This window comes from Vicia villosa, linkage group LG2 (assembly GCF_029867415.1).
Source record: "Vicia villosa cultivar HV-30 ecotype Madison, WI linkage group LG2, Vvil1.0, whole genome shotgun sequence".
NCBI classification, from domain to species: Eukaryota; Viridiplantae; Streptophyta; class Magnoliopsida; order Fabales; family Fabaceae; genus Vicia; species Vicia villosa.
The window spans coordinates 67,881,834-68,026,012 of NC_081181.1; the positions used below are offsets into that span (position 1 = coordinate 67,881,834).

Below are 144,179 nucleotides of genomic sequence, written 5' to 3' on the forward strand. Positions count from 1 at the left end.
GAAAGAAACCAAAATACCTCCGGGATGAGGAAGCATGAAAAGACGCCCTGTAGACGGCGGCATGATAGCTTCTTTTTCCATTCACTGCAACATTGCCTGACTTCTGTATTTTCCCTTTACTGCTTTCTGGAATTTCAGCATGATCTTCAACATCTTTTCCCAGTTCACCATGTTCTTCTTCATCGGACAGAGGTTCTGGTTTCACCAACGCTGCCTCTATTTCCTCAATGGCATCCATACTTTCTTTTTTCACACGACGACACTCCTCTAACATTTTTTTCAACACATAACTCCGTGTTCGTGCCGGATTCTGTTGGATTTCAACCGGACGACCTTCATCCCTGCAAAATAACAGATATTTTAACAAATAGTAAACTTCTCCTCAACGATATGTGATCATTACATAACATCCTTGATAACAGTGATACTTTTCTAAGATGAACTACGTCGTTGAAGGTTCAATAATATTTGGACATGGAAAGGGAATGAATAACTACTAAAGCAAAACTATGGCCCCTAAGACTACATGCAAGCTCAACTGAAACCCTAAATCGAACGGATACCATCTAACCTTGATGTAGCGGTGTTAACCGTAGCTTCCGATCGTTTGACTGATTCCATTCCGTTCAACACTCTTGCTCCGATGACTTTCGCTTGCAACGTTTTTACCGTCTCCAACTATGTTGGCCGAAGAAAGTGTTAACAACAGAGAGTATTCTGAGGGAGTAGTCTGAGAGACAATTGTGTTATGTTGGTTTCCTATAGGCAATTGTATTTCCCAGGCGTTTAATGTTTGCGTTTCCAAAGTTGTTTTAATAAGGGAAATATCTAACGTCTATTCCCTTACTCTGTTTTACTTCCAAGTTTTTTTATTCTTTATAGACTAAATTAATTTTATATAGGGTTTAGCTATTAAATGGGTTTCTAATGAAATATTTTTGTTCTTATATTTACTACTCCCTATTATTTTTTATTGATTTAAAATGGTCTTGGTAATAGTTCTCTTCAATTACCACATAATTTGTTTATTCCAATCTATAAATTTGTATTTATTTTTAATAAAATTCAAATATTATAAAATGAAAGTTTTTTTTCACAATAAAAAAAAATTCTAAGTTTGTACTTTGGATTCTTCCTCTACATTTAAAAAAAAATTACATTTTTTAAATATCAATTATACATCTGAAAAGAACGAATGCGCGTCACACACCAGAACCCGTGCACACGCACGGGTTAGTTACTAGTATTTTCTAAAAGATTGTGGTTAAGCTCACATTGCATAATCATAGACACTTATATGCTGAAAACCAAACGGAATCAGTCTCATTCTATTTTAAATTAATCTGATAGTGATGATTGACATATGTGATAGGAAACTCAAAGTTGATATATTAATCATTCGATATTTTCCATATGTGATAGTGATGATTGACATTATTATCGTGTAGACTGTCAAAATGGTGTATATATGATGTAACAATTATATTTTGATCTATTTATTTTGGCAACTACATTGAACTAGTAGACATTATCATTTGCATACCGTAAACCCTGTGTGGCTCCGCCCCTAGCCTCGGGTGTAGCCGGTGTAATCTCATGGGCACTGGCGTAAGAAGCTTGTTCAGAAATGGGAGAATCGGAAGAAACTTGTTGAGACATGGTCCTGTCGTGGCTTAAATAAAAAGAAAATACAATATTAATAATTATGTAATATTACTATCAAAATTTACGAACAACATACACAACTTTTATGTCGCAAGAAAATAGATGGATAAAGTCATGTTGTTGGGGTTGAAAATTACTTAATATTACTATTAAAACAAATTGTTGAGTGTATTACGTCCTATTTTTTTTTGTTCAAAAACATATATATTCTTTACAATAATGAGACGATAAAGATCAAACTGCCATGTCATAAACTACCACAAATACCAATTTGGATCCTCGGCATCGATATGTATGCAACCATCTCTACCGCAATATTTAAACCATTTGATATGTTTTTTTAATAAGCAACCGCTTCATATGTAAAGGCTTGTTTCAATTGATTTATCAACGATATACATAGTCTATTTTCCTCTTTCTCTATATTGACTTTTGGTGTGAGTTTTTTTACTACATAAATTTAAATTTAAATATGCATAGTTATATATTTAATGTTTAATAAATTGTAACAAAATATTTAAAATAAAAGTATCATGTTCTTTTTTAGGGGGCATAGTCCGGCCAAATTCTAAATTAAAGCTAATTTTTTTTGTTAAACTAGTTAAAAGGTTAATGGTTAAATATATATTTTTTTAATCTAAGTTAATCTTTATTGATTACTATAGTCACACTAACATCAGCTTATATTCTATGTAAGTTTTTTTAAAATGTGATATAATTAATTACACTTTAAAATATTATTACCTATATATTTTAGTATTTAAAATATTAAAAAAATATTCTAAATTTATCTAGTGAGTACTCTCAATGGTAGGACGTTTTTATATTTATATTTTGAGTTAAATGTATTATTTTATATCTATTAAAATACAAATTGACATTTTAAATTAAAAGGTTTGTTTTAAATTTTTTTAACTTAAATTAAATTAAATAGTTCAATAAAGTTAATTTATTAAAAAATTAAGTTAATGATATTTTAACATCTAGACGATAATACAATATAAATATATAAACATTGTGACATGTGATTATAGAAAACAGTAAGAATAAGATGGATGAAAAAACATGTTTAATTTTTATTGAATATATTTGGGTTTATTTGTAGTCACAACAATTTTTTATTAAATTTCAAATGTTAATAATATTTTACAATCTAATAATGTCAAATTATATTAAAAACAATACGAATTAAGATGGATAAAAAAAATGTTAAACCATTAACTATTTTAAATAGAATTTGGTTTTACTATGCAAAAACAAAACATGGTATAATTTTCTTTTTAATAATTTGTCAAATTTTTTTTATTACATATTACCTTGCTAATGGCTAATAGTAGTTGGAAATTAAAAAAAGTATGGCACTCACTTTCATAAGCTAATATGTTAAAATATTATAAAATTAGACTCATAAAAAAATACATCGTCTCATATGTCACTTGAACCTGCATGACGTACGTGCTAGCTGGTAGTATTGACTCACTAACAACACAAAACTAGCCCTTTTTTTGCTGGTAGTATTGACTCACTAACAACACAAAACTAGCCCTTTTTTTGAGTAACTGTAAGTGTATTAAACACTGGAAATGAGCTTCTTTTTTTTTTTAACTGTAAGTGTATTAAACACTGGAAATGAGCATAAGTTATACAACAAAACATAAAAACAGAAACAGAAACAAAATTAGATTTCAAGCAAGTAAATACACTTAAAACAACAAAACATAAAAACAGAAACAGAAACAGAAACAAAATTATATTTCAAGCAAGTAAATCCACTTAAAACAAGGTTTTCAATCACATGCTCAGAGTGTAATATTCAATAGTTTTATCTCAACAGCCAATTTGATGAGGCACCAAGTCCTCAACTCCCACAAGGCAATTTGATGACTAGAACTAACATGAATCATGGTTTGTTACTTTACTGTATATAAAATTACCTTGTGTTTCGTTCAAGTTGGATCTCCAATTTGGGTGGTGAAATCCTTCTGATCTGTATGAATTAGAAATTCATTTAATACTCAATTAGAACTATACAAATTCCAGAATCCAAATCTGTTAAAATAACATAGATAAAATAACGGGAAGAACAAGGTCATATTAGCTTTAATTTGAATTTCCTTAATGTAAGAACAAATCATAAATGATATTCTCAAAAGAATGAGTGTACACACTGCAAAACTTTATACCTAGGTTGGAATCGCAAAGATGGAGAGAGACAAGAAAAGATCATATCTAAACCTAACCTTACATATGCATTTAAATAATAGTAAGAAATGAACAATACAAGATGAACATTGTGAGACAACTTACGAGAATCGTGAACCGCAAAACGAGGATCTGAAATGAGCACAAAGGGAGATATAAACGTGAATACGTGATGAATGGGAAGGAATCGAATAAGTACATAAAGAATAAGGAGCCATATGGAAAAAATGAAGTTACCGAAGAGAGCCTAAGCCACAAATGATGATCTGATCCTCGAGATATAATAAACAGAGGAAATGAAAGTGATGAACTTGAAGAGTTTTTAAAGTGAGAAGTTTGTTGGGAGGAGAGATGAATATATGGAGATCAAAGTAATGAACTTGAAGAGTTTTTAAAGTGAGAAGTTTGCTGGGAGGAGAGGTGAATTTATGGAGATCAAAGTGATGAACTTGTGGGTTCGGAGGAGAGTTGAAGATAAAATTTTCCATGGTCAAATGGATTGCCTCTTCTAGCTAATTCAAACAACAATATACCAATGTGATGTTTGGTTAATAGTAGATAGCTTTAATAAAAGAAGATGAAAAATTCATATCAGTACAAATGAAGAAACGTACACTCTCACACACCAACATCATCACATTATATTTTATCAAACACTTCTATCACCAGAGGGACCAATTCATAGAATGCATGTTTTTGAGGAAAAAGCGGCCCTTGTTATAGAGTGATCTTTCTCTTCTTTTTATTCTAAACAAAGTAGATAGATTTTTCTTTTGTCACCAAAAGAACTGCGCGTGATTCTCTTTTTCTCCACTCCCTACATTTGGACATCATCATTTTCTTAAATTCACATGTCAATTTATCGATCATATTTAATTTAATTTAAAAAATTTAAAACAAACCTTTTAATTTAATGTTAATTTGTATTTTAATAGATATAAAATAATACATTTAACTCAAAATATAAATATAAAAACGTCCTACCATTGAGACTACTCACTAAATAAATTTATAATATTTTTTAATATTTTAAATATTAAAATATAAATTTAATAATATTTTAAAGTCTAATTATATCACATTTTTAAAAAATTACAAAATATAAGCTGATGTTATTGTGACTATAGTAATCAATAATATAAGAAATTGCATATTTATGTATTTGGATGCTCTAAAAAAGATGGAGAAAGAGAAGTGAAGTTTTCCTATTAAGAAGTTTCGAGGTGGAGGCGTGCCTGACATAGCACTCTTTATTGACATGCTTTGCTTTGTGATGGAGAAACCTAGCACAAAGTTTAAAAAGACTCAGACATAATTAACACCGGGAAGGACACCTAGAAAACAACTCAAGAAAGCAATATACACCAAACTAAGAACACCACACCACCTAAGAACACCCACATCCATGTCACCCAATTTGGTGGTGTAAATGGACCTCATCCAATATAATATATTATTTCATGTTTTCCAATTACTTAAACTACCCAATTATATTTTTTAAATATCCATACCACTCTTCTAAAATTTTAAAATGGATCCCACTAAACTCTTAATATATTCTAAATTTATATTTTACATTAGTATATAAATATATAATTTAAACAAGTTAATTCAACTATATCAAAATGTAATAAAAAAACACAACATATATTAAAAATAAATTAAAAAATGACCGTTTGAAAATTATACAAGTTTTACCGTTGAAAAATAAAACTGTAATATTTAATGTTGCAACTATCACATTTATTGTTATAGATTAATTGTGCTCTGCAAAGCCACTTTCAAAAAATAAAGCCACGCATAAACTGTCCAAAAGTAGATTTTTTTACTCATGTGCCACAAAAATGAAACAAAAATACCAATATGCCATGAAATGAAAAAAAATACCAGTTTGCCACACTTTCCTTTGGGGTCCGTCCAGGGGTTGGCCGGACTGATGAAGCACTTTTTTCTCTTGTTGGGGTCCGGTTAGGGGTTGGTTGGACTCTAACTAGTCCGTTTTTTTTTGTTTTTTTAATTGATTTAAATGTTTTATTAATTATAATAAATGTTTTTTATTAGTTATAATGATTAAAATATAATTAAAAATGTAAAAAATATTATAATAAATAAAAAAATAATTTTTTTATTATAAATAATGATTAAAATACAATAAAATATAATAAAAAACATTATAATATAATAAAAAAAATTATTTGCCAATAAATGTTTTTTAATTGAATTTAAGAATTTATTAATTATAAAAATTGTTTTTTATTATAATTAATGATTAAAATATAATAAAAAATTAAAATATTTATTTTATTTAATACATAAACGGGTACAAGGAAAAAAAACCTATTTTTTCTTCTTTGGTTGGACCATATGTCCCCCAGTGAGACATTTTTTGGGTATCTTTGGTCTCGTACCCCTACATAACGGTTGATCATTGTTTGGTGGAGGTTGCCTTTGTGGAGAATCGTCGCTTGAAAGATCTTACTTATAGGCAATGTGGTTGTACAATATTACTTATAGGCAAAAAAATAATAAGAAAATATATGTCCTCGTCCATCTATTGGCCGAACCTACACATGCTCTCGTCCATCTATTGGCCGAACCTACACATGTTCGTCCAACCCGTGACTTACTCATATTTTTAATAATTAAAATAGAATTTTTTTAATTTTTTATTATATTTTAATCATTAATTATAATAAAAAAATAATTTTTATAATTAATAAATCCTTAAATTCAATTAAAAAAAATTTATTGGCAAATAATTTTTTTTATTATATTATAATGTTTTTTATTATATTTTATTGTATTTTAATCATTATTTATAATAAAAAAAATTATTTTTTTATTTATTATAATTTTTTTTACATTTTTAATTATATTTTAATCATTATAACTAATAAAAAACATTTATTATAATTAATAAAACATTTAAATCAATTAAAAAAACAAAAAAAAAAACGGACTAGTTAGAGTCCAACCAACCCCTGGCCGGACCACAACAGGAAAAAAAGTGTTTCATCAGTCCGGCCAACCCCTGGACGGACCCCAAAGAAAAGTGTGGCAAACTGGTATTTTTTTTTCATTTCATGGCATATTGGTATTTTTGTTTATTTTTGTGGCACATGAGTAAAAAAATCCCAAAAGTAAAACTTACTGACACAATTTTCTTGAATTTGGTGAAACACCCACTGATTGGTCTAACAGGTCACCTTCTACTCAATTAATGTTCTGCAGAAAACAGCAAATGAGTTAGTACAAGTTAGGTCCGACCGAACCCGGTTCACCCGTTGAAAAAACCAACACTTCGGACGGTTAAGTTTGAGCTCACGGGTCTGCAAGTGGTTTTATTCAGTCTGACACCGACCGAAAGTTACATTTATTTCTTCCAGTAGATTGCTTTATATGCTACTAGTACTCCATTATTACTATATGTGTAGTTGACACATTTTAATATAAATACTTTATACTAGGCATCCCATCAATTTAGTCTTGATACCCATGTGACTATCATTATTTTTTATTTGTTTCAAATTTATTTTTTAACTTAATTACCTTACATTTTATCTTCTCATCTTCTCCAAGTTTCTCTTTCCTCTCTCTTTACATCAAACACAGTCCAACTTCCTTTATTTTTAAATTAAGATTAATTAACCTCTTATGGTAAATATAGATGTTTATTGAGTTTAACATAATTTTTTATATTAACATAGCATGTTTCATTTTATATTAAAAGATATTCCTTTTGCTTTTAAATTTTTTAAATTAATTTATAAGGAAAAATTCTAAACAAAAACATCTTAATAAGTCACGATTAATTTCATACCTATAAAAGTAATTTCATATTAAAAAAAAATTAGAATTCATGAAGCATACGAGGCTACCATAGGTTATTACTACCAGTCACATTTTTTTAAGAGGCAAAAATAAGTTTATTTACTAACGAGAAGCTAGACTAGCATAAGTGTCATACCCCAAAATTTGCCCATGGTATTTTGACTCACATGACTTTCTAATTCACAAGGTTGTACAAGAATTGAGCATACTCATCCTTCTCCTAGGCAAAAGGGCCCCGATTAGGGTTTTGTTTCTTCTCAATGAAAAGAGATTTTTGACACCTCAAGTGGACTTCATGGTTTCCCATATGCTTCAAAGGATCCCTATTTTTATGATATTTATTTATTTTATTTGGATTTTATTTATTTAAAATCTAAATAAATCAAGTAAAATATAAAGATATTTGATTTAATTCATGAGGTTTTATTTTAATCATCCAAAGGGCCCATAAGATCAAATATTATTTATTCCATGTTTTTGTTTCACTTATAGTTGATTTTATTTATTTAATTTCAATAAAAATCAAATAAAATCATGGATGAATAATGAGAAATATTATGTGATGGATTCCATAAATATTTGATCAATTTAAATTGATTGAGAAGACCAATAATACGTGGAAAGAGCATGGAAATAGAATGCAATCCAAGAAAGAAAGTTTTAATACAAAAATGAAGTCAAATATTTTTCAATCAAAAGGCTTGATTCTTTCCATAAGAGTTAACCTAATTCTATGGTCATATATATGCACAAACATTACACAAGAGGGGGGGGACAAAAAAAAAAGAACGTAAGGAGCTGCCACAAAAGCTAGGGTTTTATTCCAAAATTCTCAAACAAACTTGCACCACCAAATCTTCATCTACAACCGTTCCTCAGAAGCTTAAAAGAGTTCTACCGTGTTCCTGAGGTAACATAAAGTGGGATTGAATCATTCACCACGCCTGAATGCTGTTAAAAAACGTGTTCCATGTGTTACATATTCATGCATTATTTCAAGTTCTCATATCTCACGTTTTAATTTATTTCAATTGAATCTAACTTGTTTTACGAGTTCATGGGACGTTTTAGAAGGGACATGAGTCTTTGGTTCAAAGCTTTAACGTGAGAATTGCGAGCTGCCATGGCTAGGGCTCGACGGAGGAAAGTCTTCGTTTTGCATGATCCAAGCGGATTCAATCCAAAAGAATGTCACCAATAGATTCGTGGCATGTCATTTGTTAGATATGGGTAACCTTTCTTCTTGGTCATGTTGTTTTCTTGCAGGTTTAAGAAGTTACAGCCATAGCCGCGATTTCCCTAAGAAAATCCGCAGGAAAAACCATGGCAAAAGTTGCAGCTATATCCGCAGGGAAGAAGGTTGGAGATGATGAACAGGGACTGATACATGTACCTACGCGTGTGATGCTGCAATTGGTGGGCCAACCAATTCAAACCTCTCTCCGTACGCGTGTGGCCTTACTATTCGCCAGTCAACCACCCATGAATCCTTTTCCATCTGCGATTGGTTTCTCCAAGGCGCATGGGACCCACACGTTTGACTTTTCAAAATTTTCAATTAAGATTTTCTTTATATTTATTATATATTTGTTGTTTAATCAACAGAATAAAAGCACAGCACAGTTGGTTGCAGGATGTTCATACGTGAGGGTAGGGGGTTCGAACCCCACTTCTTGCAATATATCCCAAATGTTTTTGCCTTCTTTGAATCAAAGATCCAGCACAAGTGTCCAGCGAACGCCCACGGTGCACTTTCGCCACATTTAACCTCAGATCTTCATGCAGTCAGATCCAACGCCCCTGGAGACGTGCCCTCACCATACATCCTCAGAGTCTATCCACAGGGGATCCAGCGCCCCACTTATCTTGTTGTGTGCTTTCTTTGTTTTTTTGTTTAGTTTAATTTGTTTGTTTTAATTAATTGTTAATTAACTTCTAACCACAAAAACTAACACTTTTTTTTAACACAAACTAAAAATACAAAAAAAATTAGATTTAGGTTTAATTAGTTTAATAGTTTTTAATTAACTTAGTAATTAGGATTTATTAATTTAACTTTGATTTTAAGAATTAGTTTTTTTTAACCTAGCGTTTATTTAATTAATTTAGGAATAACAAATTAGACTTAGTTTTATTTTCGCCTATTCACGATTCTCTTCTCATCTCAAACTCCTTTGAATGGCGCATGATTGATTATTGATTTATTTAAATTCCTGTTATTTAAATATTAGAAATCGATGTATAGGTTGCAAGGATATTTTTGTAATAGCGTAGATTCATGTTTCCGCATTTACTTTCCGCACATTATAACTGCTACTATTATCTGTTTAGATGTATGCTTAGGATTGTATGGCAAGATAAAATCAATCACTATCTAACTTTAACTCAAGATAAATAAATATTCGAAACACGTGATTGTTGCACACACTCACCTCTAGGGTTTCCCCTCTCTGTTGCCTTTCGGAAAATAATAGTCAAGTCCCTCGAAGCGTAGGGATGTCTTAGCCTATGTTGCCTTCGATTCAAAATCACCACGTCCCTCCGATTAAAAGATCATAATCCCTTCGATGATGCCTTCGGTATAAATGATCTAGTCCCTCGATTAAGTGGTGATCGTCCCTTCAATGGCTAAGGTATCCCTACACATTGCCTTTATGACTATTCACATCTCATAGGACTTCCTACCCTCTTTATGGTATGGATAGTCCCTATGACGACTCGATGACCCTTCGATGACCCGTACATCCAATGTATAGGACTACCTACCTTCAAATGGTATGGATAGTACTATCGCCCAAGGAAGGACTTAATGAATAGGAAAGACCTTACGAATTAGTGTAGGAACTCTTAGGTGCTTGCTCACAAACAAATTCAAACAAAAACAGATACTTTTCCCACCATGTTTTTTAACATTGTCTTTTTAGACATTTTTTCAAAACAAAAGTGTTTTTTCTAAACACACACTACTTTTTCAAACAAATCAAACATTTCAAACAAAAGTGAGCTAAGCAACTAAGAGCCCGTAGATAACTACGGATGAAAAGGGTGCTTACACCTTCCCTTTTCATAACCTACCCCCCGAACTCAAACTCTTTTCAAAGAAGGTCTTTCCTGTTCTTTTATACCTTTCCTAATTGGATAAAATAAAAGTCGGTGGCGACTCTTGCTCACCGCAACATTGTTGCTTATAAAAACAAAAGTCAGTTCACCGAGTTACAGAACTGGCGACTCTGCTGGGGACACTTAAAAAGAGGGGTTACCTTAAAGTTTAGTTCACTTTAATAATTGTTTGTTTTGATTGCTTTACCTTTCAAGGTTGTTTGGGCAAGTGAATGGAAGATGAATCCTATACCCGAATTCGAGTGCACCATAAGATAGGAAGTGGCATAGTCACGGCGACCTCCCTTGTGCATGCTTGGGATTGGTCAATATGAAGTTCACGCTTGAGTTAGGCCTTCACTGGTTATTATGTACCTCTTTTGCAAGAGAGAGGTTTACGTATGTATCTTTGGGTGCGTCGGAGCTCAAGGACCTTTAGTCACCTTTAACCCATCTTAACTTTTAGGAACGTAGTGGGAGGGCTATTCTTGGTGCATGCCAAGTTATGGTCGCGACCCGATACTACAGCTCAGATAGGTTTCTTCCTAAAGTATCATTGCATGGTATGCATGTACCATGTTCGAGGGTGCTTTAGAAGGGGCTGACAATTCTGGGTCACTAGTAGAACCCGTTGCTGATATCGTCCTTATCCTTAGAAGTACCTTTGGGGAAGGGTAGTTACCTGGTCAGACTCCATGCAAGCCTCTAAACTTAAGGACACTTATGTGACTTGCTTGTGTGTGCTACTAACCCTTCTATTTCCTTGCAGGAATTGTTTGTAGGACTCATTTGTCCTTGTTACTTCACACTATGCCTAATGAACTACATTCGCATAACATCATGACATCATACGCATAGCATGTTAACTAACCCTTTCGAAGGATCTTAGGGATTTAGGGCGCACAATTTCAGGTTCTCTTATCAAGGACTGAACTCTTATCAAGGGGCAAGAGGATTTACTTTCCTCTCGCCACATACCTTCCAAATTCAGAGACGCTGTACCTATCAAGGGGCAAGAGGATTTATTTTCCTCTAGCCGTGTGCATGCAAATTCAGACGTTCCCGAATCAGAGGCGATGACCCACTCGATATGGTGAGCTTGATTCTCAAAGAAGAACATCCAAAAATCAGAGTTCTTCAAACGAAGAAGCGATCGAATCATTTTTGACGTTGCTAACTAAATTTCCAGAGATCCTTGAAAATATTGCATCTGCATTCATATCATTGCATCACAGGTTTCCACCACAGGTTTCTCACCTCCTCGCTGTTTATTTCAGCATCATGAATCTCGAGCAATCCGTCAAAGACCTTCAAGCTCAGAACGCTCAGTTTCAAGATCTGATCCTGAACTTGTCCAAGGGGCAAGATGAACTAAAAGCACTCCTTACCAGGAAGAAGAAGAAGAGTAAGAAGACTCTGGGGAAAAAGCTTAGACCGATCTTACAACTCAGAGATGCCGAAGCCTCTGAAGACAGTGACGAAGATGAGCAAGATGATGATGCTAGTGTCAAGACTGAGGCAAAAAGTGACCATGATGCTGCCAAGCCTTCTGAAGAAGAAGAGGACTATTACCATGAGGACGAACATCCGGATGACAAATACAAGTTGTTGGAGGAACGTATGAAAGCCATGGAAATTCAAAAGGTACCTGGACTAGATTTTGAAGATCTAGGACTCATCTCTGGAGTTGTTATACCTCCGAAATTCAAAATTCCAATTTTTGCAAAATACGATGGAGTCTCTTGTCCTAAGCTGCACTTGAAATCATATGTGAGGAAGATTCAACCTCATACTGCTGATAAGAAGCTATGGATCCATTTTTTTCAAGAGAGTTTATTTGGAACTCAACTCGAATGGTACTATCAACTGGAAAGTACCAACATCCGTACCTGGGAAGATTTGGTTGTTGCTTTCTACCAGCAATACCAATACAATGCTGACCTCGCACCAACTCGCATGCAACTACAAAGCATGTCTATGGGACCCGAGGAAAGTTTCAAGGAGTATGCTCAAAAATGGAGAGATCTAGCTGGAAGAGTCAAGGTTTGTTTTAAACTTTTTTAACTTAAATTAAATTAAATAGTTCAATAAAGTTAATTATTAAAAAATTAAGTTAATGATATTTTAACATCTAGACGATAATACAATATAAATATATAAACATTGTGACATGTGATTATAGAAAACAGTAAGATTAAGATGGATGAAAAAAATGTTAAACCATTAACTATTTTAAATAGAATTTGGTTTTACTATGCAAAAACAAAACATGGTATAATTTTCTTTTTAATAATTTGTCAAATTTTTTTTATTACATATTACCTTGCTAATGGCTAATAGTAGTTGGAAATTAAAAAAAGTATGGCACTCACTTTCATAAGCTAATATGTTAAAATATTATAAAATTAGACTCATAAAAAAATACATCGTCTCATATGTCACTTGAACCTGCATGACGTACGTGCTAGCTGGTAGTATTGACTCACTAACAACACAAAACTAGCCCTTTTTTTGCTGGTAGTATTGACTCACTAACAACACAAAACTAGCCCTTTTTTTGAGTAACTGTAAGTGTATTAAACACTGGAAATGAGCTTCTTTTTTTTTTTAATTGTAAGTGTATTAAACACTGGAAATGAGCATAAGTTATACAACAAAACATAAAAACAGAAACAGAAACAAAATTAGATTTCAAGCAAGTAAATACACTTAAAACAACAAAACATAAAAACAGAAACAGAAACAGAAACAAAATTATATTTCAAGCAAGTAAATCCACTTAAAACAAGGTTTTCAATCACATGCTCAGAGTGTAATATTCAATAGTTTTATCTCAACAGCCAATTTGATGAGGCACCAAGTCCTCAACTCCCACAAGGCAATTTGATGACTAGAACTAACATGAATCATGGTTTGTTACTTTACTGTATATAAAATTACCTTGTGTTTCGTTCAAGTTGGATCTCCAATTTGGGTGGTGAAATCCTTCTGATCTGTATGAATTAGAAATTCATTTAATACTCAATTAGAACTATACAAATTCCAGAATCCAAATCTGTTAAAATAACATAGATAAAATAACGGGAAGAACAAGGTCATATTAGCTTTAATTTGAATTTCCTTAATGTAAGAACAAATCATAAATGATATTCTCAAAAGAATGAGTGTACACACTGCAAAACTTTATACCTAGGTTGGAATCGCAAAGATGGAGAGAGACAAGAAAAGATCATATCTAAACCTAACCTTACATATGCATTTAAATAATAGTAAGAAATGAACAATACAAGATGAACATTGTGAGACAACTTACGAGAATCGTGAACCGCAAAACGAGGATCTGAAATGAGCACAAAGGGAGATATAAACGTGAATACGTGATGAATGGGAAGGAATCGAATAAGGACATAAAGAATAAGGAGCCATATGGAAAAAATGAAGTTACTTACTGTACCGAAGAGAGCCTAAGCCGCAAATGATGATCTGATCCTTGAGATATAATAAACAGAGGAAATGAAAGTGATGAACTTGAAGAGTTTTTAAAGTGAGAAGTTTGTTGGGAGGAGAGATGAATATATGGAGATCAAAGTAATGAACTTGAATAGTTTTTAAAGTGAGAAGTTTGCTGGGAGGAGAGGTGAATTTATGGAGATCAAAGTGATGAACTTGTGGGCTAGGAGGAGAGTTGAAGATAAAATTTTCCATGGTCAAATGGGTTGCCTCTTCTAGCTAATTCAAACAACAATATACCAATGTGATGTTTGGTTAATAGTAGATAGCTTTAATAAAAGAAGATGAAAAATTCATATCAGTACAAATGAAGAAACGTACACTCTCACACACCAACATCATCACATTATATTTTATCAAACACTTCTATCACCAGAGGGACCAATTCATAGAATGCATGTTTTTGAGGAAAAAGCGGCCCTTGTTATAGAGTGCTCTTTCTCTTCTTTTTATTCTAAACAAAGTAGATAGATTTTTCTTTTGTCACCAAAAGAACTGCGCGTGATTCTCTTTATCTCCACTCCCTGCATTTGGACATCATCATTTTCTTAAATTCACATGTCAATTTATCGAACATATTTAATTTAATTTATAAAATTTAAAACAAACCTTTTAATTTAATGTTAATTTGTATTTTAATAGATATAAAACAATACTGAGAATGTTAGACAGAGTGATAGTCAAAAGCTGCTTAATAAGGCTGTTGCTCTCCCTCTGAGTCAGCTTAAACAACTGCGCGAGGTATATTTAATGACTGTGATTCTAATATAGTTGAAGTTTAATTTATGAACCGTGTGATATTGTATCGTTAGTGCAAATGGATTTTTGCAGGAAGCTTTTTGTGCTACTGTTGCAAAGACAAGGAAACTCATTGCTTCTTCCTGTCGATGGTACTATCGGTGCTGCCATGCATGCACCAAAACGGCACGCGGTGATAAACCTCCATATGAATGTGATAATCGCCATTTGACTGAGACGGAAATATATAAGTATGGATCTTTTACTACATTTTTATTTGACCGATAAAAGCTTTGGCTGATTTTGTGTTTTTTTGACATGTATTGTTATCCAACAACAGGTATAAGATTGAAGTCGAAGGATTCCATCTCGACATGTCCTGCAAATTTATATTTTGGGACAGGGAATGCCAACAGATTTTAGGTATTTCAGCTGCTCAGATGCGCGACACGATGATACAGGTTGTTGATCATATCCTACTTTTTATATGAATTAAACCTACTATGTTAATGTATTGTCCTTAACATGGTCGTTTTCTGTTGTAGGCTGGTATTACAGATCCTTTGGATTTTCCCTTGAAGCTAGATGCCATGTTGAACTTGGATCTGGCTTTGAGAGTTAGATGGCAGCCCAGTTGGGACAGCTGCTCCGTTATTATGTTTATTGATGACAAACCGTTTGTTAAACAATTTGGTGCTCCATGGGAGCCTAGGCAGGTAAAACTTAACCAATAACAACTCTGAACATGTTTGTTTTACCTCCTTCACTCATGCTGATTGTATTGATCTCTATAAGGCTAATGTCGCGGTTTCTGAACCGTCCGGTACTGAACCCTCCGGAACTAAGCTGGCAGTCCAGGTCAGCTAATGACTAATAACATTATAACTTCAATACAGAATTATTGTACTCAATTGGTTTGAATGGTTATGATTTATCCACATGTTTTTCTTTTTGGTGGCAGATAAAAGAGAGCGTTGATGAAGCTAACACTGTGGCTGCCGATGATTGTGACGTCCTTACGGTATGATACACCTAATAGCAGCCTTCATCTATTCAAAACACATCTGGACGTATGCATAACTGATTATTGTTTCTTTGTATTATGTGACTGCAGGATTTAGAGATAACCTCCAAACATAACCCCGATCCGCAAACACCCACTGCAAAGAGGCAAAACCATGATGGCTCAAGCGAATCGACGACCGTGTGTGATGGGGAACTTTCTTCCACAAAACTTAAAAAGATCATCAAGTTGGAGAAATAAAATGTAGTTGTACTCCTTTTTTGAGAAATCGTTTTGTATTGGCATGTACCATTTTGAAACTGTGTCGTGCCCCGCCATTTAAAAGTCCTGTTTCATAGAACTATCCTACTGGATATGTCGTTATATTTTGTTGACGGCGGTCTATTTCTCTACGTCCCATTTGTATTTTTGGCTAACTTTAAAGTCTACCTTAATTGCTAAGCAATGTAATTCATCTATCTTACATAACATTTTCAGTATACCTGTTGTTGTGACTTATGTGGCTCTATTGTATAAGACTTACCATCTATATTCATGATTTCACCGAAATTTCTTCTGAGTATAAGCAAACCATTAACTACAATGACTTAACATAGCTAAATCCAATTAAAACTCTATTACATGTAATGACAATATTTTACAATTAACATATATTTACTTACATAATATCTTCAACGATTGGTCTATAGTAACCTATTTTTTTGGTTGCATAACCACAAATAATGAACTCTCTCTTCAAATTCAATTTTTTGGTTGCAGTCTCACAATTTGGATTATTATATTGCTTTTAAAATGGTAGATGCCAATACTGACCCTTCCAAACAATTGTGCTTCTTTTTTTATGCTGTTTCAAATCCAATAATACAACAGGTATAATGAAAACACCCTCACGTGCTATGTGTGTCAGAAACTTCTTTTTAACTTTTTGACAAACTTCCTATTTGCAACTGTTCCTGCGGCCTATGCTTTTACCTTTCCAATCATCTTACCTTGCACTTAATCCTAGACTGCACATCTACATTTTTATAAACCCAATGCATGCTTACAAACACATCATATTATAATAATCCAATTTTATTAATGATTTTTGAAAGTAAAATAATATTATTAACTTTTCTTTTTTGATGGCAAATTTCAAATATATAATACACCACTGGAGGGAAAACGAAATATTTCAAATTACCCTCTTTTTTTGGTTTCCATCCCATTTTGATGCCATATAAGTATACAACTGGATGTTACATGCATCATCCCTTTTTGCATACTTAGGCCAGCGATTTCGTGTACCAATTTTGTCTAATTCTTCGGACTTTTCAACCACATTTTTCAAATCTGTTACATTGCTATATCTGTTGCATTGTGTATTGATCAAGTAATGGAGAACAAAGCTGCTTCAACTACAACTGGGAGGGCTGCTATAGCGAGACGCCGGAGAAAATTAATTCTGGATAGACGGAGACGCAAACGTCATGATAATCTCCCGCATACACCTTCTGTCATGCAACTTCCAGTGGCCGGAACCATCCAGTTCGATGATTATATTGCACATGGAAGTGGTAACATGTGTTAGAACAAGATTTGTTCTTATCAATTATCTTAGTTTTGATGATAACAATAATATGAATTTTGCTTAAGATAATATGGTACTCTAATCCAATGCAATTTCCCTTTCAGGAAATATATATAAAGAGTACGCATAATTCAGCGCTCAGAAGCTTTGTCTCAAAGGGTTCAGCATGCAACATCAGAACATGGTCTGGCAAGACATCAGAAGATGGTCGAAGCAGAATCAGAACATGGGTCTATGAAAGCATCAGAAGAACAAGAGATCAGAAGCACTGAAGCTCAGAAGATGGTATCACGCTCAGAAGCACTTCAAGGTCAGAAGATCAGAAGATGCTATGCACCAAGCTGTTTGACTCTGATGATATTCAAACGTTATATTCACAAACATCAGATCAGAAGAAAGTACAAGTGGCAAGCTACGCTGACTGACAAAAGGAACGTTAAAAGCTATTAAAGGCTACGTCAGTAGACACAGCGTGAACAAGGCTCGAGGTAGTTGACAAAAGCGTATAACATTAAATGCAATGCTGTACGGAACACGCAAAGCATTAAATGCATTCAACGGTCATCTTCTCAACGCCTATAAATATGAAGTTCTGATGAGAAGCAAGGTTACCAATTCTTAACAACTCTGAACGAAAATAAACTTGCTGAAACGCTATTCAATCAAAGCTCAGAATCTTCATCAACTCACTACATTGCTGTTGTAATATCTTAGTGAGGTTAAGCTTAAACGTTAAGAGAAATATCACAGTTGTGATTATCGCTTTTAAGAAGCATTTGTAATACTCTTAGATTGATTACATTAAGTTGTAAGTAACTAGAGTGATCGTGTTGATCAGAATACTCTAGGAAGTCTTAGGAGTGAACTAAGCAGATTGTAACTAGAGTGATCAGGTTGATCAGTAGACTCTAGAAAAGTCTTAGAAGTTGTCTAAGCAGTTGTTCCTGGAGTGATCAAGTTGTGATCAGAAGACTCTGGAAGACTTAGTTGCTGACTAAGTGGAAAACCATTGTAATCCGTGCGATTAGTGGATTAAATCCTCAGGTTGAGGTAAATCATCTCTGCGGGGGTGGACTGGAGTAGCTTCGTTAACAGCGAACCAGGATAAAAATAATTGTGCAATTTATTTTTATCGTCCAAGATTTAAAGTCACACTTATTCAATCCCCCCCTTTCTAAGTGTTTTTCTATCCTTCAATTGGCATCAGAGCGCCGGTTCTAAGGTGCAAGCACTTAACCGTGTTTAGAAAAGATTCAGGAAGAGAAAAACGCTTCAGTAAAAGATGGTTGATGAAAGTGAAAAGTCTACACCTACACCTGCATCTACATCTGGCTCTGCTGAGCAATACAACGGTAACAATGGTTATACTAGACCGCCGGTATTTGATGGTGAAAACTTTGAATACTGGAAAGATAAACTGGAAAGTTACTTTCTGGGTCTAGATGGTGATCTATGGGATCTTCTGATGGATGGTTACAAACATCCTGTAAATGCCAGAGGCGTAAAGCTGACAAGGCAAGAAATGGATGATGATCAGAAAAAGCTTTTCAGGAATCATCATAAATGCAGAACTGTTTTGCTGAATGCTATCTCTCATGCTGAGTATGAGAAGATATCTAACAGGGAAACGGCCTATGACATATATGAGTCCTTGAAAATGACTTATGAAGGAAATGCTCAAGTCAAGGAGACTAAAGCTCTAGCTTTAATCCAGAAGTATGAAGCCTTCAAGATGGAGGATGATGAAGACATTGAAAAGATGTTTTCAAGATTTCAAACTCTTACTGCTGGATTGAGAGTTCTTGACAAGGGATACACCAAGGCTGATCACGTAAAGAAGATCATCAGAAGCTTACCCAGAAGATGGGGTCCTATGGTGACTGCATTCAAGATTGCAAAGAATCTGAATGAAGTTTCTCTGGAAGAGCTCATCAGTGCCTTGAGAAGTCATGAAATAGAGCTGGACGCAAATGAGCCTCAAAAGAAAGGTAAGTCTATTGCATTAAAATCTAATATCAAGAAATGCACTAACGCTTTTCAGGCCAGAGAAGAAGATCCTGAAGAATCAGAATCTGAAGAAGAAGATGAACTGTCCTTGATCTCCAGAAGGCTAAATCAACTCTGGAAGACCAAGCAAAGGAAGTTCAGAGGCTTCAGAAGTTCAAAGAAATTTGAACGTGGAGAATCTTCTGATGATAGAAGATTTGACAAGAAGAAAGTCATGTGCTATGAATGCAATGAGCCTGGACACTACAAGAATGAATGTCCAAATCTTCAGAAGGAGAATCCCAAGAAGAAGTTTCATAAGAAGAAAGGTCTTATGGCAACCTGGGATGAGTCAGAAGATGATTCAGAAGATGAGCAGGCTAACTGTGCGCTGATGGCGACAGAAGATGACGGATCAGAATCTACATCAGAATCAGATTCTGAAGAGGTATTTTCTGAACTTACTAGAGATGAGTTAGTTTCCGGTTTAACTGAACTTCTGGAACTCAAGTCTCAAATTAGTCTCAAATACAAAAAGCTGAAAAAGCAATTTGAATTTGAAACAAAGAAGCTTGAGTTGGAAAATTCTGAATTAAGAGAAAAACTTTTAAAATTATCCAATAATGTTGGATCTCCTTCTGATTCAGAAAAATCCACTCCTAGTCTAAACCATATTCTGAAAGAATATGATTTAAGTTTCAGGAAGTTCTTATCTAGAAGTATTGGCAGAAGTCAGCTAGCTTCTATGATATATGCTGTGTCCGAAAACAAAAGAGTAGGCATTGGTTTTGAGGGTGAAACCCCATACAAACTTGAACCTGTTGATGAAATGAAAATCACATACAAGCCATTGTATGATCAGTTCAAGTATGGCCACTCTCATGATATTAGGCACACTTCACATGCTCAAAGCTTTCACATAACACACACCAAGAAGCATGTGACACAACCTAGGAAATATCATGAAACTCATATTAAAAATTATCATGCTGTTCCTCCTATTGCTTATAATGTCAAACCCAAGTTCAATCAGAACTTGAGAAAATCTAACAAGAAAGGACCCAAGAAAATGTGGGTACCTAAGGATAAGATTATTCCTATTGCAGATATCCTTGGCTGCAAGAAGGACAAAGCACAACATGTCATGGTACCTGGACTCTGGATGCTCACGACACATGACAGGAAGAAGGTCTATGTTCCAAGACCTGGTGCTTAAGTCTGGAGGAGAAGTCAAGTTTGGAGGAGATCAGAAGGGCAAGATAATTAGCTCTGGAACTATAAAGTCTGGTAACTCTCCTTCCATTTCTAATGTACTTCTTGTAGAAGGATTAACTCATAACCTCTTATCTATCAGTCAATTAAGTGACAATGGTTATGATATAATCTTCAATCAAAAGTCTTGCAAGGCTGTAAATCAGAAGGATGGCTCAATCCTATTTACAGGCAAGAGGAAGAACAACATTTATAAGACAGATCTGCAAGATCTTATGAGTCAGAAGGTGACTTGTCTTATGTCTGTTTCTGAAGAGCAGTGGGTCTGGCACAGGAGATTAGGTCATGCTAGTTTGAGAAAGATCTCTCAGATTAACAAACTGAATCTTGTCAGAGGACTCCCTAATCTGAAATTCAAATCAGATGCTCTTTGTGAAGCATGTCAGAAGGGCAAGTTCTCCAAACCTGCATTCAAGTCTAAGAATGTTGTTTCTACCTCAAGGCCATTAGAACTCTTGCACATTGATCTGTTTGGACCAGTCAAAACAGCATCTGTCAGAGGAAAGAAATATGGATTAGTCATCGTAGATGATTATAGTCGCTGGACGTGGGTAAAATTCTTGAAACACAAGGATGAGACTCATTCAGTGTTCTTTGATTTCTGCATTCAGATTCAATCTGAAAAAGAGTGTAAAATCATAAAGGTCAGAAGTGATCATGGTGGTGAATTTGAGAACAGATCCTTTGAAGAGTTCTTCAAAGAAAATGGTATTGCCCATGATTTCTCTTGTCCTAGAACTCCACAGCAAAATGGGGTTGTAGAACGAAAGAATAGGACTCTGCAAGAAATGGCCAGAACCATGATCAATGAAACCAATATGGCTAAGCATTTCTGGGCAGAAGCAATAAACACTGCATGCTATATTCAGAATAGAATCTCTATCAGACCTATTCTAAATAAGACTCCCTATGAATTGTGGAAGAATAAAAGGCCCAACATTTCATATTTCCATCCTTTTGGATGTGTATGTTTTATTCTGAACACTAAAGATCGTCTTGGTAAGTTTGATTCCAAAGCTCAAAAATGTTTTCTTCTTGGATATTCTGAACGCTCAAAAGGCTACAGAGTATACAATACTGAAACATTGATTGTGGAAGAATCAATCAATATCAGGTTTGATGATAAGCTTGGTTCTGAAAAACCAAAGCAGGTTGATAATTTTGCAGGTTATGATATTGACATATCAGAAGTTGTTGAGCCAAGAAGCAATGCATCAGAAGCAGAGCTTCTCAGAAGCAAAGAATCTGAAGATCAAGTATCAGCTTCTCTGGAGGATCTAAGTATTTCTGAAGAACCATCTGTCAGAAGATCATCTAGACTCATCTCTGGTCATTCAGAAGATGTCATTCTTGGAAAGAAGGATGATCCAATCAGAACAAGAGCATTCCTTAAGAACAATGCAGACTGTCAATTAGGTCTTGTATCTTTGATCGAGCCAACTTCTGTTGATCATGCTCTGGAAGATCCAGACTGGATAATTGCTATGCAAGAAGAACTGAATCAGTTTACAAGGAATGATGTTTGGGATCTTGTTCCTAGACCAGATGGATTCAATATAATTGGTACAAAATGGGTCTTCAGAAACAAGCTCAGTGAGAAAGGTGAGGTGGTAAGGAACAAAGCCAGACTGGTGGCTCAGGGTTATAGTCAGCAAGAAGGGATTGACTATACAGAAACCTTTGCACCAGTGGCCAGGAGTTTGCTAAGTCTATGCAGGCTGAGTTTGAAATGAGCATGATGGGAGAACTCAAGTATTTCCTTGGAATACAAATAAATCAAACATCAGAAGGAACATATGTTCACCAAACCAAGTATGTGAAGGAACTTCTGAAGAAGTTTAATCTTCTGGACTGCAAAGAAGCCAAAACTCCTATGCATCCAACATGCATCCTAGGTAAGGATGAGGTAAGTAAGAAGGTAGATCAGAAGTTATACAGAGGTATGATTGGATCTCTTCTATATTTGACTGCTTCTAGACCTGACATTCTGTTCAGTGTTTGTTTGTGTGCTAGATTCCAATCAGATCCTAGAGAATCTCATTTAACTGCTGTTAAGAGAATTCTAAGGTATCTGAAAGGTACTACTAATGTTGGTTTAGTTTACAGAAAATCTAAAGAATACAACTTAGTAGGATTCTGTGATGCTGATTATGCTGGAGACAGAATTGAAAGAAAAAGTACTTCAGGAAGTTGCCAATTTCTTGGAAGTCATTTGATCTCTTGGTATAGCAAGAAGCAAGCAACTATTGCTCTATCAACAACAGAAGCAGAATATGTTGCTGCTGCTGGCTGTAGTACACAGATGCTCTGGATGAAGAGTCAGTTGGAAGATTATCAGATATTTGAGAGTAACATTCCTATATTCTGTGATAATACTTCTGCTATATGTTTATCTAAGAATCCTATTCTTCATTCAAAAGCTAAACATATTGAGATTAAACATCATTTCATAAGGGACTATGTTCAGAAGGGTGTTATTTCTTTAAACTTTGTGGATACAGACCATCAATGGGCTGATATCTTTACAAAACCCCTGGCTGAAGATAGGTTTAAATTCATTCTGAAGAACATCAGTATGGATCTATGCCCAGAATGAGAAGATGAGAAGTTCTTATATATGAGTATCTTCTGAAATGAAATGTGATTTTCCAATCAGAAGTTCTGATTGAAATCTTTTAGAAATTATGATTCGGTTATTACTAACGTTTCATTGTCTAAGTTGATTCAGAACCTCTTTTAAAGCAAAACAGCTGTTACGTTTTATCTCGGGATGGTAAACCTGTCGTTACTATTCATGGATAAACGCGCGTGCAGTTGAAGGGACGCCGACCATAGGTAACTGTGCTAGTCACCTCATTTGTCTTTATTATCTCTCCTCACGTCACGTAACATTAAATGCTAGTCATCATTCGTTTCATTTTATTTCTTTTTAAATACTCTTCAAACTCTCCTCTTTCCCTCTCGTCTTTCTCTATCTCCTTTTTCTCTCTCTCTCTTCCATATCAAACCCTACTTGTTCATTTTTCTGCAAACCCATCATGAACTCCTCATCAAGCCCAGGAAATAATGAAAATGATCAAAACAACAAAAGAAAAGCTGTTGAAACATCACCTTCCAAACCCAAAAAGATCAAAATCACCTATGATCCTCTCAAGGTGAATCCATTCGAAGCAATGTTGTCTGGAAATTATTCTAGACGAGTGTTTCATCCTCCTGGTGAAAGCCCTCCATCATCTCCATCTTCTTCCTCATCTTTCGACCTTCAAGACTCAGCTTCCTCTTCATCTAACCTTTCCTCTCCCTTAGTCTCTTCTGAAGAAATCTCTTCATCTTCACCTGCTGGGAATGCTGTCTCTGGTAAAGATGGTGGAAGATCTGCATCAGAACCAAGTCTCCCTGACTCCTCGCCTGAAAGCCCGAGAAGCAGTCAATGAAGCGTTTCACTCCTTCATGGCATGCTGGCACAGACGTTGTCTTAGCTAGGGTCCTAGGATTTGGTCTTTGTAGTTTTCTTTTCCTTGTTGCTTCTGCTTGTTAAACATAGGAATTTCTTGTAAACCTTTTTGATTATCAATGAAAAAGTTTCTTTGATTTACATTCCAGTGATTCTATTTGTCGTTTTATGCATCTGAATCTTTTTAAATATTCTTTTTGATGTTATGACAAAAAGGGGGAGAAGATAAATGATAAATGATTTGATTAAATCTATCAGTTGCTGGGTAAAGGCTCCCACACATTCACTAACAAGAACTGCAAGTTCTATATGGTTTAAGTGTTTTGCAGGTATACTGAAAAGAATCTTCAAAGCAAACACAAGAAGCAAAACCATGGAAACTGAAGCAAGCCGAGTGCTGTCAAGCTTCAGAGATCAGAAGCAAGAAAGAAGAATGAATCAGAAGCACTGATAATAGAATTTGAATATCATTGTCTATTCTGTTCTGACAAAATTCTATTTGCTCTGATACATATAATGTTATGGCTCTGATACATTATTTGCTCTGATACATTATTTCAGCCTATATGGCTCTGATACATATAATGTGTTCAAACATACATTTTATGTTCTAACTCGTTCATGCTGACTTTTGTCGTTTAGTTTTTGTTCTGTAACATTTCAGGATGTAGAGATGCTCTGATGATGCTCTGGTACATTCAACAATGTTCTGATACAAATCTAGCATGAAGTGATGTTGGTAGACATTCAAAGTTCTGAAGCTATCCGAGGGAAGCAGAAATCAGAAGATGTGAATGTTCTAAAAGATCCAGAAAACTCAAGTTCTGAAGCTGTCCTGAATGGAAGCAGAAATCAGAAGCTGTGAATGTTCTGAAGATCAAAGAAATTCAAGTTCTGAAGCTGTCCTGAATGGAAGCAGAAGTCAGAAGCTGTGAATGTTCTGAAGATCAAAGAAATTCAAGTTCTGAAGCTGTCCACGATGGAAGCAGGAATCAGAAGCTGTGAGTGTTCTAAGGATCTAAAGAAATTCAAGTTCTGAAGCTGTCCAATGGAAGCAGAAGTCAGAAGCTATGAATTCTCTGAAGGCAGAAGCTTATATGATCGTCTCTACCGAAATAATCAGGGAAGTCTTTTATCAAAGTTCTTCGAGTATTTATTTCAGGGGGAGATTATTTATCTCAGGGGGAGATTGTTAATCTCAGGGGGAGACATATTCATATTCTTATGCTATAGCTGTGTAATTTGTCTTTTGCCGTCTACTCTTTCTGATCGCAAATTCATATCATTTATATATGTTTTTGTCATCATCAAAAAGGGGGAGATTGTTAGAACAAGATTTGTTCTTATCAATTATCTTAGTTTTGATGATAACAATAATATGAATTTTGCTTAAGATAATATGGTACTCTAATCCAATGCAATTTCCCTTTCAGGAAATATATATAAAGAGTACGCATAATTCAGCGCTCAGAAGCTTTGTCTCAAAGGGTTCAGCATGCAACATCAGAACATGGTCTGGCAAGACATCAGAAGATGGTCGAAGCAGAATCAGAACATGGGTCTATGAAAGCATCAGAAGAACAAGAGATCAGAAGCACTGAAGCTCAGAAGATGGTATCACGCTCAGAAGCACTTCAAGGTCAGAAGATCAGAAGATGCTATGCACCAAGCTGTTTGACTCTGATGATATTCAAACGTTATATTCACAAACATCAGATCAGAAGAAAGTACAAGTGGCAAGCTACGCTGACTGACAAAAGGAACGTTAAAAGCTATTAAAGGCTACGTCAGTAGACACAGCGTGAACAAGGCTCGAGGTAGTTGACAAAAGCGTATAACATTAAATGCAATGCTGTACGGAACACGCAAAGCATTAAATGCATTCAACGGTCATCTTCTCAACGCCTATAAATATGAAGTTCTGATGAGAAGCAAGGTTACCAATTCTTAACAACTCTGAACGAAAATAAACTTGCTGAAACGCTATTCAATCAAAGCTCAGAATCTTCATCAACTCACTACATTGCTGTTGTAATATCTTAGTGAGGTTAAGCTTAAACGTTAAGAGAAATATCACAGTTGTGATTATCGCTTTTAAGAAGCATTTGTAATACTCTTAGATTGATTACATTAAGTTGTAAGTAACTAGAGTGATCGTGTTGATCAGAATACTCTAGGAAGTCTTAGGAGTGAACTAAGCAGATTGTAACTAGAGTGATCAGGTTGATCAGTAGACTCTAGAAAAGTCTTAGAAGTTGTCTAAGCAGTTGTTCCTGGAGTGATCAAGTTGTGATCAGAAGACTCTGGAAGACTTAGTTGCTGACTAAGTGGAAAACCATTGTAATCCGTGCGATTAGTGGATTAAATCCTCAGGTTGAGGTAAATCATCTCTGCGGGGGTGGACTGGAGTAGCTTCGTTAACAGCGAACCAGGATAAAAATAATTGTGCAATTTATTTTTATCGTCCAAGATTTAAAGTCACACTTATTCAATCCCCCCCTTTCTAAGTGTTTTTCTATCCTTCAACATGGATGGAAACCTCCAATCAAATGGAGCTCCTTCTTCTACTATCTGTCAACCCTTGCACAGTTCAAATGTCCATGCAATAGCTAGAAAGAGGAGGAGGATCATATTGTCGAACCGGAGGAACGGTTATCATCATCCAGACAAAGAAAATATGCCCACCCTAGGCAATGTTGTTCCTTCTACCAGCACGACACCGGCATCATGTAATCGACGGCCTCTAATTGAGAATCAATCCACCCGTTCTAACACAGCCCCTTCCAATAGACACGTACGAGGTGTATTACCTCAAAAAAGGCCCAGAGTTAGTCGACACCCTCCCAACAACCTACTTAAAGATACCGACGTGGCTTCTACGTCTAATGCCAGTGCAATCCCTCTCAATGATAGAGGCATTGTTGAGACTAACTCTCATAGAACTACCGAGGCACACTCTAGCTCCGAAGATGATATCAACTTGGGTGAGAATTCTGAAGATGATTATGATGGAGTCGATATTGATGATGTCGTAGATGCCCATCTAGAAGGTGTGTTTCCTTTCTCATTGTCCTATTTAATTATAAATTTTATATATTGTTTTCTAAACTCCATTTACCAATCAATACAAAATACTCTGACATAGGGGATCGAGTTTGGGAATGTCAGTTTTGTCATGCCTATATGTGGTATCAGGAAAGGAAACAAAAATCACGACATACCACTGTTCCTAAGTTCCACAAGTGCTGTAGGAGCGGAAAAGTTGTACTGCCGTTGCTAGCGAGCCCCCCTCCGCTGATGCAACACCTTTTACATAGCGGTACCAGTCCCAAAAGCAAAAACTATCATAGTAATCTTCGTACGTACAACGCCATGTTTTCCTTCACCTCTCCGGGGATGAAATTCGACAAAACCGTTGCTCATGGAGGAGGACCTCCTACATTACGTCTGCATGGTCAAACATGTCATCGAATAGGGACGCTGATACCAGAGGATAATCAGACTCCTCAGTATGCTCAGCTATATATTTTTGACACCGACAATGAGGTGGATAACCGAGTTAAATGTTTCAGGTATCCATACAGCAACCATCCAACAATTCTATGAACATATTTAATATACTTACACTCACTATTAATCACATTTATGTAATGTAGGTGACATGAAGGAATACTACAGCTCAAACACTGTGGACAGGTCCAAGATTCATGACACCACTGTGGTCGACATCCTCACACCAGAGTTTCTTAGTGCACTAACTACTTCGGGGTTACCTAACCACCACATTTGCCTGAAGGTAGGAACGCCTGTCATGCTTATGCGTAACATAGATCAGTCGGAAGGTTTGTGTAACGGAACAAGGGTGATGATAACTAAGATGGCCAACCATGTTATAGAAGCAAAAATCATGGCCGGAAAGGGTTGTGGGAATTTGGTATACATCCCAAGAATGGACATGTCTCCCTCTCAGTCCCCTTGGCCTTTCAAACTTAAACGGCGTCAATTTCCAATAGTTGTTTCGTATGCTATGACGATAAATAAATCTCAAGGACAATCTCTGGATACAGTTGGACTTTATTTGTCGAGAGACGTATTTACTCACGGAAAAATCTATGTATCACTCTCAAGGGTCACAACGAAACAAGGAATCAAAATATTGATATATGATAGGGACGACAGGCTAAAGTCGACTACGACAAACGTCCTGTACAAAGAGGTTTTCAACAACATATAAATGGGTTCTGGTGTAAGGTATATACTTTCATTACTTCAAACATGTGGCAATGAATATGCTTATGCTAACATGAGCATAGGGACGCTGATACCAGAGGATAATCAGACTCCTCAGTATGCTCAGCTATATATTTTTGACACCGACAATGAGGTGGATAACCGAGTTAAATGTTTCAGGTATCCATACAGCAACCATCTGTCGCACGCTCGCGAAAAATGAACAGAGTCGCCACCAATATATTTATCCCATAAGGGAAAGGAATATCAGAAAACCTAACAAAGGAAGGAACAGGGTCTTGCGACCAGAGAATCAAGGTACGGGAGTCGGTTACGCAAGGGGAAGGTATTAGCACCCCTCGCGCCCATCGTACTCGATGGTATCCACCTATGTTTGTTTCTATCTAAAGGGTGTATAACTATGTCTATGTCTATATATGAAATGAATGCAGAATGTAGGGAAAATAAAGAATTATACTCGCACGGGCCCTACCCCGCTGCCTACGTATCCTTTTCAGGAATCAGAGTTACCGTAGCTCGGCTCACGATTTTCTGTTTGTTTTTGTGTTTTTTAGTTGGGCGGCGTTAACGCTCACGCTCTTGCATAAGGGATCGCCTAGGATGCAATGGAGCGGAGATAACTTGCCCTTAAGAAAATAAAAAAGAGATTGGTTTGTGTCTTTTAGGGTAATTCCATGATGACGAGAACTTACCACCAGGCCTCGCATCACTTCCTCACTTTTGTTTTTAGTCTGAACATTTATTAGGTTTTTTGAAGTGTTTTTGGTTGGTGTTTTTTAAAGGATTTTGTTCAAGTATTTATTAGGTGTTTTAAGGTTGAAAAGGAAAAGAATGCAAAGAGAGGGGGACTATCCTATTTCTAATTCTATGTTGTTGATTATTCTAAAGCAATTAAAGATCAAGGGCATAATGGTCATTTCACAAAGGAGAATATTCACAAAATAAAAGGATTAAATCTATACAAAACCCAAAACAAACAATTATGAGAATTATTCCTAACCTATGTCATTTTGTTCATGCAAGAGTCTAATTTGAATTAAACTAAGAAAACAAATTATTTGGTTTATGGTTTTTCATGCAAAGGGAACTATTGAATTATAAAACAATTAGAGTCAAAAGCTTAACATTCTAATTAGTGGAAAAATATTTTTGGGGTTTTTTATCTATAAAACAAAACACAAATCAAAAAGGAATTAAAGAAGACTATTTTTATTATTATTTTTTTTATGGTTTATCAACTAATCACAAAGCCAAAGAAACAATCAATTAAAATTAAAAACTCTAATTGGAAGAGAAATGTTTTTTGTCAATTTATTTAAGAAAAAGAATTTTTATTGCAAAAGATTTAAAAGCATAAAAGGGAAGAAACCATTTTATTATCTATTTTTTTGTTAACAGCAAAGGGGGTGCACAAGTGATGTTAAGGGGAATTAAAATGCAGCTGAAACGCAAAACTGGGCTGAAAACAGGGGTGCGAAAAACAAGGGCGCTCAGGCCCAGTCCAGGAGCGCGTGGTGTGTTATCAGTGAGGGGGTGAGATCCAGAAAAAAATAAAAGCCCAATGCACACGGGGCCCAACGCACTCACTTCTTTCCATTTCACTCATTATTGTTGTTTTATTATTAATATTCTGTTTCCATTTATTGTAAACAACATGCATGTGATATAGTCCCTTTTTAAAACGTGACCTGCATATATTATCAATAGGTCAATCAAGTTTAAGTTGCTAAAAGACAAACACCCTGCCACAACCAATCAGAACTCAACAGCATGCAAAGCCAATCATTTGGGATATAATGGTGCTACAAAAGAAAGGGGACTGGAACGAGTAACATGGCGCCACGTGGCGCTCTGCGTGGAGACAAAAACAAGACCTCGCCGGACCTGGTAACGGCACCACCGTCCCCTCCGGCGGCTCCACTGCGCCGGAAACCTTCAACCCGCCCAGAATTAAAAAAGAGAGCCACTCTCCCACTCGATTTTTCGTGCTGATTTCAAAAACGCAATCGGTTTTTTATAATATTCGCTCTATCATGCAAACTGAGGGGATTCTTAAGCTTTAGCTAATGAAAACTTCATCAAAACAATCACTAATGGCATCCAATTAATTCCTACTCTATGCATAGTTCAAGTGCACATTTCAAACATCCAGGGAGTCAACATTACACACCAAACAGAGATGATAATTCAAGGCTCCTAATGTTTAGATACAATATGCATAAGCTTGCTACATGATATGCAAAGAGGTTTGTGAATCTTACTTGTGGAAGAGTCTTGGACTAAGCTGTAGAGAGAGCCTCAAAGTTCCTTCAATATGCGGATGTGGTGAAACCAACGGTGCTTCTTGAATCCAAAATGGTGGTGGTGAAGAATAGGGCTTGGAGGTGAGTGTGATAGAGGGAGAGAGAGAGAGAGAGAGAGAGAGGAGAGAGAGAGGGAGAGAGAGAGAGGAGAGAAAGAGAGAGAGAGAGAGAGAGAGGAGAGAGAGAGAGAGAGAGAGAGAGGGAGAGAGAGAGAGGGGAGAAAGAGAGAGAGAGAGAGAGAGGAGAGAGAGAGAGGAGAGAGAGAGAGAGAGAGGGAGAGATTATAGTGATATAGTAAAGAGTGGAAGTGAGTGAGAATGTGGTGTGTAGGTTTCTATTTATATGGGCAACCATTGGTTTGTAATTCACAATTCTTGGATGTGGGACTTGGGTTAGTTTGCAATGCCTCTTTCTCATTTTTCCAATGTGGGGCTTGCAGCACACTTTTTCTCATTTTTCCAATGTGGGACTGTAGTGCAATTGTGTGTTGTTTTACTCTTTTTCCCTCATGCTGTGGTGCCTACTTTGAACACTTATATCTCAAACCATGGGCTATGAAATGATGCAAGAACGGTGTCATATCGAAGAGGGCATGGGATAGAACAAGATTGGTGTTGAAAATATCTCAAGATAAGGCCTGGAAGTATGAGAAAACTGGTCTTGAATTCATGCAAATACCACTGCACACGCCCAGCAGCTTGCTGTCACCTGCGTATGGCCAGAACGCGACTCTGCAAGGGTGGTACTTTGAGCCTCTCTATCTCGATCAATACATGTCCAAAATCAGTGATACTGGTCTCATTGGATAGAGGACATGGCAAGGAATAGCTTAGAACTGGGCTTGTTTAAGATAGAGACTTGTGGAGGAAGAAATAGGCCTTGACATTTGGCCCACCATGTGTTTGCTGAAATGCGTTGCGTGCCCAGAATTTTGTGTCATGGCTGCCTGCAGAATTTGGTCAGGGTTGGGGCACCACTTTGAAGGCTTGTATCTCACTCAATATTTGCTCAATTGTCCCAATTCTTGTTCCTATGGATAGATGACATGGCAAAGAAGAGAATGATACCAAGTTTTCGTTCACCTCACTTCTGTACAGCTCTAAAAATGACTGGAGATTTGGCATGCCATGTGTTTGTGAAAATGCCAGGTCATGACCTGACTGGTGACCTGGAATGTGACTTGATTCAAATGAGTTTCCAGCAACTTCACACCACTTTAACTCTTCATACAAGCTTCAAATGAAAAAGTGTCCAACTACAAAGTTGTTCTCCTCCATGAGAGGAACAACTTTGATGTTGGAAACTTTTCCGAAAAATGTCGTTTGCCACGTGTAATCTGGTGCTGAAGTGGACTGCTCAACAAGATTCAAAATACCCAAAAAATTTTCTAAGTGTTGGAATGTCTTCTTTTTTCTATTTTTCCCAACTTTTTGCCGAACTCCCGATTTTATCCGTTCTTCGACTTTTCTTGATTAATTTTCCACCAAAAGTCAATATTTGAATAATTTTCCCGATTTTGACCCAAAAGTCAACTGTTCCGATTTTTCCGACTATTGATGAAATTCCCGATTAAATCTCTTCCACTCACATCCAGTCAAACAAACACATCCACCGTCAGTATGAGAAGTTTTCCACACATAGAAGCCACTTCTGATTAAATGTTGACCAGAAAGTCAACTGGTTGACTTTGGTCAAGGAAACCCTGATTTAAAGAACCAGATGATTTGCAAGCTTGTACCCTCTAATCAATGCCCTGATTTGAAGCAGAGAGACACCCCAATCCAGGAGGACTTCAATGAATATAGAGCCACATGATTATACCTCAGTCTTCTCGTTCTTTGATCATACTTCTTTGCAATGGAGCTTTTTCTTGCTGGCCCTTGAATAACACCTATGATATGAATGCATGGGTATGGATTATGACCTAAGTGATGTATGTGCATGAATGCAAAGCCTAAGCCAGTTAGAAGTTAAAGGGTAGGACAAATTTGGGGTATGACAGCTGCCCCTATTTAATCGTCTTAAACCTGAAGGTGAGATTGGCGTTAGCCTTTCGAACATTCAAGGTGGAAGAAGATTAAATATCAAGACCTGAAATTTGTCCTGAAGAAAAGATGGTGCGAGTGTTATTTTTGTTTGATATCTGCTGGGGAAAGAGATTTTTGTTTTTCTGATGGAATTATTTGCGGTGAGTAATGGTTGAACGGTGATAGCTTGTAACGCGGTAACGGTGCCAATACAGGGTTTTCAAAGAGAATGGTTGTATGAAACAATGATCGAAAGAATAAGACCTCGTGCAATTTTACGACTCAACGTCAGGACTGAAAGGAATAAGATCTCGTGGCGATCTTATGACTCGACATCGAAAGAAGATCTCGTGGCGATCAACTTGTCAACAGAAGAAAGGGGATAAGATCTCGTGGCGATCTTATGACTCAACATCGAAAGAAAATCTCGTGCGATTTTCCACACTTTGGAAAGGAATAAGATCTCGTGGCGATCTTATGACTCAACATCGAAAGAAAATCTCGTGCGATTTTCCACACTTTGGAAAGGAATAAGATCTCGTGGCGATCTTATGACTCAACATCGAAAGAAACTCTCGTGCGATTTTCCACACTTTGGAAAGGAATAAGATCTCGTGGCGATCTTATGACTCAACATCGAAAGAAAATCTCGTGCGATTTTCCACGCTTTGGAAAGGAATAAGATCTCGTGGCGATCTTATGACTCAACATCGAAAGAAAATCTCGTGCGATTTTCCACACTTTGGAAAGGAATAAGATCTCGTGGCGATCTTATGACTCAACATCGACTCGACATCGAGGGACAAAAGAAGACATTGTGTCAGACACTCATCAGAGATTGAAGATACCTCGCATAGGCACCGTGGTTGGAAGAGATTTGAAATGTAGTAGCAGATATCAATCGGAATTTGTAAGGACAACCTTTTGTGTGGGGATGTATTATTGTCTTGACTGGGTGCGGATTTGTATTATCTGGCTTATGCTCCGTATGAATGTTTGAGTTTTTATGGCGTAATGATCCGCTGTAATGGATATGCTACGCTTTCGAGGATGCAATGCTATATGCAATGGATTCTATATGCAGAGAGTGCCAAATAAAGGCCCTTGGTGGGACAGAGGAGTAGGATCATTGGGGTCCGTTGCTTGTGATCTTGAGACGCCATTGTGGATGGGCGTTGAGAACCTCATAGTGCCAAAGATGATTGGCAACTGTGTGGGGGATTAGAACATAACTCTGTTGGGGAGGAAGTGACTTTGCTCGACTTTCCTTACATCTTATACTGCTTGGGGAAACGTGGGTTCTGATGGACACTTCTTTATCTGCCGGATTGAAGGGGATATGGACCTTTCAGGCGCTCCATGCTTACCAGTACTGATGGATTACACTTTGGAACTTTCACGTGGAATGATGATGACCTTTGTGACATATCATGAGCCAAGATGATGGCTAGAACCTGCAACCTGCACAGAAAACAACGTTTGGACGCAGATGGCGCCCCCTTAGAGCACTTTTATGTTTATGTAACATCATGCTTCGTTTTGATTTTGATTATTGCCCCCATGCTTTCAGTGCAATGTTTAATAACGAATTAAATCACATCTCGCATGCGTAAAAATAAAAAGAAAGAAAGAAAGCTTTTGCATCGAAAGATCATTTTATTGATGGAGTGCCTGTGAATAGGCTTCTGTACAAGGAAGCAACTCCTAAATGAGGTAGTTGCGAGAAAGAAAATAAAGTGCAAAAAGCGAAATGGCAAAGAGAAATGCTCGGATTTCCGCTAAAACTGATATTGCTACAGTTCCCATATCCCCGATCCTCTCAATGCTTTGCTTCAGAAGGGTAGCGGTTGGATTGATCTGTCCGTTCTGCCAAGGGCGTATAGTGGTCTTTGTGAAGGATATTCAGACTGCAGCCTCTCGCTTTTAATCCCTAACTTTTGCCTGGATCGCCCTTTCGGGTTTTCAATCCAGCGGGATGCCCTTTTTTGCCTAAGCCGCCCTTTCGGGTTTTCAACTTAGCGGGTTATTCTTTTTTAGCTTTATCCCTAATTTTTGCCCAAACCCTTTTGGTTTGCCGGGATGCCCTTATTTTTGCCTAGGTACGTCGACCTAGCGGGTCTTTTATGCGTAGTATTTTTTGACTGAGTCTGAATTGACTGGAAGCGGAACGTCTTCCCCATCCATCTTTGTCAGGATTAAAGCACCACCTGAAAATGCTTTCTTCACAATGTATGGTCCCTCATAGTTGGGAGTCCATTTGCCCCTTGGATCGGTGTGAATTGGCAAGATCTTCCTTACGACTAGGTCACCTGTGTGGAATTCTCGAGGCCGAATCTTCTTGTCATACGCTTTCTTGATCCTTTTTTGGTACAACTGGCCATGGCAGATAGCAGATAAGCGTTTCTCCTCAATTAGATTGAGATGATCAAGCCTCGTTTGAACCCATTCTGTCTCCTCGAGTTTGGCGTCCATCAAGACTCTCAACGAAGGAATTTCCACTTCGACAGGTAGTACGGCCTCCATGCCGTAGACAAGAGAGAAGGGAGTTGCCCCAGTTGAAGTACGAACCGAAGTTCTATAGCCATGCAAAGCAAATGGCAACATCTCATGCCAATCTTTATACGTTCTAACCATCTTCTGGACAATCTTCTTTATATTTTTGTTAGCAGCTTCAACTGCGCCATTCATCTTCGGCCGATAGGGTGACGAATTGTGATGTTCAATCTTGAAATCTTCACATAACTCCGCCATCATCTTGTTATTAAGATTGGATCCATTATCAGTGATGATCTTGTTTGGAACCCCATATCGGCATATGATCTCTTTCTTGATGAAGCGAGTAACGACTTGCTTGGTTACATTCTTGTAAGAAGCAGCTTCAACCCATTTGGTGAAGTAGTCGATAGCAACAAGAATAAATCTGTGTCCATTCGAAGCTTGCGGCTCTATCCGTCCGATCATGTCTATGCCCCACATAGCAAAGGGCCAAGGCGATGTCAGAACATTCAAAGGAGTTGGAGGAACATGGATTCTGTCAGCATACACTTGACATTTGTGGCACTTCTTCACGTATACATAACAATCACTTTCAATTGTCATCCAGTAATATCCTGCTCGCAAGATCTTTTTGGCCATAGAATGTCCACTGGAATGAGTTCCAAAAGACCCTTCATGAATTTCCCGCATGATCAATTCTGCTTCGTGTCTATCCACGCATCTGAGCAAAACTGAATCATAGTTTCTTTTGTACAGGACGTCTCCTGACAAGAAGAATTTGGATGCTAACCTTCGAAGCGTTCGCTTATCACCAATCGTAGCATCTTCGGGATACTCTTGCTTCTCAACATACCTCTTGATGTCGTAATACCATGGCTTTTCATCATACACATCTTCAGTAGTGAGACAATGAGCAGGGAACACATGGGCAGGTTCCTTGTAACGGAGGATCGTTATGTCTGGCACTTCTTTAGGGGAGCTAACTCTGAACATAGCCGCCAAAGTAGCCAAAGCATCTGCCAATTGATTTTCCTCTCGGGGGATGTGATTGAAAGTGATTTCCTCGAAAGCGGGCAGCAACTCCAAGATATAGTCCTTATAAGGAACTAAATTGGGGTGTCGTGTCTCCCAATCACCTCTCACTTGATGTATAACCAAGGCAGAATCCCCATAAACCTCAAGGATCTTGATTCTCATATCAATGGCTGCTTCGAGACCCATTATGCAAGCTTCGTATTCCGCGACATTGTTCGTGCAATCAAAGCATATTCTGGCTGTGAAAGGAATGTGAGTTTGACGAGGAGAAGTCAAAACTGCCCCAATACCATGGCCCATAGCATTTGATGCACCATCGAACGTGAGAGTCCATCGCTCCCCTGGTTCGGGTCCTTCATTATCATCCAGTTTCATGATATCTTCATCAGGAAAGTCAAACTTCATTGACTGATACTCTTCTAATGGCTGATGAGCAAGATGATCTGCAAGGACACTTCCTTTGATGGCCTTCTGTGTGACGTACTGGATGTCATATTCTGATAAAAGCATTTGCCATCGGGCTAGTCTTCCTGTGAGAGCCGGTTTTTCAAAGATGTACTTTATCGGGTCCATTTTGGAGATCAATAGAGTAGTGTGAGTCAACATATACTGCCTCAGTCGGCGAGCGGCCCATACCAAAGCACAACAAGTTTTCTCGAGTAGTGAGTAGCGGGATTCACAATCGGTAAACTTTTTGCTCAGGTAATAAATGGCGCACTCTTTTCGACCAGACTCGTCATGTTGGCCCAGCACACACCCCATAGATCCTTCAAGCACAGTTAAGTACATAAGGAGCGGCCTCCCAGGAACCGGAGGCATGAGAATTGGTGGCTCTTGGAGGTACTGTTTAATCTTTTCAAAGGCTTCCTGACAATGATCATCCCATCGGATATCTTGGTTCTTGCGCAACAGTTTAAAGATGGGTTCACAGGTATCAGTGAGATGAGAAATGAACCTGGCTATGTAATTCAATCTCCCAAGGAACCCCCGGACCTCTTTTTCGTTCTTTGGTGCTGGCATATTCTGTATTGCTCTTACTTTGTCAGGGTCGACCTCAATCCCTCGTTGGCTCACAATGAATCCAAGTAATTTTCCAGATCGCACTCCAAAAGTGCACTTGTTTGGATTAAGCCTCAACTTGAATTTACGCAAACGAGCAAACAATTTCCCAAGGTATACCAAATGTTCCTCCTCAGTTTGGGATTTTGCAATCATATCATCGACGTACACCTCAATCTCTTTATGGATCATATCATGGAAAAGGGTCACCATAGCTCGCTGATATGTTGCACCAGCATTCTTAAGACCAAAAGGCATCACCTTATAACAATACGTACCCCACGGAGTGGTAAAAGTAGTCTTGGTCATATCTTCAGGAGCCATTTTTATTTGATTATAGCCAGAAAAACCATCCATGAAGGAGAATACCGAATACTGAGCAGTGTTGTCGACTAGCACATCAATATGAGGCAGAGGGAAATCATCCTTCGGACTTGCCCTATTCAAATCTCGGTAGTCAACACACATGCGTACCTTTCCGTCCTTCTTAGGAACAGGTACTATGTTTGCAATCCAAGGAGGATACTCACACACAGATAAGAAACCAGCCCTCAACTGTTTTTCAACTTCCTCCTTGATTTTCAAAGCCATATCAGGTCGAGTTCTTCGTGGTTTCTGCTTTACAGGCGGACATTCTGGTTTGAGCGGTAACCTGTGCATAACTATATCCGTGTCTAAACCAGGCATGTCCTCGTATGACCAGGCGAAGATGTCGACATACTCTCGAAGCAGCTCAATCAACCTTCTCTTTACATCACTTTGCAAAGCGGCCCCTATCTTGACTTCTCTCTTTGCTTCTTCTGAACCGAGGTTGATGATTTCTATGGCTTCTTGATGTGGCTGAATAGATTTCTCCTCTTGTCTCAAAAGTCTTGCCAATTCTTCGGGGACTTCACAATCTTCCCCACCATCCTCATCAGCTTGGTCAATTGGATTCTCAAGGATATTAAGACGTGGAACTGTAACATTATCATTTTTGATGGAATCCGAGCCGGATCTGCACGATGGATGATTTATGCCTTAGAATGCAACACATAAAAAGAAAAAAGAAAAAAACTTTGCCATTTTTGAAAAAGTTTTTAAAGTAAAAACAAAAATGAAAGAAATGGAACAGTAATTGCATGCGAAAATATGATTTTCATTCAATATTAAACAAATTGAAACAACATGGGGGCCCTTCTTTATACAAGTGGTCAAAATGCTTAGGGCGAAGCATATGACTTATCGAAACAAGAAAATTACATCTCCATAAAAGTGACTCTGGGGATGTCCAAGATAGTCCAATTGTTGAGCTTCTGTCCAGGCGCAGCATGGCAAATGAATCTGGAGAAATCTTCTTCATCATCATCATCCACGGCGAGGACCTGACTTCCAGAACTGGTGCTTGCACTGACGAACACTTGAGAAATGGGGGGAATCACCTTCTTTCCAGGAATTATGCTGAGCTGAGTAGAAGAAGATGGTTGATACCCAAGGCCATACTTGTCTCGTTTCTCATGAACATCAATCAGCTTGCCCCATGCACTATGGGGAGTGCCAGCTTCTAAGAAGGCCTTAGCATCATTCAGAGACGAGAGGGGTGCTCCGAGTTCCTTCTTATTCTCAACCACGGGGAGTTTATCAACCGACACAATCTCTAATGCCTGAAAAGGTGTCTCTTGTATCTCTCCCTCCACTTCGACATAACGGTATGACGCCAGATTATTGACTATCAAATCCTCTTCACCAGTGATCACCACAATCTTGTCATTCACAACGAATTTCAAACACTGATGGAGGGTAGATGTCACAGCCCCAGCAGCATGGATCCAGGGACGACCCAAGAGGCAAGTGTATGAAGGACGTATATCCATGACATAGAAAGCAATGTAGAACATGTGAGGACCAATCAAGACAGGCAGATCAATTTCTCCTTCTACGGACCTTCTAGAACCATCGAATGCTCTGACACTCATAGTGCACGGTCTCATCATAACCCCATCCATACTCAGCTTGAACAAAGTAGTCTTGGGCATCACATTAAGAGAAGAACCTGTATCAATCAGAACTCGAGACAACACAGCATCCAGACACTTGACTGAGATATGCAACGCTTTGTTATGTGCCCTACCCTCAGGTGGAAGTTCATCATCAGAAAAACCCAAACAATTACCAGCAGCAATGTTGGTCACAACCCCTTCAAACTGAGGCACGGTAATATCTTGAGTTACATGAGCGGAAGCCAGAACTTTCATCAGAGCATCACGATGAGCTTCGGAATGCACCAAGAGAGACAAGATGGAGATCTTGGCTTGGGTCTGATCAAGTTGGTCGATCACTTTGTAATCACTTTTCTTAATGATCTTCAAGAGTTGCTCGGCATCTTGTGCATTACGTGTTACAGGAGGATCAACAGCAACTTGCTTTCCTTTTGCTTGTGCACCAGCCTCTTTATTGGTCTCTTTAGGAGGCGGAGGAGGGGCAGCAAAGATTCGACCACTACGGGTAATACCACTAGTGCCAGTAATATTTGTGATGCTCGAATTACCCACTGGAGGACAATCATATTTCTTCCCTCGAATATACACGGCATTATAACTCCAAGGAACAGCCTTAGAATCATTCACAGGAGAGGGAGCAAGAGACGAGGTTGAAGGAGTCGAAGGAACTTTTGGAACCTGAATAACCAACGGAGTCCTCGGAGCCTGAATGACCAAGGGAGTACTCGGAGCACGAATGACCAAAGGAGTACCCTGATTCTTTGACACCTCAGTAGGATAGTAAGGTATCTCTAGAGTATCCACATCTTCAACAGGAACGACCCTTTCCACTCTAAGAACACCTTCATCCATTAGTTTCTGGATTTCCTCTCTCAACCTTGTGCATTCCTCAGGATTAGAAGAACATTGCAAACAGTAGTCATGTAGTTCACACAAAACCTTTTGTTGCATAAGATACTCTCTGACAACTGCTAGCGGCATCCTAACCTCATTAACATCATTAACCAGGGTCTGATCCTCACATAACTCAATAGCATTGGTCGTACCAGCATGAGGAGGCATAGGATTATTCTGCACATTAGGACCAGTAGGAGCGAACGAGATAAGTTTGTCGTCAAGGAGATCCTGAACCTTCAACTTGAATGCTCTACACTTTTCAATAGTATGGCCTGGGGCCCCTGAATGAAATTCACATCGAGCATTAACATCATAACCAGGAGGGAGAGGACTAGGTGGAGGTCCCAGTTCACGGAGTTGTACCAATTGGCCAGCAAGCAACTGAGGGAGGAGTTGGGCATATGACATCGGAACCGGATCAATACGCCTATCTTGGAATCTTGTTCTTTGTGGGCCCCTTTGACCTTGAGGCCTAGGGTTCTGTTGACGATTCTGAGGAGCAGCAGCTTGTTGTTGTGGTACGAAAGGCTGTTGGGGTGCCATCCATGGTTGTGGAAGAGCAGCAGCATATGCCTGAGGGACATATGGACCAGGAACAGCATAAGGCATCGGATAATAAGGAGGCGGAACAGCAGAATATGCAGGAGCTCGGCTTTGGTCAACAGAAGCGGTGCTAGTCTCACCTTCCTTCTTCTTCACAAACCCAGAATACGGCTTCTTACCATTACCACTTGAGTTGCTAGGATTAGTGACTCCTTGAATGGTACCAGCTTTGACACAGTTCTCAACCCTCTCACCAATGATGACCACATCCGAAAAGGAAGGAGAAGTATTACTAACCATGTGCTGAAGATACGGCCCTTTCAGAGTTCCCATAAACAGATCAATCAATTCTCGGTCCAATAAGGGGGGTTGAACTCGAGCAGCAAGTTCACGCCATCTCTGGGCGTATTCCTTAAAGGACTCTTCAGATTTCTGTGACATATTCTGCAGCTGGGCACGGCTAGGAGCCATAGCAGTATTGTAGTGGTATTGTTTCAAGAAGGCATCAACAAGTTCTCCCCAAGTACTAACATTAGACCTCTCGAGTTTCATATACCACTCCAACGGAGCTCCAGTGAGACTATCCTGGAAGAAATGCATAAGCAGAGGTTCGTTCTCAGCATGGGCGGCCATCTTACGGCAGTAGGAGCGAATGTGAGTCTCTGGGCAGGTAACTCCCTTGTACTTATCAAAATCTGGCACTTTGAACTTCGGGGGAATAACAATCCCAGGTACCAAGCACATAGCAGCAGTGTCGAAACTCGAAGTTTTAGCAACCTCAACGGCCTTAAGGCGTTCTTCGAGAGCTTGGTACATCTTAGCAGTCTCGGTCAACTCAGCAGTAAGATCATGTTCAAGGTCAATAACCTCGTGGTGGTCATCCACTACTTTTGTTACCCCCTCAACAGGAATCTCTTTAGTTTTCACCCCTCCATCATCAGAATTGGTAGGAGTATCTTTGATCAGCCCAGCAACGCTCTTTCTGAGCTCTTCTTGTCCTTGGACAACGACATGAAGAGTCTCCATAAGTTGGGTCATTCTTTCCCCCATAACATCCATATCCCTACGGAGGGCAGCTTGACTCTGTTCAAATTGATCCATGATTCTCTCGTTGCTCCTGGTGCGGTAAGGATGTAAGAAAGTCAGCTTCGTCGTCGGAAAAGAAATCTGTTGTTGGAAGGGACCCCAATTAGAATCTGATAAAAACCTGAAAATGCAGTATGATATGAGTGCATGGGTGCATGTGTGCATGTTTTATTATTTTCAAGAACTTTCGGCTTTGTCTCGAACCAACACTACAAGATAATGAGAAATAACGAAGCGCAACCAAGATAAACAACCATAATCCATTAATTCCACAACCATGTTTGAAGTACAAAATATTCCGCTCTCATGAGCCAACAATACAGAAAATGGAAATAAGAATCCCATCCAACAAGACTGGTGGTGATTCTATAACAAAAACCAATACTAAGCAGGATCTCCCATATCCAAATGACGAAGTGGGCTATCTCCAATGTTCTTATAGCTCCAAGCCTTCATTTCTTCAAACAGCTTTTTGGTCTCAGCATGGGTTGGTCTTTTAACAACTTCTTGAATCAATAGGTCCTTCCTGAAATGCATGGTCTCCAAGTAACGGCTTCTTAATTCCCAACCTCTGGCCTCCTCTTGGGCTTGAGTATCACTTTGGCCCTTTTCCTCCATTCGACCCTTCAACTTGCGAATCTCTTCATAACACCCCTCAATCTTTGCCTGACGCTCCAGAAGGAGCTTGTCTGCTTTCTTTCGACGGGCTTTCTCTGATTTGGCTATATCAGTTTGGATTTGGAGCCTCTTTGTCAATTCCGCCAACTGATCTTCATAATGCTCTTTGATCTCCCTCTCTTGAGATTTAGCAGATTTAGAGTCTATGGTCGCCCTTGACCTTTTCTGAGAAGTACTTCCTCTTGCATACAATTCTTCAAGCTCTATTTCTCTCATTTTCAACTTATGAAGGGCAGAAAGCTTCTCTTGCCTATCAGTGTTCATCTTAACTTGCATCGTCTCCATTTGTTCGGTCAATTTCCGATTCTGCTCCACAGTCTGATTATAACAAGGCATGGAGACAATGTCGGGTTGTGCACCAGCAGGAGGATACAAAGGATCTTTTGGAGGGAAGGGCATCCCTTGGGTGTTGGCCACAACTTCAACCCACTCAGTATAGTCTTTATAAGTCGCACAGTCTCTTTGACCAAAATACTTCTTATCTCTCCAGCAAATATTCCTCCAGGCTTGCGCAGCTTCTGCCATTTGCCCAACATTGGTGGCTGAATGATAGTAAATATTCTCAGCGATCTCTGCTTGTTCAGGAGGACTAATGAAAGCGTATCCATATGTTCTTCTAGCCAGGATATGATTATAGTTGATCCCACCTCTGATGCCCATGAGAGGCACATTCTTGAACTTCCCACAACTCATAACAACTTCCATATGGTCCAAGGATCGGTTGTACCAGACAATGTCATTAGCTCTAAGCCCCATAACTCTATCAGCCCATCTGGATGTGTGCCTACTATCAACAAAAGCCCCACGTTCCGGCAGATGTGATCTGAACCAACGGTATAGCAGCGGAGCACAGAATCTAACCAAACCTCCTTTCTGCTCATTACGATGATGAACGGAATGATAAACATCCCCCAGAAGCGTAGGAATGGGGTTCTGCAGAATGAATATGTGGATGGCATGCATATCAACAAAGTCAGGCACATTTGCGAACATCACGATACCATAGATACTTAGAGCCAGGATAGCTCTAAAAGTGTCCCATTCTTTGGCTTCAGCAGCATCACAACCTCTTTTAACCAGGAACTCCATACGAAAACCATGACAACCTCCTTTCTTGGTGAGATTTGCCTCCACGACTGACTTGCTCAAATAAAGAGCCTTAGCAATCTCAACGGAATCAGGGGCCTTCATGGCGCTATAATAAGGTACCTCTTTCCCAACAGGAATGCCAAGGAATGACGAATACTCTTCCAAGGTAGGAGCCAAAAGATAATCAGTGAATGCGAAACAACGGAGGGAAGGATGATAAAACTGAAGCAAAGTGTGAACTCCCTCTTGCTCATCCTTGGTAAATGGCATCTTGAGGAGGCTCAGAATGTACCCATATTTCTCTCGGAAATTGGTTGACTCATCCGGTGTGATCTTCTTTGCCAAACACTCAACAGACTTCAGATTAGGATTCACAAAAGAATAAGAGTAATTGCGCTTGCCAGTCTTCAGTGGTGGAGCCATGTGTTAGTCGGAGACAAAGCCAAAAAGTTCCTGAAAATAAATGAACATGCATGTTAAATGATATGGTGGAATGCCTTTCATTGGGAGAATCCTAAAATCTTTTCATTATTCCTTTTCTTTTTTCTTTTTCTTTCCTATTTTTTTTTTTGCAAAAAGGTATGTACATATTCTTTTTCTTTTCTTTTCTTTTTCTTTAGAAATAGATTTTAGGATTCTCCGCGAATGAAGTGGGGTGAATGCAATAGCATGATGTGTCATGTGCATGATGTGGTGAGAGACTGAATGTCCCTCGCAACTCTGAACATCTGGGTAATACTGATTGTAACAGGTTCAAAATTTCGACTTCAGATCGCAAAAATGGAAATCCGGGTATGATGAAGGCTAGTATCCTGTCCCTCCCCAAAACTCACGGGTATGAATTCTAGACACGGACAGGTGGTCCCTAATGGTCACTGGGGTCTATAGTTCCCATGGGGTACAAAGTGTTTGAGGCAACAAGAGTGCCAGACACAGTGTTCCATGAAAGAACCTCGCCCAGTTGTGGTACCCCACATCGACTCGATCGTAGCAAGAGCTACGGGAGCCAACATGAGCATCCACGCTAATCCTAGGTGTCACTTGGCCTGGGTAGTGGGCCTTTTACCTCAAAAATCCCACCCAACCTGCAAAACAGAACAGAAGACCCCAAGGAACACAGAATATAATCCATATGCGTGATGTGCAAACAGAAATAAACATGATATGCAAGCAGAAGAGTACACATGCAAACATATATACAAGGTATAGACATAAAACAAATAAACACCCAGTAAATAAACAAACAAACGCAGGCTAGGATCGACTCACTAAGGATGGACCAGCAACAGGTCTAGCAACATCCCCAGCAGAGTCGCCAGCTGTCGCACGCTCGCGAAAAATGAACAGAGTCGCCACCAATATATTTATCCCATAAGGGAAAGGAATATCAGAAAACCTAACAAAGGAAGGAACAGGGTCTTGCGACCAGAGAATCAAGGTACGGGAGTCGGTTACGCAAGGGGAAGGTATTAGCACCCCTCGCGCCCATCGTACTCGATGGTATCCACCTATGTTTGTTTCTATCTAAAGGGTGTATAACTATGTCTATGTCTATATATGAAATGAATGCAGAATGTAGGGAAAATAAAGAATTATACTCGCACGGGCCCTACCCCGCTGCCTACGTATCCTTTTCAGGAATCAGAGTTACCGTAGCTCGGCTCACGATTTTCTGTTTGTTTTTGTGTTTTTTAGTTGGGCGGCGTTAACGCTCACGCTCTTGCATAAGGGATCGCCTAGGATGCAATGGAGCGGAGATAACTTGCCCTTAAGAAAATAAAAAAGAGATTGGTTTGTGTCTTTTAGGGTAATTCCATGATGACGAGAACTTACCACCAGGCCTCGCATCACTTCCTCACTTTTGTTTTTAGTCTGAACATTTATTAGGTTTTTTGAAGTGTTTTTGGTTGGTGTTTTTTAAAGGATTTTGTTCAAGTATTTATTAGGTGTTTTAAGGTTGAAAAGGAAAAGAATGCAAAGAGAGGGGGACTATCCTATTTCTAATTCTATGTTGTTGATTATTCTAAAGCAATTAAAGATCAAGGGCATAATGGTCATTTCACAAAGGAGAATATTCACAAAATAAAAGGATTAAATCTATACAAAACCCAAAACAAACAATTATGAGAATTATTCCTAACCTATGTCATTTTGTTCATGCAAGAGTCTAATTTGAATTAAACTAAGAAAACAAATTATTTGGTTTATGGTTTTTCATGCAAAGGGAACTATTGAATTATAAAACAATTAGAGTCAAAAGCTTAACATTCTAATTAGTGGAAAAATATTTTTGGGGTTTTTTATCTATAAAACAAAACACAAATCAAAAAGGAATTAAAGAAGACTATTTTTATTATTATTTTTTTTATGGTTTATCAACTAATCACAAAGCCAAAGAAACAATCAATTAAAATTAAAAACTCTAATTGGAAGAGAAATGTTTTTTGTCAATTTATTTAAGAAAAAGAATTTTTATTGCAAAAGATTTAAAAGCATAAAAGGGAAGAAACCATTTTATTATCTATTTTTTTGTTAACAGCAAAGGGGGTGCACAAGTGATGTTAAGGGGAATTAAAATGCAGCTGAAACGCAAAACTGGGCTGAAAACAGGGGTGCGAAAAACAAGGGCGCTCAGGCCCAGTCCAGGAGCGCGTGGTGTGTTATCAGTGAGGGGGTGAGATCCAGAAAAAAATAAAAGCCCAATGCACACGGGGCCCAACGCACTCACTTCTTTCTATTTCACTCATTATTGTTGTTTTATTATTAATATTCTGTTTCCATTTATTGTAAACAACATGCATGTGATATAGTCCCTTTTTAAAACGTGACCTGCATATATTATCAATAGGTCAATCAAGTTTAAGTTGCTAAAAGACAAACACCCTGCCACAACCAATCAGAACTCAACAGCATGCAAAGCCAATCATTTGGGATATAATGGTGCTACAAAAGAAAGGGGACTGGAACGAGTAACATGGCGCCACGTGGCGCTCTGCGTGGAGACAAAAACAAGACCTCGCCGGACCTGGTAACGGCACCACCGTCCCCTCCGGCGGCTCCACCGCGCCGGAAACCTTCAACCCGCCCAGAATTAAAAAAGAGAGCCACTCTCCCACTCGATTTTTCGTGCTGATTTCAAAAACGCAATCGGTTTTTTATAATATTCGCTCTATCATGCAAACTGAGGGGATTCTTAAGCTTTAGCTAATGAAAACTTCATCAAAACAATCACTAATGGCATCCAATTAATTCCTACTCTATGCATAGTTCAAGTGCACATTTCAAACATCCAGGGAGTCAACATTACACACCAAACAGAGATGATAATTCAAGGCTCCTAATGTTTAGATACAATATGCATAAGCTTGCTACATGATATGCAAAGAGGTTTGTGAATCTTACTTGTGGAAGAGTCTTGGACTAAGCTGTAGAGAGAGCCTCAAAGTTCCTTCAATATGCGGATGTGGTGAAACCAACGGTGCTTCTTGAATCCAAAATGGTGGTGGTGAAGAATAGGGCTTGGAGGTGAGTGTGATAGAGGGAGAGAGAGAGAGAGAGAGAGAGAGAGAGGAGAGAGAGAGGGAGAGAGAGAGAGGAGAGAAAGAGAGAGAGAGAGAGAGGAGAGAGAGAGAGGAGAGAGAGAGAGAGAGAGAGGGAGAGAGAGAGAGAGGGGAGAAAGAGAGAGAGAGAGAGAGAGGAGAGAGAGAGAGGAGAGAGAGAGAGAGAGAGGGAGAGATTATAGTGATATAGTAAAGAGTGGAAGTGAGTGAGAATGTGGTGTGTAGGTTTCTATTTATATGGGCAACCATTGGTTTGTAATTCACAATTCTTGGATGTGGGACTTGGGTTAGTTTGCAATGCCTCTTTCTCATTTTTCCAATGTGGGGCTTGCAGCACACTTTTTCTCATTTTTCCAATGTGGGACTGTAGTGCAATTGTGTGTTGTTTTACTCTTTTTCCCTCATGCTGTGGTGCCTACTTTGAACACTTATATCTCAAACCATGGGCTATGAAATGATGCAAGAACGGTGTCATATCGAAGAGGGCATGGGATAGAACAAGATTGGTGTTGAAAATATCTCAAGATAAGGCCTGGAAGTATGAGAAAACTGGTCTTGAATTCATGCAAATACCACTGCACACGCCCAGCAGCTTGCTGTCACCTGCGTATGGCCAGAACGCGACTCTGCAAGGGTGGTACTTTGAGCCTCTCTATCTCGATCAATACATGTCCAAAATCAGTGATACTGGTCTCATTGGATAGAGGACATGGCAAGGAATAGCTTAGAACTGGGCTTGTTTAAGATAGAGACTTGTGGAGGAAGAAATAGGCCTTGACATTTGGCCCACCATGTGTTTGCTGAAATGCGTTGCGTGCCCAGAATTTTGTGTCATGGCTGCCTGCAGAATTTGGTCAGGGTTGGGGCACCACTTTGAAGGCTTGTATCTCACTCAATATTTGCTCAATTGTCCCAATTCTTGTTCCTATGGATAGATGACATGGCAAAGAAGAGAATGATACCAAGTTTTCGTTCACCTCACTTCTGTACAGCTCTAAAAATGACTGGAGATTTGGCATGCCATGTGTTTGTGAAAATGCCAGGTCATGACCTGACTGGTGACCTGGAATGTGACTTGATTCAAATGAGTTTCCAGCAACTTCACACCACTTTAACTCTTCATACAAGCTTCAAATGAAAAAGTGTCCAACTACAAAGTTGTTCTCCTCCATGAGAGGAACAACTTTGATGTTGGAAACTTTTCCGAAAAATGTCGTTTGCCACGTGTAATCTGGTGCTGAAGTGGACTGCTCAACAAGATTCAAAATACCCAAAAAATTTTCTAAGTGTTGGAATGTCTTCTTTTTTCTATTTTTCCCAACTTTTTGCCGAACTCCCGATTTTATCCGTTCTTCGACTTTTCTTGATTAATTTTCCACCAAAAGTCAATATTTGAATAATTTTCCCGATTTTGACCCAAAAGTCAACTGTTCCGATTTTTCCGACTATTGATGAAATTCCCGATTAAATCTCTTCCACTCACATCCAGTCAAACAAACACATCCACCGTCAGTATGAGAAGTTTTCCACACATAGAAGCCACTTCTGATTAAATGTTGACCAGAAAGTCAACTGGTTGACTTTGGTCAAGGAAACCCTGATTTAAAGAACCAGATGATTTGCAAGCTTGTACCCTCTAATCAATGCCCTGATTTGAAGCAGAGAGACACCCCAATCCAGGAGGACTTCAATGAATATAGAGCCACATGATTATACCTCAGTCTTCTCGTTCTTTGATCATACTTCTTTGCAATGGAGCTTTTTCTTGCTGGCCCTTGAATAACACCTATGATATGAATGCATGGGTATGGATTATGACCTAAGTGATGTATGTGCATGAATGCAAAGCCTAAGCCAGTTAGAAGTTAAAGGGTAGGACAAATTTGGGGTATGACAGCTGCCCCTATTTAATCGTCTTAAACCTGAAGGTGAGATTGGCGTTAGCCTTTCGAACATTCAAGGTGGAAGAAGATTAAATATCAAGACCTGAAATTTGTCCTGAAGAAAAGATGGTGCGAGTGTTATTTTTGTTTGATATCTGCTGGGGAAAGAGATTTTTGTTTTTCTGATGGAATTATTTGCGGTGAGTAATGGTTGAACGGTGATAGCTTGTAACGCGGTAACGGTGCCAATACAGGGTTTTCAAAGAGAATGGTTGTATGAAACAATGATCGAAAGAATAAGACCTCGTGCAATTTTACGACTCAACGTCAGGACTGAAAGGAATAAGATCTCGTGGCGATCTTATGACTCGACATCGAAAGAAGATCTCGTGGCGATCAACTTGTCAACAGAAGAAAGGGGATAAGATCTCGTGGCGATCTTATGACTCAACATCGAAAGAAAATCTCGTGCGATTTTCCACACTTTGGAAAGGAATAAGATCTCGTGGCGATCTTATGACTCAACATCGAAAGAAAATCTCGTGCGATTTTCCACACTTTGGAAAGGAATAAGATCTCGTGGCGATCTTATGACTCAACATCGAAAGAAACTCTCGTGCGATTTTCCACACTTTGGAAAGGAATAAGATCTCGTGGCGATCTTATGACTCAACATCGAAAGAAAATCTCGTGCGATTTTCCACGCTTTGGAAAGGAATAAGATCTCGTGGCGATCTTATGACTCAACATCGAAAGAAAATCTCGTGCGATTTTCCACACTTTGGAAAGGAATAAGATCTCGTGGCGATCTTATGACTCAACATCGACTCGACATCGAGGGACAAAAGAAGACATTGTGTCAGACACTCATCAGAGATTGAAGATACCTCGCATAGGCACCGTGGTTGGAAGAGATTTGAAATGTAGTAGCAGATATCAATCGGAATTTGTAAGGACAACCTTTTGTGTGGGGATGTATTATTGTCTTGACTGGGTGCGGATTTGTATTATCTGGCTTATGCTCCGTATGAATGTTTGAGTTTTTATGGCGTAATGATCCGCTGTAATGGATATGCTACGCTTTCGAGGATGCAATGCTATATGCAATGGATTCTATATGCAGAGAGTGCCAAATAAAGGCCCTTGGTGGGACAGAGGAGTAGGATCATTGGGGTCCGTTGCTTGTGATCTTGAGACGCCATTGTGGATGGGCGTTGAGAACCTCATAGTGCCAAAGATGATTGGCAACTGTGTGGGGGATTAGAACATAACTCTGTTGGGGAGGAAGTGACTTTGCTCGACTTTCCTTACAAGGCTCTTTTGATAAATCATAATACATGCAGTATCATTGCTATCCAGTATATATAACAGATTAACCTAAAGTATTAATTGGAAACTCATAAAATCAGATGTATTATTATTTGGAAAATATTTTCCTACACCTGTGGGAGTGAATACACATGACATATTTTGGCAACAGAATTAACGTCTAACCTAAATCGGAGGCGGTCTCCGCGTTTGAAGTTGTTTTCCGCGCAGAAGTCGTCCCATCCATATCCTAATTTAGTGCGGCGGGGGTCTGAAAGGTTTAATGCCGTCATGCATTTATTCCTTCCATTGTCACCGCAAAGTCTTACATATTCATATCCATAGTCACCGAGAAACGAAGCGAAATCCTCATGCAATTTCTACAAAATAAAAACATGTTAGTTTTTACTTTTACATGTTGGTGATGCACAAATACTAAGAAAAATTAAAATTATCACTCAACTAATTTAGGACGATCTACACTGAAAGGGAAGACATCCATGTCAAAAAAACAAATGTCCCGATGACCTAGACTTCTGCTGTGAAAACGTGGCAAATCTTCATTTGTCACCACCTCCTTAAATGATGAAAGTGCGAAATTGTTGTTGCCATAGTACCTGTAACACGGTGAACTAACTTTTATTTTTATAGGCAACAATGTTGCGGTAAGCATGAGTCGCTACCGACTTTTATTTTGTCCAATGTTAGGAAAGGTAAAAAGTACAGAAAAAGACCTTTTCTGAAAGAAAACGGGCTCGGGGGGTAAGTTATGAAAAGGGAAGGTGCAAGCACCCTTTTCATCCGTAGTTATCTACGGGCTCTTAACTTGCTTAGCTCATGTTTGTTTATTTTGAGTTGAAAAGGGGCATAAGGACTTTAGCGTAAATGCGTAGCCTTAGTTTTTGAAAGAATTTTGGAAAGATGTTTTTAATTGAGCTAGGCAGATTAAGAGCACTACCCTAGATAGTTGATCTTTTTCTATACTTTTTAACGTTCCCAGGACTATCCGTACTATGTAGAAGTAGGTAGTCCTTGTTTATATTGGACGTGTTTAAGGGACATCGAAGGGTCATCGATGGTCATTGAAAGCAACAGGTAGAGGTACCTTTAGCAATATTTGGAGGGACGGTCGTCACTTTTTCGTAGGCAACAATCGAGGATCATCGAGGGACTTATTGACGATTTTGTATCAAGGGACTTTTGCTAATGGGTACCTCTACATTTCGAGGGACACGACCTTATAATCGAAGGCAACCAAGAGGGGCGTATCCTAGAGGTGAGTGCGTGCAAGTGTGTTGCATTCAGTTATTTTTATTTATCTTGGAATTAGGGGTGATCTATGATTGATTTTATCTTTCCATACAATCCTATTAGCCATACATCTAAGCAGTTAATATTTACAGGAATTAAAAATAAGACTCCTACGCTATTACATGGCTTCGGGGTGGGGGATTACAAGTAATAAAATGGGGGATGAAACTAACTATAAATTATTACAATAAACCTAGACGGAAATTAAGGTGGAGATAAAGAGAATAATATATACAAGAGTTATAATGAACTATAAACATCCGCAAGAAAATCCAACGCCTCAATGATAGTACCTCGCAAAAACAAGAATGTTAGCAATGAAGCATAGAATGATACATAATAGATGACAAAAATTGAGCAAGCAATGATCAAAATTAACAAAGACACTAAAGTAATCAATATTAAATCCTAAAAAAAGAAAAGGTAAAAGTTAAAACAAAATATTTTTGGTATATATATATATATATATATATATATATATATATATATATATATAATATTTTTAGTCAATTAAAATAAAGAATTATAATAATAAAAAAAATAAAAATAAAAAAAACTTTTTTTTTTAACACTAAATGGTTATTATATACAAAAAAACTAAAGAAATATTATTTAAAAAATAAAAAATAAAAATAAAAAAATAAAGGTGAGACATAACGTCCACCTCTTTAACTCACTCTTGAAAGAAACTTTTTCATTTATTTATTAATTATAATTACTAAATAAAAGAGGTTGCAAATAAAAAAACAAGGAGATATTATTTGACTTATTAATGAATACTTGGCGTATAATTAATTGAAAATAAAAACAAAATAAAGAAAGGAAAAACGTGAAGCTTAAACTCAGTCTCTCTTTTTCACACCACCAACAAACCTCTAATCTTTCTCCTGCATAACAACAACACAGATCAAAAGAAAACAACAACAATGGTGAGCATAAGAAATATCACGTTTATGGCGGTGACGGTGCACGGTGGATGTAGGACAGCAACACGGTGGTTGCAGGATCGTAACGGAAGTCGCAGGTGGCTCTGCGTGCGTCGGCGGCGGCGGATCGGGTGGCAGTCATCGGTGTTGGTGGTGGTCCTCGTCGGTGGTGATTCGCTATCTGAAGCGGAGGGAGTTACAAATTTGTCTCCGTAAAAGCTTTTTCTCCTTTTCTGCAAAAAAAACAACACAAAGCATATACCAATCGTAATATTTTAGATTTTATTTGATGGTTAATGGAATGTTTTTGTTAGTGTATAAAAGAGAATTTGTTTTTTAGAGGAAAATTGTTGATAGTTTAGAAAAGCTTATGACATTGGTGGTAATTGAAAAGGTGAGATGCAGGAGTCTTGTGCTTTATTTTATTTTTTTGTATTTTCTGGGATATTACTGGTGATGTTTTGAGTTGGGTATGCAGAAGGTTTGTGGTTTTGTTGTTACACGTGAAAGAAGAGAATTTTGTGTCCTCTTTGATGTGTTCTTTCGGTGGGATTATGTGCTGTGTTTGACTTGGGATAATTGGGTTAGTGTATTTTTATGTACAAGAATGGATGGTTGTTAGTTGTGGATTGGAAGTGTCTAATGTGTTTTTTTGTACGTGACCAAAAGAAGAACTATGTGTTGTTAATTTATAGAATGGATAAATGAAGGTTTAAGGCAAGAAACCATGCATTTGATAGTCATGAATGCTAAGAATTCTTTCCTTATTATTTTGAAATATTTCCAACTTCATGAAAACATATTTTTTATGGTGATTAAGGGCCTTGAAGGAGTTTGATTTGCCTTCTATTTGTTAAAATATAAATAATTTAAGAGTAAACTATTATATTTTAAAATAGACTTTAAATCGAATATTTATAAAATTCAGGGTGCCAATGTAAATGAACCCAAGATTTTATAAAAATCCAATTTTTTGAAACAGTTTTGAAATTTCGAAAAGTGTGGGCAAATTTTGGGGTATGACAGCTGCCCCTGTTCAATTTTCTTAAACCTGAGGATGTAGATTGGCTTGTTTGCCTATCGTAATCTGAAGGTGGAAGAGGATTGAACACTAGAATACCCAGAAATTTGCCCCTGTTGATGCAGGGACCTATGCCGGAGATGGTTTGAATGGGCTTAAAGATGCCATTGGTTGGATTAACAGGATGCTGTCGGAGGTGGGCTTAAAGATGCCACCGGTCTTTCGATAATATGAAGGTCAGAGTGCAGTCGTACGTTAGACTACATCTGAAGATTATGAGTATATGAGAACATCAGAATGAACTGTTCGTTAGGATGTAACTGACGTGCTTATCCTCAATCTCCTCTAAATTGTTTCTGAATTAAATTGTTGGCTCCAATGCCGAAGTATTAAGATTAGATCGTTGACTCTGTTGTCTTGACCACCTCTTGTTACTAAGATTCAGGACTATATTGGTGGCTCCATTGTCGTGACTCCATTGTCATGATCACTTTGACTCCATTGTTGTGATCAATTGTGACTCTATCGTCGGTGGCTATATTGCCGTGATCAGTTTGACTCCATTGTCATGATCAATTGTGACTCCATTGTCGGTGGTGGGCTTAAAGATGCCATCCAGGTGTGTCGAGAAGATGTATGATGGACATGGGCTTGAAGATGCCATCTGACTTGATATACTTAAGAGTCAGAATGTGTCGTACGTTAGACTGTTTCTGAGGAAAAGACTTAGATTAAGTCGTACGTTAGACTGGGTCTAGCTTGCATCAGCAGATGTCTGGAAAAACCGTGCGTTAGGTTGAAGGAATGAGTCGTGCGTTAGATTGGAGGATAAGTCGTGCGTTAGACTGATCCCCTGTGTTGAGGAGTATTTAAATGTTGATCGTGTCATTACCGTTCGTAGTAGATGAATTAGATCTTTGAGAGTTGGTCGTGTCAGCACCGTTCGTAGTAACTGAATTAGACTTAGGAAATAGTTGATCGTATCCACATTGTTCGTGATGATGGAATTAGATCTCTTTAAAGGTCGATCATGTCAGCACCGTTCGTAGTAACTGAATTAGATCTTAGAGAGATAATCGTGTCTACATCGTTCGTGATGATAGAATTAGATTCTCTTGTCGTGTCAGTACCGTTCGTAGCAACTGAATTAGACTGGGAAGGTCAGTGATCGTGTCTACACCGTTCGTGATGATAGAATTAGATCTCTGGGAGTTGACCGTGTCAGTACCGTTTGTAGTAACTGAATTAGATCTTTGAAAATGATCGTGTCATTACCGTTCGTGGTAAATGAATTAGATCTTTGAGCGTTGACCGTGTCAGTACCGTTCGTAGTAACTGAATTAGATCTTTGAAAGTGATCGTGTCATTACCGTTCGTGGTAAATGAATTAGATCTTCGAGCGTTGACCGTGTCAGTACCGTTCGTAGTAACTGAATTAGATCTTTGAAAGTGATCGTGTCATTACCGTTCGTGGTAAATGAATTAGATCTTCGAGCGTTGACCGTGTCAGTACTATTCGTAGTAGCTGAATTAGATCTTGGAAAGTTGGAGATTTCGTTCATTTGTCTGTGCCTGTATCCTGCAATAGGTATAGTTATGCAATGTCATGATGCATGTATTATGTAATGAGTCCCTCAAAATAAAAGAGAAACTTTATATGTTATGGATGAATTCATTATGCGGTAATGTATGCAATGTATGAATATGTTTATGCCATATGATATGTGAATATGATTTATGTTGTCTTTATTGAGAAAATAAATCTCTATGCCTTTGTGGTTTTGATGTCTGATCTTGTTTTGAAGATGCTCAGCTGGGAATTTATGATTCTTGCTTGGGGATAACCAGTAACTTGATGTACCCTGACTGGAGATAAAGATATTAGTAAGCCATGTTGGAGAAGAGCAAAGTGTCGGAGAACCGGTGGTGTTGAAGATGTAAACTCTAGTGGGGAGCCATGTCTTTGTCGGGACGAGTATGTTCAAAGATATCTTCTTTGAGGATTACTCTGTGGGGATATGATCTTGTGAACCCGGCTCTATGGGGAGACATGGGTGTCTTGAAAATTGCCCCCAGTATTGTAGTAACTACCATTCGATTTAGGACACCCTACTGAGTATTGATCAAGCTGTCAAACTGGACTTGCATAGATTTGCCCCAGTTAGTAGGGACTTCGGAAAGATTCGCCTCGCGAGGACTTTATGAGATGTGCACTATGGGCGTCATGCCCCTCGTAATCATTGGCCCAGGACAATGCCCCATGTTGATTGGAAATAGACTAAGATTTACTTGGATACATGCCCCTGATTGTTTTTTGCATCTTTGAGAGATTCTCGGAATCTTGACTTGATTGCCCCTGATGAATGAGATATGTCATGCCCCTTGTATATACAAGCTTTTGACTGACTGAGTCGGGCGTACGAGACGTCTCTGTAGCTTTATCTATCGGGGGACTTTCTGATATTCGTGCTATCATAAGCAACATGCCCCTGTATCATGAACTTAGGAATCATGCCTCTGGTTGATCAGGGTTGGAGGTAATTCTAGTTGTGCTTGGGTGAAGGCTCCTGGTAATTTCAGCAGTTTTGAGAGATCCTTTGAATCTTGGCTTGATTGCCCCGAATATCTGAACGCTTAGTCCATGGGGTATTTCAACCGTTTTTGTGACCCTGAGGGTGATTATAATTTGAGATGTTCATGCTCGAACTCAACGGAGTTCCGAAGACAACTTGTCCCTTGAGAGGGTTAAACTTTTCATCTGCAGCTCATGATGGAAGTTTTCCTGGTGTCAAGTACTTGTTCATATGCAAAGAATGTTTAGTATGAGAAATGTAAATCTAATGCAAAGTTCATGTTTGTCTTGAAATATTTTTTTTGAAAGGATGTCAAAACATCGATTTTTGTGAAAAGTGGCGTGATACCAACTCAAATGTTTTAGCAAAACTCCTAGGAGTCGGTTTACCGTTTTCTCGTTATAGTATGCTTTCGAATTAACCCTGCTTCAATTAGGACTTTTGAGGGTTGTAACGTGGCCAGGTTAATGGTTTTAAAAAAAAAGATATATAGGCTCAAAATTTTATTGGTGCCCACCCCCTTCGTGATGTTCTCCAACCTAAGTTCAGTTAACTCGACGCGAGCATTCATCCTTCAAGAGGAGTTTGAGACGATTGAGGAATCGACAAGGTGTTTGGACATGACAGTCACTTACCTTTTATTCTTGGCGTCTGATCACACGATCTTGAATTTATAGACACACGAATTTGCCCCTTTTGTTGAGGATCTTTTTTGTTTCCCTAACTTTTGCCTGGACAAATTCTTTTGAATTCTGAGTTTGAAGTCCAGCGGGATGCCCTAACTTTTGCCTTAGTCATTTGTTTTCAAGTTATTGACTTAGCGGGCTTTCTTTTCTCTTTTTTTTTTAATTCGTTCTTTTTATTTTTTGAGCAAGTCGTATGATCCTGAGACGTCTTTTTGGAAAGATTGTGACTGCCTCATTTCTTGGTCGACGAGGGATAGTCGTTGTTGTATCGTCATATTTGACCTCTTATTACGCGAGAGGTGACCATTGAGGTCTCGACTTTTCCTGAACCTTTTGAAGGATAACCATTATTGTTTCCTTAGGTGCGAGGTCCTGCTGAATTTTGAACACCCAATCAGGTTAACTGAACACTACCCTGCCCCTAGGTTAAATGTGAGGGTTTTTTCGTATAGAAAAGAAACTCCTACTTCAAGGCTCAAAGGGGTTGACAAGGGATTAACTTCCTTATATCTCCAGTGTTTGGGAATTTGAAACAATGCATGTACATCATCAACAGGGTTTTACTCGAAAGCACACCATTTGAGATTATTGGTATTATGCGTTCGTCATTCTCCCTTCAGAGTCATCATGCTTTATCACTGAGAGTTTGGTATCACAGGCAAATAAAAACATATTAGAGCGAGAACGAATGAATTTTTTCAAGACAAACATATCCAATGCATCATTATTATAGTTCAAAAACAAACAAGTATTGCATATAGACAGTATTGAACAAGAACAAGAAAGATTACGCATGAAAATGCATGAGAAATTACGAATTGCCAACATTGAGGAGATTTTCTCCGTATGGACTTATTGCTTCAGAAGGTCCATTGAGTCGAAGGAGAACTTCAAATCTGGCCTGCAGGTGTGAATATGATAGCCTTTGCATCAATCAGGTCTTGTACCTTATCTCGGACTAGTTGGCAATTATCGATCGACTGACCAAGTGCCCCAGAGAGGAAATCAAACCAAGTGTTCGTATCTGAACTACAGATTACTTCTAAGAAGAAGATTCTGACGAAGCCACAAAGGAGTTGTAAGTATCAAGCTTTAGGGATTTGAGGCAGAAAATGATAAGCTCGTTGTCTGGAAACCTGTTATGCAATGATATGTATGCAAATGCATATGCAATGTTTTCAAGGATCTTTCTGGAACCCAATTTGCAACATTGAAATGTAGTTGCAGCTTTGTTGAAGAACTACGACTTCCATCTTTGAACGTCCTTCTTTAAGAATCAGGCTCACCATATCCAGTGGGTCATAGCCTCTGATTTGGGGTATGGTACTTTTGAGCTTAAAAGCATGTGGCTAAAGGAAAATAAATCCTCTTGCCCCTTGATAGGAACTGTACCCTTGAGTTTGAAGGCATCTGGCTAGAGGAAAATAAATCCTCTTGCCCCTTGATAGGAATTGTACCCTTGAGTTTGAAGGCATCTAGCTAGAGGAAAATAAATCCTCTTGCCCCTTGTCAGAAGTTTAGGCTCTTGATAGTCTTTCCATAGTACCTGGAAGGTATGCGCCATGAATTCCTAAGATCCTTGAAAAAGGTTAGTAAACATGTTTGGTAAAAGCATAAGGTAATATGGACAAGGGAGTCCTACACATAAAACCTGCAAGGAAATCAAATCGTTAGGGTATGAAAAAAAATCCTGCAAGAAGATCAAGTTGTTAGGGTATAACAAATCCTGCTAGGAGATCAATTTGTTAGGGTACACACAAATCCTGCAAGGAAACCAAACGGTTAGGGTATAAACAAAACTTGCAAGGAAACACTACGCCAAATTTAAGTTTTAACAGCACCCCTACTAAAGCGCTTCTAGTAAAAAGCGCTGTTATAGGTTGCACTAAAAACAAAATAAAAAAACACGCTAAAAAAGCGCTCTTAAAGGGGGGGGGGGGGGGTAATGAAAGCGCTTTTCAAAAGCGCTCTTATAGGGGGGGGTATGAAAGCGCTTTCTAAAAGCGCTCTTAAAGGGGGTGGGTATGACAGCGCTTTTTAGAAGCGCTCTTACAGAATGGGCTACGAAAGCGCTTTCTAAAGCGCTGCTATAGGGGTAGGATACGAAAGCGTTTTTCTCCTAAAAAGCGCTGGCATAGGGGGTCCTTCTAAAGCGCTTCTCAAAAGCGCCCTCGTAGGTGTTTTAAAATAGAACAAATTAAACTTGCCCCAATATTTCTCAGCATCTCTTCTTCTCCTTCGCGACATAACACAGAATCCCTAAATCAATTTCTTCCCTAAATCAATTTCAATCCTCCGCCACGACCTCCGCCACGACCTTCCACGACCTTCAGCCGTCTCCGCCGCTTCAGTGCAGTGCCGTCTCCGCCGCTTCAGTGTCGTTCTCCGTTCTCCCTCCGCCTCTTGTTTGCTGCATCCCTTTAGGTAATTTCTATGTTGTCTCTTCTGCTTCTTATTCATATTGAATCATCATGTTCATATCATTCTGTATTCTAGTGTTCTCTTTTGCTTCTTATTCATACTGCTTAGGTTTTTGAATATGCTGAGAGAGGATTCTGTATTCTAGTGTTCTCTTCATACTTCTTATTCATACTGCTTAGGTTTTAATCATTTTCAATTAAGCTGAAACATTATAGTTATTTTTACTAGTGTCGATTGAGTGGTGAAGTTGAGATATCATGCCGAAATATGACAATCGGATCGGTTATGCCGAAACATGCATCTATGGTGAATGAACCGGACGCTTACTTACTAATTTTCTTGTTACACTTGATGATATTATAACATGTCCAGGTGCATTTAGGGAAGAGAAATAGTAATTGATAGGATTGCATTTTAATGACTCTTTTTTGAAAATTCCCGGATTATATTTGGTTTGGAAATTGGATTCTTGTTGAAATATATTCATAAAAGAGTGAAGATAATTTGAGTGATTATAGGTTATGTTGTGTGTAAATACAACACGACACCGACAAATTAGTGAAGATATTTTGAGTGCTATCTTATTGATTATTAAGATTTAATAGTATCCTTTGAAATTAACGATAGAATAACATTCTTATTAATTCAAAGCATGCATGCATGGAAAAGATATGTTAATTCTCGTTACTTTCGTGATTTAGTGACTATTAAAAAATCACTTATTTGATAAAATAAAAAGCACTTATTTGAGTTAATAAATTTTGGTCAGTCATCTTCCTGTACGTGTTTAAGTTATTCCACCTAGTGGTATTTGATAATTAAACTTCTTATAAAATATTATTGACTGAACCGTGGCCATCCTTATCCTATCTATGCTTAGCCACTCTTACTTTTTGAAATTGAAAGTGAGATTTGTCTACTTCTATTATATTTTATGGTACTATTTATAGGGTTTTTTTAATGAGAATTGCACACTTTTATGATATTTGTATTTAACTGCATCGTGTGTGTGTGTGTTTAATTTTACAGTTACTTTGAAGTCTCTGGTTTCTACTTGTACAACGCCGATTCAAACCTACCATCTCCCACATCAAGTCTAATTCAGGTTACTATCCCTTTCTTCTTGCTTATAGTTTGTTATTTTCTGCTTATAGTTTATTGTTTATGGTTCTATTTAATATCAATTTAGTGTCTCTCAACCAATTTTTTGGTTTGTGGACTTATATTACCTTGAAATAAGGTAATGTCTTCTTTAAGAAATCGGGTATTCTGATTAGGTATTCTATTATGATGATAGCTATTTATTATCTTGACAGAATTCCTTAGTACCTGATAGAGAAACCAAGAAGCATTTGTTTAGCTTAATTAAGACATGGATGAATTCAAACCGATTGTCGAAACAGTACGAGAAAGGGGTATGGGAATTCGTTGAGTTTGCGGTTAAGCACTCCGAAGACCCGCTTCGAATGCCGTGTCCTTGCTTGGGTTGCTGTTATGGGGGTAAGGTTGACGGGAAACAGTTGGGATCCCATTTACTACGGTTTGGAATTGATAGAAGTTATACATGTTGGACAATGCATGGTGAGAAAAGTAACGGGAATGTTGAGTCGAGGTGTAATAGGAAGTATGCTTCAAACGACGATTGCACAGACACATACGATTGCGATCGAGTCGAAGAGATTGCAGAAGCGCTTGAAGAAGATCTTGCGGATTGTCCCAAAATGTTTGAGAGGTTGGTAAGCGATGTAGAGAAACCGTTGTATGATGGTTGTTCAAAATTCACAAGATTGTCTGCGGTGTTAAAGTTGTACAACTTAAAGGCGGACAATGGATGGTCGGATAAAAGTTTCACAGAGTTATTAGCCCTTATGAAAGATATGCTACCAGAGGATAATGTTCTTCCCAATCGAACGTATGAAGCCAAAAAGATGTTGTCCTCTATTGGCATGAGCTATGATAAGATACATGCATGTCCAAACGATTGCGTTTTGTTTCGAAACGAGTATGCAGCGTTGAATGAGTGTCCTAAATGTGGTGCCCCTCGATATAAGAAAAAGTTGTCTCCTGCTAAAGTCTTATGGTATTTTCCTATAATTCCGAGATTTAGACGCATGTATCGTAGTGAGACCGATTCAAGACACTTGACTTGGCATGCAGATGAAAGAATTATTGATGGAAAGTTGCGACATCCGGCAGACTCACCACAATGGATGAAAGTTGATACTGATTATCCTGAATTTGGAAAAGAAGCAAGAAACCTTCGGTTGTCATTGTCTACTGATGGAATGAACCCGCATGGTATTCAAAGTATCTCGCATAGCACATGGCCTGTGATTCTTATGATCTATAACCTACCTCCGTGGCTATGTATGAAGCGTAAGTACATGATGTTATCAATGCTAATTTCTGGGCCTAAACAACCAGGGAATGACATAGACGTATACTTGGCACCGTTAATCGAAGATTTAAAGTTTTTGTGGGACAACGGTGTGGAGGTTTACGATGGGTATAGGAAGGAAAGTTTCAACTTGAGGGCGATGTTGTTTGGAACAATTAATGATTTTCCAGCATACGGAAATCTATCCGGGTACAGCAATAAAGGTCAAAAGGCGTGTCCCATTTGTGAAGATGAAACCGATACGACACGATTGGATCTTTGTCAGAAGAATGTCTTTCTCGGCCATCGTAGATTCTTAAATTCTAATCATCACTACCGTGGGTGGAGAAAAGCATTCAACGGAAAGGCCGAACATGGTACAGCCCCGCCTTTTTTGTCAGGTGATCAAATTTTTGAAAAGGTGAAAGATGTGAGCACTCAGTTTGGCAAGCCTTTTGCACATTCACTTGTCAAGGGTGGGTGGAAGAAGAAGTCCATTTTTTTTTGAACTTCCATATTGGAAGTCGTTGTACGTAAGACATTTCCTGGATGTTATGCATATTGAAAAAAATGTATTTGACAGCGTTATAGGTACGTTACTCAATATACCAGGAAAGTCTAAGGATGGCGTTAACATAAGGAATGACATGGTAAACATGGGGATGAGAACTGAATTGAGACCCGTGACGAAAGGAAGACGGACATATCTGCCACCTGCTGTTTACACTCTATCTAGAAAGGAGAAGAAAACATTGTGTAAGTTCCTCAGTGAAGTTAAAGTTCCAGAAGGCTACTCTTCAGATATTAGAAGACTTGTGTCCATGAAAGACCTCAAGTTAAAGAGTTTGAAGACGCATGATTGTCATGTTATAATGGAACATTTTTTACCAATAGGTATACGTTCTATTCTGCCAGAAAAAGTAAGAAGCGCAATAACTAAGCTGTGTTTCTTCTTCAGGTCAATTTGCAGTAAGGTGGTCGATCCCGCGATCTTACCAACATTGCAAAAAGAGATAGTTGTTACTTTATGTGATCTTGAAATGTATTTTCCTCCCTCGTTTTTTGACATAATGGTTCATCTAGTCGTTCATCTTGTGAAAGAGACACAATTGTGCGGACCAGCTTATATGAGATGGATGTACCCTGCTGAACGTTATATGAAAATATTAAAAGGGTACGTGAAAAACAGAAGTCGACCGGAGGGTTGTATTGCCGAACGATACGTTGTTGAAGAAGCGGTTGAGTTTTGTACTGAATATCTGTCAAATGTTCAATCAATTGGACTCCCCAAATCTCATATTGTCGAAAAAAAAGAAGGAAAAAGGCTAATTGGAAATAAAGTTGTGACAGTATCAATGGTCGAACGGGATCAAGCGCACTTGTATGTTCTGCACAATGAGATTGAGGTTGAGCCGTATGTTGAAATGCACAAGGTTGTTCTCCGAGATTTAAATCCAAATAGAAATGAGAACTGGATAGTACGAGAGCACAATCGAAGTTTCATACCGTGGTTTAGGGATCATATTTATTCAAAGTATCGTTCAGATCCTGCTTCAGTAACAGAAAGGTTGAGATGTTTAGCCTATGGTCCAACTGTAATTGTGCTTTCTTATAGCGCATACGCTATTAATGGATACACATTTTATACCAAAGAACAGGATGATAAAAGTACTATGCAAAATAGTGGTGTTACCTTGGTAGCTGAAGCAATGCACATATCAAGTGCGAATGACTTAAATCTGAAATTTGCAAATTTGTCATATTTTGGGGTTATCGAGCGCATTTTGGTGTTTGATTACGCGAAGTTTCAGATTCCTGTATTTGGTTGCAAGTGGGTTGAAAATAATAGTGGCATACGAATGGATAAGTCAGGATTTTTGCAAGTGGATCTCAATAGGGTAGGGTACAAAGATGAGCCTTTCATTTTAGCCTCTCAAGCTAAACAAGTGTTCTATGTCAATGATCCGACAAGTACGAAATGGTCTATAGTGCTTTTATCTAACAAAATAGTAGATGAAAACATTGAAGATCAAGGTGATATTGGTGTTGGCATTGAATCTTGTACAAGAAACGATCAAAATGAGAATGAATCTTGTACTAGAAATGATCATAATGAGGGTATTTGGATCAATCCAACCGTCCGCGTTGTTAAGAGACGCGTAGAACACAATCCTACCAAGAAAAGAAAGAGACGTTAGTGATAAAGGTAATAGTATACATATTCCGACTAATTTGTTTTATTCAATTTGTACCGATTGTTTTAATCAATAGTATAGTACTTATTCAATTTTGGTGCATATTCTCGTTTTGTACATAACTTTTGAACCATGTATCCGTTTGTCGACTTCTTTACATGTAACTATACTATTTTGACGATTCCGGAGCTGCTCATGCACTTATATGTTCATTTCGGGACTGTTTTTTTTATCGGTTTTGCTTCTGCCCGTAATCAAAAGTCGGGCTTAGGGTCTGAATTTTGGAAAACCGACTTTATTTTTGAGTCCGTGGGGACGTTTTACCATAGCCATGTAAATTTCGTTCAATTCCGACAACTTTCTTTTTTGACGCTTATTTTGATTTGTACCGATTTCGTTTCCGATACACTTGTACATGCATGGTTTGACTTCCATTTGACTTGTATAGATTGTTAGCTTATTAATAGTGTACTAATGTGCTTTAGTTTGTTTGATACAGGTTAAATGGCTCCGGATAGAGATGCTCCACCCGAAAACTCACAAGAAAACTCACAAGAAAGAGATGCCCAAGAAAGAGATGCTCCAGATACAAATGCTACACCTGATACTGAAGCAAAAGAAGTTGCACGAGGCATCACTATTATGAAGGGAATCGTTCGACATAGAGACCAAGGATTAGTATACCCTTTGGATTGGAATTCTGATAAACAAGCAATTGGTCCTAATTCTGCAAAGTTGACAAGCTATATTGGTACACTTGTTCGTATGCATATTCCGGTCTCCACACCTAAATGGACTCTGAAAAGCAAAGCGTTGGAAGAGAAAAAAGACGCGATTTGGGACGAGCTTCAGGTATATATCATATATGGTTAATTGTTGTTATTATCTTGACGATAAATTGTTTAAATTACTTATACTAACACACTATGCGTATGTTTTTTTGCAGAGGACTTTTGAGATACCAGATGATCGTAAACGCTACATACTTAGTTTGGCCGGCAAAAGATATAGAGGGTGGAAAGCCTTTTTGACAAACACCTATCTTAAGGATAAAGATGGAAACTTTCTTGAAGAGGCACCGGGACGGCCAAAAAAGTATGAGATCTTCATTGGTGAAAATGATTGGGCTGAGTTTGTAAATCAAAGAGATGAAGCTTTTCGGAAAAGGAGTGCCACGAATAGTGCGAGAGCATCCAAACCCGCGTATCCATACAAAAAAGGGCGTATGGGATATGCACGCTTGGAGGATAAACTTGTAAGTAAATAGAAATGCGTTTTAATTAATTGTCTAAATGTGTTTTATTTGATGATTTTATCATTTGTGTCAATGCATAGTTAGAGGAGACTAAAAGTGAGGAAACCTCACTTCCTGTACATGTGTTGTGGAGGGAAGCTCGTGTGGGCAAGAATCAAGCTGTCGATCCCGAAGTTCAGAGAGTTTTTACTGAATGTGTAAGTATAATACTGTGTCTTTAATTAAATCAAATGTTTTTTAATATATAAATGATTTTTTAATGTAAATGAATTACAGGAGACCTTGTCGCAATCGGCATCCACCGGTGAGGGGAGCGTACTTAGTAGAGCACTAGATGCTCCTGAGTATCCCGGTCGGGTGAGGGGTAAGGGTCATGGTGTGACTCCAACCTCTTTTTACAAGAGTCCTAGGAGAAGAAATCCTTCAAATGAAGAAGTGTTGCAAAAGTTGGCGGAATTGCAAGCACAAGTCTCTGAATTGCAAAGAGATAAAGAGGCGTATATGAGAGAAAAGTGCAACACTTCATCGGTGAAAGAAACTAGTGATAAGGCTAGTATCAACTATCAAAGGAAATTTCCCGAGGTAATTATAATTTTTTTTCCTTTTAAATTGTTCTATTTTATTAATGATAATGACTTTATATTTACTATTGGTTTAGGGCATTTCATCTTGCCAACTATACTTATCGGAACCGAGTTATTGACTAGTTGGCAAGGGAAAAGTGCACAACACTTTGGGAGATTTACTTCACCATAGACCGCTCCCGGATGGACACCTGAAAGTATCGGTGGATGTTGTAGTAGATCATGGTGCGATGCTACCGGTACCTGACATGGTCTCAGAGACGACATTGCTGCGAGATGCAATAGGATCATTTGTTGCATGGCCCTCGGAGCTCATTACCATTAGTGATGAGGTATATTGAAAACGATTATGAATCATTTAGTTTTCGAATGTCAATTCTAAACCGTTTATTAATTATTTTTTACATTTTAATTTTAGACTGCTCCTATAAAACCCACAGTTAAGGGTAAAGGGATTTTACAGGAGGAGGAGTCCGTTGCATCACTAAAAGAGGTACATTTAAAGTGTTAACAATTAATCTGAATCTAAATCTGCATGATTTTATATTTTACCTAACTTATATGATTTTTAGGCATCCGCTCGGGAGTCACAACAAGTGACGCAACAAGTTCGTACCGTACCACCCACTGGTCCTCCGAAGCCAGCGGGAAAAAAAGGCGGTGCTTTTGTGCCTCGGTACCGGTCGACGCTCGCAACAATGGTTGATATGTCCGATATGAAGGATGGTGCTTTACGTGAAATCGTTATGGATGAGAGTGTCTTCGGTATTGAATTCAAGTCACTTATTACAATTGATGACTTGGAGGAGATTTTTAAGCATGATCAACTAGGCGTCACTAACATGCACTCATACATCCGGTAATATTCACTCATCCGATATATTATTTAATTAGTCCTACAATATAATTTATTTACACATTTCAATGAAAATAATCTAATGTTTATTATGTTTTTATTTAAGGTTGTTGTATGACAGAGTGTTGCGCGGGACTCCGTTGTCTAACAGATTCCGTTTCGTGTCTTCCGCCCACTGCAGCGGAATGGCAATTGCTTCGGAACGGGAATCAGTTAGACAGCGATTAGTCGATAAATTCATGTCCACCGGCAATACAGAATGTCTGCATCTTTGGGCGTATAATACCCGACCAGTAGGGTTAGTTTCTCATTCTTTGTTCATCTAATCTCTGTTTCTTTTGTGTATAGCAAAATTTTCATATAACCTATTGTTTTTATTTATAGAGCACACTGGTTGCTGCTTGCTATCAACCCTATAAGGGAAGTCGTGTATTATCTGAATTCGGTAAATGGTGAATGGACCAATTATCCGGCCATGAAGGACATCGTTGATTTGTAAGTGGGATCGTTCTAAATATATATTTGTGTATATTTATATATATATTTACTTATTTGTGGGATTGATCTAAACATATGCTTTTATATATTTGTTAATTAGATCAATACAAGTGTTCCGAAGTCAACGGGACGCACAGGTATCCCGAACTAAATCTAACAACATTACTTGGATCCAAGTGCAGGTACATTATTTTTCACAATGTTCCTTATAATATATTTATGCTACTTGATAAAACAATGCACAACTATAGAATCTTATTTGTTTTTCTATGTAGTGTCCGCAACAGCGAAACAGTTACGATTGCGGATACTTTGTATTGAGGTTTATGAAAGAAATCCTTCAGGCAAATCAATTAGAGATTCCGCTCACGGTATGAATTTATAACTTAAGATAATTTCATATAATTTATTACATTTAACTAAATGTATCATTCATATTATGTTTTTGTTTTGTAGTACCTTGACGAATTCCGTGCTGCTGCGTACCCGAAGCTTAAGTTGGAAGAAATCAAAGAAGAGTTGTGTCAATTTTATATTAAGCGCTTTTTCATGTAGGATTTGTGTCGATTTGAACTATAATATTATTGATGTTGTAATGATGTATATATAAAATTTTGGATATTATAATGGTATTATATTAGTATATATATATTGTCTTACTGATGGCTGAAATAATATCGTCGAAAATAAATTACAGGTCGAAAATATTACAGGTTGAAAACATATTACAGGTCGAAAATATTACAGGTCGACTGGGAGGATTAAATTACAGGCTGCACATTAAAATACCTCATTTAGCAACGAAAGCGCTTTTAAAAAGCGCTCTTAAAGGCCCACCTACTAAAGCGCTTCTTTGTAAAAGCGCTGCCAAAGATTAATAAAAAAGCAAAAAAAATAAAAAAAAAGCAACATACTAAAGCGCTTTTGTAAAAGCGCTCTTATAGGGGGGGCTATAAGAGCGCTTTTCTGGAAAAAGCGCTCTTAAAGCCCACCCTATAAGAGCGCTTTTCCAAAAGCGCTTTAGTATGTTGCGTTTTTTTTTTATTTTTTACTCTCACAGGGGGGCCTATAACAGCGCTTTTCTGAAAAAAGCGCACTTAAAGGGGGGCCTACCAGAGCGCTTTTTCCTGAAAAGCGCTCTTAAAGGGGGGCCTACAAGAGCGCTTTTTCCAGAAAAGCGCTCTTATAGGGGGGGCCTACCAGAGCGCTTTCAGAAGCGCTTTTGTAAGCTACGCCAGCGCCACCTTTCACAGCGCTTTTAAGCGCTTTTAAAGGCTATAAAAAGCGCTTTTAAAGCCCTTCCTCGTTGTAGTGAAACCAAACGGTTAGATAATAAATACAAACAAGTCACACAAGTAGCCTTAGGTTTAAAGACTTGCATGGAGTCCAAAGGTAAGTACCCTCCCCACTGAAGTTTAGTTGGCTCATCCTGTCCTAAATAAAGATCGGGTTCTAAGGAGCTCATATCATTGACCTTTCTCGAAGGCGCTTATCTCAGTTCGGCAATCGAATCACCAACCGAAAAGGTCCCGAAAGTCCAGTCCATATGAGTGTAGCTTCGAGTATCAACCAACTTCAGTCGGAACCAAAGCCAGCCATCTCGCTACTTTCTAAAAGGCCAAAGTTTAGTTCAACTAAGGTTCTAGTGGCGAATTAGTGCTTAATGACACCACACGGTAGCCAAGCATTTCCTCGAGTCGGATCCCAAGGAACACCAGGACAAACCAATGTGTCACACTAACGATGGCCATCAGATCAACCACATCAGTATACGCTGTGCAGTCTCCTTGATCTCATGCCATTTACCTAAGGTACTCAGATCCGGGTGTAGGATCTTTCACACAATAACAAACCCAAGCATTTCCCTTAAAAATAAAGCACACAAACAAACAATTAAAAACATTTATAATGAACTAAGCCCTAAGGTAAACCCCTCTTAAAGACTCCCCAGCAGAGTCGCCAGTTCTGTAACACGGTGAACTGACTTTTATTTTTATAGGCAACAATGTTGCGGTAAGCATGAGTCGCTACCGACTTTTATTTTGTCCAATGTTAGGAAAGGTAAAAAGTACAGAAAAAGACCTTTTTTGAAAGAAAACGGGCTCGGGGGGTAAGTTATGAAAAGGGAAGGTGCAAGCACCCTTTTCATCCGTAGTTATCTACGGGCTCTTAACTTGCTTAGCTCATGTTTGTTTATTTTGAGTTGAAAAGGGGCATAAGGACTTTAGCGTAAATGCGTAGCCTTAGTTTTTGAAAGAATTTTGGAAAGATGTTTTTAATTGAGCTAGGCAGATTAAGAGCACTACCCTAGATAGTTGATCTTTTTCTATACTTTTTAACGTTCCCAGGACTATCCGTACTATGTAGAAGTAGGTAGTCCTTGTTTATATTGGACGTGTTTAAGGGACATCGAAGGGTCATCGATGGTCATTGAAAGCAACAGGTAGAGGTACCTTTAGCAATATTTGGAGGGACGGTCGTCACTTTTTTGTAGGCAACAATCGAGGATCATCGAGGGACTTATTGACGATTTTGTATCAAGGGACTTTTGCTAATGGGTACCTCTACATTTCGAGGGACACGACCTTATAATCGAAGGCAACCAAGAGGGGCGTATCCTAGAGGTGAGTGCGTGCAAGTGTGTTGCATTCAGTTATTTTTATTTATCTTGGAATTAGGGGTGATCTATGATTGATTTTATCTTTCCATACAATCCTATTAGCCATACATCTAAGCAGTTAATATTTACAGGAATTAAAAATAAGACTCCTACGCTATTACATGGCTTCGGGGTGGGGGATTACAAGTAATAAAATGGGGGATGAAACTAACTATAAATTATTACAATAAACCTAGACGGAAATTAAGGTGGAGATAAAGAGAATAATATATACAAGAGTTATAATGAACTATAAACATCCGCAAGAAAATCCAACGCCTCAATGATAGTACCTCGCAAAAACAAGAATGTTAGCAATGAAGCATAGAATGATACATAATAGATGACAAAAATTGAGCAAGCAATGATCAAAATTAACAAAGACACTAAAGTAATCAATATTAAATCCTAAAAAAAGAAAAGGTAAAAGTTAAAACAAAATATTTTTGGTATATATATATATATATATATATATATATAATATTTTTAGTCAATTAAAATAAAGAATTATAATAATAAAAAAAATAAAAATAAAAAAAACTTTTTTTTTTAACACTAAATGGTTATTATATACAAAAAAACTAAAGAAATATTATTTAAAAAATAAAAAATAAAAATAAAAAAATAAAGGTGAGACATAACGTCCACCTCTTTAACTCACTCTTGAAAGAAACTTTTTCATTTATTTATTAATTATAATTACTAAATAAAAGAGGTTGCAAATAAAAAAACAAGGAGATATTATTTGACTTATTAATGAATACTTGGCGTATAATTAATTGAAAATAAAAACAAAATAAAGAAAGGAAAAACGTGAAGCTTAAACTCAGTCTCTCTTTTTCACACCACCAACAAACCTCTAATCTTTCTCCTGCATAACAACAACACAGATCAAAAGAAAACAACAACAATGGTGAGCATAAGAAATATCACGTTTATGGCGGTGACGGTGCACGGTGGATGTAGGACAGCAACACGGTGGTTGCAGGATCGTAACGGAAGTCGCAGGTGGCTCTGCGTGCGTCGGCGGCGGCGGATCGGGTGGCAGTCATCGGTGTTGGTGGTGGTCCTCGTCGGTGGTGATTCGCTATCTGAAGCGGAGGGAGTTACAAATTTGTCTCCGTAAAAGCTTTTTCTCCTTTTCTGCAAAAAAAACAACACAAAGCATATACCAATCGTAATATTTTAGATTTTATTTGATGGTTAATGGAATGTTTTTGTTAGTGTATAAAAGAGAATTTGTTTTTTAGAGGAAAATTGTTGATAGTTTAGAAAAGCTTATGACATTGGTGGTAATTGAAAAGGTGAGATGCAGGAGTCTTGTGCTTTATTTTATTTTTTTGTATTTTCTGGGATATTACTGGTGATGTTTTGAGTTGGGTATGCAGAAGGTTTGTGGTTTTGTTGTTACACGTGAAAGAAGAGAATTTTGTGTCCTCTTTGATGTGTTCTTTCGGTGGGATTATGTGCTGTGTTTGACTTGGGATAATTGGGTTAGTGTATTTTTATGTACAAGAATGGATGGTTGTTAGTTGTGGATTGGAAGTGTCTAATGTGTTTTTTTGTACGTGACCAAAAGAAGAACTATGTGTTGTTAATTTATAGAATGGATAAATGAAGGTTTAAGGCAAGAAACCATGCATTTGATAGTCATGAATGCTAAGAATTCTTTCCTTATTATTTTGAAATATTTCCAACTTCATGAAAACATATTTTTTATGGTGATTAAGGGCCTTGAAGGAGTTTGATTTGCCTTCTATTTGTTAAAATATAAATAATTTAAGAGTAAACTATTATATTTTAAAATAGACTTTAAATCGAATATTTATAAAATTCAGGGTGCCAATGTAAATGAACCCAAGATTTTATAAAAATCCAATTTTTTGAAACAGTTTTGAAATTTTGAAAAGTGTGGGCAAATTTTGGGGTATGACAGCTGCCCCTGTTCAATTTTCTTAAACCTGAGGATGTAGATTGGCTTGTTTGCCTATCGTAATCTGAAGGTGGAAGAGGATTGAACACTAGAATACCCAGAAATTTGCCCCTGTTGATGCAGGGACCTATGTCGGAGATGGTTTGAATGGGCTTAAAGATGCCATTGGTTGGATTAACAGGATGCTGTCGGAGGTGGGCTTAAAGATGCCACCGGTCTTTGGATAATATGAAGGTCAGAGTGCAGTCGTACGTTAGACTACATCTGAAGATTATGAGTATATGAGAACATCAGAATGAACTGTTCGTTAGGATGTAACTGACGTGCTTATCCTCAATCTCCTCTAAATTGTTTCTGAATTAAATTGTTGGCTCCAATGCCGAAGTATTAAGATTAGATCGTTGACTCTGTTGTCTTGACCACCTCTTGTTACTAAGATTCAGGACTATATTGGTGGCTCCATTGTCGTGACTCCATTGTCATGATCACTTTGACTCCATTGTTGTGATCAATTGTGACTCTATCGTCGGTGGCTATATTGCCGTGATCAGTTTGACTCCATTGTCATGATCAATTGTGACTCCATTGTCGGTGGTGGGCTTAAAGATGCCATCCAGGTGTGTCGAGAAGATGTATGATGGACATGGGCTTGAAGATGCCATCTGACTTGATATACTTAAGAGTCAGAATGTGTCGTACGTTAGACTGTTTCTGAGGAAAAGACTTAGATTAAGTCGTACGTTAGACTGGGTCTAGCTTGCATCAGCAGATGTCTGGAAAAACCGTGCGTTAGGTTGAAGGAATGAGTCGTGCGTTAGATTGGAGGATAAGTCGTGCGTTAGACTGATCCCCTGTGTTGAGGAGTATTTAAATGTTGATCGTGTCATTACCGTTCGTAGTAGATGAATTAGATCTTTGAGAGTTGGTCGTGTCAGCACCGTTCGTAGTAACTGAATTAGACTTAGGAAATAGTTGATCGTATCCACATTGTTCGTGATGATGGAATTAGATCTCTTTAAAGGTCGATCGTGTCAGCACCGTTCGTAGTAACTGAATTAGATCTTAGAGAGATAATCGTGTCTACATCGTTCGTGATGATAGAATTAGATTCTCTTGTCGTGTCAGTACCGTTCGTAGCAACTGAATTAGACTGGGAAGGTCAGTGATCGTGTCTACACCGTTCGTGATGATAGAATTAGATCTCTGGGAGTTGACCGTGTCAGTACCGTTTGTAGTAACTGAATTAGATCTTTGAAAATGATCGTGTCATTACCGTTCGTGGTAAATGAATTAGATCTTTGAGCGTTGACCGTGTCAGTACCGTTCGTAGTAACTGAATTAGATCTTTGAAAGTGATCGTGTCATTACCGTTCGTGGTAAATGAATTAGATCTTTGAGCGTTGACCGTGTCAGTACCGTTCGTAGTAACTGAATTAGATCTTTGAAAGTGATCGTGTCATTACCGTTCGTGGTAAATGAATTAGATCTTCGAGCGTTGACCGTGTCAGTACTATTCGTAGTAGCTGAATTAGATCTTGGAAAGTTGGAGATTTCGTTCATTTGTCTGTGCCTGTATCCTGCAATAGGTATAGTTATGCAATGTCATGATGCATGTATTATGTAATGAGTCCCTCAAAATAAAAGAGAAACTTTGTATGTTATGGATGAATTCATTATGCGGTAATGTATGCAATGTATGAATATGTTTATGCCATATGATATGTGAATATGATTTATGTTGTCTTTATTGAGAAAATAAATCTCTATGCCTTTGTGGTTTTGATGTCTGATCTTGTTTTGAAGATGCTCAGCTGGGAATTTATGATTCTTGCTTGGGGATAACCAGTAACTTGATGTACCCTGACTGGAGATAAAGATATTAGTAAGCCATGTTGGAGAAGAGCAAAGTGTCGGAGAACCGGTGGTGTTGAAGATGTAAACTCTAGTGGGGAGCCATGTCTTTATTGTAACACCCTTCTAAACCCCACGGAAATTTATAATTAATTTTCAGAGTAAAACATGAAAACAAGGGTGTCACAATTCAATTTAAAACAAATTATCATAAATCAACTGTCATGCTTTCACTAAGGAACAATTCATCACAATACATAAATATCTCATGTTAACACAGCGGAAATTCACCATACGGATAAGCATAACATCATCTATGCAATATCCCACAAAAGTACTCCAATAACAACAAACTAGAGTATCATCATCAACTCTAAACTAGCGTTCCCCCAGTGTTACAATATCAGAGCATGACACCGACACTATACTTAAACAAACTGGCCTATGAGCTATCCTCACCAAAGCCAAAAGCCGCTACTCGCCAATCTGAAATCATCAAAGTAAGGGTGAGTCTCATTCACAATTAACAAATGTTATCGAATCATAACAATAACACATCATAGTCACATTATTTATCCAATTTCATTATATTCAGATTGTCAGGAAGTACTCATCAACACACAACAACAATTAGAATACATTACCAAGAGACAACACCATAATTCATTCAAACAAATCATAACCATTACACAATCATCACATATTATAACATTGGACAATCTTCCATTCATGTTATAATACCACAAGTAGCCTAATGCAAATGCAACTATATGCATGTGGTACCAAAATCTGGGATAACCCAACTCACCGATCCACCATCGTCAAGGATACGGCAACACCCACTCACTAATTCCACACAATGGGAATTAGCTACCACTGATCCACCATCGTCAAGGATCAGCCACATAATGATTATGAATGCATGTATCAACCATAACATGCTTATCACCCACATAAATCAACCAAATGTCATAATCATCAACCACCACAATAATCAATAGCCATATACAGTTATGCTATTTCTCAACCACAATAAAATACATATTTTACATCAACAATATATGTATAACAAACACCAATTACACCCACAACATCATAACAGGTAAATCATTCATTATACAGTGCAACAACAATAACACTCTCCACAATCATGTACCAAGTACAACAAAGCAACTCATCAACGACAGAGTATTTACCACATCATTCCTCAAAACACATGATAACCATATTTACCATGAACAACACCCATTTGCACAATTAACAGAAGCAACCACATTATCATAACATACATCATTGCACATATTCAATTATGCACACCACAACCATTGCACCTCATCAACTATGCAAAATCAGGATAAACCACATTTGAAGAAATGATACTTTTTAAAATAAAATCAAGTTATTATTGTTTTACTCATTTCATGTGGTAGAGCATTCAATTTAAGGAACAACGTCCAAAACGGCGTCTAAAACAGACTTACGGTTTGAAAGTTACACATCTTTACATTTTTCAAAGAAAACAATTATCGCTACAGCACGCGGCGCCACCCACAGTCCGCGGCGCGTAACGAATAGAAAACACGCCTTCGCGGCGCAAATACAGGTTCGCGGCGCGGAACGAGAAAATCACTCCGCCTTCGCGGCGCGCACCCACCTTCGCGGCGCGAACTGGCAAAAACCAGAGATCTCACATCGATTGACAGCATTACGGGATTCATCCCAAAATCCCCAAAACCCAAATCAAGTTATATCATGAACCTCAAATACCACCATATCAGCCACATACATGTTATAACACAAATATAACACACAAAGAGGATCATTCAATCATCATAACAGCCATATAATCATACAATTCATCACGTCAAACAATTCCCATCAAAATCATCCCAAAACCCCAACCTAACATATAACCAATTGACACAAACAATGCATCTAAATCAGTCCCATCATCTATAATACGATAAAAGATGTTAACCGGAAGAGTCCCCCCTTACCTTAGCCAAGGATCTTGATTAGCCCTCTTCCTCTTCTGTTCCCCTTTCACGTATCAGCACTTCTACTCTTCTGCTCTTCTTTCACATCTATTTTCCCTTTTTCCTCAATTCCTTATTTTATGAAAAATAGATTTTAATTTAGTAAAAGGCCTACTAACATAGCACCCCCCTCTTTACTAACACCAAATTAAGCCCAATAACCTCTTTTTCCACAATTCTTCAATTAAATCCAATCAAATGCCAAATAATTTCAAATAAATAATTTAATTCCAAATTAAATCAATTAATGAAAATATGGGGTGTTACAACTCTCCCCCACTAAAAGAGTTTTCGTCCTCGAAAACATACTTCAAGTGAAAAGTTCCGGATAGGAGTCTTTCATCTAACTCTCTAGTTCCCAGGTAACATTTCCCTAGTCGATCCTCAAGATTCATCTGACATAACCAACAGGAAGCATGTCTCATGCATTCAAATCCCAGTTCTTGCGTCGCATTTGACTATCCAAAAGTATACCACTCGCTTTATCTCCAAAAGGTTAACAACAACAGAACATTGAGGTACAACCTATACAATACGCCCAACAAACGAGTAATACAATTACACAATTTATAGTATGATCACACTGATCAACACTGCAGTAATGCATACCATCTATCAAACATACCAACCTTAGACATACTCTTCCATCTGAGCGATAAAATAATACTTACACTTTTCACCAACCGCTTCCTTCAAGAAACTCAATACTCATATTCCTATACCATTGAATTCCAATTATCTGACTCCTCTTGAGTCACACCAGTAATTATCCAACACGTTACATTCTACTTCATCTACACTACTCTGATTACTCATTACAACCATCTACACCAATAGATTTTTAAGTTTTACCTGATTCCGACTCTCTTTACTCATTCGTTTCAAGAATCATTCTTCATCATTCATGGTACTAATCTACCACTCAGTAATACTTACTCGCACTCAAAAACAAATTCCTGCTTTACTACATCTATTAAACATTCCAACCATCGGAACGAGTACACACAAGTAGTTATAATCACCCTCATCATCCTTAATATACCATTGCTTACAAAATAGTTCAAACTGAGTCTCGCTCTTCTTTAAGAATTAAATCAACCTCGTCCTTCTTATAGTATAATTCCTTATTATATCTGGAATCTACAACACCACCTCAATAACAGCGCAAAATTATTACAACATCATATAGCATCAACTCTTCGTTTTAATTTCGCCGAATACATACTCCACCTCTTCATAGATTCACACAACATAGTGAGTGATTATTCCCACGGCTTCGCATTCATTACATCTTATACCATTAAGGTAACAAAACAAGTTCATCTCATTTATAAGATTCCGTCTACTATCAACAAGAGATTAAGGGTGATCAAGTCCTCAATTTGTCAATAGATAGTCGTCATCCATATTTAAGCATAAACTGTCGTTACTACATAACAGTGTCCTTTCCGAGTTTGCACCCAAACTCATTAACATCGTCATAGTTCAATAATCCACTACGGTGTCCTTCTTCTAGAATATTCTTCCGAAGCTCAAAACATTAGGAACACAAATCCAATCACTCAATCCTCATTATACTATCCTTGTCGATTCTGAATTCACCGCCTTTACCTTGGTAATTCAAAGTCAACCTATCGATCGACTCAACATCATATTTCTGACCTCCTCTAATCTCGTCAAGAACACCACTAGTCATCTTCTAGCATACTCAATCTAACACTATTAGGATCACCTTCACATACCAACTCAAGTCTCTAAATCGTCCAATTAAATCCAACCCATTCATCCTTAGCACCGACATATTTAAAAACTTCCTACGCAACACAATAGCACAACATTCATAACTCGTGGTTTTAATCCAAATTCTATTACATCCTTCACGTCCAATTATCATCCCACTCGGAATCTCAACAAAGTCTCCCTCACGTCAACAATGTTAGAAATTCCCTACAATCCTTCTTTTATACTTATCGTTACCTTGCCATCACAAATACGATTCCGAGGGTTCTAAAGTTTATCCCATCTTTTCTACCAATTCACTTCTCACTAAAATCCATCGGTACTCAAACCATCTTTTATTACCGAACATCTCATCAACAACATATTCCACTCAATTCTGTTTCAAACAATCACGATAATAGGCATTCCTATTCAACAAGTTTCATACTTCCTTAACCGACTTCATAATATCTCCTTATAGGATCAATCTATTGTATTTATAACTCTCCCATAAGGTAGAACATAATTTCACCTCTTCGTAGGCTCAAACGGCACATTAATCCGACACTCGGAACTCAAGATATGAATTTTCCAATCGTTATCCGAAATGCAACATCGACATCATGCAGCGACGCTCTATACGGTATTCCAAAACTCTTCGAATGGTACATCCAATTCTTAAAATTACTTCTCAACAAACCTTCTAATTATTCCTTCAATCAGTTCTGAAGGATAGAAAAACACTTAGAAAGGGGGGGATTGAATAAGTGTGACTTAAAAAACTTGAGCGATAAAAATAAAATGCACAATTATTTTTATCCTGGTTCGCTGTTAACGAAGCTACTCCAGTCCACCCCCGCAGAGATGATTTACCTCAACTGAGGATTTAATCCACTAATCGCACGGATTACAATGGTTTTCCACTTAGCCGCAACTAAGTCTTCCAGAGTCTTCTGATCACAACCTGATCACTCCAGGAACAACTGCTTAGTTCACTCCTAAGACTTTTCTAGAGTCTACTGATCAACACGATCACTCTAGGCTTAGTTCACTCCTAAGACTTTCTGCTCAGCCAACTGCCAAGACTTCCTGCTCAGCCAACTGCTAAGACTTCCTGCTCAGCTAACTGCTAAGACTTCCTGCTCAGCTAACTGCTAAGACTTCCTAGAGTATACTGATCAACTGATCACTCTAGTTCCTTACAACTTAATGTAATCTATTCAAGAGTTTACAAATGCTTCTTAAAAGCGATAATCACAACTGTGATATTTCTCTTACAATTTAAGCTTAATCTCACTAAGATATTACAACAGCAATGTAGTGAGCTTTGATGAAGATGAAGATTCTGAGTTTTGATTTGAACAGAGTTTCAGCAAGTGAATTTGAATTGTATTGGTGCGAAAATCGTTAATCTTGCTTCTCATCAGAACTTCATATTTATAGGCGTTGAGAAGATGACCGTTGAATGCATTTAATGCTTTGCGTGTTCCGTACAGCTTTGCATTTAATGTTATACGCTTTTGTCAACTACCTCGAGCCTTGTTCACGCTGTGTCTACTGACGTAGCCTTTAGTAGCTTTAACGTTCCTTTTGTCAGTCAGCGTAGTCTGCCACGTGTACTTCCTTCTGATCTAATGTTTGTGTATACGACGTTTGAATATCATCAGAGTCAAACAGCTTGGTGCACAGCATCTTCTGATCTTCTGACCTTGAAGTGCTTCTGAGCGTGATACCATCTTCTGATCTTCAGTGCTTCTGATCTCATGTTCTTCTGATGCTTCCATAGACCCATGTTCTGATTCTGCTTCGACCATCTTCTGATGTCTTGCCAGACCATGTTCTGATGTTGCATGCTGAACCATTTGAGACACATCTTCTGAGCGCTGAATTATGCGTACTCTTTATATATATTTCCTGAAAGGGAAATTGCATTGGATTAGAGTACCATATTATCTTAAGCAAAATTCATATTATTGTTATCATCAAAACTAAGATAATTGATAAGAACAAATCTTGTTCTAACAATCTCCCCCTTTTTGATGATGACAAAAACATATATAAATGATATGAATTTGCGATCAGAAAGAGTAGACGGCAAAAGACAAATTACACAGCTATAGCATAAGCATATGAATATGTCTCCCCCTGAGATTAACAATCTCCCCCTGAGATAAATAATCTCCCCCTGAAATAAATACTCGAAGAACTTTAATAAAAGACTTCCCTGATTATTTCGGTAGAGACGATCATATGAGCTTCTGCCTTCAGAGAATCCATAGCTTCTGACTTCTGCTTCCATTGGACAGCTTCAGAACTTGAATTTCTTTGATCTTCAGAACATTCACAGCTTCTGACTTCTGCTTCCATTCAGGACAGCTTCAGAACTTGAATTTCTGGATCTTTTAGAACATTCACATCTTCTGATTTCTGCTTCCCTCGGATAGCTTCAGAACTTTGAATGTCTACCAACATCACTTCATGCTAGATTTGTATCAGAACATTGTTGAATGTACCAGAGCATCATTTGAGCATCTCTACATCCTGAAATGTTACAGAACAAAAACTAAACGACAAAAGTCAGCATGAACGAGTTAGAACATAAAATGTATATTCAAATACATGATATGTATCAGAGCCAAATGTATCAGAGCATTTTAGGCTAAAAACATGTATCAGAGCAAATAATGTATCAAAGCCATAACATTATGTGTATCAGGGCAAATAGAATTTTGTCAGAACAGGAATGTTCAAATTCTATTATCAGTGCTTCTGATTCATTCTTCTTTCTTGCTTCTGATCTCTGAAGCTTGACAGCACTCAGCTTGCTTCAGTTTCAATGGTTTTGCTTCTAGTGTTTGCTTTGAAGATTCACTTCACTTCTTTGTACCTGCAAAACACTTAAACCATATAGAACTTGCAGTTCATGTTAGTGAATGTGTGGGAGCCTTTACCCAGCAACTGATAGATTTAATCAAATCATTTATCATTTATCTTTCTTTCTCCCCCTTTTTGTCATAACATCAAAAAGTATATATAAAAAGATTCAGATGTATAAAACGACAAAAGAAAACATTTACTGGAATGTAAAACACAAAGAAACTTTTTCATTGATAAATCAAAAAAAAAAGATTACAAAAGATGTGCAACAAAGAAAAATAAAACTACTGAGACCAAATCCTAGGACCCTAGCTAAGACCACGTCTGTGCCAGCATGCCATGAAGGAGTGAAACGCCTCATTGACTGCTTCTAGGGCTTTCAGGCGAGGGATCAGGGAGACTTGGTCCTGCAGCAGATCTTCCACCACCTTTTCCAGAGACAACATCCTCAGCGGGTGAAGATGAAGAGATGTCTTCAGAAGAGATTAAGGGAGAGGAAAAATCAGAGGAAGCTGAGTCTTGAAGGTCGAGAGATGAGGAAGAAGATGGAGATGATGGAGGGCTTTCACCAGGAGGATGAAACACACGTCTAGAATAATTTCCAGACAGCATTGCTTCGAAAGGATTCACCTTGAGAGGATCATAGGTGATTTTGATCTTTTTGGGTTTGGAAGATGATGTTTCAACAGCTTTTCGTTTGTTGTTTCTATCATTCTCATTATTTGCTGGTTTTGAAGAAGAATTCATGATGAGTTTGCAAAAAAAATGAATAGGTAGGGTTTGATAAGGAAGAGAGGGAGAGACAATCTTTGAGAAGGAAACAAGGAGATAGGAAACTGAAAACCATTTTGAAGAGTATTTAAAGGAAAATAAAATGAAACGAATGATGAAAAACATTTAATGTTACGTGACGTGAGGAGAGATAATAAAGACAAATGAAGTGACTGGCACAGTTACCTATGGTCGGCGTCCCTTCAACTGCACGCGCGCTTATCCATGAATAGTAACGGCAGGTTTACCATCCCGAGATAAAGCGTAACAGTTGTTTTGCTTTACAAGATGTTCTGAATCAACTTAGACAATGAAACGTTAGTAATAACCAAATCATAATTTCTAAACGAATTCAATCAGAACTTCTGATTAAAAAAATGTTCCACATTCATTTCAGAAGATACTCATACATGAGAAATTCTCATCTTCTCATTCTGGGCATAAATCCATACTGATGTTCTTCAAAATGAACTTAAACCTATCTTCAGCCAGGGGTTTTGTAAAGATATCAGCCCATTGATGGTCTGTATCAACAAAGTTTAAAGATATAACACCCTTCTGAACATAGTCCCTTATGAAATGATGTTTTATCTCAATATGTTTAGCTTTTGAATGAAGAATAGGATTCTTAGATAAACATATAGCAGAAGTATTATCACAGAATATAGGAATGTTACTCTCAAATATCTGATAATCTTCTAACTGACTCTTCATCCAGAGCATCTGTGTACTACAACCAGCAGCTGCGACATATTCTGCTTCTGTGGTTGATAGAGCAATGGTTGCTTGCTTCTTGCTGTACCAGGAGATTAAGTGACTTCCAAGAAATTGGCAACTTCCTGAAGTACTTTTTCTTTCAATTCTGTCTCCAGCATAATCAGCATCGCAGAATCCTACTAAGTTGTATTCTTTAGATTTTCTGTAAACTAAACCAACATTAGTAGTACCTTTCAGATACCTTAGAATCCTCTTAACAGCAGTTAAATGAGATTCTCTAGGATCCGATTGGAATCTAGCACACAAACAAACACTGAACAGAATGTCAGGTCTAGAAGCAGTCAGATATAGAAGAGATCCAATCATACCTCTGTATAGCTTCTGATCTACCTTCTTACTTACCTCATCCTTACCTAGGATGCATGTTGGATGCATAGGAGTTTTGGCTTCTTTGCAGTCTAGAAGATTGAACTTCTTCAGAAGTTCCTTCACATACTTGGTTTGGTGAACATACGTTCCTTCTGATGTTTGATTTATTTGTATTCCAAGGAAATACTTGAGTTCTCCCATCATGCTCATTTCAAACTCAGCCTGCATAAACTTAGCAAACTCCTTTCCAAGTGTAGCATTAGATGTTCCAAAAATAATATCATCTACATATATTTGACAAATTAAAATATCCTTTTCAAAGGTTTTACAAAAGAGAGTAGTGTCCACTTTTCCTCTAGTGAAACCATTATCTAGAAGGAAAGAACTTAAGCGTTCATACCAAGCTCTGGGAGCCTGTTTCAATCCATACAATGATTTCTTAAGTTTAAAAACATGATTAGGAGACATAGAGTCTTCAAAACCAGGAGGTTGATGGACATAAACTTCTTCATCTATATAACCATTTAAGAAGGCACTCTTAATATCCATCTGATAGAGAGTGATGTTATGTTGAGTGGCAAAAGAAATTAATAGACGAATAGACTCTAACCTGGCCACTGGTGCAAAGGTTTCTGTGTAGTCAATCCCTTCTTGCTGACTATAACCCTGAGCCACCAGTCTGGCTTTGTTCCTTACCACTTCACCTTTCTCACTAAGCTTGTTTCTGAAGACCCATTTTGTACCAATTATGTTGAATCCATCTGGTCTAGGAACAAGATCCCAAACATCATTCCTTGTAAACTGATTTAGTTCATCTTGCATAGCAATTATCCAGTCTGGATCTTCTAGAGCATGATCAACAGAAGTTGGCTCGATCAAAGATACAAGACCTAATTGACAGTCTGCATTGTTCCTAAGGAATGCTCTTGTTCTGATTGGATCATCCTTCTTTCCAAGAATGACATCTTCTGAATGACCAGAGATGAGTCTGGATGATCTTCTGACAGATGGTTCTTCAGAAATACTTAGATCCTCCAGAGAAGCTGTTACTTGATCTTCAGATTCTTTGCTTCTGAGGAGCTCTGCTTCTGATGCGTTGCTTCTTGGCTCAACAACTTCTGATATGTCAATATCACAACCTGCAAAATTATCAACTTGCTTTGGTTTTTCAGAACCAAGCTTATCATCAAACCTGATATTGATTGATTCTTCTACAACCAATGTTTCAGTATTGTATACCCTGTAGCCTTTTGAGCGTTCAGAATATCCAAGAAGGAAACACTTTTGAGCTTTGGAATCAAACTTACCAAGATGATCTTTAGTGTTCAGAATAAAGCATACACATCCAAAAGGATGGAAATATGAAATGTTGGGCTTTCTATTCTTCCACAATTCATAGGGAGTCTTATTTAGAATAGGTCTGATAGAGATTCTATTCTGAATATAACATGCAGTGTTTATTGCTTCTGCCCAGAAATGCTTAGCCATATTGGTTTCATTGATCATGGTTCTGGCCATTTCTTGAAGAGTCCTATTCTTTCGTTCTACAACCCCATTTTGCTGTGGAGTTCTAGGACAAGAGAAATCATGGGCAATACCATTTTCTTTGAAGAATTCTTCAAAGGATTTGTTCTCAAATTCACCACCATGATCACTTCTGACCTTTATGATTTTACACTCTTTTTCAGATTGAATCTGAATGCAGAATTCAAAGAACACTGAATGAGTCTCATCCTTGTGTTTTAAGAATTTTACCCATGTCCAGCGGCTATAATCATCTACGATGACTAATCCATATTTCTTTCCTCTGACAGATGCTGTTTTGACTGGTCCAAACAGATCAATGTGCAAGAGTTCTAATGGCCTTGAGGTAGAAACAACATTCTTAGACTTGAATGCAGGTTTGGAGAACTTGCCCTTCTGACATGCTTCACAAAGAGCATCTGATTGGAATTTCAGATTAGGGAGTCCTCTGACAAGATTCAGTTTGTTAATTTGAGAGATCTTTCTCAAACTAGCATGACCTAATCTCCTGTGCCAGACCCACTGCTCTTCAGAAACAGACATAAGACAAGTCACCTTCTGACTCATAAGATCTTGCAGATCTGTCTTATAAATGTTGTTCTTCCTCTTGCCTGTAAATAGGATTGAGCCATCCTTCTGATTTACAGCCTTGCAAGACTCTTGATTAAAGATTATATCATAACCATTGTCACTTAATTGACTGATAGATAAAAGGTTATGTGTTAATCCTTCTACAAGAAGTACATTAGAGATGGAAGGAGAGTTACCAGATTTTATAGTTCCAGAGCCAATTATCTTGCCCTTCTGATCTCCTCCGAACTTGACTTCTTCTCCAGACTTAAGCACCAGGTCTTGGAACATAGACCTTCTTCCTGTCATGTGTCGCGAGCATCCAGAGTCCAGGTACCATGACATGTTGTGCTTTGTCCTTCTTGCAGCCAAGGATATCTGCAATAGGAATAATCTTATCCTTAGGTACCCACATCTTTTTGGGTCCTTTCTTGTTAGATTTTCTCAAGTTCTGATTGAACTTGGGTTTAACATTGTAAGCAATAGGAGGAACAGCATGATAATTCTTAATGTGAGTTTCATGATATTTCCTAGGTTGTGTCACATGCTTCTTAGTGTGTGTAATGTGAAAACTTTGTGCATGTGAGGTGTGCCTAATATCATGTGAGTGGCCATACTTGAACTGATCATACAATGGCTTGTATGTAATTTTCATTTCATCAACAGGTTCAAGTTTGTATGGGGTTTCACCCTCATAACCAATGCCAACTCTTTTGTTTCCGGACACAGCATATATCATAGAAGCTAGCTGACTTCTGCCAATACTTCTAGATAAGAACTTTCTGAAACTTAAATCATATTCTTTCAGAATATGGTTCAGACTAGGAGTGGATTTTTCTGAATCAGAAGGAAATCCAACATTATTGGATAGTTTTAAAAGTTTTTCTTTTAATTCAGAATTCTCCAATTCAAGCCTCTTTGTTTCAAATTCAAATAGCTTCTTCAGCTTTTTGTATTTAATACAAATCTGAGACTTGGATTCCAGAAGTTCAGTTAATCCGGAAACTAACTCATCTCTAGTAAGTTCAGAAAATACCTCTTCAGAATCTGATTCTGATGTAGATTCTGATCCGTCATCTTCTGTCGCCATCAGCGCACAGTTGGCCTGCTCATCTTCTGAATCATCTTCTGACTCATCCCAGGTTGCCATAAGACCTTTCTTCTTATGAAACTTTTTCTTGGGACTTTCCTTCAGAAGATTTGGACATTCATTCTTGTAGTGTCCAGGCTCGTTGCATTCATAGCACATGACCTTCTTCTTGTCAAATCTTCTTTCATCAGAAGATTCTCCACGTTCAAATTTCCTTGAACTTCTGAAGCCTCTGAACTTCCTTTGCTTGGTCTTCCAGAGTTGATTTAGCCTTCTGGAAATCATGGACAGTTCATCTTCTTCTTCAGATTCTGATTCTTCAGGATCTTCTTCTCTAGCCTGAAAAGCGTTAGTGCATTTCTTGATATTAGATTTTAATGCAATAGACTTACCTTTCTTTTGAGGCTCATTTGCGTCCAGCTCAATCTCATGGCTTCTCAAGGCACTGATAAGCTCTTCCAGAGAAACTTCATTCAGATTCTTCGCAATCTTGAATGCAGTCACCATCGGACCCCATCTTCTGGGTAAGCTTCTGATGATCTTCTTTACATGATCAGCCTTGGTGTATCCTTTGTCAAGAACTCTCAATCCAGCAGTCAGAGTTTGAAATCTCGAAAACATCTTTTCAATGTCTTCATCATCCTCCATCTTGAAGGCTTCATACTTCTGGATTAAGGCAAGAGCTTTTGTCTCCTTGACTTGAGCATTTCCTTCATGAGTCATTTTCAAAGACTCATATATGTCATAGGCCGTTTCCCTGTTAGATATCTTCTCATACTCAGCATGAGAGATAGCATTCAGCAAAACAGTTCTACATTTATGATGATTCCTGAAAAGCTTCTTTTGGTCATCATTCATTTCTTGCCTTGACAGCTTCACGCCTCTGGCATTTACTGGATGTTTGTAACCATCCATCAGAAGATCCCATAGATCACCATCTAGACCCAGAAAGTAACTCTCCAGTTTATCTTTCCAGTATTCAAAGTTTTCACCATCAAATACCGGCGGTCTAGTATAACCATTGTTACCGTTGTATTGCTCAGCAGAGCCAGATGTAGATGCAGGTGTAGGTATAGTCCTTTCACTTTCATCAACCATCTTTTAAATGAAGCGTTTTTCTCTTCCTGAATCTTTTCTAAACACGGTTAAGTGCTTGCACCTTAGAACCGGCGCTCTGATGCCAATTGAAGGATAGAAAAACACTTAGAAAGGGGGGGATTGAATAAGTGTGACTTAAAAAACTTGAGCGATAAAAATAAAATGCACAATTATTTTTATCCTGGTTCGCTGTTAACGAAGCTACTCCAGTCCACCCCCGCAGAGATGATTTACCTCAACTGAGGATTTAATCCACTAATCGCACGGATTACAATGGTTTTCCACTTAGCCGCAACTAAGTCTTCCAGAGTCTTCTGATCACAACCTGATCACTCCAGGAACAACTGCTTAGTTCACTCCTAAGACTTTTCTAGAGTCTACTGATCAACACGATCACTCTAGGCTTAGTTCACTCCTAAGACTTTCTGCTCAGCCAACTGCCAAGACTTCCTGCTCAGCCAACTGCTAAGACTTCCTGCTCAGCTAACTGCTAAGACTTCCTGCTCAGCTAACTGCTAAGACTTCCTAGAGTATACTGATCAACTGATCACTCTAGTTCCTTACAACTTAATGTAATCTATTCAAGAGTTTACAAATGCTTCTTAAAAGCGATAATCACAACTGTGATATTTCTCTTACAATTTAAGCTTAATCTCACTAAGATATTACAACAGCAATGTAGTGAGCTTTGATGAAGATGAAGATTCTGAGTTTTGATTTGAACAGAGTTTCAGCAAGTGAATTTGAATTGTATTGGTGCGAAAATCGTTAATCTTGCTTCTCATCAGAACTTCATATTTATAGGCGTTGAGAAGATGACCGTTGAATGCATTTAATGCTTTGCGTGTTCCGTACAGCTTTGCATTTAATGTTATACGCTTTTGTCAACTACCTCGAGCCTTGTTCACGCTGTGTCTACTGACGTAGCCTTTAGTAGCTTTAACGTTCCTTTTGTCAGTCAGCGTAGTCTGCCACGTGTACTTCCTTCTGATCTGATGTTTGTGTATACGACGTTTGAATATCATCAGAGTCAAACAGCTTGGTGCACAACATCTTCTGATCTTCTGACCTTGAAGTGCTTCTGAGCGTGATACCATCTTCTGATCTTCAGTGCTTCTGATCTCATGTTCTTCTGATGCTTCCATAGACCCATGTTCTGATTCTGCTTCGACCATCTTCTGATGTCTTGCCAGACCATGTTCTGATGTTGCATGCTGAACCATTTGAGACACATCTTCTGAGCGCTGAATTATGCGTACTCTTTATATATATTTCCTGAAAGGGAAATTGCATTGGATTAGAGTACCATATTATCTTAAGCAAAATTCATATTATTGTTATCATCAAAACTAAGATAATTGATAAGAACAAATCTTGTTCTAACACGTTCGACACTGACACTGACATCCCGTGCAGTACTAATAAACAAGTCTAGTTATAAGAACAAGAGTAACCGTAACTTCGCCTCCTTCCAACGTCATCCTGTCACAATTAATTATGTTACATCTGCTGCAACCATTTTTATAACAAGGTTCATCTCGTTAGCTTTCCGACGCTTCAAACAGAACTCAATTCGGATGTCCAGAACTCCAGTTATGAATTTTCGAAGTTCTGCAGCTATTGAGCAATTTTCCTGCGTTTTGCTTACGAAAATCTCACTCCAAAACTCATTTTCTTCAACTCGATCACATTCCAAACAGCTCCTTATCATATCTCTTCACTCCCAAACATCCTTATAACTTAAGCGACACATTCCCCCGCCGAAGTCCGCTTTCTGCAACATCACGACAACAATCCTCCTTGCAAACTCGTAACTGAACCTCTTCCGAGACGCAAGGCTACTCAACTGACAACTTCGCAGCACACCAGCAGTGCTGACACATCGCAACTCTCCAATCTCCTTTTCTTACAATAACTGTCAATTACCTCTAATCACCTTCCTTCAAGATGTTCCAACTCAATTCCCAGTGAAGTCTTAATTCCAAGTCACCTTCAACTCGGGAAACAACAAACTCCGACAACGCTCGCACTGTTTCCAACAACAGCCTACTGAATCAATCTTCTTCAACTGAAACATAACCGAGAAACGAAGCTTCTCCCCCACTTGTTTCAATCCCACACCTGTAACAAACAACCAAGTACCGACAGTGATTCACTCACATGCCGCATACCAAGGAATAAAAATGCCGACAGTATTCAACCGTCGTGCAACTCAACTGACTCAACAATTGGCCGGACGGACCGACCTGCTCTGATACCACTATTGTAACACCCTTCTAAACCCCACGGAAATTTATAATTAATTTTCAGAGTAAAACATGAAAACAAGGGTGTCACAATTCAATTTAAAACAAATTATCATAAATCAACTGTCATGCTTTCACTAAGGAACAATTCATCACAATACATAAATATCTCATGTTAACACAGCGGAAATTCACCATACGGATAAGCATAACATCATCTATGCAATATCCCACAAAAGTACTCCAATAACAACAAACTAGAGTATCATCATCAACTCTAAACTAGCGTTCCCCCAGTGTTACAATATCAGAGCATGACACCGACACTATACTTAAACAAACTGGCCTATGAGCTATCCTCACCAAAGCCAAAAGCCGCTACTCGCCAATCTGAAATCATCAAAGTAAGGGTGAGTCTCATTCACAATTAACAAATGTTATCGAATCATAACAATAACACATCATAGTCACATTATTTATCCAATTTCATTATATTCAGATTGTCAGGAAGTACTCATCAACACACAACAACAATTAGAATACATTACCAAGAGACAACACCATAATTCATTCAAACAAATCATAACCATTACACAATCATCACATATTATAACATTGGACAATCTTCCATTCATGTTATAATACCACAAGTAGCCTAATGCAAATGCAACTATATGCATGTGGTACCAAAATCTTGGATAACCCAACTCACCGATCCACCATCGTCAAGGATACGGCAACACCCACTCACTAATTCCACACAATGGGAATTAGCTACCACTGATCCACCATCGTCAAGGATCAGCCACATAATGATTATGAATGCATGTATCAACCATAACATGCTTATCACCCACATAAATCAACCAAATGTCATAATCATCAACCACCACAATAATCAATAGCCATATACAGTTATGCTATTTCTCAACCACAATAAAATACATATTTTACATCAACAATATATGTATAACAAACACCAATTACACCCACAACATCATAACAGGTAAATCATTCATTATACAGTGCAACAACAATAACACTCTCCACAATCATGTACCAAGTACAACAAAGCAACTCATCAACGACAGAGTATTTACCACATCATTCCTCAAAACACATGATAACCATATTTACCATGAACAACACCCATTTGCACAATTAACAGAAGCAACCACATTATCATAACATACATCATTGCACATATTCAATTATGCACACCACAACCATTGCACCTCATCAACTATGCAAAATCAGGATAAACCACATTTGAAGAAATGATACTTTTTAAAATAAAATCAAGTTATTATTGTTTTACTCATTTCATGTGGTAGAGCATTCAATTTAAGGAACAACGTCCAAAACGGCGTCTAAAACAGACTTACGGTTTGAAAGTTACACATCTTTACATTTTTCAAAGAAAACAATTATCACTACAGCACGCGGCGCCACCCACAGTCCGCGGCGCGTAACGAATAGAAAACACGCCTTCGCGGCGCAAATACAGGTTCGCGGCGCGGAACGAGAAAATCACTCCGCCTTCGCGGCGCGCACCCACCTTCGCGGCGCGAACTGGCAAAAACCAGAGATCTCACATCGATTGACAGCATTACGGGATTCATCCCAAAATCCCCAAAACCCAAATCAAGTTATATCATGAACCTCAAATACCACCATATCAGCCACATACATGTTATAACACAAATATAACACACAAAGAGGATCATTCAATCATCATAACAGCCATATAATCATACAATTCATCACGTCAAACAATTCCCATCAAAATCATCCCAAAACCCCAACCTAACATATAACCAATTGACACAAACAATGCATCTAAATCAGTCCCATCATCTATAATACGATAAAAGATGTTAACCGGAAGAGTCCCCCCTTACCTTAGCCAAGGATCTTGATTAGCCCTCTTCCTCTTCTGTTCCCCTTTCACGTATCAGCACTTCTACTCTTCTGCTCTTCTTTCACATCTATTTTCCCTTTTTCCTCAATTCCTTATTTTATGAAAAATAGATTTTAATTTAGTAAAAGGCCTACTAACATAGCACCCCCCTCTTTACTAACACCAAATTAAGCCCAATAACCTCTTTTTCCACAATTCTTCAATTAAATCCAATCAAATGCCAAATAATTTCAAATAAATAATTTAATTCCAAATTAAATCAATTAATGAAAATATGGGGTGTTACATTTATCGGGACGAGTATGTTCAAAGATATCTTCTTTGAGGATTACTCTGTGGGGATATGATCTTGTGAACCCGGCTCTATGGGGAGACATGGGTGTCTTGAAAATTGCCCCCAGTATTGTAGTAACTACCATTCGATTTAGGACACCCTACTGAGTATTGATCAAGCTGTCAAACTGGACTTGCATAGATTTGCCCCAGTTAGTAGGGACTTCAGAAAGATTCGCCTCGCGAGGACTTTATGAGATGTGCACTATGGGCGTCATGCCCCTCGTAATCATTGGCCCAGGACAATGCCCCATGTTGATTGGAAATAGACTAAGATTTACTTGGATACATGCCCCTGATTGTTTTTTGCATCTTTGAGAGATTCTCGGAATCTTGACTTGATTGCCCCTGATGAATGAGATATGTCATGCCCCTTGTATATACAAGCTTTTGACTGACTGAGTCGGGCGTACGAGACGTCTCTGTAGCTTTATCTATCGGGGGACTTTCTGATATTCGTGCTATCATAAGCAACATGCCCCTGTATCATGAACTTAGGAATCATGCCTCTGGTTGATCAGGGTTGGAGGTAATTCTAGTTGTGCTTGGGTGAAGGCTCCTGGTAATTTCAGCAGTTTTGAGAGATCCTTTGAATCTTTGCTTGATTGCCCCGAATATCTGAACGCTTAGTCCATGGGGTATTTCAACCGTTTTTGTGACCCTGAGGGTGATTATAATTTGAGATGTTCATGCTCGAACTCAACGGAGTTCCGAAGACAACTTGTCCCTTGAGAGGGTTAAACTTTTCATCTGCAGCTCATGATGGAAGTTTTCCTGGTGTCAAGTACTTGTTCATATGCAAAGAATGTTTAGTATGAGAAATGTAAATCTAATGCAAAGTTCATGTTTGTCTTGAAATATTTTTTTTGAAAGGATGTCAAAACATCGATTTTTGTGAAAAGTGGCGTGATACCAACTCAAATGTTTTAGCAAAACTCCTAGGAGTCGGTTTACCGTTTTCTCGTTATAGTATGCTTTCGAATTAACCCTGCTTCAATTAGGACTTTTGAGGGTTGTAACGTGGCCAGGTTAATGGTTTTAAAAAAAAAGATATATAGGCTCAAAATTTTATTGGTGCCCACCCCCTTCGTGATGTTCTCCAACCTAAGTTCAGTTAACTCGACGCGAGCATTCATCCTTCAAGAGGAGTTTGAGACGATTGAGGAATCGACAAGGTGTTTGGACATGACAGTCACTTACCTTTTATTCTTGGCGTCTGATCACACGATCTTGAATTTATAGACACACGAATTTGCCCCTTTTGTTGAGGATCTTTTTTGTTTCCCTAACTTTTGCCTGGACAAATTCTTTTGAATTCTGAGTTTGAAGTCCAGCGGGATGCCCTAACTTTTGCCTTAGTCATTTGTTTTCAAGTTATTGACTTAGCGGGCTTTCTTTTCTCTTTTTTTTTAATTCGTTCTTTTTATTTTTTGAGCAAGTCGTATGATCCTGAGACGTCTTTTTGGAAAGATTGTGACTGCCTCATTTCTTGGTCGACGAGGGATAGTCGTTGTTGTATCGTCATATTTGACCTCTTATTACGCGAGAGGTGACCATTGAGGTCTCGACTTTTCCTGAACCTTTTGAAGGATAACCATTATTGTTTCCTTAGGTGCGAGGTCCTGCTGAATTTTGAACACCCAATCAGGTTAACTGAACACTACCCTGCCCCTAGGTTAAATGTGAGGGTTTTTTCGTATAGAAAAGAAACTCCTACTTCAAGGCTCAAAGGGGTTGACAAGGGATTAACTTCCTTATATCTCCAGTGTTTGGGAATTTGAAACAATGCATGTACATCATCAACAGGGTTTTACTCGAAATCACACCATTTGAGATTATTGGTATTATGCGTTCGTCATTCTCCCTTCAGAGTCATCATGCTTTATCACTGAGAGTTTGGTATCACAGGCAAATAAAAACATATTAGAGCGAGAACGAATGAATTTTTTCAAGACAAACATATCCAATGCATCATTATTATAGTTCAAAAACAAACAAGTATTGCATATAGACAGTATTGAACAAGAACAAGAAAGATTACGCATGAAAATGCATGAGAAATTACGAATTGCCAACATTGAGGAGATTTTCTCCGTATGGACTTATTGCTTCAGAAGGTCCATTGAGTCGAAGGAGAACTTCAAATCTGGCCTGCAGGTGTGAATATGATAGCCTTTGCATCAATCAGGTCTTGTACCTTATCTCGGACTAGTTGGCAATTATCGATCGACTGACCAAGTGCCCCAGAGAGGAAATCAAACCAAGTGTTCGTATCTGAACTACAGATTACTTCTAAGAAGAAGATTCTGACGAAGCCACAAAGGAGTTGTAAGTATCAAGCTTTAGGGATTTGAGGCAGAAAATGATAAGCTCGTTGTCTGGAAACCTGTTATGCAATGATATGTATGCAAATGCATATGCAATGTTTTCAAGGATCTTTCTGGAACCCAATTTGCAATATTGAAATGTAGTTGCAGCTTTGTTGAAGAACTACGACTTCCATCTTTGAACGTCCTTCTTTAAGAATCAGGCTCACCATATCCAGTGGGTCATAGCCTCTGATTTGGGGTATGGTACTTTTGAGCTTAAAAGCATGTGGCTAAAGGAAAATAAATCCTCTTGCCCCTTGATAGGAACTGTACCCTTGAGTTTGAAGGCATCTGGCTAGAGGAAAATAAATCCTCTTGCCCCTTGATAGGAATTGTACCCTTGAGTTTGAAGGCATCTAGCTAGAGGAAAATAAATCCTCTTGCCCCTTGTCAGAAGTTTAGGCTCTTGATAGTCTTTCCATAGTACCTGGAAGGTATGCGCCATGAATTCCTAAGATCCTTGAAAAAGGTTAGTAAACATGTTTGGTAAAAGCATAAGGTAATATGGACAAGGGAGTCCTACACATAAAACCTGCAAGGAAATCAAATCGTTAGGGTATGAAAAAAAATCCTGCAAGAAGATCAAGTTGTTAGGGTATAACAAATCCTGCTAGGAGATCAATTTGTTAGGGTACACACAAATCCTGCAAGGAAACCAAACGGTTAGGGTATAAACAAAACTTGCAAGGAAACACTACGCCAAATTTAAGTTTTAACAGCACCCCTACTAAAGCACTTCTAGTAAAAAGCGCTGTTATAGGTTGCACTAAAAACAAAATAAAAAAACACGCTAAAAAAGCGCTCTTAAAGGGGGGGGGGGGGGGTAATGAAAGCGCTTTTCAAAAGCGCTCTTATAGGGGGGGGTATGAAAGCGCTTTCTAAAAGCGCTCTTAAAAGGGGTGGGTATGACAGCGCTTTTTAGAAGCGCTCTTACAGAATGGGCTACGAAAGCGCTTTCTAAAGCGCTGCTATAGGGGTAGGATACGAAAGCGTTTTTCTCCTAAAAAGCGCTGGCATAGGGGGTCCTTCTAAAGCGCTTCTCAAAAGCGCCCTCGTAGGAGTTTTAAAATAGAACAAATTAAACTTGCCCCAATATTTCTCAGCATCTCTTCTTCTCCTTCGCGACATAACACAGAATCCCTAAATCAATTTCTTCCCTAAATCAATTTCAATCCTCCGCCACGACCTCCGCCACGACCTGCCACGACCTTCAGCCGTCTCCGCCGCTTCAGTGCAGTGCCGTCTCCGCCGCTTCAGTGCCGTTCTCCGTTCTCCCTCCGCCTCTGGTTTGCTGCATCCCTTTAGGTAATTTCTATGTTGTCTCTTCTGCTTCTTATTCATATTGAATCATCTGGTTCATATCATTCTGTATTCTAGTGTTCTCTTTTGCTTCTTATTCATACTGCTTAGGTTTTTGAATATGCTGAGAGAGGATTCTGTATTCTAGTGTTCTCTTCATACTTCTTATTCATACTGCTTAGGTTTTAATCATTTTCAATTAAGCTGAAACATTATAGTTATTTTTACTAGTGTCGATTGAGTGGTGAAGTTGAGATATCATGCCGAAATATGACAATCGGATCGGTTATGCCGAAACATGCATCTATGGTGAATGAACCGGACGCTTACTTACTAATTTTCTTGTTACACTTGATGATATTATAACATGTCCAGGTGCATTTAGGGAAGAGAAATAGTAATTGATAGGATTGCATTTTAATGACTCTTTTTTGAAAATTCCCGGATTATATTTGGTTTGGAAATTGGATTCTTGTTGAAATATATTCATAAAAGAGTGAAGATAATTTGAGTGATTATAGGTTATGTTGTGTGTAAATACAACACGACACCGACAAATTAGTGAAGATATTTTGAGTGCTATCTTATTGATTATTAAGATTTAATAGTATCCTTTGAAATTAACGATAGAATAACATTCTTATTAATTCAAAGCATGCATGCATGGAAAAGATATGTTAATTCTCGTTACTTTCGTGATTTAGTGACTATTAAAAAATCACTTATTTGATAAAATAAAAAGCACTTATTTGAGTTAATAAATTTTGGTCAGTCATCTTCCTGTACGTGTTTAAGTTATTCCACCTAGTGGTATTTGATAATTAAACTTCTTATAAAATATTATTGACTGAACCGTGGCCATCCTTATCCTATCTATGCTTAGCCACTCTTACTTTTTGAAATTGAAAGTGAGATTTGTCTACTTCTATTATATTTTATGGTACTATTTATAGGGTTTTTTTAATGAGAATTGCACACTTTTATGATATTTGTATTTAACTGCATCGTGTGTGTGTGTGTTTAATTTTACAGTTACTTTGAAGTCTCTGGTTTCTACTTGTACAACGCCGATTCAAACCTACCATCTCCCACATCAAGTCTAATTCAGGTTACTATCCCTTTCTTCTTGCTTATAGTTTGTTATTTTCTGCTTATAGTTTATTGTTTATGGTTCTATTTAATATCAATTTAGTGTCTCTCAACCAATTTTTTGGTTTGTGGACTTATATTACCTTGAAATAAGGTAATGTCTTCTTTAAGAAATCGGGTATTCTGATTAGGTATTCTATTATGATGATAGCTATTTATTATCTTGACAGAATTCCTTAGTACCTGATAGAGAAACCAAGAAGCATTTGTTTAGCTTAATTAAGACATGGATGAATTCAAACCGATTGTCGAAACAGTACGAGAAAGGGGTATGGGAATTCGTTGAGTTTGCGGTTAAGCACTCCGAAGACCCGCTTCGAATGCCGTGTCCTTGCTTGGGTTGCTGTTATGGGGGTAAGGTTGACGGGAAACAGTTGGGATCCCATTTACTACGGTTTGGAATTGATAGAAGTTATACATGTTGGACAATGCATGGTGAGAAAAGTAACGGGAATGCTGAGTCGAGGTGTAATAGGAAGTATGCTTCAAACGACGATTGCACAGACACATACGATTGCGATCGAGTCGAAGAGATTGCAGAAGCGCTTGAAGAAGATCTTGCGGATTGTCCCAAAATGTTTGAGAGGTTGGTAAGGGATGCAGAGAAACCGTTGTATGATGGTTGTTCAAAATTCACAAGATTGTCTGCGGTGTTAAAGTTGTACAACTTAAAGGCGGACAATGGATGGTCGGATAAAAGTTTCACAGAGTTATTAGCCCTTATGAAAGATATGCTACCAGAGGATAATGTTCTTCCCAATCGAACGTATGAAGCCAAAAAGATGTTGTCCTCTATTGGCATGAGCTATGATAAGATACATGCATGTCCAAACGATTGCGTTTTGTTTCGAAACGAGTATGCAGCGTTGAATGAGTGTCCTAAATGTGGTGCCCCTCGATATAAGAAAAAGTTGTCTCCTGCTAAAGTCTTATGGTATTTTCCTATAATTCCGAGATTTAGACGCATGTATCGTAGTGAGACCGATTCAAGACACTTGACTTGGCATGCAGATGAAAGAATTATTGATGGAAAGTTGCGACATCCGGCAGACTCACCACAATGGATGAAAGTTGATACTGATTATCCTGAATTTGGAAAAGAAGCAAGAAACCTTCGGTTGTCATTGTCTACTGATGGAATGAACCCGCATGGTATTCAAAGTATCTCGCATAGCACATGGCCTGTGATTCTTATGATCTATAACCTACCTCCGTGGCTATGTATGAAGCGTAAGTACATGATGTTATCAATGCTAATTTCTGGGCCTAAACAACCAGGGAATGACATAGACGTATACTTGGCACCGTTAATCGAAGATTTAAAGTTTTTGTGGGACAACGGTGTGGAGGTTTACGATGGGTATAGGAAGGAAAGTTTCAACTTGAGGGCGATGTTGTTTGGAACAATTAATGATTTTCCAGCATACGGAAATCTATCCGGGTACAGCAATAAAGGTCAAAAGGCGTGTCCCATTTGTGAAGATGAAACCGATACGACACGATTGGATCTTTGTCAGAAGAATGTCTTTCTCGGCCATCGTAGATTCTTAAATTCTAATCATCACTACCGTGGGTGGAGAAAAGCATTCAACGGAAAGGCCGAACATGGTACAGCCCCGCCTTTTTTGTCAGGTGATCAAATTTTTGAAAAGGTGAAAGATGTGAGCATTCAGTTTGGCAAGCCTTTTGCACATTCACTTGTCAAGGGTGGGTGGAAGAAGAAGTCCATTTTTTTTGAACTTCCATATTGGAAGTCGTTGTACGTAAGACATTTCCTGGATGTTATGCATATTGAAAAAAATGTATTTGACAGCGTTATAGGTACGTTACTCAATATACCAGGAAAGTCTAAGGATGGCGTTAACATAAGGAATGACATGGTAAACATGGGGATGAGAACTGAATTGAGACCCGTGACGAAAGGAAGACGGACATATCTGCCACCTGCTGTTTACACTCTATCTAGAAAGGAGAAGAAAACATTGTGTAAGTTCCTCAGTGAAGTTAAAGTTCCAGAAGGCTACTCTTCAGATATTAGAAGACTTGTGTCCATGAAAGACCTCAAGTTAAAGAGTTTGAAGACGCATGATTGTCATGTTATAATGGAACATTTTTTACCAATAGGTATACGTTCTATTCTGCCAGAAAAAGTAAGAAGCGCAATAACTAAGCTGTGTTTCTTCTTCAGGTCAATTTGCAGTAAGGTGGTCGATCCCGCGATCTTACCAACATTGCAAAAAGAGATAGTTGTTACTTTATGTGATCTTGAAATGTATTTTCCTCCCTCGTTTTTTGACATAATGGTTCATCTAGTCGTTCATCTTGTGAAAGAGACACAATTGTGCGGACCAGCTTATATGAGATGGATGTACCCTGCTGAACGTTATATGAAAATATTAAAAGGGTACGTGAAAAACAGAAGTCGACCGGAGGGTTGTATTGCCGAACGATACGTTGTTGAAGAAGCGGTTGAGTTTTGTACTGAATATCTGTCAAATGTTCAATCAATTGGACTCCCCAAATCTCATATTGTCGAAAAAAAAGAAGGAAAAAGGCTAATTGGAAATAAAGTTGTGACAGTATCAATGGTCGAACGGGATCAAGCGCACTTGTATGTTCTGCACAATGAGATTGAGGTTGAGCCGTATGTTGAAATGCACAAGGTTGTTCTCCGAGATTTAAATCCAAATAGAAATGAGAACTGGATAGTACGAGAGCACAATCGAAGTTTCATACCGTGGTTTAGGGATCATATTTATTCAAAGTATCGTTCAGATCCTGCTTCAGTAACAGAAAGGTTGAGATGTTTAGCCTATGGTCCAACTGTAATTGTGCTTTCTTATAGCGCATACGCTATTAATGGATACACATTTTATACCAAAGAACAGGATGATAAAAGTACTATGCAAAATAGTGGTGTTACCTTGGTAGCTGAAGCAATGCACATATCAAGTGCGAATGACTTAAATCTGAAATTTGCAAATTTGTCATATTTTGGGGTTATCGAGCGCATTTTGGTGTTTGATTACGCGAAGTTTCAGATTCCTGTATTTGGTTGCAAGTGGGTTGAAAATAATAGTGGCATACGAATGGATAAGTCAGGATTTTTGCAAGTGGATCTCAATAGGGTAGGGTACAAAGATGAGCCTTTCATTTTAGCCTCTCAAGCTAAACAAGTGTTCTATGTCAATGATCCGACAAGTACGAAATGGTCTATAGTGCTTTTATCTAACAAAATAGTAGATGAAAACATTGAAGATCAAGGTGATATTGGTGTTGGCATTGAATCTTGTACAAGAAACGATCAAAATGAGAATGAATCTTGTACTAGAAATGATCATAATGAGGGTATTTGGATCAATCCAACCGTCCGCGTTGTTAAGAGACGCGTAGAACACAATCCTACCAAGAAAAGAAAGAGACGTTAGTGATAAAGGTAATAGTATACATATTCCGACTAATTTGTTTTATTCAATTTGTACCGATTGTTTTAATCAATAGTATAGTACTTATTCAATTTTGGTGCATATTCTCGTTTTGTACATAACTTTTGAACCATGTATCCGTTTGTCGACTTCTTTACATGTAACTATACTATTTTGACGATTCCGGAGCTGCTCATGCACTTATATGTTCATTTCGGGACTGTTTTTTTTATCGGTTTTGCTTCTGCCCGTAATCAAAAGTCGGGCTTAGGGTCTGAATTTTGGAAAACCGACTTTATTTTTGAGTCCGTGGGGACGTTTTACCATAGCCATGTAAATTTCGTTCAATTCCGACAACTTTCTTTTTTGACGCTTATTTTGATTTGTACCGATTTCGTTTCCGATACACTTGTACATGCATGGTTTGACTTCCATTTGACTTGTATAGATTGTTAGCTTATTAATAGTGTACTAATGTGCTTTAGTTTGTTTGATACAGGTTAAATGGCTCCGGATAGAGATGCTCCACCTGAAAACTCACAAGAAAACTCACAAGAAAGAGATGCCCAAGAAAGAGATGCTCCAGATACAAATGCTACACCTGATACTGAAGCAAAAGAAGTTGCACGAGGCATCACTATTATGAAGGGAATCGTTCGACATAGAGACCAAGGATTAGTATACCCTTTGGATTGGAATTCTGATAAACAAGCAATTGGTCCTAATTCTACAAAGTTGACAAGCTATATTGGTACACTTGTTCGTATGCATATTCCGGTCTCCACACCTAAATGGACTCTGAAAAGCAAAGCTTTGGAAGAGAAAAAAGACGCGATTTGGGACGAGCTTCAGGTATATATCATATATGGTTAATTGTTATTATCTTGACGATAAATTGTTTAAATTACTTATACTAACACACTATGCGTATGTTTTTTTGCAGAGGACTTTTGAGATACCAGATGATCGTAAACGCTACATACTTAGTTTGGCCGGCAAAAGATATAGAGGGTGGAAAGCCTTTTTGACAAACACCTATCTTAAGGATAAAGATGGAAACTTTCTTGAAGAGGCACCGGGACGGCCAAAAAAGTATGAGATCTTCATTGGTGAAAATGATTGGGCTGAGTTTGTAAATCAAAGAGATGAAGCTTTTCGGAAAAGGAGTGCCACGAATAGTGCGAGAGCATCCAAACCCGCGTATCCATACAAAAAAGGGCGTATGGGATATGCACGCTTGGAGGATAAACTTGTAAGTAAATAGAAATGCGTTTTAATTAATTGTCTAAATGTGTTTTATTTGATGATTTTATCATTTGTGTCAATGCATAGTTAGAGGAGACTAAAAGTGAGGAAACCTCACTTCCTGTACATGTGTTGTGGAGGGAAGCTCGTGTGGGCAAGAATCAAGCTGTCGATCCCGAAGTTCAGAGAGTTTTTACTGAATGTGTAAGTATAATACTGTGTCTTTAATTAAATCAAATGTTTTTTAATATATAAATGATTTTTTAATGTAAATGAATTACAGGAGACCTTGTCGCAATCGGCATCCACCGGTGAGGGGAGCGTACTTAGTAGAGCACTAGATGCTCCTGAGTATCCCGGTCGGGTGAGGGGTAAGGGTCATGGTGTGACTCCAACCTCTTTTTACAAGAGTCCTAGGAGAAGAAATCCTTCAAATGAAGAAGTGTTGCAAAAGTTGGCGGAATTGCAAGCACAAGTCTCTGAATTGCAAAGAGATAAAGAGGCGTATATGAGAGAAAAGTGCAACACTTCATCGGTGAAAGAAACTAGTGATAAGGCTAGTATCAACTATCAAAGGAAATTTCCCGAGGTAATTATAATTTTTTTTCCTTTTAAATTGTTCTATTTTATTAATGATAATGACTTTATATTTACTATTGGTTTAGGGCATTTCATCTTGCCAACTATACTTATCGGAACCGAGTTATCGACTAGTTGGCAAGGGAAAAGTGCACAACACTTTGGGAGATTTACTTCACCATAGACCGCTCCCGGATGGACACCTGAAAGTATCGGTGGATGTTGTAGTAGATCATGGTGCGATGCTACCGGTACCTGACATGGTCTCAGAGACGACATTGCTGCGAGATGCAATAGGATCATTTGTTGCATGGCCCTCGGAGCTCATTACCATTAGTGATGAGGTATATTGAAAACGATTATGAATCATTTAGTTTTCGAATGTCAATTCTAAACCGTTTATTAATTATTTTTTACATTTTAATTTTAGACTGCTCCTATAAAACCCACAGTTAAGGGTAAAGGGATTTTACAGGAGGAGGAGTCCGTTGCATCACTAAAAGAGGTACATTTAAAGTGTTAACAATTAATCTGAATCTAAATCTGCATGATTTTATATTTTACCTAACTTATATGATTTTTAGGCATCCGCTCGGGAGTCACAACAAGTGACGCAGCAAGTTCGTACCGTACCACCCACTGGTCCTCCGAAGCCAGCGGGAAAAAAAGGCGGTGCTTTTGTGCCTCGGTACCGGTCGACGCTCGCAACAATGGTTGATATGTCCGATATGAAGGATGGTGCTTTACGTGAAATCGTTATGGATGAGAGTGTCTTCGGTATTGAATTCAAGTCACTTATTACAATTGATGACTTGGAGGAGATTTTTAAGCATGATCAACTAGGCGTCACTAACATGCACTCATACATCTGGTAATATTCACTCATCCGATATATTATTTAATTAGTCCCACAATATAATTTATTTACACATTTCAATGAAAATAATCTAATGTTTATTATGTTTTTATTTAAGGTTGTTGTATGACAGAGTGTTGCGCGGGACTCCGTTGTCTAACAGATTCCGTTTCGTGTCTTCCGCCCACTGCAGCGGAATGGCAATTGCTTCGGAACGGGAATCAGTTAGACAGCGATTAGTCGATAAATTCATGTCCACCGGCAATACAGAATGTCTGCATCTTTGGGCGTATAATACCCGACCAGTAGGGTTAGTTTCTCATTCTTTGTTCATCTAATCTCTGTTTCTTTTGTGTATAGCAAAATTTTCATATAACCTATTGTTTTTATTTATAGAGCATACTGGTTGCTGCTTGCTATCAACCCTATAAGGGAAGTCGTGTATTATCTGAATTCGGTAAATGGTGAATGGACCAATTATCCGGCCATGAAGGACATCGTTGATTTGTAAGTGGGATCGTTCTAAATATATATTTGTGTATATTTATATATATATATATTTACTTATTTGTGGGATTGATATAAACATATGCTTTTATATATTTGTTAATTAGATCAATACAAGTGTTCCGAAGTCAACGGGACGCACAGGTATCCCGAACTAAATCTAACAACATTACTTGGATCCAAGTGCAGGTACATTATTTTTCACAATGTTCCTTATAATATATTTATGCTACTTGATAAAACAATGCACAACTATAGAATCTTATTTGTTTTTCTATGTAGTGTCCGCAACAGCGAAACAGTTACGATTGCGGATACTTTGTATTGAGGTTTATGAAAGAAATCCTTCAGGCAAATCAATTAGAGATTCCGCTCACGGTATGAATTTATAACTTAAGATAATTTCATATAATTTATTACATTTAACTAAATGTATCATTCATATTATGTTTTTGTTTTGTAGTACCTTGACGAATTCCGTGCTGCTGCGTACCCGAAGCTTAAGTTGGAAGAAATCAAAGAAGAGTTGTGTCAATTTTATATTAAGCGCTTTTTCATGTAGGATTTGTGTCGATTTGAACTATAATATTATTGATGTTGTAATGATGTATATATAAAATTTTGGATATTATAATGGTATTATATTAGTATATATATATTGTCTTACTGATGGCTGAAATAATATCGTCGAAAATAAATTACAGGTCGAAAATATTACAGGTTGAAAACATATTACAGGTCGAAAATATTACAGGTCGACTGGGAGGATTAAATTACAGGCTGCACATTAAAATACCTCATTTAGCAACGAAAGCGCTTTTAAAAAGCGCTCTTAAAGGCCCACCTACTAAAGCGCTTCTTTGTAAAAGCGCTGCCAAAGATTAATAAAAAAGCAAAAAAAATAAAAAAAAAGCAACATACTAAAGCGCTTTTGTAAAAGCGCTCTTATAGGGGGGGCTATAAGAGCGCTTTTCTGGAAAAAGCGCTCTTAAAGCCCACCCTATAAGAGCGCTTTTCCAAAAGCGCTTTAGTATGTTGCGTTTTTTTTTTATTTTTTACTCTCACAGGGGGGCCTATAACAGCGCTTTTCTGGAAAAAGCGCACTTAAAGGGGGGCCTACCAGAGCGCTTTTTCCTGAAAAGCGCTCTTAAAGGGGGGCCTACAAGAGCGCTTTTTCCAGAAAAGCGCTCTTATAGGGGGGGCCTACCAGAGCGCTTTCAGAAGCGCTTTTGTAAGCTACGCCAGCGCCACCTTTCACAGCGCTTTTAAGCGCTTTTAAAGGCTATAAAAAGCGCTTTTAAAGCCCTTCCTCGTTGTAGTGAAACCAAACGGTTAGATAATAAATACAAACAAGTCACACAAGTAGCCTTAGGTTTAAAGACTTGCATGGAGTCCAAAGGTAAGTACCCTCCCCACTGAAGTTTAGTTGGCTCATCATGTCCTAAATAAAGATCGGGTTCTAAGGAGCTCATATCATTGACCTTTCTCGAAGGCGCTTATCTCAGTTCGGCAATCGAATCACCAACCGAAAAGGTCCCGAAAGTCCAGTCCATATGAGTGTAGCTTCGAGTATCAACCAACTTCAGTCGGAACCAAAGCCAGCCATCTCGCTACTTTCTAAAAGGCCAAAGTTTAGTTCAACTAAGGTTCTAGTGGCGAATTAGTGCTTAATGACACCACGCGGTAGCCAAGCATTTCCTCGAGTCGGATCCCAAGGAACACCAGGACAAACCAATGTGTCACACTAACGATGGCCATCAGATCAACCACATCAGTATACGCTGTGGAGTCTCCTTGATCTCATGCCATTTACCTAAGGTACTCAGATCCGGGTGTAGGATCTTTCACACAATAACAAACCCAAGCATTTCCCTTAAAAATAAAGCACACAAACAAACAATTAAAAACATTTATAATGAACTAAGCCCTAAGGTAAACCCCTCTTAAAGACTCCCCAGCAGAGTCGCCAGTTCTGTAACACGGTGAACTGACTTTTATTTTTATAGGCAACAATGTTGCGGTAAGCATGAGTCGCTACCGACTTTTATTTTGTCCAATGTTAGGAAAGGTAAAAAGTACAGAAAAATACCTTTTTTGAAAGAAAACGGGCTCGGGGGGTAAGTTATGAAAAGGGAAGGTGCAAGCACCCTTTTCATCCGTAGTTATCTACGGGCTCTTAACTTGCTTAGCTCATGTTTGTTTATTTTGAGTTGAAAAGGGGCATAAGGACTTTAGCGTAAATGCGTAGCCTTAGTTTTTGAAAGAATTTTGGAAAGATGTTTTTAATTGAGCTAGGCAGATTAAGAGCACTACCCTAGATAGTTGATCTTTTTCTATACTTTTTAACGTTCCCAGGACTATCCGTACTATGTAGAAGTAGGTAGTCCTTGTTTATATTGGACGTGTTTAAGGGACATCGAAGGGTCATCGATGGTCATTGAAAGCAACAGGTAGAGGTACCTTTAGCAATATTTGGAGGGACGGTCGTCACTTTTTTGTAGGCAACAATCGAGGATCATCGAGGGACTTATTGACGATTTTGTATCAAGGGACTTTTGCTAATGGGTACCTCTACATTTCGAGGGACACGACCTTATAATCGAAGGCAACCAAGAGGGGCGTATCCTAGAGGTGAGTGCGTGCAAGTGTGTTGCATTCAGTTATTTTTATTTATCTTGGAATTAGGGGTGATCTATGATTGATTTTATCTTTCCATACAATCCTATTAGCCATACATCTAAGCAGTTAATATTTACAGGAATTAAAAATAAGACTCCTACGCTATTACATGGCTTCGGGGTGGGGGATTACAAGTAATAAAATGGGGGATGAAACTAACTATAAATTATTACAATAAACCTAGACGGAAATTAAGGTGGAGATAAAGAGAATAATATATACAAGAGTTATAATGAACTATAAACATCCGCAAGAAAATCCAACGCCTCAATGATAGTACCTCGCAAAAACAAGAATGTTAGCAATGAAGCATAGAATGATACATAATAGATGACAAAAATTGAGCAAGCAATGATCAAAATTAACAAAGACACTAAAGTAATCAATATTAAATCCTAAAAAAAGAAAAGGTAAAAGTTAAAACAAAATATTTTTGGTATATATATATATATATATATATATATATATATATATATATATATATATATATATATATATATATATATATATATATATATATATATATATATATATATAATATTTTTAGTCAATTAAAATAAAGAATTATAATAATAAAAAAAATAAAAATAAAAAAAACTTTTTTTTTTAACACTAAATGGTTATTATATACAAAAAAACTAAAGAAATATTATTTAAAAAATAAAAAATAAAAATAAAAAAATAAAGGTGAGACATAACGTCCACCTCTTTAACTCACTCTTGAAAGAAACTTTTTCATTTATTTATTAATTATAATTACTAAATAAAAGAGGTTGCAAATAAAAAAACAAGGAGATATTATTTGACTTATTAATGAATACTTGGCGTATAATTAATTGAAAATAAAAACAAAATAAAGAAAGGAAAAACGTGAAGCTTAAACTCAGTCTCTCTTTTTCACACCACCAACAAACCTCTAATCTTTCTCCTGCATAACAACAACACAGATCAAAAGAAAACAACAACAATGGTGAGCATAAGAAATATCACGTTTATGGCGGTGACGGTGCACGGTGGATGTAGGACAGCAACACGGTGGTTGCAGGATCGTAACGGAAGTCGCAGGTGGCTCTGCGTGCGTCGGCGGCGGCGGATCGGGTGGCAGTCATCGGTGTTGGTGGTGGTCCTCGTCGGTGGTGATTCGCTATCTGAAGCGGAGGGAGTTACAAATTTGTCTCCGTAAAAGCTTTTTCTCCTTTTCTGCAAAAAAAACAACACAAAGCATATACCAATCGTAATATTTTAGATTTTATTTGATGGTTAATGGAATGTTTTTGTTAGTGTATAAAAGAGAATTTGTTTTTTAGAGGAAAATTGTTGATAGTTTAGAAAAGCTTATGACATTGGTGGTAATTGAAAAGGTGAGATGCAGGAGTCTTGTGCTTTATTTTATTTTTTTGTATTTTCTGGGATATTACTGGTGATGTTTTGAGTTGGGTATGCAGAAGGTTTGTGGTTTTGTTGTTACACGTGAAAGAAGAGAATTTTGTGTCCTCTTTGATGTGTTCTTTCGGTGGGATTATGTGCTGTGTTTGACTTGGGATAATTGGGTTAGTGTATTTTTATGTACAAGAATGGATGGTTGTTAGTTGTGGATTGGAAGTGTCTAATGTGTTTTTTTGTACGTGACCAAAAGAAGAACTATGTGTTGTTAATTTATAGAATGGATAAATGAAGGTTTAAGGCAAGAAACCATGCATTTGATAGTCATGAATGCTAAGAATTCTTTCCTTATTATTTTGAAATATTTCCAACTTCATGAAAACATATTTTTTATGGTGATTAAGGGCCTTGAAGGAGTTTGATTTGCCTTCTATTTGTTAAAATATAAATAATTTAAGAGTAAACTATTATATTTTAAAATAGACTTTAAATCGAATATTTATAAAATTCAGGGTGCCAATGTAAATGAACCCAAGATTTTATAAAAATCCAATTTTTTGAAACAGTTTTGAAATTTCGAAAAGTGTGGGCAAATTTTGGGGTATGACAGTACCCAACTCTCACAACCACATCAGACGGTAGGTTGTAATAGGATTCCATACAAACCCATCCACTAATAACGAGAGGTTGAAGATGAACTTGGTTATATATTAATTCATGGTGTACACCTTGGTTGTTCATGACAGTCCAACACTTTGAGATTTCTTCTTTGTGGTCTTCAACAAATGATGGTTGAATCTCTGGATAACGCTGAAATAATATACGATACTTAATTTGAGTTTTAAGTGAAACAACTTAGCCCATACAGATCTTTGAATACCATTAATTTAATAGAAAATGAAAAATTTCACCTGTGATGAGATCTTTGCTATATCAAAATAACTTATCACCTCGGAGTGTTGAAGATTACCACAAAGCTCCATTTGAAAATGATAATATTGATTTCTAAATTTGTAGCTATGGAGAGGGAGAAGCGATGCAAGTAGCAGTTATGAATTGTTATTGTGCAATATGGGACTTCAGGGAAGCATTCTATTTATTGCTGAAATGGTGTTAGCAGGTCACATGCTGGTAGTCCTTCTATCCATACTAGGTCCACACTTTAACTCAATTATTTTTGTCATTACATGTGCAAACGAATATATTCTTCACATGTCAACAGTGTGGTTTCCTTGCCCATAGCATTTTTTTCCTTGGCCCACACCATTTTTTCTGCTGCCACCCACGTGAGCATGTTAATGAATCTTTTCTTTTGGAGGCATATATGTAACTTTGTTGTTATATAGTATTGTATATTATAATTCTATATTATTATATGAATGAGCATAATAATGAGCAGACTCTTCCCACATAAGTTAAAATAATAGTGTACATTACATGGTGGACCTTATACATCCCCACAAAATTACATCATTCACGTTTACACATCCCCAAAATAACATTTGTTCAGAAAGGGTTGCAACAAAACAACTAATCACTAAGCAGCAGGACACCCATTCACGTTGGTAATTAGCAAAATATCATATTGTAATAGTAAAACTACATACAGCTTCCTAATTAGATTACACCAGCCTATAAGTTTCACCACACCATGCACCGACACATTCACTTTGACGGCTTCTTACGTTTCACTGTAACCATTAACGTATCCGCATCGGGAATCCTCAGACTGAATCCAATTTTGTCGCCGCTTTTGATTTTCCGGTCCCCCACGAACGTGTATCATTCCTTGGAAATAAACCGCTCAGTGCATGTTTTTCTGATGTTACGGTGCAGCACACAGTTGTACTCCATGCCGCGGTCTGAATCATATAGCACAATCGTTTCATGCCCGTCGGTTAGATGCCCTTTCACGACCTTCTGAGGAATTTGCTGCATGTTGGGAAAATGAATTCATGCTAATCAGATCCAGATGGATAATAATATACTATAAAGGAAAATATTTATTATAGTATCTATAACATGTGTACATAGAGTTTTCATCCGTTTTTAATATATTTTCTCCTACTTTGACTTACACACACCAGGAGGTTCATTAAGAGTCAAAATGAATACTTACAAGGAAGTTTCTTGCCGCAACCCTGCTGGACCTTATGGGGCGCCTCCAAACAAGGACCCTACATGCTGAACCAAGCACTTCTTCCTTGACCTCCTTATCATCCCATATATCGTCATTACAACAGCAATGTATATATGCACGTCAGTATGTTTCTTCTGTTATAAACTAAATTACATAAGATGTCCATATAACCAATAACTCGGTAAATCAAAGAATTTTATACAACCATACCACTGCATGGATGAAACTACTCAATATATCTATGTAACACTACCTGCTGAAACTTTCCTGCACCCTATACATTATGAAATAAGACCGAACCTGTGCATGGATGAGATTATTTGCTAAACGTTGGCCACTGATTTGGCATCAACAAACCCTGTGATTTTGCAATAGTTGTTAATAATGATGAGGTTTGCAAAACCTTCCTTTCTCATTAAACTGAATATATGTTTAATTTTTTAATAAATTGTTTTTAAGTTGTTTATAATAATATTATTAAATATAAATTTTTTTCATTTTTTATTGAAATGATAATAAATTAATAAAAACTATTGGGTTTATCTGAATATATGTTTCACACAAATTTTATTTAAAATGGTAGTAAGTTAATAATAAAAATACCAGTTAGAATTATATATGCTTGCCGGAGCCACCCATTGTTTGATATATTATTTAAATCATTTTTATTAATTATTATATATTTAAGAAATATGTTGCGATATGTTGCCGTTTTAAAACCACTAACAAAATCACGTGCTAACTATTAAGCTCAACAAATGAATACGGATGCACTCGACAAAAAATAATTTCATAGATTTATAATTTTAAAACTTATTTTTCCTTACACACCTTTTATTCTACCACCTTAAACATGTTGTAGTAGTGCTATCAACACAAACAAAGCTTAAAGTCAACCAAGCCAAACATGCACAACAAAACAAGTATCATCAAAATGGAAATCCCATAGTCATATCAATCATGTAGTGGAGATAATATATAGTCATTACGATACTCTCCCATGGGTTTTGAAGATAACTGAGTTATACCAAAGTCAACATAGCAAAAAACAAGTAAAAATAAACTTCCAACAAGTAATGCAACATCTGTCCTGAAACTTTCAAAAAAAAAACATAAATAAATTGTATTACGCCCTCCTACAAAACAAACTTCACATCTGATACCACATCACTAACTCTGCTTATCCACGCTCTACGGACACCAAGATCGATTCCACCGGAGGATGTCTAATGCAGAAACGAAGTGTGTCTCCCTTCTGCAGGTTGTGGTCTTTGCAGAAGTCCGACCACATGCCACATAGATACCTATCAACAGTGCCCTCCCTCTTGATCATCTCACAGAAATAGGGAACATCATTGATGCGATCGATCAGGGTTATCCTTGGAATGTTGCCATGGATGCATTCACGAATGACAGCTCTTGGAATAAACTGAAACAAAACAAATCAACACCCATGTTACGAATCTACTTACTATGCAGCATTGTACTTTTTTATTCTAGCTACGGTCATGTGTGACTTACCAAAGCATTCTTTCTCAACTTCTCAGGGTTGTCAACAATCCTGGTCCAGCTAGCCTCTTTCACATGCACCTGTGCTGGAGTGGAACTCCTACATATGTTAAACAAGCTATGGTCATAAAAAACCGTAATTCGCCTGAAATAAATACCATGTATGTATATATATATGCAACGGGATATTCATCGACAATGAATACTTACCTTCTATATTTAGCACGGCTGACACTCCTGCGAGAAACCTCCGGATTGGCTATGTCTTCCTGCACCTCTGCTGGTTTGTCCAAACTGTTTCCAATGACTTTGCTCTTGACTTTCACCCTTTCCGACGTTCTTATGGCTCCAGATTTCCTATAAATATTTGAATGTGAAACAGGATGCGTGAAATGTCCTCATTTGTACTTACTATTCCTTTGATGAATGTATTCTTAAAACTATTTGTCTAACGTATTTTACAACTTATTTACCTCACAGCTTTGGTTGATATGTCGTCCGTTTTTTGCCGGGAACTGAGTTCACCAGGTGCAACCTTTCCAGCCATACAGACTTTCCTCTTCCCTTGGACCCGGATTTTTTCAGCATCTTGGCTCATTGAGTCTGCTACTGCAATTCCCTTTTGGTTTCGCGAACCCGCATTACGTCCATTTCTGCCACACAATGTACATCCAGATAAATCATGCTTAGTATCACAGTTGGTATATATATATATATATATATATATATATATATATATATATATATGTACATCCAGATAAATCATGCTTAGTATCACAGTTGGTATATATATATATATATATATATATATATATATATATATATATATATAAACAAACGTCTATACTGCAGAAGTTGCTTATAACATGTAAAGAAAGAAACCAAAATACCTCCGGGATGAGGAAGCATGAAAAGACGCCCTGTAGACGGCGGCATGATAGCTTCTTTTTCCATTCACTGCAACATTGCCTGACTTCTGTATTTTCCCTTTACTGCTTTCTGGAATTTCAGCATGATCTTCAACATCTTTTCCCAGTTCACCATGTTCTTCTTCATCGGACAGAGGTTCTGGTTTCACCAACGCTGCCTCTATTTCCTCAATGGCATCCATACTTTCTTTTTTCACACGACGACACTCCTCTAACATTTTTTTCAACACATAACTCCGTGTTCGTGCCGGATTCTGTTGGATTTCAACCGGACGACCTTCATCCCTGCAAAATAACAGATATTTTAATAAATAGTAAACTTCTCCTCAACGATATGTGATCATTACATAACATCCTTGATAACAGTGATACTTTTCTAAGATGAACTACGCCGTTGAAGGTTCAATAATATTTGGACATGGAAAGGGAATGAATAACTACTAAAGCAAAACTATGGCCCCTAAGACTACATGCAAGCTCAACTGAAACCCTAAATCGAACAGATACCATCTAACCTTGATGTAGCGGTGTTAACCGTAGCTTCCGATCGTTTGACTGATTCCATTCCGTTCAACACTCTTGCTCCGATGACTTTCGCTTGCAACGTTTTTACCGTCTCCAACTATGTTGGCCGGAGAAAGTGTTAACAACAGAGAGTATTCTGAGGGAGTAGTCTGAGAGACAATTGTGTTATGTTGGTTTCCTATAGGCAATTGTGTTTCCCAGGCGTTTAATGTTTGCGTTTCCAAAGTTGTTTTAATAAGGGAAATATCTAACGTCTATTCCCTTACTCTGTTTTACTTCCAAGTTTTTTTATTCTTTATAGACTAAATTAATTTTATATAGGGTTTAGCTATTAAATGGGTTTCTAATGAAATATTTTTGTTCTTATATTTACTACTCCCTATTATTTTTTATTGATTTAAAATGGTCTTGGTAATAGTTCTCTTCAATTACCACATAATTTGTTTATTCCAATCTATAAATTTGTATTTATTTTTAATAAAATTCAAATATTATAAAATGAAAGTTTTTTTTCACAATAAAAAAAAATTCTAAGTTTGTACTTTGGATTCTTCCTCTACATTTAAAAAAAAATTACATTTTTTAAATATCAATTATACATCTGAAAAGAACGAATGCGCGTCACACACCAGAACCCGTGCACACGCACGAGTTAGTTACTAGTATTTTCTAAAAGATTGTGGTTAAGCTCACATTGCATAATCATAGACACTTATATGCTGAAAACCAAACGGAATCAGTCTCATTCTATTTTAAATTAATCTGATAGTGATGATTGACATATGTGATAGGAAACTCAAAGTTGATATATTAATCATTCGATATTTTTCATATATGATAGTGATGATTGACATTATTATCGTGTAGACTGTCAAAATGGTGTATATATGATGTAACAATTATATTTTGATCTATTTATTTTGGCAACTACATTGAACTAGTAGACATTATCATTTGCATACCGTAAACCCTGTGTGGCTCCGCCCCTAGCCTCGGGTGTAGCCGGTGTAATCTCATGGGCACTGGCATAAGAAGCTTGTTCAGAAATGGGAGAATCGGAAGAAACTTGTTGAGACATGGTCCTGTCGTGGCTTAAATAAAAAGAAAATACAATATTAATAATTATGTAATATTACTATCAAAATTTACGAACAACATACACAACTTTTATGTCGCAAGAAAATAGATGGATAAAGTCATGTTGTTGGGGTTGAAAATTACTTAATATTACTATTAAAACAAATTGTTGAGTGTATTACGTCCTACTTTTTTTTGTTCAAAAACATATATATATATATATATATATATATATATATATATATATATATATATATATATATATATATATATATATATTCTTTACAATAATGAGACGATAAAGATCAAACTGCCATGTCATAAACTACCACAAATACCAATTTGGATCCTCGGCATCGATATGTATGCAGCCATCTCTACTGCAATATTTAAACCATTTGATATGTTTTTTTTAACAAGCAACCGCTTCATATGTAAAGGCTTGTTTCAATTTATTTATCAACAATATACATAGTCTATTTTCCTCTTTTTCTATATTGACTTTTGGTGTGAGTTTTTTTACTACATAAATTTAAATTTAAATGTGCATAGTTATATATTTAATGTTTAATAAATTGTAACAAAATATATTTAAAAATAAAAGTATCATGTTCTTTTTTAGGGGGCATAGTCCGACCAAATTCTAAATTAAAGCTAATTTTTTTTGTTAAACTAGTTAAAAGGTTAATGGTTAAATATATATATATATATATATATTTTTAATCTAAGTTAATCTTTATTGATTACTATAGTCACACTAACATCAGCTTATATTCTATGTAAGTTTTTTTAAAATGTGATATAATTAATTACACTTTAAAATATTATTACCTTTATATTTTAGTATTTAAAATATTAAAAAAATATTCTAAATTTATTTAGTGAGTACTCTCAATGGTAGGACGTTTTTATATTTATATTTTGAGTTAAATGTATTATTTTATATCTATTAAAATACAAATTGACATTTTAAATTAAAAGGTTTGTTTTAAACTTTTTTAACTTAAATTAAATTAAATAGTTTAATAAAGTTAATTATTAAAAAATTAAGTTAATGATATTTTAACATCTAGACGATAATACAATATAAATATATAAACATTGTGACATGTGATTATAGAAAACAGTAAGATTAAGATGGATGAAAAAACATGTTTAATTTTTATTGAATATATTTGGGTTTATTTGTAGTCACAACAATTTTTTATTAAATTTCAAATGTTAATAATATTTTACAATCTAATAATGTCAAATTATATTAAAAACAATACGAATTAAGATGGATAAAAAAAATGTTAAACCATTAACTATTTTAAATAGAATTTGGTTTTACTATGCAAAAACAAAACATGGTATAATTTTCTTTTTAATAATTTGTCAAATTTTTTTTATTACATATTACCTTGCTAATGGCTAATAGTAGTTGGAAATTAAAAAAAGTATGGCACTCACTTTCATAAGCTAATATGTTAAAATATTATAAAATTAGACTCATAAAAAAATACATCGTTAACATATTATAAAATTAGACTCATAAAAAAATACATCGTCTCATATGTCACTTGAACCTGCATGACGTACGTGCTAGCTGGTAGTATTGACTCACTAACAACACAAAACTAGCCCTTTTTTTGCTGGTAGTATTGACTCACTAACAACACAAAACTAGCCCTTTTTTTGAGTAACTGTAAGTGTATTAAACACTGGAAATGAGCTTCTTTTTTTTTTTAACTGTAAGTGTATTAAACACTGGAAATGAGCATAAGTTATACAACAAAACATAAAAACAGAAACAGAAACAAAATTAGATTTCAAGCAAGTAAATACACTTAAAACAACAAAACATAAAAACAGAAACAGAAACAAAATTATATTTCAAGCAAGTAAATCCACTTAAAACAAGGTTTTCAATCACATGCTCAGAGTGTAATATTCAATAGTTTTATCTCAACAGCCAATTTGATGAGGCACCAAGTCCTCAACTCCCACAAGGCAATTTGATGACTAGAACTAACATGAATCATGGTTTGTTACTTTACTGTATATAAAATTACCTTGTGTTTCGTTCAAGTTGGATCTCCAATTTGGGTGGTGAAATCCTTCTGATCTGTATGAATTAGAAATTCATTTAATACTCAATTAGAACTATACAAATTCCAGAATCCAAATCTGTTAAAATAACATAGATAATATAACGGGAAGAACAAGGTCATATTAGCTTTAATTTGAATTTCCTTAATGTAAGAACAAATCATAAATGATATTCTCAAAAGAATGAGTGTACACACTGCAAAACTTTATACCTAGGTTGGAATCGCAAAGATGGAGAGAGACAAGAAAAGATCATATCTAAACCTAACCTTACATATGCATTTAAATAATAGTAAGAAATGAACAATACAAGATGAACATTGTGAGACAACTTACGAGAATCGTGAACCGCAAAACGAGGATCTGAAATGAGCACAAAGGGAGATATAAACGTGAATACGTGATGAATGGGAAGGAATCGAATAAGTACATAAAGAATAAGGAGCCATATGGAAAAAATGAAGTTACTTACTGTACCGAAGAGAGCCTAAGCCACAAATGATGATCTGATCCTTGAGATATAATAAACAGAGGAAATGAAAGTGATGAACTTGAAGAGTTTTTAAAGTGAGAAGTTTGTTGGGAGGAGAGATGAATATATGGAGATCAAAGTAATGAACTTGAAGAGTTTTTAAAGTGAGAAGTTTGCTGGGAGGAGAGGTGAATTTATGGAGATCAAAGTGATGAACTTGTGGGTTCGGAGGAGAGTTGAAGATAAAATTTTCCATGGTCAAATGGATTGCCTCTTCTAGCTAATTCAAACAACAATATACCAATGTGATGTTTGGTTAATAGTAGATAGCTTTAATAAAAGAAGATGAAAAATTCATATCAGTACAAATGAAGAAACGTACACTCTCACACACCAACATCATCACATTATATTTTATCAAACACTTCTATCACCAGAGGGACCAATTCATAGAATGCATGTTTTTGAGGAAAAAGCGGCCCTTGTTATAGAGTGCTCTTTCTCTTCTTTTTATTCTAAACAAAGTAGATAGATTTTTCTTTTGTCACCAAAAGAACTGCGCGTGATTCTCTTTTTCTCCACTCCCTACATTTGGACATCATCATTTTCTTAAATTCACATGTCAATTTATCGATCATATTTAATTTAATTTAAAAAATTTAAAACAAACCTTTTAATTTAATGTTAATTTGTATTTTAATAGATATAAAATAATACATTTAACTCAAAATATAAATATAAAAACGTCCTACCATTGAGACTACTCACTAAATAAATTTATAATATTTTTTAATATTTTAAATATTAAAATATAAATTTAATAATATTTTAAAGTCTAATTATATCACATTTTTTAAAAATTACAAAATATAAGCTGATGTTATTGTGACTATAGTAATCAATAATATAAGAAATTGCATATTTATGTATTTGGATGCTCTAAAAAAGATGGAGAAAGAGAAGTGAAGTTTTCCTATTAAGAAGTTTCGAGGTGGAGGCGTGCCTGACATAGCACTCTTTATTGACATGCTTTGCTTTGTGATGGAGAAACCTAGCACAAAGTTTAAAAAGACTCAGACATAATTAACACCGGGAAGGACACCTAGAAAACAACTCAAGAAAGCAATATACACCAAACTAAGAACACCACACCACCTAAGAACACCCACATCCATGTCACCCAATTTGGTGGTGTAAATGGACCTCATCCAATATAATATATTATTTCATGTTTTTCAATTACTTAAACCACCCAATTATATTTTTTAAATATCCATACCACTCTTCTAAAATTTTAAAATGGATCCCACTAAACTCTTAATATATTCTAAATTTATATTTTACATTAGTATATAAATATATAATTTAAACAAGTTAATTCAACTATATCAAAATGTAATAAAAAAACACAACATATATTAAAAATAAATTAAAAAATGACCGTTTGAAAATTATACAAGTTTTACCGTTGAAAAATAAAACTGTAATATTTAATGTTGCAACTATCACATTTATTGTTATAGATTAATTGTGCTCTGCAAAGCCACTTTCAAAAAATAAAGCCACGCATAAACTGTCCAAAAGTAGATTTTTTTACTCATGTGCCACAAAAATGAAACAAAAATACCAATATGCCATGAAATGAAAAAAAATACCAGTTTGCCACACTTTCCTTTGGGGTCCGTCCAGGGGTTGGCCGGACTGATGAAGCACTTTTTTCTCCTGTTGGGGTCCGGTTAGGGGTTGGTTGGACTCTAACTAGTCCGTTTTTTTTTTTTGTTTTTTTAATTGATTTAAATGTTTTATTAATTATAATAAATGTTTTTTATTAGTTATAATGATTAAAATATAATTAAAAATGTAAAAAATATTATAATAAATAAAAAAATAATTTTTTTATTATAAATAATGATTAAAATACAATAAAAAACATTATAATATAATAAAAAAAATTATTTGCCAATAAATTTTTTTTAATTGAATTTAAGAATTTATTAATTATAAAAATTGTTTTTTATTATAATTAATGATTAAAATATAATAAAAAATTAAAATATTTATTTTATTTAATACATAAACGGGTACAAGGAAAAAAAGCCTATTTTTTCTTCTTTGGTTGGACCATATGTCCCCCAGTGAGACATTTTTTGGGTATCTTTGGTCTCGTACCCCTACATAACGGTTGATCATTGTTTGGTGGAGGTTGCCTTTGTGGAGAATCGTCGCTTGAAAGATCTTACTTATAGGCAATGTGGTTGTACAATATTACTTATAGGCAAAAAAATAATAAGAAAATATATGTCCTCGTCCATCTATTGGCCGAACCTACACATGCTCGTCCATCTATTGGCCGAACCTACACATGTTCGTCCAACCCGTGACTTACTCATATTTTTAATAATTAAAATAGAATTTTTTTAATTTTTTATTATATTTTAATCATTAATTATAATAAAAAAATAATTTTTATAATTAATAAATCCTTAAATTCAATTAAAAAAAATTTATTGGCAAATAATTTTTTTTATTATATTATAATGTTTTTTATTATATTTTATTGTATTTTAATCATTATTTATAATAAAAAAAATTATTTTTTTATTTATTATAATTTTTTTTACATTTTTAATTATATTTTAATCATTATAACTAATAAAAAACATTTATTATAATTAATAAAACATTTAAATCAATTAAAAAAACAAAAAAAAAAACGGACTAGTTAGAGTCCAACCAACCCCTGGCCGGACCACAACAGGAAAAAAAGTGTTTCATCAGTCCGGCCAACCCCTGGACGGACCCCAAAGAAAAGTGTGGCAAACTGGTATTTTTTTTTCATTTCATGGCATATTGGTATTTTTGTTTATTTTTGTGGCACATGAGTAAAAAAATCCCAAAAGTAAAACTTACTGACACAATTTTCTTGAATTTGGTGAAACACCCACTGATTGGTCTAACAGGTCACCTTCTACTCAATTAATGTTCTGCAGAAAACAGCAAATGAGTTAGTACAAGTTAGGTCCGACCGAACCCGGTTCACCCGTTGAAAAAACCAACACTTCGGACGGTTAAGTTTGAGCTCACGGGTCTGCAAGTGGTTTTATTCAGTCTGACACCGACCGAAAGTTACATTTATTTCTTCCAGTAGATTGCTTTATATGCTACTAGTACTCCATTATTACTATATGTGTAGTTGACACATTTTAATATAAATACTTTATACTAGGCATCCCATCAATTTAGTCTTGATACCCATGTGACTATCATTATTTTTTATTTGTTTCAAATTTATTTTTTAACTTAATTACCTTACATTTTATCTTCTCATCTTCTCCAAGTTTCTCTTTCCTCTCTCTTTACATCAAACACAGTCCAACTTCCTTTATTTTTAAATTAAGATTAATTAACCTCTTATGGTAAATATAGATGTTTATTGAGTTTAACATAATTTTTTATATTAACATAGCATGTTTCATTTTATATTAAAAGATATTCCTTTTGCTTTTAAATTTTTTAAATTAATTTATAAGGAAAAATTCTAAACAAAAACATCTTAATAAGTCACGATTAATTTCATACCTATAAAAGTAATTTCATATTAAAAAAAAATTAGAATTCATGAAGCATACGAGGCTACCATAGGTTATTACTACCAGTCACATTTTTTTAAGAGGCAAAAAGAAGTTTATTTACTAACGAGAAGCTAGACTAGCATAAGTGTCATACCCCAAAATTTGCCCATGGTATTTTGACTCACATGACTTTCTAATTCACAAGGTTGTACAAGAATTGAGCATACTCATCCTTCTCCTAGGCAAAAGGGCCCCGATTAGGGTTTTGTTTCTTCTCAATGAAAAGAGATTTTTGACACCTCAAGTGGACTTCATGGTTTCCCATATGCTTCAAAGGATCCCTATTTTTATGATATTTATTTATTTTATTTGGATTTTATTTATTTAAAATCTAAATAAATCAAGTAAAATATAAAGATATTTGATTTAATTCATGAGGTTTTATTTTAATCATCCAAAGGGCCCATAAGATCAAATATTATTTATTCCATGTTTTTGTTTCACTTATAGTTGATTTTATTTATTTAATTTCAATAAAAATCAAATAAAATCATGGATGAATAATGAGAAATATTATGTGATGGATTCCATAAATATTTGATCAATTTAAATTGATTGAGAAGACCAATAATACGTGGAAAGAGCATGGAAATAGAATGCAATCCAAGAAAGAAAGTTTTAATACAAAAATGAAGTCAAATATTTTTCAATCAAAAGGCTTGATTCTTTCCATAAGAGTTAACCTAATTCTATGGTCATATATATGCACAAACATTACACAAGAGGGGGGGACAAAAAAAAAAGAACGTAAGGAGCTGCCACAAAAGCTAGGGTTTTATTCCAAAATTCTCAAACAAACTTGCACCACCAAATCTTCATCTACAACCGTTCCTCAGAAGCTTAAAAGAGTTCTACCGTGTTCCTGAGGTAACATAAAGTGGGATTGAATCATTCACCACGCCTGAATGCTGTTAAAAAACGTGTTCCATGTGTTACATATTCATGCATTATTTCAAGTTCTCATATCTCACGTTTTAATTTATTTCAATTGAATCTAACTTGTTTTACGAGTTCATGGGACGTTTTAGAAGGGACATGAGTCTTTGGTTCAAAGCTTTAACGTGAGAATTGCGAGCTGCCATGGCTAGGGCTCGACGGAGGAAAGTCTTCGTTTTGCATGATCCAAGCGGATTCAATCCAAAATAATGTCACCAATAGATTCGTGGCATGTCATTTGTTAGATCTGGGTAACCTTTCTTCTTGGTCATGTTGTTTTCTTGCAGGTTTAAGAAGTTACAGCCATAGCCGCGATTTCCCTAAGAAAATCCGCAGGAAAAAACCATGGCAAAAGTTGCAGCTATATCCGCAGGGAAGAAGGTTGGAGATGATGAACAGGGACTGATACATGTACCTACGCGTGTGATGCTGCAATTGGTGGGCCAACCAATTCAAACCTCTCTCCGTACGCGTGTGGCCTTACTATTCGCCAGTCAACCACCCATGAATCCTTTTCCATCTGCGATTGGTTTCTCCAAGGCGCTTGGGACCCACACGTTTGACTTTTCAAAATTTTCAATTATGATTTTCTTTATATTTATTGTATATTTGTTGTTCAATCAACAGAACAAAAGCACAGCACAGTTGGTTGCAGGATGTTCATACGTGAGGGTAGGGGGTTCGAACCCCACTTCTTGCAATATATCCCAAATGTTTTTGCCCTGTTTGAATCAAAGATCCAGCACAAGTGTCCAGCGAACGCCCACGGTGCACTTTCGCCACATTTACCCTCAGATCTTCACGCAGTCAGATCCAACGCCCATGGACACGCGCCCTCACCATACATCCTCAGAGTCTATCCACAGGGGATCCAGCGCCCCACTTATCTTGTTGTGTGCTTTCTTTGTTTTTTTGTTTAGTTTAATTTGTTTGTTTTAATTAATTGTTAATTAACTTCTAACCACAAAAACTAACACTTTTTTTTAACACAAACTAAAAATACAAAAAAATTAGATTTAGGTTTAATTAGTTTAATAGTTTTTAATTAACTTAGTAATTAGGATTTATTAATTTAACTTTGATTTTAAGAATTAGTTTTTTTTAACCTAGCGTTTATTTAATTAATTTAGGAATAACAAATTAGACTTAGTTTTATTTTCGCCTATTCACGATTCTCTTCTCATCTCAAACTCCTTTGAATGGCGCATGATTGATTATTGATTTATTTAAATTCCTGTTATTTAAATATTAGAAATCGATGTATAGGTTGCAAGGATATTTTTGTAATAGCGTAGATTCATGTTTCCGCATTTACTTTCCGCACATTATAACTGCTACTATTATCTGTTTAGATGTATGCTTAGGATTGTATGGCAAGATAAAATCAATCACTATCTAACTTTAACTCAAGATAAATAAATATTCGAAACACGTGATTGTTGCACACACTCACCTCTAGGGTTTCCCCTCTCTGTTGCCTTTCGGAAAATAATAGTCAAGTCCCTCGAAGCGTAGGGATGTCTTAGCCTATGTTGCCTTCGATTCAAAATCACCACGTCCCTCCGATTAAAAGATCATAATCCCTTCGATGATGCCTTCGGTATAAATGATCTAGTCCCTCGATTAAGTGGTGATCGTCCCTTCAATGGCTAAGGTATCCCTACACGTTGCCTTTATGACTATTCACATCTCATAGGACTTCCTACCCTCTTTATGGTATGGATAGTCCCTATGACCACTCGATGACCCTTCGATGACCCGTACATCCAATGTATAGGACTACCTACCTTCAAATGGTATGGATAGTACTATCGCCCAAGGAAGGACTTAATGAATAGGAAAGACCTTACGAATTAGTGTAGGAACTCTTAGGTGCTTGCTCACAAACAAATTCAAACAAAAACAGATACTTTTCCCACCATGTTTTTTAACATTGTCTTTTTAGACATTTTTTCAAAACAAAAGTGTTTTTTCTAAACACACACTACTTTTTCAAACAAATCAAACATTTCAAACAAAAGTGAGCTAAGCAACTAAGAGCCCGTAGATAACTACGGATGAAAAGGGTGCTTACACCTTCCCTTTTCATAACCTACCCCCCGAACTCAAACTCTTTTCAAAGAAGGTCTTTCCTGTTCTTTTATACCTTTCCTAATTGGATAAAATAAAAGTCGGTGGCGACTCTTGCTCACCGCAACATTGTTGCTTATAAAAACAAAAGTCAGTTCACCGAGTTACAGAACTGGCGACTCTGCTGGGGACACTTAAAAAGAGGGGTTACCTTAAAGTTTAGTTCACTTTAATAATTGTTTGTTTTGATTGCTTTACCTTTCAAGGTTGTTTGGGCAAGTGAATGGAAGATGAATCCTATACCCGAATTCGAGTGCACCATAAGATAGGAAGTGGCATAGTCATGGCGACCTCCCTTGTGCATGCTTGGGATTGGTCAATATGAAGTTCACGCTTGAGTTAGGCCTTCACTGGTTATTATGTACCTCTTTTGCATGAGAGAGGTTTACGTATGTATCTTTGGGTGCGTCGGAGCTCAAGGACCTTTAGTCACCTTTAACCCATCTTAACTTTTAGGAACGTAGTGGGAGGGCTATTCTTGGTGCATGCCAAGTTATGGTCGCGACCCGATACTACAGCTCAGATAGGTTTCTTCCTAAAGTATCATTGCATGGTATGCATGTACCATGTTCGAGGGTGCTTTAGAAGGGGCTGACAATTCTGGGTCACTAGTAGAACCCGTTGCTGATATCGTCCTTATCCTTAGAAGTACCTTTGGGGAAGGGTAGTTACCTGGTCAGACTCCATGAAAGCCTCTAAACTTAAGGACACTTATGTGACTTGCTTGTGTGTGCTACTAACCCTTCTATTTCCTTGCAGGAATTGTTTGTAGGACTCATTTGTCCTTGTTACTTCACACTATGCCTAATGAACTACATTCGCATAACATCATGACATCATACGCATAGCATGTTAACTAACCCTTTCGAAGGATCTTAGGGATTTAGGGCGCACAATTTCAGGTTCTCTTATCAAGGACTGAACTCTTATCAAGGGGCAAGAGGATTTACTTTCCTCTCGCCACATACCTTCCAAATTCAGAGACGCTGTACCTATCAAGGGGCAAGAGGATTTATTTTCCTCTAGCCGTGTGCATGCAAATTCAGACGTTCCCGAATCAGAGGCGATGACCCACTCGATATGGTGAGCTTGATTCTCAAAGAAGAACATCCAAAAATCAGAGTTCTTCAAACGAATAAGCGATCGAATCATTTTTGACGTTGCTAACTAAATTTCCAGAGATCCTTGAAAATATTGCATCTGCATTCATATCATTGCATCACAGGTTTCCACCACAGGTTTCTCACCTCCTCGCTGTTTATTTCAGCATCATGAATCTCGAGCAATCCGTCAAAGACCTTCAAGCTCAGAACGCTCAGTTTCAAGATCTGATCCTGAACTTGTCCAAGGGGCAAGATGAACTAAAAGCACTCCTTACCAGGAAGAAGAAGAAGAGTAAGAAGACTCTGGGGAAAAAGCTTAGACCGATCTTACAACTCAGAGATGCCGAAGCCTCTAAAGACAGTGACGAAGATGAGCAAGATGATGATGCTAGTGTCAAGACTGAGGCAAAAAGTGACCATGATGCTGCCAAGCCTTCTGAAGAAGAAGAGGACTATTACCATGAGGACGAACATCCGGATGACAAATACAAGTTGTTGGAGGAACGTATGAAAGCCATGGAAATTCAAAAGGTACCTGGACTAGATTTTGAAGATCTAGGACTCATCTCTGGAGTTGTTATACCTCCGAAATTCAAAATTCCAATTTTTGCAAAATACGATGGAGTCTCTTGTCCTAAGCTGCACTTCAAATCATATGTGAGGAAGATTCAACCTCGTACTGCTGATAAGAAGCTATGGATCCATTTTTTTCAAGAGAGTTTATTTGGAACTCAACTCGAATGGTACTATCAACTGGAAAGTACCAACATCCGTACCTGGGAAGATTTGGTTGTTGCTTTCTACCAGCAATACCAATACAATGCTGACCTCGCACCAACTCGCATGCAACTACAAAGCATGTCTATGGGACCCGAGGAAAGTTTCAAGGAGTATGCTCAAAAATGGAGAGATCTAGCTGGAAGAGTCAAACCCTCCTTGAATGACAGAGAATTGGTCGACATGTTTATAAGTACACTGACCGGTCCTTTCTACAGCCATCTACTTGGAAGTTCTTCAGCTGGTTTCACCGACCGCATACTAACTGGGGAGCGTGTTGAAAATGGCATCCGAAGCGGAAAAATTCAGGTGGCTACATCTTCTGGTGCTATGAAAAAGCCATACGATAGAAAGAACGAATCCAACACTGTTGGAGCAGTCCTGGTCTCTAGTCAGGCACCAACACAACAACCACAGAAAGGTCAGCGTAAGCAACAAGGTGGCCAACGTACTTGGAAATCCAAACCCAAGAGGTCATTCACTCCACTGCATATGCCATTGTCTCAAGCTTTGCAACATCTTCTCAATCAGAGCCTGATAACTCTGCTGCCTCCATACTCAGCTCCAGCAAATCCTGCTCCTGGGTACAAGCATAATGCAAGATGTGCTTATCATTCAAATAGTCCTGGTCATGATACAGAAGATTGTGGGCCGTTGAAGCATAAAATTCAAGACTTTATTGATGAAGGAGCTATTGAATTCGGCCAGCCAGAAAAGCCTCATAAAGTCTAATGCATTGATATCTAGACGGATGACTTTTTAGATCATTAGTTTATTTGCATTCGCAATTTCTTTCCCGTTTGTTTAAACATTCGTCTTATGGCAGACTCTATTTATTTTATAATAATCATTAATGCATTGCATATGTTTGTCTTGACTTATTTCGTACCGTTATTTTAAAACTTTTGTTTTTACTGGGTTTTCTTTATGATATTCAACTCTCGCTAAAGCTGTGAACCTTTTGAGGGAGGATGACGAAAATGATACCGTAACCTCATACAGTATGCTTTTGAACAGACTGTGCTGACGATGTACAGGCATTGTTTCAATTCCCAAACAGTGGAGATATAAGGATGTTAATCCCTAGTCAACCCTTTTGAGCCTAAGGCGTAGGAGTTTTCTTTCTTGTACAGATTAAAACCCTTAATCATAACCTGGGGCAGGGTAGTTGCTCAGCTAACTCAATTATGCTGGTAGTTCTTTCACAAGATCGGTGGTGAGTTCTTATAATCATTAAAAACTAGGCAGTCAATATCCATCAAAAGAAAGATGATTAAGTCAAAACCTATGAAGGTGACTTAGTGAAAAGAGAAACATCCCGCTGACTGTAACTCCAAAATAAACAGTCAGGCAAAAATTAGGGATAATCAAAGTCAAAAAGAGGTCACTACAAATCCTCAACAAGAAATATAACAAAAGAAAAGGAAATAGATGACTGCCTTTTTAAACAAACTTCAGGTTTTTGAACCATCACAAACTGACAGTGTTACAATTCCAAAGCCTGTTGGAACACGAACGCACAGTTAGCTGAGCATAGGGCTGGAGAACGTCACGAAGATTGGGATGGGTACAAATATATTTTGAGCCATTATCTTTTGTTTCTTAAACCCGTGAACCAAGCCACGTTACAACCCTTGAAAGTCCTAACTGAAGCATGGTTAGTTCGAAAGCATACTGTTACCAAAGGTATCCTGACTCCTTGAGGTCTACTACAAATCCTGAGTTGATATCATGTTTTTATAAATATCGCTTTCTTACATCTTTTGTTTTACTAAAAGCGTTTTTAAACTTCAAAGACAGACATATGCATTGCATTTTTATGAGTGTCATTATAAAACAATTTTGTTTACATAATTTCAAATGTTTGACATCAGGAAGAATCTGCATGGGGCATGACTAATGACTAAAAGTCCTCCCGACAGATAAAGTTGCAGAGACGTCTCGTACGCTTGACTCATTCAGCAAAAAAGCTTGTATATACAAGGGGCATAACACGTTATTATCCCATCTACCAGGGGCAATCGAGTCACGATTCATAGAATCTCTCAAAGGCGCTGAATAACCAGAAAGGCTAGCCCATCACTAGGGGCATGTTGCATCAGTCACAAATCTCATCAAGAGATATTGAGCTACTAGTATCAGACGATGTCAGTATCTGACTCTCCTTCGAAGTTCAAATTATAGTAACCTCAAACATCAAGCATACCATGTTACTGAATTCAGGGACATATAGACTCCCACAAGCAAAGGACCATATATGGCTAAAAAATGTTTTCTAACAGCAAGTACCCTAAGACATGGGGCAAATGAAAGGTTGGAATCTCTGGGAATCTTCCCTACAGAGCAGTGTTCACAATATATCCCCACATAGCAATCCTCAAGAAGTTATCTTCAAATAATCTCTTCCACAACAAATACGTGGTTCCCCAACAGAGTTTATATCTCCGACACTACCGGTTCTCCGACACAATCTTCTTCTCCAACAGGGTTTGTTCAAACTCACGATCCCCATTAAAAGTTGACACTCACAGCAGAGCTCGAACAGATAGTACATTAGAAGATCACTCTTCTCTCTTGTCCCCAGGATACACCAGGGTCAGATGTTGAAAGTATTTGTGGGTAAATATTTTCTGTAATATATCGTATCCACAGGGATTGGTTAATATCACTGCCGTTCTATAGTTGTTTATTTTGAGTTAAGAAATTTGGTTTGGTTTGTTTTATACTAATAATAATATCAAAAGCAAATAATAAAATAAAAGCAAGTAAAGGACTTTGTGTTAACAAATAAAGAAAGATGTTGAGTCTTTAGGGTTCATCAACCTAATCCTATACAATTATCAATTAATTCACAATAGAACAATCCTTTGAATCATTATCTTCACTTATCCTCAAATAAGATTCCATGTCTGCAAATCAAATTAGATAACTTTTACCGGTATGAGATTCGATCTCTCCAAATCACAATAACGATAATAGTAATTAAGAACGATAATTATGAAAACCCAATTACAATTCCATCTCTGCAAATTGCAATTGAATCAATATAGTAACCTAGGGCAAAAGTTAAATCCTTTCTTTCGATCAAAGATTCAACAATGATGTAAATTAAAAGCAAGGTTTCTTATTGATAATAAATTAAAACAATTGTTCACAGGGATTAATCAATGGTAATGTATATTCATAGGTTAACTACTACCTTAGACTCAACAAGAGGGATTTAGCTCTCCATAGACATGAAGAACATACAAGAATCAATGGAGGAATTCATCTTCATCAATAGAATGCCTTCAATTGGTAAAGAATCCACCTTCTATTGTTATTCTCAGCTTCATAATCAGATAGCTCTCCTAATTTCGCTCCCCCAAAGTATATCTAACCACTTGGAAACTAGGGCTTTAAAACAGAACTTTTGGGCTTTTAACGCCGAGGCCGCGGCGCGGCAACGGGCTGGCGCGGCGCGCCCCTCAAACAGAAATATTTTCGCGGCGCGCCTAGGAACTCTCGCGGCGCGCCCTTTGTACTTTCCATCTTTTTCTTCAGCCTTTGAGACTTCCAGCTTTCTTTCCTCCTCATGTCCTTCTTAAGTTCTTATTCAGCTCAAAACCTGCAACAATAACACCCACAAGTGATTCGATTTGCTTTACGCACGAACTAAACTTATTCAGTTCAATTCTTAATAAAAACCTATGGATTCATCACATTTTTGCATTGGTTTAGAGAAGAAATCACTTATATTAACACATGAATTTACCATTAATTTACTCCTAACAAACTCTCCCCAACTTAGAGTTTTGTTTGTCCCTAAACAAAATTACTTACCTCCAACAAAGTCTACCGACAATCATGCAACAAGTTTTTCAAAAAGTTTTTCTCAAGTGGTTCAATCCAGTAACTAAGTCAAATACTCTTCTTCTACCTGCAAACTCAGAACATCCACATGAAACAAACTTTGAAAGCAAATTACCTCCAGAAGTTCAAAACACTACACAATTGTAATTGAATCAGCACTAATCACTCTCATCAAAAAGCATGATGAATAAACGAGGGGTTAAACACTCATCCACACAATTAAATCAACAAAAATCCATATCATACGTTTACCGAATTGCTAGCATCAAGTCCTGTGAAATCTGAGAATCAGAAGGTCTTTCTCGGGTTGTAATGCAGTTTAGATTCAAAGAAAAGAAGATAATCAAGGGTTGTTCCTAATCTAGGGAAGCATCCAAATCATAACTCATTCCTTCTTTTCTATAACTTTAATTCTCTCACCCGTTCATCCTTTTCCATTCGTAGCTTGGTTTTTCTCTCTCACTTTTTTTTTTCAACAACTATTATATTCAAACGTTGTTCTTTTTCCATCAATTTTCTCTTTTTTTTTTCAAGCTACGAATTCTTTAGCCTTTCACCAATTACCACATATACTTACTCTTCTTTTGAGAGTGAATCTCCCCAACTTGGAGATCAACCTGTATTTAGATTATATGAATGCTCCCCTACTTTCTAAAAAAGGTCAAAGAGAAAACACATCACCAAATTTTATGGTTGATGGTCCAAAACAAAACTTTTTATTGAGATCAAACTCACCAGGTATTTCCTTGGTGCATATTATGATACTTACCTTGACCTCAGGCTCAAAGAATGGTTAGCAAAGGATCACACTCTCACAGAAGAAGATAATTTTTACGGTGGAGTCGGCTCAAAGAACTCTCAAATTCAAACAATTGCCTAAATCACTTCCACAGATTTCCACAGACGATGCAACAACCGGTTTAGCATGATACGAACACGTCAAAAATAATTGATGGTCTTCCTGCATATAGTAAACAATGGAAAGCTTTCCTCACAATGGTTAAGGCTAAGCTGATCCAATAAACAATGTACCATAAAGAACTTCTGTTAAGAATTTACTAACACCTTAAGTTTCATTGCACACATTAAGAGTTTGAGTTTGAAATTTCATACCTGCTTTGTTACTTATTGAAAAAGAGAGTGAAACTCAAAAATTTTGAACATTCACTTACTACCACTTTCATACATGTTGCTTCATTGTTGATACTTCGCTTGAGGTTCTCGCTTTGTTATGGGACTACTTACTCTAACTGGGAGTACATAACAGACATAAAAACATAAAATTGAACATAAAAAATGCAAAGAGTAAATCCACCCCCAAACTTAAACTAAACATTGACCTCAATGTTTCGTAACAAGCCCGAGAGGGTTGACTCACAGAGGGTATTACAATATTACTTGCCTCTTCCTAGCTTTCACCAGAAAGGTTCCCTTATTATTTCCTGAAATAAAAATAGACAAAAATAAAACATTAGAAGTGTGGGTTACCTCCCACAAAGTGCTTCGTTTAACGTTGCATGGCTCGACGGTCCATGCTTTCAAGGGACTAAAAATTGTGCATGTTGCTCCACTTCCCCGAAGAAATCTTTTAACCGTGTTCCATTAACGGTTCTCCTCTCTTTTGTCTTAGGATTCTCTACCACAATGGCTCCATAATTGCATACCTCTTTTACTACAAATGGTCCCGACCATTTTGACTTCCCTTTATTCGGAAATAACTTGAGTCTTGGTTTGCACAAGAGCACCCTTTTTCCAACTTGAATTTCTTTGTGGCTGATGTTTGTATCATGAGGTGCTTTCATTTTGTCTTTTTTAACTTGATTTTCAGCATCTTTGAGTTCTTCTTCGGTGGCATCGATTTGGAAACTATCCTTCTTGTTCTTAGGATGCTTCTTGGCTTCGAAAAGATTAAACTTTACCTCTTCATCTTGCACCCTTACTTTCATGATCCCCGCATCCATATCAATCATCATTCGGGCGGTTTTCATGAATGGTCTTCCAAGAATTAATGGTACCTCATGATCTTCCTCCATGTCAACTACCACAAAATCCACCGGGAAAAAGAATTTGTCTACTTTTACTAGCAAATCTTGAACCACTCCATATGGTGAGGTGATAGACTTGTCGGCTAATTGCAATGTCATCCTAGTAGGCTTCATCAAAATATTCCCTAATTTCTTGACAATGGATAAAGGGATTAAGTTGATGCTAGACCCCAGATCAATCAACCCGACACCAGTGAAGTTCCCTCCAATATTTAATGGCAAAGTGACTCGTCCCGGATCGGATTCCTTTCTTGGAGTAGTTCTTTGGATTATGGCACTACACTGGGCATCAAGCAACACGGTCTCCTCATCTATGTATTTCTTTTTCTTTGTGATTATATTCTTCATGAATTTAGCATACTTGGGCATTTGCTCCAACGCTTCGGCAAATGGAATATTTATATGAAGTTGTTTAAATATGTCCATAAACCTTGCATGTTGCCTAGCATTATCTTTCTTTGATGGTGCATGTGGGTATGGGAGGTGTTGACTCGGTATCACCTTGCTTGCCATTTTGTCACATGCTTTCTTCCTTTTGGATTGATCTCTTTTTTTCACTTCTTTATTCACCTCAGTTACAACAATTTCATCTTCCTCATCTTCCGCTGCACGATTATCATCTTCCTTCTCAACACCCTTGTTTTCAACTTCCTCATCAAGCATTTTTGCACTCTTTATTGAAGTAGCATTGCAAGTTTCTACATAAGTCGTAGGGTTTTGAAAAGTTGAGACTTGACTTACGTTTTGCTCGGTTAAGAATTTGGTAAGTTGAGCATCTTGTGTTTCCCGGTTTTGTTGAATGGTTAAAGAGAATTGCATGAATTCATTCATGGTTTCCTCTAACTCAGTGGGTCCTCTTTGATAACCTTGATTATAATGTGAAAACCCTTGTTGTTGGTATTCATGGTTAGCCATATGATACTCCATCGCATCTTCCGGTGTGCACCATCCGATATCATGAAACTCATTAACTTGAGGTGTGAACTGTGACACACTTTGAAGGAGATACTCCATTTGTTGGAATAGGATCTCGTTTTGAGCATGAAGCCCAGCATTTATATTTGGGTCGAACATGCCGACAAACAAAATTCTACAAAACTAGCAAACAAGTGAAATAACAGGATAAAAAAAATAATAATAAAAAAATAACAATTAAAAGACTATTGCAATAACAAAATCTAAAATAAAGTAACTAACTAAAAATCTAAAATTAAGTGACTAAACAAAAAAAATCTAAAAATAAGTAAATAACTAAAAATAATATCACTAAAAATAAGGAAATAACTCAAAATAAAAAACTATTGCAATGCGTGCAATATTGACACCAATCCCCGGCAACGGCGCCAATTTGTTGAAAGTATTTGTGGGTAAATATTTTCTGTAATATATCGTATCCACAGGGATTGGTTAATATCACTGCCGTTCTATAGTTGTTTATTTTGAGTTAAGAAATTTGGTTTGGTTTGTTTTATACTAATAATAATATCAAAAGCAAATAATAAAATAAAAGCAAGTAAAGGACTTTGTGTTAACAAATAAAGAAAGATGTTGAGTCTTTAGGGTTCATCAACCTAATCCTATACAATTATCAATTAATTCACAATAGAACAATCCTTTGAATCATTATCTTCACTTATCCTCAAATAAGATTCCATGTCTGCAAATCAAATTAGATAACTTTTACCGGTATGAGATTCGATCTCTCCAAATCACAATAACGATAATAGTAATTAAGAACGATAATTATGAAAACCCAATTACAATTCCATCTCTGCAAATTGCAATTGAATCAATATAGTAACCTAGGGCAAAAGTTAAATCCTTTCTTTCGATCAAAGATTCAACAATGATGTAAATTAAAAGCAAGGTTTCTTATTGATAATAAATTCAAACAATTGTTCACAGGGATTAATCAATGGTAATGTATATTCATAGGTTAACTACTACCTTAGACTCAACAAGAGGGATTTAGCTCTCCATAGACATGAAGAACATACAAGAATCAATGGAGGAATTCATCTTCATCAATAGAATGCCTTCAATTGGTAAAGAATCCACCTTCTATTGTTATTCTCAGCTTCAGAATCAGATAGCTCTCCTAATTTCGCTCCCCCAAAGTATATCTAACCACTTGGAAACTAGGGCTTTAAAACAGAACTTTTGGGCTTTTAACACCGAGGCCGCGGCGCGGCAACGGGCTGGCGCGGCGCGCCCCTCAAACAGAAATATTTTCGCGGCGCGCCCTTTGTACTTTCCATCTTTTTCTTCAGCCTTTGAGACTTCCAGCTTTCTTTCCTCCTCATGTCCTTCTTAAGTTCTTATTCAGCTCAAAACCTGCAACAATAACACCCACAAGTGATTCGATTTGCTTTACGCACGAACTAAACTTATTCAGTTCAATTCTTAATAAAAACCTATGGATTCATCACATTTTTGCATTGGTTTAGAGAAGAAATCACTTATATTAACACATGAATTTACCATTAATTTACTCCTAACATCAGATCACTCGAGTCAATCTCATCCCCAAGCGGAGATCAAAAATCCCCAGCTGGAAATCCTCGAACGGAAGACAGGAATTCTCAATCCCCTTGTCATCATCTCCGACAGCATACAAAGATTTATTTTCTCAACCAGCAATTGATATACAAAGCTACCAATATGCTCCGACTATATAGTCTATCCTTGCATCATTCACAGTACATACATAACATTTATCATTCTCGTTTATTTCGAAAACCTCGCCAATACATGCATCATGACATTGCATAAAACTTATTTTGCCTTTTCAGGTCGTTCCACAATCAAAAGAACATTATCATCCAGATACGGTGCAAAGACGATTGTATCAACAATTCTATCTTAACACTCATTCAATACACAAATACAATTCTGAAGCTTCATCCTGAGGCTTTCTTCAAAGATAATTCAGAAACATTCAAAGATTTTCTCATCCTTTATAGGAACCTTTCTAGGTAGTCTTTTCTAAGACGTTTATCAACCTTTCTAGGTAGTCTTTTCTAAGACGTTTACCAACCTTTCTAGGTAGTCTTTTCTAAGACGTTTATTAACCTTTCTAGGTAGTCTTTTCTAAGACGTTTATTAACCTTTCTAGGTAGTCTTTTCTAAGACGTTTATCAACCTTTCTAGGTAGTCTTTTCTAAGACGTTTATCAACCTTTCTAGGTAGTCTTTTCTAATACGTTTATCAACCTTTCTAGGTAGTCTTTTCTAAGACGTTTATCAACGTTTATCAAACTTTCTAGGGAGTCTTTTCTAAGACGTTTATTATCCTTTCTAGGAGCCCTTTCAGGTAGTCTTGTTTAAGACGTCTCATATCCTTTCTAGGTAGTCTTGTTTAAGACATATCCCAATCTCTTTAGGTAATTTTCTTTAAAATATTATCCATTCTTTTCTAAGTCATCTCTTGTCCTTTCAAGGAGCTTCTCAGTTAATCTTCTACAAGACACTTATTCCCGAGCTTTGTTTAAAGCCTAAATCTCTTTACATCATTCAATGATCTACCCTATCCACGAACCTCTTCAGGTAGTCTTCTATAAGACATCACTTCATTTTGATGAGTTTCTTCATAAGACACAATCAATGTATATGACTCAGTCTAAAAAGCGTCTACTTTAGACTATACTCTATCAACACCTAGATGGCATCTTTGAGCCCATCTCAGACAACTTCATGTCAACATCCTGATGGCATCCGTAAGTCCATCCCCGCTAAAAGTCCCTGCATCTGCAAGGGAAAATTTCTTGGCATTCTAGTGTTCAATCCTCTTCCATCTTCAGATTCCGACTGGCACACAAACCACTCTACATCCTCAGATTTAAGAAGATTGAACAGGGGCAGCTGTCATACCCCAAAATTTGCCCATGGTATTTTGAATCACATGACTTTCTAATTCACAAGGTTGTACAAGAATTGAGCATACTCATCCTTCTCCTAGGCAAAAGGGCCCCGATTAGGGTTTTGTTTCTTCTCAATGAAAAGAGATTTTTGACACCTCAAGTGGACTTCATGATTTCCCATATGCTTCAAAGGATCCCTATTTTTATGATATTTATTTATTTTATTTGGATTTTATTTATTTAAAATCTAAATAAATCAAGTAAAATATAAAGATATTTGATTTAATTCATGAGGTTTTATTTTAATCATCCAAAGGGCCCATAAGATCAAATATTATTTATTCCATGTTTTTGTTTCACTTATAGTTGATTTTATTTATTTAATTTCAATAAAAATCAAATAAAATCATGGATGAATAATGAGAAATATTATGTGATGGATTCCATAAATATTTGATCAATTTAAATTGATTGAGAAGACCAATAATACGTGGAAAGAGCATGGAAATAGAATGCAATCCAAGAAAGAAAGTTTTAATACAAAAATGACGTCAAATATTTTTCAATCAAAAGGCTTGATTCTTTCCATAAGAGTTAACCTAATTCTATGGTCATATATATGCACAAACATTACACAAGAGGGGGGGGGGACAAAAAAAAAAGAACGTAAGGAGCTGCCACAAAAGCTAGGGTTTTATTCCAAAATTCTCAAACAAACTTGCACCACCAAATCTTCATCTACAACCGTTCCTCAGAAGCTTAAAAGAGTTCTACCGTGTTCCTGAGGTAACATAAAGTGGGATTGAATCATTCACCACGCCTGAATGCTGTTAAAAAACGTGTTCCATGTGTTACATATTCATGCATTATTTCAAGTTCTCATATCTCACGTTTTAATTTATTTCAATTGAATCTAACTTGTTTTACGAGTTCATGGGATGTTTTAGAAGGGACATGAGTCTTTGGTTCAAAGCTTTAACGTGAGAATTGCGAGCTGCCATGGCTAGGGCTCGACGGAGGAAAGTCTTCGTTTTGCATGATCCAAGCGGATTCAATCCAAAAGAATGTCACCAATAGATTCGTGGCATGTCATTTGTTAGATCTGGGTAACCTTTCTTCTTGGTCATGTTGTTTTCTTGCAGGTTTAAGAAGTTACAGCCATAGCCGCGATTTCCCTAAGAAAATCCGCAGGAAAAACCATGGCAAAAGTTGCAGCTATATCCGCAGGGAAGAAGGTTGGAGATGATGAACAGGGACTGATACATGTACCTACGCGTGTGATGCTGCAATTGGTGGGCCAACCAATTCAAACCTCTCTCCGTACGCGTGTGGCCTTACTATTCTCCAGTCAACCACCCATGAATCCTTTTCCATCTGCGATTGGTTTCTCCAAGGCGCATGGGACCCACACGTTTGACTTTTCAAAATTTTCAATTAAGATTTTCTTTATATTTATTGTATATTTGTTGTTTAATCAACAGAATAAAAGCACAGCACAGTTGGTTGCAGGATGTTCATACGTGAGGGTAGGGGGTTCGAACCCCACTTCTTGCAATATATCCCAAATGTTTTTGCCCTGTTTGAATCAAAGATCCAGCACAAGTGTCCAGCGAACGCCCACGGTGCACTTTCGCCACATTTACCCTCAGATCTTCACGCAGTCAGATCCAACGCCCCTGGACACGCGCCCTCACCATACATCCTCAGAGTCTATCCACAGGGGATCCAGCGCCCTACTTATCTTGTTGTGTGCTTTCTTTGTTTTTTTGTTTAGTTTAATTTGTTTGTTTTAATTAATTGTTAATTAACTTCTAACCACAAAAACTAACACTTTTTTTTAACACAAACTAAAATACAAAAAAATTAGATTTAGGTTTAATTAGTTTAATAGTTTTTAATTAACTTAGTAATTAGGATTTATTAATTTAACTTTGATTTTAAGAATTAGTTTTTTTTAACCTAGCGTTTATTTAATTAATTTAGGAATAACAAATTAGACTTAGTTTTATTTTCGCCTATTCACGATTCTCTTCTCATCTCAAACTCCTTTGAATGGCGCATGATTGATTATTGATTTATTTAAATTCCTGTTATTTAAATATTAGAAATCGATGTATAGGTTGCAAGGACATTTTTGTAATAGCGTAGATTCATGTTTCCGCATTTACTTTCCGCACATTATAACTGCTACTATTATCTGTTTAGATGTATGCTTAGGATTGAATGGCAAGATAAAATCAATCGCTATCTAACTTTAACTCAAGATAAATAAATATTCGAAACAACACACGTGATTGTTGCACACACTCACCTCTAGGGTTTCCCCTCTCTGTTGCCTTTCGGAAAATAATAGTCAAGTCCCTCGAAGCGTAGGGATGTCTTAGCCTATGCTGCCTTCGATTCAAAATCACCACGTCCCTCCGATTAAAAGATCATAGTCCCTTCGATGATGCCTTCGGTATAAATGATCTAGTCCCTCGATTAAGTGGTGATCGTCCCTTCAATGGCTAAGGTATCCCTACACGTTGCCTTTATGACTATTCACATCTCATAGGACTTCCTACCCTCTTTATGGTATGGATAGTCCCTATGACGACTCGATGACCCTTCGATGACCCGTACATCCAATGTATAGGACTACCTACCTTCAAATGGTATGGATAGTACTATCGCCCAAGGAAGGACTTAATGAATAGGAAAGACCTTACGAATTAGTGTGGGAACTCTTAGGTGCTTGCTCACAAACAAATTCAAACAAAAACAGATACTTTTCCCACCATGTTTTTTAACATTGTCTTTTTAGACATTTTTTCAAAACAAAAGTGTTTTTTCTAAACACACACTACTTTTTCAAACAAATCAAACATTTCAAACAAAAGTGAGCTAAGCAACTAAGAGCCCGTAGATAACTACGGATGAAAAGGGTGCTTACACCTTCCCTTTTCATAACCTACCCCCCGAACTCAAACTCTTTTCAAAGAAGGTCTTTCCTGTTCTTTTATACCTTTCCTAATTGGATAAAATAAAAGTCGGTGGCGACTCTTGCTCACCGCAACATTGTTGCTTATAAAAACAAAAGTCAGTTCACCGAGTTACAGAACTGGCGACTCTGCTGGGGACACTTAAAAAGAGGGGTTACCTTAAAGTTTAGTTCACTTTAATAATTGTTTGTTTTGATTGCTTTACCTTTCAAGGTTGTTTGGGCAAGTGAATGGAAGATGAATCCTATACCCGGATTCGAGTGCACCATAAGATAGGAAGTGGCATAGTCATGGCGACCTCCCTTGTGCATGCTTGGGATTGGTCAATATGAAGTTCACGCTTGAGTTAGGCCTTCACTGGTTATTATGTACCTCTTTTGCATGAGAGAGGTTTACGTATGTATCTTTGGGTGCGTCGGAGCTCAAGGACCTTTAGTCACCTTTAACCCATCTTAACTTTTAGGAACGTAGTGGGAGGGCTATTCTTGGTGCATGCCAAGTTATGGTCGCGACCCGATACTACAGCTCAGATAGGTTTCTTCCTAAAGTATCATTGCGTGGTATGCATGTACCATGTTCGAGGGTGCTTTAGAAGGGGCTGACAATTCTGGGTCACTGGTAGAACCCGTTGCTGATATCGTCCTTATCCTTAGAAGTACCTTTGGGGAAGGGTAGTTACCTGGTCAGACTCCATGCAAGCCTCTAAACTTAAGGACACTTATGTGACTTGCTTGTGTGTGCTACTAACCCTTCTATTTCCTTGCAGGAATTGTTTGTAGGACTCATTTGTCCTTGTTACTTCACACTATGCCTAATGAACTACATTCGCATAACATCATGACATCATACGCATAGCATGTTAACTAACCCTTTCGAAGGATCTTAGGGATTTAGGGCGCACAATTTCAGGTTCTCTTATCAATGACTGAACTCTTATCAAGGGGCAAGAGGATTTACTTTCCTCTCGCCACATACCTTCCAAATTCAGAGACGCTGTACCTGTCAAGGGGCAAGAGGATTTATTTTCCTCTAGCCGTGTGCATGCAAATTCAGACGTTCCCGAATCAGAGGCGATGACCCACTCGATATGGTGAGCTTGATTCTCAAAGAAGAACATCCAAAAATCAGAGTTCTTTAAACGAAGAAGCGATCGAATCATTTTTGACGTTGCTAACTAAATTTCCATAGATCCTTGAAAATATTGCATCTGCATTCATATCATTGCATCACAGGTTTCCACCACAGGTTTCTCACTTCCTCGCTGTTTATTTCAGCATCATGAATCTCGAGCAATCCGTCAAAGACCTTCAAGCTCAGAACGCTCAGTTTCAAGATCTGATCCTGAACTTGTCCAAGGGGCAAGATGAACTAAAAGCACTCCTTACCAGGAAGAAGAAGAAGAGTAAGAAGACTCTGGGGAAAAAGCTTAGACCGATCTTACAACTCAGAGATGCCGAAGCCTCTGAAGACAGTGACGAAGATGAGCAAGATGATGATGCTAGTGTCAAGACTGAGGCAAAAAGTGACCATGATGCTGCCAAGCCTTCTGAAGAAGAAGAGGACTATTACCATGAGGACGAACATCCGGATGACAAATACAAGTTGTTGGAGGAACGTATGAAAGCCATGGAAATTCAAAAGGTACTTGGACTAGATTTTGAAGATCTAGGACTCATCTCTGGAGTTGTTATACCTCCGAAATTCAAAATTCCAATTTTTGCAAAATACGATGGAGTCTCTTGTCCTAAGCTGCACTTCAAATCATATGTGAGGAAGATTCAACCTCATACTGCTGATAAGAAGCTATGGATCCATTTTTTTCAAGAGAGTTTATTTGGAACTCAACTCGAATGGTACTATCAACTGGAAAGTACCAACATCCGTACCTGGGAAGATTTGGTTGTTGCTTTCTACCAGCAATACCAATACAATGCTGACCTCGCACCAACTCGCATGCAACTACAAAGCATGTCTATGGGACCCGAGGAAAGTTTCAAGGAGTATGCTAAAAAATGGAGAGATCTAGCTGGAAGAGTCAAACCCTCCTTGAATGACAGAGAATTGGTCGACATGTTTATGAGTACACTGACCGGTCCTTTCTACAGCCATCTACTTGGAAGTTCTTCAGCTGGTTTCACCGACCTCATACTAACTGGGGAGCGTGTTGAAAATGGTATCCGAAGCGGAAAAATTCAGGTGGCTACATCTTCTGGTGCTATGAAAAAGCCATACGATAGAAAGAACGAATCCAACACTGTTGGAGCAGTCCTGGTCTCTAGTCAGGCACCAACACAACAACCACAGAAAGGTCAGCGTAAGCAACAAGGTGGCCAACGTACTTGGAAATCCAAACCCAAGAGGTCATTCACTCCACTGCATATGCCATTGTCTCAAGCTTTGCAACATCTTCTCAATCAGAGCCTGATAACTCTGCTGCCTCCATACTCAGCTCCAGCAAATCCTGCTCCTGGGTACAAGCATAATGCAAGATGTGCTTATCATTCAAATAGTCCTGGTCATGATACAGAAGATTGTGGGCCGTTGAAGCATAAAATTCAAGACTTTATTGATGAAGGAGCTATTGAATTCGGCCAGCCAGAAAAGCCTCATAAAGTCTAATGCATTGATATCTAGACGGATGACTTTTTAGATCATTAGTTTATTTGCATTCGCAATTTCTTTCCCGTTTGTTTAAACATTCGTCTTATGGCAGACTCTATTTATTTTATAATAATCATTAATGCATTGCATATGTTTGTCTTGACTTATTTCGTACCGTTATTTTAAAACTTTTGTTTTTACTGGGTTTTCTTTATGATATTCAACTCTCGCTAAAGCTGTGAACCTTTTGAGGGAGGATGACGAAAATGATACCGTAACCTCATACAGTATGCTTTTGAACAGACTGTGCTAACGATGTACATGCATTGTTTCAATTCCCAAACAGTGGAGATATAAGGATGTTAATCCCTAGTCAACCCTTTTGAGCCTAAGGCGTAGGAGTTTTCTTTCTTGTACAGATTAAAACCCTTAATCATAACCTGGGGCAGGGTAGTTACTCAGCTAACTCAATTATGCTGGTAGTTCTTTCACAAGATCGGTGGTGAGTTCTTATAATCATTAAAAACTAGGCAGTCAATATCCATCAAAAGAAAGATGATTAAGTCAAAACCTATGAAGGTGACTTAGTGAAAAGAGAAACATCCCGCTGACTGTAACTCCAAAATAAACAGTCAGGCAAAAATTAGGGATAATCAAAGTCAAAAAGAGGTCACTACAAATCCTCAACAAGAAATATAACAAAAGAAAAGGAAATAGATGACTGCCTTTTTAAACAAACTTCAGGTTTTTGAACCATCACAAACTGACAGTGTTACAATTCCAAAGCCTTTTGGAACACGAACGCACAGTTAGCTGAGCATAGGGCTGGAGAACATCACGAAGATTGGGATGGGTACAAATATATTTTGAGCCATTATCTTTTGTTTCTTAAACCCGTGAACCAAGCCACGTTACAACCCTTGAAAGTCCTAACTGAAGCATGGTTAGTTCGAAAGCGTACTGTTACCAAAGGTATCCTGACTCCTTGAGGTCTACTACAAATCCTGAGTTGATATCATGTTTTTATAAATATCGCTTTCTTACATCTTTTGTTTTACTAAAAGCGTTTTTAAACTTCAAAGACAAACATATGCATTGCATTTTTATGAGTGTCATTATAAAACAATTTTGTTTACATAATTTCAAATGTTTGACATCAGGAAGAATCTGCATGGGGCATGACTAATGACTAAAAGTCCTCCCGACAGATAAAGTTGCAGAGACGTCTCGTACGCTTGACTCATTCAGCAAAAAAGCTTGTATATACAAGGGGCATGACACGTTATTATCCCATCTACCAGGGGCAATCGAGTCACGATTCATAGAATCTCTCAAAGGCGCTAAATAACCAGAAAGGCTAGCCCATCACTAGGGGCATGTTGCATCAGTCACAAATCTCATCAAGAGATATTGAGCTACTAGTATCAGACGATGTCAGTATCTGACTCTCCTTCGAAGTTCAAATTATAGTAACCTCAAACATCAAGCATACCATGTTACTGAATTCAGGGACATATAGACTCCCACAAGCAAAGGACCATATATGGCTAAAAAATGTTTTCTAATAGTAAGTACCCTAAGACATGGGGCAAATGAAAGGTTGGAATCTCTGGGAATCTTCCCTACAGAGCAGTGTTCACAATATATCCCCACATAGCAATCCTCAAGAAGTTATCTTCAAATAATCTCTTCCACAACAAATACGTGGTTCCCCAACAGAGTTTATATCCCCGACACTACCGGTTCTCCGACACAATCTTCTTCTCCAACAGGGTTTGTTCAAACTCACGATCCCCATTAAAAGTTGACACTCACAGCAGAGCTCGAACAGATAGTACATTAGAAGATCACTCTTCTCTCTTGTCCCCAGGATACACCAGGGTCAGATCACTCGAGTCAATCTCATCCCTAAGCGGAGATCAAAATTCCCCAGCTGGAAATCCTCGAACGGAAGACAGGAATCCTCAATCCCCTTGTCATCATCTCCGACAGCATACAAAGATTTATTTTCTCAACCAGCAATTGATATACAAAGCTACCAATATGCTCCGACTATATAGTCTATCCTTGCATCATTCACAGTACATACATAACATTTATCATTCTCGTTTATTTCGAAAACCTCGCCAATACATGCATCATGACATTGCATAAAACTTATTTTGCCTTTTCAGGTCATTCCACAATCAAAAGAACATTATCATCCAGATACGGTGCAAAGACGATTGTATCAACAATTTTATCTTAACACTCATTCAATACACAAATACAATTCTGAAGCTTCATCCTGAGGCTTTCTTCAAAGATAATTCAGAAACATTCAAAGAATTTCTCATCCTTTATAGGAACCTTTCTAGGTAGTCTTTTCTAAGACGTTTATCAACCTTTCTAGGTAGTCTTTTCTAAGACGTTTACCAACCTTTCTAGGTAGTCTTTTCTAAGACGTTTATTAACCTTTCTAGGTAGTCTTTTCTAAGACGTTTATTAACCTTTCTAGGTAGTCTTTTCTAAGACGTTTATCAACCTTTCTAGGTAGTCTTTTCTAAGACGTTTATCAACCTTTCTAGGTAGTCTTTTCTAAGACGTTTATCAACCTTTCTCGGTAGTCTTTTCTAAAACGTTTATCAACGTTTATCAAACTTTCTAGGGAGTCTTTTCTAAGACGTTTATTATCCTTTCTAGGAGCCCTTTCAGGTAGTCTTGTTTAAGACGTCTCATATCCTTTCTAGGTAGTCTTGTTTAAGACATATCCCAATCTCTTTAGGTAATTTTCTTTAAAATATTATCCATTCTTTTCTAAGTCATCTCTTGTCCTTTCAAGGAGCTTCTCAGTTAATCTTCTACAAGACACTTATTCCCGAGCTTTGTTTAAAGCCTAAATCTCTTTACATCATTCAATGATCTACCCTATCCAGGAACCTCTTCAGGTAGTCTTCTATAAGACATCACTTCATTTTGATGAGTTTCTTCATAAGACACAATCAATGTATATGACTCAGTCTAAAAAGCGTCTACTTTAGACTATACTCTATCAACACCTAGATGGCATCTTTGAGCCCATCTCAGACAACTTCATGTCAACATCCTGATGGCATCCGTAAGCCCATCCCCGCTAAAAGTCCCTGCATCTGCAAGGGCAAATTTCTTGGCATTCTAGTGTTCAATCCTCTTCCATCTTCAGATTCCGACTGGCACACAAACCACTCTACATCCTCAGATTTAAGAAGATTGAACAGGGGCAGCTGTCATACCCCAAAATTTGCCCATGGTATTTTGACTCACATGACTTTCTAATTCACAAGGTTGTACAAGAATTGAGCATACTCATCCTTCTCCTAGGCAAAAGGGCCCCGATTAGGGTTTTGTTTCTTCTCAATTAAAAGAGATTTTTGACACCTCAAGTGGACTTCATGATTTCCCATATGCTTCAAAGGATCCCTATTTTTATGATATTTATTTATTTTATTTGGATTTTATTTATTTAAAATCTAAATAAATCAAGTAAAATATAAAGATATTTGATTTAATTCATGAGGTTTTATTTTAATCATCCAAAGGGCCCATAAGATCAAATATTATTTATTCCATGTTTTTGTTTCACTTATAGTTGATTTTATTTATTTAATTTCAATAAAAATCAAATAAAATCATGGATGAATAATGAGAAATATTATGTGATGGATTCCATAAATATTTGATCAATTTAAATTGATTGAGAAGACCAATAATACGTGGAAAGAGCATGGAAATAGAATGCAATCCAAGAAAGAAAGTTTTAATACAAAAATGAAGTCAAATATTTTTCAATCAAAAGGCTTGATTCTTTCCATAAGAGTTAACCTAATTCTATGGTCATATATATGCACAAACATTACACAAGAGGGGGGGACAAAAAAAAAAGAACGTAAGGAGCTGCCACAAAAGCTAGGGTTTTATTCCAAAATTCTCAAACAAACTTGCACCACCAAATCTTCATCTACAACCGTTCCTCAGAAGCTTAAAAGAGTTCTACCGTGTTCCAGAGGTAACATAAAGTGGGATTGAATCATTCACCACGCCTGAATGCTGTTAAAAAACGTGTTCCATGTGTTACATATTCATGCATTATTTCAAGTTCTCATATCTCACGTTTTAATTTATTTCAATTGAATCTAACTTGTTTTACGAGTTCATGGGACGTTTTAGAAGGACATGAGTCTTTGGTTCAAAGCTTTAACGTGAGAATTGCGAGCTGCCATGGCTAGGGCTCGACGGAGGAAAGTCTTCGTTTTGCATGATCCAAGCGGATTCAATCCAAAAGAATGTCACCAATAGATTCGTGGCATGTCATTTGTTAGATCTGGGTAACCTTTCTTCTTGGTCATGTTGTTTTCTTGCAGGTTTAAGAAGTTACAGCCATAGCCGCGATTTCCCTAAGAAAATCCGCAGGAAAAACCATGGCAAAAGTTGCAGCTATATCCGCAGGGAAGAAGGTTGGAGATGATGAACAAGGACTGATACATGTACCTACGTGTGTGATGCTGCAATTGGTGGGCCAACCAATTCAAACCTCTCTCCGTACGCGTGTGGCCTTACTATTCGCCAGTCAACCACCCATGAATCCTTTTCCATCTGCGATTGGTTTCTCCAAGGCGCATGGGACCCACACGTTTGACTTTTCAAAATTTTCAATTAAGATTTTCTTTATATTTATTGTTTATTTGTTGTTTAATCAACAGAATAAAAGCACAGCACAGTTGGTTGCAGGATGTTCATACGTGAGGGTAGGGAGTTCGATCCCCACTTTTGCAATATATCCCAAATGTTTTTGCCCTGTTTGAATCAAAGATCCAGCACAAGTGTCCAGCGAACACCCACGGTGCACTTTCGCCACATTTACCCTCAGATCTTCACGCAGTCAGATCCAACGCCCCTGGACACGCGCCCTCACCATACATCCTCAGAGTCTATCCACAGGGGATCCAGCGCCCCACTTATCTTGTTGTGTGCTTTCTTTGTTTTTTTGTTTAGTTTAATTTGTTTGTTTTAATTAATTGTTAATTAACTTCTAACCACAAAAACTAACAC

The 144,179-nt window shown here is 37.3% G+C and overlaps 3 protein-coding genes and 2 long non-coding RNA genes across 5 annotated transcripts; 2 read left to right on the top strand and 3 right to left on the bottom strand.

Moving 5' to 3' along the window:
- Nucleotides 1-1,616: 1,616 nt before the first annotated feature.
- On the bottom strand, nucleotides 1,617-14,393 carry LOC131646252 (uncharacterized). Its single transcript, XR_009297373.1, has 4 exons — nucleotides 14,247-14,393; nucleotides 14,111-14,137; nucleotides 13,738-13,790; nucleotides 1,617-1,672 (listed from the first exon to the last, which is right to left on the bottom strand). It is a non-coding gene; the product is annotated as an uncharacterized LOC131646252 (long non-coding RNA).
- A 307-nt stretch (nucleotides 14,394-14,700) lies between these two features.
- LOC131649290 (uncharacterized) lies at nucleotides 14,701-16,309 on the top strand. The gene is made up of 8 exons (XM_058919060.1): nucleotides 14,701-14,738; nucleotides 14,976-15,048; nucleotides 15,139-15,296; nucleotides 15,386-15,506; nucleotides 15,591-15,761; nucleotides 15,841-15,903; nucleotides 16,007-16,066; nucleotides 16,160-16,309. The coding sequence occupies exons 1-8, from the start codon at nucleotides 14,701-14,703 to the stop codon at nucleotides 16,307-16,309; spliced, it is 834 nt and encodes a 277-aa protein (XP_058775043.1).
- A 10,569-nt stretch (nucleotides 16,310-26,878) lies between these two features.
- On the top strand, nucleotides 26,879-28,585 carry LOC131649291 (uncharacterized). Its single transcript, XM_058919062.1, has 2 exons — nucleotides 26,879-27,401; nucleotides 28,008-28,585. Exons 1-2 carry the CDS (start codon nucleotides 26,879-26,881, stop codon nucleotides 28,583-28,585), a joined length of 1,101 nt encoding a protein of 366 aa, XP_058775045.1.
- A 22,063-nt stretch (nucleotides 28,586-50,648) lies between these two features.
- On the bottom strand, nucleotides 50,649-107,498 carry LOC131651184 (uncharacterized). Its single transcript, XM_058920849.1, has 4 exons — nucleotides 107,365-107,498; nucleotides 107,067-107,263; nucleotides 51,009-51,162; nucleotides 50,649-50,925 (listed from the first exon to the last, which is right to left on the bottom strand). Exons 1-4 carry the CDS (start codon nucleotides 107,434-107,436, stop codon nucleotides 50,674-50,676), a joined length of 675 nt encoding a protein of 224 aa, XP_058776832.1. The 5' UTR covers nucleotides 107,437-107,498; the 3' UTR covers nucleotides 50,649-50,673.
- A 5,028-nt stretch (nucleotides 107,499-112,526) lies between these two features.
- Nucleotides 112,527-115,344, bottom strand: LOC131646253 (uncharacterized). The gene is made up of 4 exons (XR_009297374.1): nucleotides 115,197-115,344; nucleotides 115,061-115,087; nucleotides 114,688-114,740; nucleotides 112,527-112,647 (listed from the first exon to the last, which is right to left on the bottom strand). It is a non-coding gene; the product is annotated as an uncharacterized LOC131646253 (long non-coding RNA).
- Nucleotides 115,345-144,179: the final 28,835 nt, after the last annotated feature.

What these genes read in the sequence shown, in the direction of transcription:
- LOC131649290 (XM_058919060.1), top strand. Translation starts at nt 14,701, where the DNA reads ATGCATGTTTTTGAGGAAAAAGCGGCCCTTGTTATAGA. An exon ending in AAAGCGGCCCTTGTTATAGA is followed by an intron (nt 14,739 to 14,975) that starts GTGCTCTTTCTC and finishes TGAGAATGTTAG; the next exon opens with ACAGAGTGATAGTCAAAAGC. An exon ending in TGCGCGACACGATGATACAG is followed by an intron (nt 15,507 to 15,590) that starts GTTGTTGATCAT and finishes TTTCTGTTGTAG; the next exon opens with GCTGGTATTACAGATCCTTT.
- LOC131649291 (XM_058919062.1), top strand. Translation starts at nt 26,879, where the DNA reads ATGGATGGAAACCTCCAATCAAATGGAGCTCCTTCTTCTACTATCTGT. An exon ending in CGTAGATGCCCATCTAGAAG is followed by an intron (nt 27,402 to 28,007) that starts GTGTGTTTCCTT and finishes TATGTAATGTAG; the next exon opens with GTGACATGAAGGAATACTAC.
- LOC131651184 (XM_058920849.1), bottom strand. Translation starts at nt 107,436, where the DNA reads ATGGAGCTTTGTGGTAATCTTCAACACTCCGAGGTGATAAGTTATTTT. An exon ending in TAGCAAAGATCTCATCACAG is followed by an intron (nt 107,264 to 107,364) that starts GTGAAATTTTTC and finishes ATATTATTTCAG; the next exon opens with CGTTATCCAGAGATTCAACC. An exon ending in GATGTGGTTGTGAGAGTTGG is followed by an intron (nt 51,163 to 107,066) that starts GTACTGTCATAC and finishes ACCGTGTTACAG; the next exon opens with GTACTATGGCAACAACAATT.